Source organism: Ustilaginoidea virens, chromosome 6, assembly GCF_000687475.1.
Source record: "Ustilaginoidea virens chromosome 6, complete sequence".
Classification (NCBI taxonomy): Eukaryota; Fungi; Ascomycota; class Sordariomycetes; order Hypocreales; family Clavicipitaceae; genus Ustilaginoidea; species Ustilaginoidea virens.
The window spans coordinates 1002487-1124382 of record NC_057321.1 but is presented as its reverse complement, the minus strand read 5'-3'; the positions used below and the strand labels follow the sequence as shown (position 1 = coordinate 1124382).

Sequence of the window (121896 nt, the reverse complement as noted above, 5' to 3'; positions counted from 1 at the left end):
TGGCAGCAATTGGCAAGTTAAAAGCCAAGTCGAAGCTTCAGTAGAATCCCAGTCGGAGCCAGTCGGAGCCAGTCGGGGCCAGTCGGGGCCCGTCGGGGCCCGTCGGTCGGCGTTTGCACACTCGGCGCTCACAAGCCCGGGCCTGCCGCCTGCGCAGAGACAGACCGACGGACGCCGATCGCATCTTGGACAACGTGTGTTTGAAAATCTTGCGGCGCATTTCCCGTCGCCGTGGGTGCACGCGCGCGGCACGACTGAGCCCCGCGGCCCGTGCTCTCCCGGTCCACTGAAGCAGGTCGCTGATGCTCCTAGCCGCTTGAGCATTCAAGTTGCATTTTGATTCAGGCGTCAGGCGGATCGGCCTGCAGCAGCAACGTCACACCCTTCCTCCTCTCGTGCCGGGACTGCCAGACTCAACTAACCCACGCATACTTTGTCGATGGAGGGCTATACACACACACGAGATGACACGGCACTTGGGCCGCGCGGTCGACATGGTCATTTACCCATACCCCATGGCTTATCTACACGCGTAGTAACGCAACGACTCCAGCTTCAACTATACGCCGAAGCTCACTGTTCTATGTGGCCGCCCACCCCCTCACTCTTTTTGACACCTTTTGCGCAGCTCGAGCCTTAATCATCGAAAGACTCGAAAGACTGGAAGGGGCTCCAGATTTTCAGACGTCTTGGCCTCGATCTCCTCCAGCTTGCCGTCTCTCATGATCAACAGCTCCTTCAGCCGCCGCCTGTTTGCCTTCCATGTCGCCGAATCCTCCAGTGCCTGGTCCTTGATCGACGGCGTCACCTGCTCCCCATCCGGGCCCCTGAGATAATCGGGCACTTCCTCCTCGGCTAGTTCGTGCTTGGTCCCATCGTCCGTCAGGGCCGTGTTGCGCGGCCCGTCTCCCACGTGCCAGCTGAACGGAACAAAGTGCGCCTCGTCCAAGTGAAGCTTCCAATCCTGCGTGCTCTGAAAGCCATGCGCCCGGCAGTCTCCCCAGAGGCAGCCTTGCTTCTCGCTCGCCACTTGATGCACAACATGGACGTGCCTCTGCAGCGTGTCCAGGTTGTGAAGCTCCGCCTTGCAGCCGGACCACTCACACAGGAAATTGACAAACTGAAAGTCGGATTTTTCGTAAATTTCCCTCGGAGTCGGCGTCCGGGCTCGAGGTGCTCGGCCGGGTCTCTTCGCAAAGCCTGGTTGGGGTGCCTTGGTGCGAGGCTGACGCGGCGTCCTCTTCCAGTCGCCCTGGGGAACTTTGGTCAAGTCGCCCTGGGGATTTTGCCGCATGGCGCGGTACGACAAGCCTGGCTTCCATCCCTTCGGTCTTCCCCTGGAGGTCGGTTGAGGAGTTGATGCAGTTGTGGTGAGGGGAGTTTCGGAGCTGGCTGTATGTTTGGGCTGCGTACGCTGGGGAGAAGACGCGGATACGGACGCAGACGCAGACGCGGACGCAGTCGCAGACGAAGACGCAAACGCAAACGCCGATGCCGGCGCTGCAGAAGACAGCTGTTCGGCGGTCGGCAGCCTTATGCCCAGGTTCTTCTTGACGCGTTTTTGAAGATCCCAAATTTCGTTCAAGGTGGGCTGCGTCAGTCTCTGGCGCATCAGCGGTTCGCTTCGTCGTCTGTCGGGCGTAGACAATGGTAGAACGACGGCTAGCTTGGCCGGCGGACGCGCAGCCCAAGTCTGCGCGGGACCGTCTACTCGCTGCCGCTCCTGCTGCAAAGCTGCCGAGCTGTGCGATGCCACCTCTGGGAGGTAAGGGCGCAGGCCCCTGAAGGCGACGATGGGCTTTGACGCGCCCGAGCCGTGGGTTGGGGCGCGCGTGACGTTCTTGCCGTCAGCCTGCATGCGGCCGATGTTGTGAAGCCCATGGTTCATGGCTGCGGAGCGTCTCGAGGCGGTGATTGGAAAGGCCCTGCTTTTTGCGGAAACGGTACTCGAGTTGTATTTTTCGACGCGCAAGGTTGGTGTTTCCTTTTTGGAAGAATAACGCCAAGGGAGAGATACCGTTGCGGTGGGAGTTGAGCCGGCCGGGCCAATTTGTCCAAGGGTCAGGTCTGGGTTGTCATTGACACGGACTAAACAACAAGCTCGCATGTGGCCTTGAATGTCAAGCAGTCGATACATATGCATGTATGCATGTATTTATTAGCGCCAGCCGCCAGCCCCAGCCCGCCAGCCGCACGCAGTGTCCAGTGCAACTGCTACCACTGTGCACTGTGCACTGCACTGTGCACTGTCGACGCCTCCAGAAATTGGATCGACGGATGCCGAGGCTGGCACCTACCTGTCTTGCTTGATCGGAACGTTTCCGCACGGGCCTGCTTCGTCTCTTTTGCATCTCGTTGCGAGCACTTGGGGAGCTGTTGTTATTCTGCGCTCGATGGCGGCAAAGGATGCCGCGCAAGGACTGTTTACCATCAAAGCTTGGTCTGGTCGGCCCCTGCGTCCACCACCAGAACTCGTTGGGCAGCCGCTCAGCACCTCAGCAACGGCTGAACGATCGGCGTCTCTGCCGTCGATGAATCCCTCATATTGGAAGCTTATCATCAACCAAGGGGCGGATGGTGCTTCCTTCTGAGCCTTTCGATTGTGTGGGCGCCATATCTAGCGTGGCGTGAGACACGGAATCCGGAAGGGCCTTCTCATCGCGTTGGATTTCTCTCAAGCAGTTCCCATGTCCCTCTCGGTTCATTCCGCAGAAAAGATTGGCAGATGCCATGCCCAAGGTCGACAACTCGGGTCAACCAGTCAATTATATCCAAAATCCCAACATCCTGCACATCACACGCGAAAGATGACCACGCTTTATCCCAAGGCCACGGCCGCCATCCCGGTCGCCACTCGTTATACACCAGCCCCTGGGTGTATCTGCAGGTGGAAATTGCTTGCGCTATGTGTGCTCTCGGTGCGCTGGGCAGCCAGCCACGGAGATGTCCACGTATAAAGAAGCGTTTAATTCCCGAGTCCCCGATGAAAACCTTGAACAAGAGCCGTCCCATGAGCGCCGTCCCGACGCCAAGTGCCACGCATCCTGGGCTTTTGGGCCATGGGGAGAAGAACCTCGACGCGAGATTGAATATCAAGGCGAGGACTAGATTGGTGCACCGTGAGGGGGACCGCTCAAGCATGCAAAGGGGTGAAGTGAAGGGCTTTCCCGGCATTGTTTCCAATTTCCACGCCATTGAAACTGGAAGCGCCTCGTCAACAGCTTCTGTCCATCAAGGACCACCCAGTATGAAGGTTCAGAATGATCAAAGTTCCCAGCAACCCCCAACTCCCCCCCCCCCCCAGTCTCGCAGGGCGGCAAAACCCTCACCTCACCTCATGCCCCTGGCATCGCAGCTACACGGATCGCAAGGCACATGCTGCCTTGCCTTGCCTTGTCTTGTTATTGTTTCCTCGTCTTCCCCCCCTCCCGACCTGGCTTGAACCCTAAGGCTCATTTCAGGCGCAGCAGTCGGCGCCCATGTCCCATCATTCCTTCTCCAAAACAAATAAACACGTCACGGCCGCATTGTCTTGCATGTCTCAAATCATCGAACCCACCAAATTCTCCGTCACAGGCCGCCCGGGGGCCAGACCCAGCCGCCGGCCCGCGGCAAAGTCACACGCCGGGGCATGATTGGCGATGTTACGTCGCACACAGCTCGCCGGGGAACAAGCGAGCCCCTCGAACAAGCACGCCACTCAACTACGGCTGAAAGATGTGTTTTTGAAGCAAGGCCTGGGGGAGATGTGGTCCCCAGGCGGATAAGAAAGCGATATATGATGAGGACCTTTCACCCCTCCCCCCGCCTCCTTGAAAGAAAAGGTCTACGTCGTCGAAGGCCCCTTTTTTTCTCGTCCTTTCCAGAGGAAAGCAGGGAAATGGTCTTCTCGCGAGCTTCGTCTGCACCATGCTGCCTCTCTGGTTCGTGCTCGCGGGTATATGCGTCGGCGCCGCCTTTGTCCGCCCGCCGCCCTACTCCCCGGACCACAGGAACAAGTACCAGGACAACCCGAGATACACATGCGGACGCAGCGTCAAGTTCAAATGGCAGACGGACTACAAGGGCCCAATGGTGCTGGCCATGCTCACAGAGTACCCGGGGACTGTCGTCCAGGCTGTTCTAAAAGGTAACCCGTCGCACCCTCTCCGCCTTATTCCAACGCCGACTGTTTCAAAAAGCAACAAACACCATTCTCGCGCGTCTCTCGCTTTCTGCGCTGACTTACCAAATCCTCCTCCCCGCGCTTTCAGAAAACATCCCCCAAGGCACCACCGAAGCAACCTGGACCGCCAATCTCCACGGCGTGGAGAGCATCCTTCCCCCCGGCCACGACGCCGTGCTCTACCTGGCCCTCAGCCGAGGGGATCAGCCCCAGCCCGACTTTTACTCTAGCTACTTCAACGTCACTGCCCCCAACGCCGCCGCCGCCTCCGCCTCCGCCTCACCCGCTCCCGCGACGACAGCCCCGCCCTCCGACACGGCCACGGCCACGGCCACGGCCACGGTTACGGCAACCCCCACCGCCACCCCGACAGGCAAGCCGCGCAAGTGGGACGGCAGATCGAATCTGACAAGGTTCGCCGTGGCGGGCGTCGTCGTGGGCGCCGTGATTGGAGGTGTGCTCGTCCTCGCCCGCGTGGCGTTCGTCTTGTGGACGCGGCGCAAGAAGCGCGCCGGGGGGGACGGCCCTACTGAGCTGGCTGCCGGGACGTGTCATGGCCTAGTCGCATCTGGCGGCCGGGACGCGCATCGCAGGGACGTGCAGGACATCCATCGACAGGAATCCAAGGAGCTGGATTCCGAGTCGCTTCACGAAATGCCTTGACGTGCAAAGTAGCGGACTCGGCCATGATAGGTAGGGGAAATCGGGGCGATTGGGGAAGAAGGGGGTGTTGCACGAGCACGAGCAATGGAATGCTATTGTTTGTTTCGGAATTTTATGTATCTTGTTGGTTGACATGTACATCTGCGTACTCAGCGAGGGACGCTAACTGCAGTGGAGGGTAAATTGCTCATCTCATCGTCTCAGCGTGGGAGGCTCTGCGTGAATCGCTATACTAGTGCAGTTGCAGCCATGATTGCGTCTTGATGGAGCAGCTGGTGCCGGTGTCGGTGCCGGTGCCTAGCAGGAATATTTCCAGTTTTGAACGATTTACCGAAATCATATCAAAAACCCAAGAATTTTTTATTCACTCCGGATGGGGTGCATCATGCCTCATCAAGTATATGCTCGCCTCTCTTCATTTCAGTCTCTGGCTTGTTGTTTCGCTTCAGACTTTCAAGACTCGTCATCACCATCATCGTCGTCCTGTCTCGTGCGAGCAAGAAGCCTTCACGCAGTGCCCCTTGGACCGTCGAGACCCGTTTTACACCTCTGTTTCCACGTCCGGATGACGGCCGTCAAGCGCTCCCAGCTTTCGGACCTTTCTGACCGCAAACTTGGCCTCGTCTTTGGCAAATTGCACATTACGCATCGGCCGCCATTGCATCAACCCTCGGTGTCTTCGGTGCAAATCCCGGCTGCGTTGTTTGTAGCCCTTGTAAGCCGTAAGCGGGTTCTTGCTGCTGTAACTACTGTCGGAAGTTGCGCTGGCATGTGTCGCCTCCGTCTCGATAGATTGGCGACCAGGTTCGCCGTCCACAGAGGGGTTTGCTCCGGCGTCTTGAATCCCAAGGTCAGGGTCCTCCTGCTCCCCCCCCTCCTCCTCCTCCTCCTCATCCTCATCCTCCTCCTCCTCCTCCTCCTCATCAAAGCCGTCGTATTCTTCGCCGTCTGCTTCGCCGTCTGGTTTCCACGCCATCAGTTTCTTGGGGTCTTGTCCAAATGCGCCACTCCAGTCCGTGCCATCCTTTGCAAGCCACCTTTGCCTTTCATCTTCATCAACCTGAGCAAGAACGTCTCGGCCCTGGGTCAAGGACTCGTCATGAAGTTTCTGCACGAGCGGAGGCACTTCTGCTCGTGCTTCCTCTTGTCGCACACCTTCCGCATAGCATGCCTCCCAGGTTTCAATGGTTTCTCTCGAGTCATTATCGCTGACAAATTTAATGTGATCAGTGTCGGTACCTGCGGAGAACCGACCACGAAACCTAACACGACCGACTTGCTCAATCTGCATGTCAGGAACTTGCCGGTAGTTCTCCTGCGTTATGTAGTTTTGTGCCAACCGCAAGCCGTTGTGGCATCTGAATATCGGCAGGTCAAAGTCCTTTTCATCGCCGTCGACAAGTTCGAGAAGCCAAAGGGAAGCGTATGCATCTGCATGTCGTTTACCAGCCAGGCGGAACTCGAAGAAAATAGGAGAGCTATACCGATGGCGGACGGGAAGGCGCAACTTCCTGCCGCCTTCACCATCGGCAATGTTGATTTTCAGGCCATCTCCTTCTTGGGTGCAAGACTGTCGTCGAACACTGGCTGAAGATCCCCCGGTTCTGAGCTTGAGCTTGATCCTGGAGTCCGTCGCATAGTTCGATGTGGTGATGAAGTCTGATAAGAACTCAAAAGTGCCAATGTTCCAGCCCAGTTGGGAAGGCGGCAGTCGAAGTTCCACGGAACGGAACAGGATGGATATCCTGATGCGGCCGAAACCGACGCCACCGTCAAGCGGATACCAGCGGGTCGACTCGCTGCTTGTTTGAAGGATATCGGAGAGCTTCAAAGGCACCACCCCAATGATTGGGTCGTGCTGACGATTTCGGGAATCACGCACGGCGACAGTGACAATGCTGCTTCTCCAGTCTCGAATAAACCGTTCCGTTCCAGCGTTGAAAATTGGCTGGGAAGAGACTATTTTGACACGCGTCTTGTAGACCAACTCGTCATTGACGAGAATGGTGCAGTAGGAGCTTGGGAGCTTGCTGCTCTGCTCTTCCTTCACCTCCCCAGCTTCGCGTCTGGCTGGCTCATACTCCCTGCCTCTGCGATTCCCGTTGGATCCCTTGACGTTAGCAAGCTCGAGACCAACAATCTGGTGGACGACGACGCTGAGAATACCCGAGGGCCATAAAGGATCGGGCGGAGTATGGGTCACTGCGTCCTCAAGTTCCGTGTTTATGGTGCCCTTGTCATCCTGAAACTCGGGCTTATCCACGAGCTCCTTGGGTAGCTTGATATCCTTGCCGTGGGTGCGAAGAGCCTTGCGGAACTGAGTTCTCCCAAAGAAGCCCACCTCCCAATGAAGTTCCCCCGGCATGCTGCTGTCCGCTTTGACGCCACGAAGCCTCGAAACCTGGGGATACATCTTTCCCGGGTGTTGGATCAGCTTCTGAATGCTCAGTTCCACCTTACCAACCAAATCATCGGCCGAGGATCGATCGCTGTCCCAGAGCTCCATCGACAGCTGTTCATCGGCCTTGATCAGGTCGGTGGTGACTAGCAGACCGCAAGTCTCCTCGAAGATCGGGTTCAGGTCATCCTGGATGACGCGAGTGCAGAACTGAGGCTTTCCAAACTTGCTCCAGCTGACAGTAATGTAAGGATCGGATCCGCCACCTTTGCTACCTCTTCGATCCTGCTTGCTGAGCCCGGTTGCTTTGTGAACACGTATGAACATGACGCCAATTGCTTGTGTTTCCTTCTTGACATCGTCTCCCAGAAGCAGTTTACTCATATCCAACGTCATGCTTTTGGGTGCCACGTACATGGACGCCGCTGCGCTGATGGCCCAGTTTACAAAATTGGAGATGAGTGGCAAGTTCAGGACATTGATGCCTTTCTCGATCATTGGAGTGCAACCTGCCTGGACTTTGGGCACTCCCATCAATGTGAATGACACAGTCTTCAAAAACGGGGGATCTGGGGTGAGTTGACACCGGATCCGAACCGTCGCCACAAGGCCGATCAGCTCGACCCAGATCGGAAGAGGGATACCAAACAAGCCCTTGATGCCCAGGTAAAAGACGATCTGCATGCCCATGTTCTTGGCTTTCGATGCCACGTCCACACCTGACGGTTTGGCGTGGTAGGCAATAGAGACCTCCATATTGTAAAACTCTCCTGCTTGTTCAATAGCCGCGAGCTCTTCTTTGTCCACCGTTTTTACGTTTTCTTTGTGGATCTCCTGTTTGATATCCTCGACATGACTATCCGGCAAGGCTCTCATACTTAGAATTCTGACAGGGTTGCTGCCCTGGGAAATGTCGGCAACGCGAACATTCTCCACGATGCCAGGCAGTGAAGCTGCCATGACATCCTCCAGGCTGACGAAGAATTAGTTGGAACCCAGATCCGAGAAGCCAAAGCACCATGGGAGACTTACGTGTCCGCCACAGCGGCAAACATCTCGGGATTGATCAATCCCCACATGAGACCTATCACGGTGTTTAGCCATTCGACAGATTCGGGAATAAGGTTGACGGTTGCGGTTTCACCCCGTTCTTGCTCGCTGGACCACTCCATATCACGTCCCTGCCGGATCAGATCCTTGATCCAGACGAAGACACCAGACGAGACACAAAACGCCAGGGGAAATAGACCGAGCAAGTTGCCGCCAAAAACCCTGCCGACCAAGATTATGGCCACGAAGATGCCTGCGCACAAGACGTTTCCTTTTCTCTCCAGCGTGGCAAACATGGGCTCGTAACTAACAGACGGGGTCTTGAAAAACAAGACGGATGTCTTTTCACTCTGAATAGGGACATCAGTCGTGGCCCCCTCTTGGACGGGTTTCGGAGGAGCGGTAACGTCCTGCGCATATCGGTACTCCTCGCCCGACTGTTTTGATGAGGTTGCTATCGTTGCTGGTCTCCCCAGATTTTCATTGGGGACGGTCAACTGCCCTGACTGTCAGTTTCCTCGGTCTGCATGGAAACGAATCCAAAGCGTGGGCCTTGGGGGGGGGGTTTCATTCAAATCACCTGGGGATGCTCGACAACGCTCTTGTAGTCTGTCTTGATGTCTCGGATCTGGACATCCTTGCCTGTGACGGGATCTCGCACCGTCCTCAAGCCTTGTCGCGGTGGCTTGTGCGAAGTTTTGCGGTCCGTTGCTGTTTCAACCTGTTCACGTTTCTTCGAATCGGAATCGATGGCGGCGTCCCGCTGCTTCTTTTCCCGGTCCAGCTGGTCCACGAACTGCTGAATGTTTGGCACCGGATTGCGGCCGCTGTAGTGCTGGCCCGAGGGCACGACATGGTCATCGACGTTCATGTCAACTGGGATGGACTCTGGATTGGACTCTGGAGGTCCTCTGAGCCTGCGGCGGAAAGTTGGGCTGGAGGTTCAAGGTCTTGAGCCTTTCGCTAAGCTATCAATGACCGCTCAAAGGCGTTGACTTCACTTGATGGGTTGCAGCAGTTTTAAGGAGAGAAAAGACGGAATCCATTCATTAAAGGCAAGTATTCACCTGCATTGTGCACGGAGCAATTGATCCGGATCGTGTGACCTTTAAACAGAATCAAGTTTCTCTCGAGTTTCTCTTTTTATTTATTTATTTATTTATTATTTATTTTTTTTCGCCATGGCATGGCGCCGAGCTCAACGTCGATGACGTAGCTTTAGTGGTAGGTTGGAGCCATTGGGGAAGCCACGCTTGCCAACAGGGGCGTGAAACAAGCTTGAGCTGCTGTGGGTGTGGGGCAGCCGCCCTGCCGTTGTCTATGGCGGTTTTCTTTCCTTGGAAGCAATTCTTCCTCGAGAGACTTGAGAGAGCGCAGGGTGATAAAGCCTACCTTACGCAGTAGAAGGCTGTGGGGTTTGTGACAGGACGAGTTTCCGCATTGAAAAGAGGCTTGTCCAGCCAGCTCGTCAGTTGCAAACGCGTGACGCCTTGGAGAGCGGGCGGGTTCTGTCGCCCGCCCATCACCATCTCCATGCCCAAGGAAGGAAGGCACGACCCATTACATAGGCACGGTTACGGTAGTTAGGTGCCTGCCGGGCCTGCCCTCAGCGGCGTGCCTGCTTGCCCAGGGCTCAGTGACGGTACATGTATTCAGCGAGATGATGTGTCAATGAGACTGACAACACCTCACGCCTCCTCAATGGCCTCCATTGTACATATTTTCCAAGGACTCACCTACCTACCTACCCACCTAAGGTACCTAGGTATTGTCATGGCAATCTCCCAAATCCGAACGAAAGTAGACGCGAGATTTGGCAAGTCCCCTTTGAGCTTTGGGCTGGGCATCGTGAGCAGACAGAGGGCCACCGACCATCAAGTGATTCTCGCCACGTCACCGTGAGGTCTGACTTGTTGAGGAGGAAAAACCCGTGCTAGTTGCCTGGCCGGGCGAAAACCCCCCAACCCACATTTACCTCATCTGTTCTGTTTCCCTGCTCGTGAGCGATTGTTTTCTCGCCCTCACAATCACTACGACTCCCTGCTTTCCACTATCCCTTCTTTTACAATTTTCAAAAATCCTACTCGTAGTAGCAACACCCCCTGCAAGACCCCCCAAGACCGCAGCTAATTCCCCTTATTTTGACTTTGATGTCTTTTTATAATAGTAGCACCCCAGCCCAGCACGCTACTCACGTTATGCCCTAGAGCTCTGGGGCTTAGCCACGGAAGCAGGGGTCGAAATCTAAACATTAAGTATTAAGAGCACGGCTATTTACGTCACTAGAGCGAAAAAAAAAAAAAAAAAAAAAACACTACACATTCTGGCTGGCGGCATTGTCGCCCTCCTTTCTCGGGACACTAGCCAGCGCGGCCTGATCGCCCCCCTCCTTCTCCGTGGCCGAGTCGCCCGTTTCCTCCTCCTCCTGGGCAGCGGGCACCGGGGGGGCCGCGAACGTCGGGGCGTACGCGCTCTTGGCGCGGATCCTGCTGCCGTACTTGTGAAAGACAAAGGGGATGGGCGCCAGCGCGGCAGCCACGCAGCCGAGGAGCGTGGCAGCCCACTGAATCCCCATGCCCTCGAACATTTGACGAGCAAAGAGGGGGAACCCCGCCCCGGCGAGTGACCGCATCAGGGTGTTTCCAGCTATGGCGGAGGCGGCAAACATGAGGTACGAGTCGACGAGGTAGTTGAGGGCTTGGAGGAAGATGGACATGAGGCCGAAGCCGGTAAAGACGCCGCTGACGGCGGGGACAGCCCAGTGAATGTCCCTGGTGTATCCGGTCCTGTAGAGTAAAGCCCAACTCGTTAGCTAGTCGGCCCTTGAATGGCAAAAAATTCTTTGGGTAAGAGGTTCTTTTTTTTTCTCTTGGGGGAAGGGGGGGTGTTGCAGGGGCGGCCCCAATCAATACAACGCACCATCCAAACCAAAAGATGCCAATGGTAAAGGCAATACCACCGGCCATCATGCTAGGCAGTCGCCATTCAGGCACCGGGATGCCATTGTTGGCAGCCAGCATGCGATTATACCGCGGCTGCTGGATAATGACAACCGCACCTGCGAGCAATTGGCCAAAGATCATGCCGAAAAAGGTCAGCCCGGACTGGCCGAGCGAGAAGCCGTGCACGCCGACAAAAACAATAGGGTACGCCGTGAGGAACAGGTAGAGGATTCCGTAGATGAAGCTCATGTATATGGAGAGCAGCAGGATGAGGGGTTCGGTGAAGAGCAAGCGCAGCGGGCGGGAGAAGTTCTTCTGCAGCAGCTCGCGGAAGTCGACTTCGATCTCCTCCTGTTTCGCGTGGATGCCCCAGTTCCTGGTGCGGCGGCGCAGGTCGGCGGCCTTTTCAATCAGCACGACGGGCGGGTACGTCTCCTCGAGGAAGAAGAGGTCGACGAGGAAGGCGACGGCGCCCATGATGGTGGGGAGGTACTCGGTCCAGCGCCATCCGAGGTGCGAGGTGACGATGTAGCCGCCGATAAAGGGCGCCAAGAGGGGCCCGGTAAAGGTGGCCATGGAGAAGAGGGTGACGGCGATGCCGCGCATCCTGTTGTCGAACATGTCGGAGAAGACGGCGGCGACGACGGCCAGGGGGCAGGCGCCGAAGAAGCCCCCGAAGAAGCGGCAGATGAGGATGGTCTGGATGTCCTTGGCGGTCGCGCAGGCGGCGGAGAAGAGGGTGAAGCCAAACATGGCAATCACAATGGGCAGGCGGCGGCCGCGCAGCTCCGACATGGGCGCCCACAGGGACGGCCCAAAGGCGAAGCCCAGGACGAAGAAGGTGGTGCCGAGCAGGCCGACCTCGGAGCTGACGTGGTACTCGGCGGCGACGACGCCGGTGGCGGTCGAGAAGATGGACGAGGTAAAGGCCGAGGTGAGGGTCGTGTATCCCAGCATGGCGGCCGTGAGCACCTTTTTGCGCATCGGCCAGTTCTGCGAGTGCAGGGGGTCGTTGGGCCCGTCAAACTCGACGACGTACTCGTCGCGCTCCGGCAGCGGCGGCGGGAACGGCTTGCCGGCGCCAAAGGCCGGCAGGGGTCTGCGGGAGGCTCTGCTGGTGGTTCGGCTGCGCAGGCCCCTGCCGACGGTGTTGGAGTGCTGGCTCCGCGCGGTGGCGATCCGGCTCAGCTCCGTGGGGTGGCGCTCCAGGTCGTTTTGCGTCGAGACGCGGCTCATGTTCTGGCGGAAGCCGTGGCCGGCGTCCGACACGGAGGATGAGGACGACGCCGTGGACGACGAGAGCACGCGCTCAATCTCGTTGCTGGCGCGTTGCTGGTAGCGCCCCGGCGAGGCATCTCGAGCTGCGTCTTCGATCTCTCGGTCGACAATGTCGGGGGTCATGGTGGGCAGACAGGCGCCTGGAGGGGGGTGGGGAAGGGGGGGGGATGGCTCAGATGGCTTCTTTTCCTTGGGCCTCGTTGCCTAGTTCTCCTTTGTTCTTGTTGAAGCAGGCAAGCAAGTCCTCGGGCTGCTTTGCGCCCGCGGTGATGCAAGTGGAGGCTTCCGTGACTGGGCTCGGCACACCGCGTTCCAGAAGAGGGCAATCCCGCAGCTTCCAACGGGGGAGAGGAAGATGGGAGGGGACATTGGCTTTTAAAGCATGTTGGCCGGGGAAAGAGTCGAGCTGGCATACTCCGTACTCGGTAGTCAGAGATCTGCGGGCCCGTTGCCGACAGGTGCCAGCCGCCTACCGCCAACAAGCCAGCAGTTGAGTTGGCAACGGGCGAGGGTGGAGCGCACGCCGGCGTTAGGAGAAGGCGAGCGAACAGCGGGGTGGGTCGGCCTCCGAGGTGGCGCAGACCGCGGGCGTCCAATGTCATGGATCAATTGGGCCGACTGTGGGCCAACTGTGGGCCGGCTGTGGGGCTGGGTTGAATGTGGACCGGGAAGTCTGCGAGCGCAGCGGAGGTTTGCCGGGTGGGTCAGTTGCTGGCTGGAGTAGTTCTGTGGACCTCGGTAGCGCTTTCCTTGAGCCTTGATTAGGTAGCCAGCGCGCTCATTCTGCTCCCTAGTAGGACGACGCAAAATAAAAATTAAAAAATAAAAAATAAAAAATAAAAAATAAAAAATAAAAATAAAAATAAAAAATAAAAAATAAAAAATAAAAAATAAAAATAAAAAATAAAAAATAAAAAATAAAAAATAAAAATAAAAAATAAAAAATAAAAAATAAAAAATAAAAAATAAAAAATAAAAACACACACACACACACACAGACTCGACGCACTTGTATTCATTCTCGCGTAGATTAGAAGCGCAAATCTTGTGGTAAATTGATGATGAGTCGTGGGCCAAGTCCAGCCCGTCCGGCTCGCTCCCACTGCAGGACCCAGGCCGCCTCAAACCACCCACTGCCAAGCTGCAAGGACTACACAGGTACAACATAGTGCTCTCAGGCTTACAAATCGACGGAGGAAAAAAATAGAAAAACAAAGCTCCACGTAGTGCCCGGAGCCCAGCCAGCCGAGGCTCGCTTCTCGGCCATCGGCTCGACAGTCCGGGACTGGGCCGATCGACGCCGAACGCTTTGCCATCCCTGTATCCGTCTGTCGCCGTCGCAAGTCGTCAACTCATCGCCATTACGGTAGCGCCGTCTCCATCCTGGCGCCCCTCGGCTAAAGCCGGCACGAGCGCCTCATGCGACCCCTTACCTTGCCCGACATTTACTCCGTATTGACGATGCTTGCAGCAAGTGCCCACACCGCGTGGCCAAGGGCTTGTCCCGTGGGTCAAGTCGACGGCCGGACGGAGCTCGGCCAACCAAACACCGAGAACCCCGGAAGCGGAAATTATTCGTTGCCATGCGCGATGACGCGCTTTAGACATGCCGTTGCCGGGGGCCCCTTGTCGTACAACGCTGCGCACCTGGGACTTGGGACGGGGCTCTGCGGCAAGTAGTTCCACGGGTGAATAATGCCTGCTAAGGTATGTATTACCCAGTCTAATCGAACACTACACTACATGTACTCAGAGTCATCTGTGCAGTGGCTGCGAACGCTTATACGCTCCGTGCTGGTCTGCAGCCATGGCCGTTCTGAGCTGAAAACGCCAATGCCCCGAGAGCTTGGCTGCGTTTTCTGCTGCATTCTTGGCGTTCGTTTCGCAGCGTGCCAAAAGGTCTATATCCTTGTCTTTACGGAGCTACTCGTACAGATTCCGACCAGGCGCTAGTCCGCACCCCTGGCTAATAGTAGTAGTGCCCCTTTATGCCAGGGAAGAGGGGGGCTGCCTTTGATGATGCTCTTGAAACTGCGCTGGTGGGGTACATGATTTCCATTGAGCCCTACACCTTGCGTTCCAGGCTTCCGGTAAGCGCATTGTGCCGTGGCGGATTCCAAAGAAGCACAAGCACGGGCGTACCGTACCGTACGCCAGTCGTCTCAGTCAAAGGACCGTCTACCGCCAGACGATGCCGGCCTCGGGTCGACTCATACGCCCCAGCCTCGCTCCAACAATGCCGTTGCTTCCTCCAGACTCAGGCCCGCTGTTTCCGGGTATATCCTCCAGACCAGGATATATCCCCCACCGCATATCAGGGCGTACAGCACAAACGTCCACGGGGGGCTCAACGCATCCATCAAGGGCAGGAAAGTCAGTCCGATCGCAAAGTTGGCGCCCCAGTTGGTCGCGGTGGCAATGCCGCTTCCGAGTGACCGTGCCGACAAGGAAAACAGCTCGCTCTGCATCCAGGGGACGTTTCCTAACCCGAGGGCGTATGCCGCCACGTAGACCATGATGCTGACCAAGACCATGTGCGCTGCAGCCGCAGCCTGAGCCTGGGCTCCGGGATCCGACGACGGACCCTTGGGTTGCATCTCGCCGATGGGGAGAAACGAGAACCCCCACGCCGTGAGAAGCAGGCCCAATATCATGACGGGTATCGAATACAGCAAGACGCGCCGTCGTCCGACGCGGTCCACCAGTCCCAGCGCCGTCAACGTAAAGAGGAAATTGGTGACGGCAACTGTGAGCGAGGTCAAGGTCGGGCTGTCGAACCCAACCATGGCAAATATCGTGGCTGAAAAGTACATGAGGGAGTTCTGCAAATCTTGTCAGTCACGCCGCCAATTGCCGGTTCGATATACGAAAAAAGTCCTGTCGGTCAACAACCGTCACATGGCATCGCGGGTTCGACAGACAATGCTGCCTCCCGCCCAACGTCGCAACACTTACAAAGCCACACAGTTGCTGCAGACCTTGCAGCAGGCATGCAATGGCCAGGGCCCGTCGGTTCTTGCGCTCGTGGACAAGGTCCTGCCATCGACCGAGCCAGCTGCTTTTCGAGCCATGCTGACGGCGCCCCTTCCTAGCCTCCTCCTCCTCGCGCATCTCCACTTCAATCTCTCTTATCGTCGCTGCGGCCTCTTTGGCTCCGCTTGCTCCTCCGCTGACTCGACCGAGAACGGCCTTTGCTTCGACAGATCTGCCCACGCTGACAAGCCACCGTGGCGTCTCTGGCATAAAAGCTATGACGGCGGCTTGCAGACCGGCGGGAAGAGCACCAAGCCCAACCATCCACCGCCATGCCGTTTCCTGGGAGCCAAAGGTTGAGAACAGCCAGCCAATGAGGTATGCGACCACTTGCCCCAGCGTGATGAACATGACATTGGCCGTCACCAGCCGTCCGCGGTGGGAGGCGGGGGCCAGCTCTGCGATATACAGGGGCACCACGAAGCTGGCCGCTCCAACGCCAGCACCTATGATGCAGCGCCCGGCGACCATGGCGGGCACCGCAGAGCATGCTGCTTGCACGATGGCTCCCAGGACGAAGAGCACGTCTGCGTACAGTATGACTCGTTTGCGGCCCAGGCGGTCGGCCAACATGGATGAAAACGGCGATACGACAAGGGCAAGGAGCGAGGTTGACGACGTGATGATTGACTTGTCCATGGAAGTGAGCTCGCGGTTCGACAATGACGTCCCAATCGACACCAGGGTTGCGGAAACAACACCCGTGTCATCTGGCCATTGGGGCTTGTTAGAAGTGCCCCAATGCTCAATCCTGAATTCCCCAGTCCAGCTGTCCCAAGACCGCTTGCGCTTCGTGTGACTTACATCCAAACAGGAGACCGCTGATTCCGGCCGCAAAGGTCAAGGCCAAAAGAAAAGTGCCTGGCCTAGCGTCGGCGGCCCCTGACAGCGAGGGTTGGTGAATGTCTTGAGCAGCATTGAACCCTAGATCGTCGTCCTCTCCTTGCCCGTTGGCTGGTGTCAGGAGGGCTTGCAAACCGTCCATCCCCGCGCGGATACGGCCGAGGCCGTGGACGACGTCGTCCGAGTCGAACAGGTATACGGGTATACACGATTGCACAAGACCTCCTTTTATTTCGGGTCTGTCGGGTCTGCGAGGAATAATGGAACAGCCCACGCGACAAGGGCTGGGCAAGCAGTTCCAAGCATGATGAGACGATATGTGGGAAGCGGTGCTGGTGACGCGAGGCAGAGAAGAGGCTGGGTCCACCCGGGTCAAGTCTGGTGGGCCGGAAAGCGACAAACAGGACCCGCCGAGCAGTGAGGCGGCCAGGTGACAGATACTGTACATACAGATATGCACATGTCTGGTACGACCACTGCCAGGGCTGATTAGTGCAGTGGAGCTGCTGTACAGGGTCAACGTCCACTGGAGCACCATCCATGCTCGCTGTGCCCGGCCTCCATTGCGCACCAGGCCCACCAGACCCAACAGACATACCCAACCACCGCCTGGTCGCTGCTTGGATTTCAGAACTCCGAAGGAAGCAAAGGAAGCAAAGGAGGCAAACCAATCAGTGTCCGTCAATCATCCTTCCCCTCCTCCTTCTTAGCCAAAGCTACGATGCTAAAGTTCAAATTACCCTTGGCAAACTGGATGAATCTTCCCACACCCTGCCCGATGGCATTCCCCCCAAGCATATCGTCACCTTCCGCCAGCTTGCCCCGATCAATCGGACCATCCGCATTACCCTCGAGCTCCCAGAGATGCCCGTCTCTCCCCTTGACAAAGGATATAAAGTGATTCCCAGCGCGGATATTGGCTGGCGGCGTCTCCGAGGTCCCCAATCTGGCCGCGCGCATGTGAGCTTCCTCCAGCTCCTGGTTATCATGCACAGCCTTGGCTCTGGCTTCAGGCTTCAGCGGCGCGGTATCCTCAAGAAGCTTGTCCAACAGGGAGCCGCTTCGCACAAACCTTCTGGCTTCCCCGTTGGCTACGGAGTGCAGAAGAGCATACATGCCGCACGCATTGCCGATTGTTTGACGAAACCAGACGACGGCTTCATCCGCACCGCTCCCGTCGTACGTCAGGGTTTTGGCACTCTTTGGGAGGCCGTCTTGCTGACGGACCGCCGTCTGCATGTCACTAGGCGAGATGAGGATCAGGGCGAGCACAGGGCGAGGGATGTGCGAGAGGAGGGATGCGTCGTCGAGAGAGTAGACGTCGTAGAAGCCCAGCGAGGGGGATATCCCCAGGTCGAGCGCCAGAGAGGCAAACACATCGGGGTTGTTTTCCAGTGGGATAAAGACTTTCTGGCCCGTGGGCGAGATCCAGACGCCTTCTGCGGGCATGATTTGCCTGCAAAGATGGCGGGCTTGAGCGTGGCAGGCCTGTGTGGTGAGACGGTGTCGTCGGACGAGGGTGACGAACTGCGAGTAGACGGGTTAAATCTGGCTGAAATCAATACCAGTCTCCCCTGCTGTTTCATCGTAATCGTACTTACACGCTGGATTCCTAGGGTGGGTCGGGAGTAGGCGGGTTCCAGCGACGAGAACTGTGTCAACCCGCGGTCCTTGCTGCCATTGAAGAAGGAATCATCGATCCTTGGCCATCTGGAATCTGTCAGTGTCTGAAGAAACCGAGACGATATGATGAATGGTGCATCGTCCACGGAGTTCCTCGCCGAGTCAACAAAAACCAGCCTCGTTGGCGCTTCATTCCCTCCTGGGGTTGAAGCGATTGCATGACCGGCCCGACGAGACCAGCTGACAGCTTGCGCACGTGCTGGGCCAAGCAAAGTACATGTACCTGACAAGTACCTCTCTCGAGCTTACCTTGCACTGGCACGGCGACGTTTTGGTGCTGGAGCTTGCGACTGACTCGGCTGAAACTTGTGACTGGCTTGTCCGAAACTTGAAGAAACGAGTACTATGTGACTACCGTACGGAGCAGTTGACTATTATGATAAAGGTGGTATGCCGTACTGAATAAGTTATGGTTGGACATACGGCGCATGTATCCGTTTTCCCAACTCCCTGATGGATGTCCCTTAAGGCTGGTAGTACCGGTGCCATGTATGTATGTACACTGTACACTGCCTCTAGCGCATGTTCCACCGACCGTCAAACTTGGTCCTGACTGACTCCTCAGATCCCTGGGATTGGTGCCTCCCAGCCCGCCGCCCTGGACGTCTGGCACTTTTCGCCGACGTGATTGGTCTCGCTGGGATCTCCTCCTGAACTTCGCCTCAGCATTTTGATGTTTTGCCCTGGAGTCGCTTTCCATCCATCGCATATGCTTCCTGGCGTCATCATTATCCGACTGGCGCATCTTTGCCTACATTTCGCCTTCTTCACTTGTCCTCCCGTCCTTGGATGAGCCCTTTGCTGCTTTCACTCGAGTCAACCGTGTGCGCGCCACGCCGTACATGTTCAGTTATTGCAACCCAACCTAACGACGCCACACTCCCAGCCGACTACCGGAATTCGCCCGTCGGGCAGACACCTGTGTGACTTGTGCGGAATCAGAAAATCATTTAACGACTGGATATCTCGAGCAATTCAAAATCGGGCCAGAACCCGGGAAACCAGCTCCGAGTTCACCACCAGACAGACACAGACACCATGCAGGCGTCGTCCAGCTCATCGCAGCGGGCCTACTCGCAACGTCGCTCCCCTGGCGCTGATCCAGGACCACCGCCCAGTGTGCGACCCAACTCTCCTGGCAATGGAGGCGTACAACCTCGATCGTCCAATTCTTCTAATCGCCCTGCCCAAGGGAGCCTTTCATCACGACGAACCAACCGCGAGGTGAGAACTTGCTCTTTGCTCCAGCCCCGCAGCCTCGAGACGGGGCTTTTTTTTTCTTCTTCTTCTTCTTCTTCTTCTTCTTCTTCTTCGGGCTAGATGCTGACTGAGTGCTTCCACAAGGGCTCTGGTGGCTCATCTAGCATGCCGTTGTCGCAAATCGAAAAAAGCGTTACCCACCTGCTCGTTGCTACGAAGCAGCTGCTCGAGACCTTGACGCAATGGTCACGCGGACTTGCCTCGGACACCCAGGTTTCCGACGTCTACGTTCGCCTGGGTTACGAGTTCAATATGGCTTGTAGAGCCTTTACCGCCATCAATGTCGATACATCAGATTTGGGAAACGTCCCCGATCTCCTTAGGCACATCCTGGAGGCTACGCTTAGCCAGGAAGCCAGCGCCGAAAGCCTCGAGAAGTACCTTCCGCGCATTCGAGACATCATCATCAATCTGCTGCACGGTCTGAAACGCAAGCAGCAACGACTGCGGCAGAAGCAAGGACGAGAGCGCGATGCCAGCTTACCAGAACGGACGACGAGTGTCAGCACGACTGCGAGCGGCAACAGCGGCTTGACCAACCTACTGGACGAGGGATTGGAGAATGGATACCGACCCGATTCCCAGCGCGGCGACCGCGAATCTCCTCGGCAAGCCATTTTCAACAATTCCCCCAGTCGTCGTCAGAACGGTCCCAAAGACCATTCCCGTCCATCAAACGCGGCAGAGCCATCAACCGTGATGCAAAACGTTCCCTCGCTACCTCCCTATCCGTCTGAAGACCCCGCCATAATGCCCTCAGCATCGTCATCGTCATCAGTTGCCGAAATAAATATCGATGCCTTCCCACCACCTCCGCCGCCGCCACCGCCTGATAAGCAATCGAGTGCCTTGGCAGCTCTTCAAAAGGGCGGTGATCTCGAACGCCGAGCGTCGCGAAGATATTCACAATATCAGATCTCAAAGCACCTGGGAGCCGCGGCAAATGGAATGCCAATGCTGCCCTCGCAGAACACACCAATCCCCAACAGAGGCAGGAAAGAGGCAAGGGAATCCCTGAAAGCCGTACAATCCCGTCAATCTGTTCGCCACAGCCGCACGCTGTCAAGCCAACCCAAGCCGGCGGCTAAAGAATCCTCCCCTTCTCGAATGCCTGGCGTGCCCGAGGATTCCGCCACCACTCAGCGTCAAAAGATGCCAGTTGAGCTGACCGACACCCCCATGAACCCGGAAGAGAACAACGCCCCCAGCGCGACGTTGAGTGGACCGTTGCAGGAACCAGCGGCATATCTGGGCGGCACTGGTCGGGCGGAGTCGGAACCGAATAAGCCGTTTCGGACAAGGACAAGGACAAGCGAACCGCCGTCTCTTGTCCACCCCAATGAATCGAAGCCTGGTGAATTTTCTTCTCAGGTCTCACCTCCCCCGACTCCAACAAAGGACCTGACACTGTTTCTGCAATACCGGTCAAAAGTCAAGAAGATTGTGTTGGCGGAAGGACGAGATGAGCTGTCAATCGGAAGGTTACAACTGGCTTTCATTGAGAAGTTTTCCTGGAACACGCAGCAAAACGGCACCGACTTGCCTGAGATATATATTCAAGACCCCGTGTCGGGCGTTCGACACGAGCTTGAAGACTTGGCTGATATAAAGGATCGAACCGTCCTGGTTCTCAATGTAGAACCTTTGGACGAGGTCAAGCGGCACTTTGACGACGGCCTTCTGGCGTTGACCAAGATTGTTCAGTCTGTAAAGCAAAACGTGGATGATCAAGGCACCATGTTGCAACGAGTGTCCGACAGACAGCATGAAACGGCGACTGAACTGGCTCGATTGGCCTCGGCCGCGCCGCCGGCCGCCTCCGTCGCGGAAGGCGGCGTCGTGAGAACACAACCAGGCGCGGCGGCGGCTGCTCGCAAGGTCGACGCTGGTCAAGCCGGAGAGCTGCAAAGTCTGCGACGCGATTTGGCCGTCCTGCGGCAGACGTACTCGAGCTTTGAGTCGGATATTCAAAAGTCCATGTCGGCCATTCGGCTCCAGGCCGCGAATGTGAAAACGGTCGCTGCCAAAGCAGCCGTTCCCGACATGGAGGGCGATGCCGGCTATTCATATGTCATCAACGGACGGAAACAGCTCAACGCCGATTCCGACCGGCTGGTTGGCAAGGTGGACGATCTGCAAGACTTGGTTGAGGACCTGCGCAAAGACGTTGTTCATCGCGGAGTTCGCCCTCTGCCCCGTCAGCTGGAAGAGGTCGCCAAGGACATCACCGGTCTTGTCAAGGAGCTCAAGAAGATGGAAGACTACATGGCGGCGGAGAAACCCGTGTGGACCAAGATTTGGGAAAAGGAGCTCGAGGACGTTTGCCAGGGCCGGGACGAGCTGCGCCTTATGGAGGACCTCATTGTGGACCTGCGCGACGACCTGGACAAGGCCTCGGAGACGTTCACCCTCGTGGAGCAAGCGACCAAGGAGCAGATGAAGGACAACGGCACCAGCGCCAGCGCCAGCACGGCAAGGCAGTTCTCGCGGGGGCTGTCGAACCTCGGCAACAGCCTCGACCAGAGCGCCGCCAAGGAGGACGTGCTGGGCGAGGTGCGGGCTCTTCAACCCAACCACGAGAACAGGCTGGAGGCGATTGAGCGAGCCGAGAAGCTGCGGCAAAAGGAGCTGGAAGGCCGGCAGGGCAACGAGATGCTGCGGGAAATCGCCAACTTTGTGCAGGACGGCAAGCTGAAGAAGTCTGGCGGATTCGAGGAGGTGGAGCGCGCGAGGAAGGCCAAGGACGAGAGGATCCGGCGCGAGGTGTGGGAGCGCCAAAACGGCATCATCCCCGAAGACCCGATCGGGGAGGACGGGTTGCCGAGCGGCGAGGCGGGCGGCGACGAAGACAGTCCCGCCGCGCCGGACGCAGAAGGCGAGCTGTTCCACGACGCAGATTCGGCGCCGGCGGCGGAAGCAGCAGCCCCCGACGGGCCGGCCGACGAGCCCGCTTAGACGGCTTTGCTTCCGAGACTTTCGTCACCCAGGGGGGATTTCCGTCCTGCCGCGCTTTTGGTGGTCTTCATTTTATTCTATTCTATGCTTATTTTTTTTTGTTGCGACTCGCAGATACGGGGGATTTGTACATTTCAGAAGCATCCCTGGCACCCATTTTGTTTTGTTTTGTTTTGTCTTGTCTTCCTTTTTGTTTTTCTCTTCTTTTGGTTTCCCCCGCAAGGCACGGGCTGGACGGGGCTGTATAGAGGATTGTGTTTCATAGCGGAGGCGAACTGGTTGAAATGCGGCTGGGAAGGAGATTGGGAACCCCCATGCAAAAGCGGCTCGGGGGTATGTTCCGTGGGAAACAGGAATATATGTCGACATGTGGTGGCGTCTATGGCCAACGCAGCAGTCCGTACGTGGATGCGTGAATTGCTTCCCAAACCTCTTTGCGAGCCGTCGTCGTGTCCCGCCTTTGTCATCGGGTCAAACGCGGCACGGGCAGCAGCGGAAATGGAAGGAAACGTGACGGTGTATTCGGCTGTGCCTTGAATATCGAATCCCCCTTGCACGTGGGTACGTTGAACTATTAACTGGTCCTTTCGAGAGATATCTTCCCCCCTCCTCCCACCCCAAAATCCATTTATTTTACCCCAGGAGCGCCAACCTTTGCAGGCCAGAAATGACAGGAGCTTCCTGATGCTTGGCCCGGTCCTCCATAAAGTCCCGCAGCACGGCGTCGCCGCCCGTGGCCCTCCACGCCCAGTCGCCCTCGCCCTCGCCCTGGTCGGTGCCGCCGGCGGAGCGCCCTTGCGTCTGGGCGGCGGGCGCGGCGGGCGCGGCGGGAAACACCTCTGGTATGGCGGCCTGGCAGGCGCGGACGACGTCGCTCATCAGCTGCTCGGCCGCGCGGGCGTGCTCCGTCTTGCCCCTCCGCGCGAGGGCAAAGACCAGCCGCTCCAGCTCGGGCTTGGCGGCGGCCACGCGCTCGACCAGGCGGCGCACGCTGTTGACGAGGTACTCCTCCTCGTAGACGGTGCCCTTGCGGCCCCTCGCGCGCTTCTTCTCCTCCCGCCGCCGGTTCTTGCTGGTCGCCCGCGAGACGCCCGTGCCGGCGGTCCCCACGCTGCCGGCCTTGCCCGTGTAGCGGGTGAACAGGCTCGCGCTGGTGGACACGCGCGAGCTGGCCGCCACGGAGACGTCGTCGGGGACGTCGGCCCCGCCGGCCCGCTCGCCCTCGAAGAAGGACACGGGGTCTTCGAGGGCCTTGCGGCGCAGCTCCAGCACGCGGGGCACCTGGGCCCGCAGCTGGCTCCTGCAGTCGGCGAGGAACTCGGTCGTGCTGCCAAAGGCCTCGGTGAGGCCGACGTCAAACGCCGACTTGAGGAGCTCCGGGCGGGACTTGACGACGACGAGCCGCATGGCTTCGGCGAACAGGTGCCCCTTGCAGAGGCACCTGATGGCCGTCTCGACGGACGACAGGTGCTCGAGGTGGATCGTGGCGGCCGCGGCGTAGTCCTTGGCCTCCCACAGGGCGTCGGCGAGGCTGGTGGCCAGGTCGGCCATGGCCTCGGCCGACATGGGCGGGTGCCGCTGCCGCTGCGCCGTGTAGAGGCATTCCTGCCAGCAGGCTGCCCCCGCGGCGCGGTAGCACGACGTGGCCTTGGCGTACTTCTTGAGCGACTCGTAGGCGAGGCCGGCCTCGCGGTAGCACGACTTGGACTCGAGGTGCGCGGCGTAGAGGGACGTGACGGCCGCCAGGCGCGCGCTGTCGTAGCGCGATATGCGCAGGGCATCCTGGTACAGGGCGTGCTTGGTGGCGTAGGCGCAGAAGTCGTCAAACGAGTCCAGCGCGTGCAGGTGGTCGAGCGCCTTGGCCCGCCGGGCTAGGTGGTCGTCAATGTCGAACCGGCGCCGCAGCTCCGGCAGCTCGTGCAGGTTCTGGATAAAGGGCAGGTATTCGCGCGGGTCGCGCTGCGACTGCTGGGCTACCAGGAGCGCAAGGTCGAGGTTGTACAGGCCGAGGGCCGTCTCGTAGAGACGGTTCACGTCGACGAGGAAGCAAATGTGCTCGACGGCCTTTTCGGCCAGCTTCTCGTCCTCCTGCATGAGCTCGGCCACGAGGCTGAGGCCGTCCTCGAGGGCGGGCGGGATCTTGCAGACGTGCGAGGTGATGATGTTTTGGACGTTGGTCGCCTTGCGGGCTTGCAGTGCCCGCAGGACGGCGTCGCAGACCGTGTTGACTTTGGAGGAGGAGGAGGAGGGAGAGGGCGCCGGCTTGACCTGCTCATCGGGCCGGGAGGAACCGTGCCGGGCGTGCTTGGTGTTCCTGTACATGGTCTCCGTGACGTCTTCCTCTCTGGATATCTCAGCCGCCGTCAGCGTTGATACTTTGTCCAAGGCTACGGGGCTAAGGGACTTGACTCGGCAAAGCTGCCTAGGTGCGGCAAGTCTTACCTGAGGGATGAGAGGAAAAGGTCGATGTAGGTCACGTCGTTGAGCTGGTTGAGGAAGGAGCCGACATTTGCCAGGAACTGGGCCGGCTGGTGGTCATACAGGATGTTCATGTCTACCCTTTGCGTCCGGCAGTAGGAAAAGGCGCGCGAGTAGTTCCTTTCCTCAATCAGGCTGCGGATACCTGCAACAACCATGGCTCGAGGAAAGACGGTCTCGACATTGCCACGGGGCATCTGCAGCACAATGCTCATGTTGGTAGGGATGGCGACCACGAGGCGCGATCCCCTCTCTACGCTGCGGCACCGCTCGTCACTTTCGGGGTCGTCCTCGGGAATCTCAAGGTCTGCGGCAATAAATCGTGTCGTCAGCACGTTTTCTTTTTACCTCTGGGGCGCTGGAGGGGGGGGGGGGGCGCCTTTGGCACAACGGCGATTTTCCAGCTCAGAAAAAAAAAAAAAAAAAAAAAAAAGTACCTTCAACTGCGGGCGTCAAGTGGACAAACTTGACGAGATGGTTGGTGGTGGTGAAGATGAGATGACTGGGCGAGACAACAAAGGACGTGCAATTCTTGGCCAGCAACCTCGAGTTGGCGTACAAGTGACCATTTCTCGACAGGCCAAAGGCGGCCATCTCGCCCTCGACTCTGCCAATCTCAAACCAGGGCAGGTGAGCAGGGAACTTGACCGTCGTCTGCTCACTCGACGTCTCCAGCAGCCGGTACAAGGTGCCCGAAGCGTCCTGCCCATACGCTTCCAGCAACGCGGCATTCTCGTACGCGCAAGTGGAAACGAGAGGTTTCTGGCAAGCCGCAGGGCTTATGGAGCTGCCGCCGACGTCGACGGCGTGCTGCACCAACTTGGAGTCTCCGTCGAAACTGAACACTCGGAAAGACGCCTCTGACGTGCAACAGATGCGGAGCGGAACGAGGGCCGGGCTCCCGGGCGTCGTACCGGCTGCCGGGAGCGGGATTCGCGACTTGAGATTCGGTTTGACGCCGCGCCCGTCCCGGGTGGGCCACTCGTACAAATCGACGCCCTTGCCATGCAGCACTGCAAAGGAAGTGTTCCGGCGCCCAAACGCCACGTCCGCCACGGACGACTCGGCAGCGACGTCAAAAAGAGACATTGGAGGCGGCATGTTTGCGGTCCTGAAGGGAGTCAGCTTGACCGTCTCGCCGTCGATGACGGCGACGGCGCCGCTGTCAAAGGGCGGGAGACAGGATCCTCTCGCGGTGCAAAAGGCCTCCTCGGCCGTGATGCTTTCAGAGGACGATGTCGCGGCGAAGCGAAGGGCCTTTTCGGGGTGCCAGGAAAGATTGACGAGGCGAGACTTGATGGGAACCCGCCGCTTCAGGTACCAGTGATAGTTGCCCATGGTCCAGAGCTGGACGCAGTCGTCGAGCAAGACGGCCAGCACGGTCGAATCGGAGTTCCACTCGAGGCGGATGCTCTCCCACGCCGAGGCGGAGCTTCCGGGCGATCGCAGCGTGAACTGGCCGTGGCGAAGCCCGTTTCTTTCGAAAAACACAACGTCGACTCGGTCGGGCAGCCGTTGGATACCGGCAATCAGGTTTCCCGACGGTCTCCAGCTGAGGGCGCCCTCCAGGCCATCGACCGGCTCACTGGCGCTGTCGAGCCCGCCGTGGCGGGAATACACGCGGATAGCCCGCCTGCCCCCCTCCTGGACAGCAGCGTTGATGGCCACGTACGAGCCGTCCCCTCTCCAGCTGATTGTGGTTGAGCCGTCCTCGCGCGTGCTCGGCAGGCCCTGGTCGACTCTTTCGGGGATGGTCGGGTCACGGAGCGCTTTGGCACCGCGGCCTTGGAACTGAGTCTCCTTCTTGCCCCATCCGACGGAGACGTGCTTTGAAGCCTTGAGGTCCTCGGCGGTCATGGACACTTGGGCAATCGGGTCGAAGTTTGCGGTCATGAAAACCACGGTATTCGCCTTGGTGGCGACGGTCAAGACTTCCTGGTCGGGAGACCATCGCGCAGCGGAAATGCCCGCGTCGATGGAGCCCACGATCTCGATGCGAGCATCGCTTCCCGACGCTTTGTCCTGCTGCACGGTGATGATGTCGCCGCCTTCCAGCACGAGACATGTCCCCGACAAGCCGCCCAGGTACTGGACGTTGACGACCCTGTCTACCAGCAGCTCTGGGTTCGGGCTGGGGGCATCCCAGCTGGCTATCGATTCGTACGACCTGGTTGTAGCGGGGCCTTAGCAACCAAAACGACTCCATTGGAAAGATAAAAAGAAGAAATCCTGATGCATGCGGCGCCGAGGCGCAAAAGGGGGGGAGGGGGGTGGTTTTGTATTCTGTAATTTCTGGAGCCAACTCACGAGGGTTCACTTTGCGAAACTCGGACCAGCTCGATGGTGGAACTCTCCTCCGTCGGCCCAACGGTGTAAAGGACGTCATCGTTGTCGGCGTCCCAGCAAGCCGAAGTGATGTTGGGGTGCATCCACCGCCCGAAGCGAACATTGCGAAGGTTGCGCATTCTCGCAGCCGCCAGGCAAGGGAAACGGGCGCAACGGCTGGTGTATCGCGGCGTGGGGGGCGGTGAATGGGCCTGCTGTCTGCTGTCTGCTGGCGGCCGGCTGCTGGCTGCTTTCTGTTGTCTGGATGACCAAGCTGTTGATTGCGCGACCAGACTTGAATTGATTTTTTTTTCCCCCTTCCCTGGTTGATTCAAGTCCCGTCCTGGACGAGATCGGCGCTAGCGCATGAGCTGTGATGTGAGGTCTTGGTTGGAGGGGCGGAGGTGTGTTTGGGGCGTTGTGATTGGTGGTTGCCGTTTGGGGGACCGCTTGGGAGGGGTCAAGAGTACAGGTAGTTTTCAAGAGCTGAAAAACTAAAGTACGAGGCAACAAACATCAGGTCATCAGACATTCGACTTCTGCAATTGTCACGGCAAATGCCACCGGTCCCGCAGACCTGTAAACCCCGGCATCGCCAGCATCATCTACGCGCACACTGTCCACGCAACCGGCTCGACGGTCTTTGAAGCGGCCAAGAAACAAACCTCCCTTGCCATCGAGCGACGAGAGCATGTCAGCCAAGGTGCCAGCAGGAAAAGGACGGGAAAGGACGGAAAAAGCCGGTCGGTCACGCGCCGTAGGCCTCGACAAGTGGCGCCTTATGCACAGTGAAAATTTTTGTCGCCTCTGCAGGTCGTCGTTCGCCTCGCCAATAGACTTCAAAAGGTACAGAGTACCCGTCGGGTACCTCGTCAACGCTAAACATGCCCTAGGCTATTCCGCTTCTCCGCTCCGTGTTGAGCCGGGCGACGAACCTAACCGAGTACACCTAGTGTGCTGCGCGAGCGAGATGGACGCCTCGGCTGATCAGACGTTCCGTCCTTGGCTGCCAGCTGCCGGAAACGGCGAGCTGCGAGAGAAAAGGAAGAAGCACTGGGTCAAAGTTTCAATCATTGATTGATTCGTTCGTCGCCAGGCCGGATGATCTCGGCAGATTGCGGGCTGCCAGCCCCTGTATCCGCGCTGTATCCGCGATGTATCTGCTCCCATCTGTGGCTAATGACGGCCTGAGGGCTGCAAGCGGCAAGTTGGCTGCCGACCAGGCTGCTAGACTGCTGTATCCCACTATCCAGGGTCTCCTTCTAGCGGACATTTGCTTCCCGACCAGGGCCCTTGCTGCCGTCCGCAAGGTTCCCGCCGGGATCCGAGACGCTCGTGTCTGGTTGCCCGTGATCTGGCCGTGCAGAGCCCAGGCGCGGCTCGGCCTTTTGATGAAGCAGCTGCTGCTGAACGGGAAATATCAAGTTTGCCTGGTTTTGAAATTTTAATTTTTTTCTTCTGCCCCCCTCCTCGCCCTCGGCAGCGCAGCAAGGGAGTTGGCTTCTGCCGAGGCGCCACGCCCAACCACCACCCATTGTCGTCCGCCGAATCAATCGACAACATACTTAAAGAGACTCGGCCCTGTTTCCTCCTAGCCCATAGTCCCGTCTGGTGGGACGTTTAGTCCAGACCAGATCTTGGCACTGCACCTCCCAGCCTCATCCTCTCCCGTCTGGTCCTCCCCTCTCGGTCCAATTCTTGTCATCAATCCCACCTGCAGTCACAGCCAATCTCGCCCTGCCAGGAGAACGAGCATCGAGAACCCCCCCAATCTATTACTACGTCACTGCGTGCTGCCTCGATCGCCGCTCGACTCGAATCGCGAAACGACCCCCACCCCCCCCTCCTAAAGAAAAGGGAGAAGAAAAGGGCAAAGACAACAAGAATTGACAGCTCGAGGGACCTCCTGCAACCTGGCTCGCCATGGACGTCGCCTACAATCAGCACTCTGACCCGGCCCGGCGCAAGAACCGCTCCACCACCAACATCAACCACCTGTCCCTCGCGCCTCTGACCGTCAAGCTACCCATCAATGACAGCGACGCCATACCCGACTCGGTCGTTCCCATCTCGCACGGCACCTACCTGCAGGGCAAGTCGGCGCCCACCACGCCGCGACTCCTCTCGCGCGGGTCCGTCACTCCTCGCTCACGATCCCATCACCGCACGCCATCGGCCCCGGGGGGGCCCATCCCCACGAGCCAATCCTCCACGCACCTCGGCCACGGCGGCCACGGCAAGAAATCAAGGTCTGGAGCGTCGACGCCGCGACGACGTGACGGCCCCGGCCCCGGCAACGGCAACGGCAACGGCAACGGCGGCGAGAACGAAAGCGACTGGCTCCTAAGGGCCGGCGCGCTCCTCAGCTCCGAGGCGCGGGAATACAAGGGCCAGGCCTGGCTCGTGTCCAGGCAGAGCTCGACCAGCCTGGCCGGCGTGCGGGACGCCGACGAGGAGGCCTTTGAGCAGGAACTCGCTCGCGAGCGGGAGGCGGCGAGCCGCCGCGCCAGCCGGCGGGGCAGCTCGGCCGCGGCGGACGACGACGCGACCCCCGGCGGCAGCAGGCTGAGCAGCCGGCTCAACAGCCGCAAGCACAGCATGGTCGAAACCCGCGGCCACGCGGACGCGCCGCCGGACCGGGCCGGCGCCGACGCCGACGCCGACGACTCGTACTTCCCCAGCCACCAGGGCGGCATCGCCGGCCCCGACTTTGTCAACCTCGACGAGAAGCTCGAGGAGCTCGAGCACGACACGGCCCAGGACGACGAGGCCACCGTGCGCAGGCTCGTGCGGCACGGCGCCGCCGGCCAGGGGTCGTGGATCAGCAACGTCATCGGCTGGTCCTTGTTCAAGGTGGACGAGAACGAGGAGGACTCGGAAGACGACGAGGCAGACGCCATGGAGGAGGAGAAGGAGGAGGAGGAGCCGGCGTGCGCGGGGCGCGGAGTGCCATCCCACCGGCATTTCGAGCATGTGCTCCATGCCCCGATCGAGCGGTTACCACCGCCAACTGCCGACCAAGGTGGCTGGAAGGACGCCGCCTGGCTGCTCAGCGTCGCCTCCAAAGTCATGTTTTGAAAGCCCGGCGACCTGACGTCGCCACCGGGTTGTTTTTGGCTTGTCGACCCGTGGAGATGCCCTGATGATCCCAAGGGCCAGCCCAGTCGCACGCGGGCTTCGTCACCCTTCTTTGTTTGTGCCCCGTCGGGCGACCTATTGGGGAAAGTCTGGTTCGCGCAACTACGTCGGGACTGGGTTTTTGGCAAGAAAAAGGTCGTGGGAGGCGGTCGTGGCGAAGCTCACCCGGCAACGTGGAAGCACTCTAAACCATCTCCTGACCCGTAAACACCCAGTCATTAGTGGTGGGTGCAGGCCATCACCTACGAGTGACGAATCTTTGCTTATTGTTTCCTCTGTCTTTTTTCCCTTCCCTTTTCAACTTTTTTTCTTTCTCCTCGTTTTTAATATAGTCTCTATACACCATCACTGCAGCTTTTCTCGAGCTGTCTGTCGCTGTCTCACTCACGCACATGAGTCGTGTCCCTGCATCTTCTTCTTCTTCTTCTCTTCTCTCCGCCCCCCCTCTTTCCATCCCCCCGGCTCTCGTTATGCTTTTGTTCTGGTGCCGTGTGTGGAAGCTTCTACGGTCCGAATGCAGCCCGTCCGAATGCAGCCCGTCCGAATGCAGCCCGTCCGAATGCAGCCCGTCCGAATGCAGCCCGCCGTCGACAGATGCCCCTCCTTTTGATCCAACGGGCCCAAGAGGCATTTTATCGCATGGTGGCTTGGAAGTACAAGCCATCCACTTTCCCCCTTTTCCATCGCATAGTCCGGGAACCGGGGCCATTCGTGTTGGCGACCGTTTGTTGAGTCGTCGACACGCTCCACGTCGGGCAAGCCAAGCCAGCCTTACCGGCTCTCCTTTATTGACGCTTGGCCGCGGAAGCAGACAAGACCGTGGGACCGTGGCTCAACGAAAAAAAAATAAAAATAAAAAAAAAGACACTTGCCGCCCATTCTCCAACCTCTGCGACTGTTGGCAAAAGTCCGGGACAAGTCGGTACGACACCTCTGGCGTCAGGCGCGCTCGCCCACGCAGCAGCATCTCCTTGCGGCAGCCATTCCTTGCCGATCCTGTTCCGGTTTTACTCGTACACCAGCCGTGAGCGTAGTTGCGATCCGCACTGTGGAATGATGTCATGTGTGCTCATTGCGTTCAATCCGTGGCCAGTGCGGGAAAAAAAAAAAAAAAAAAGTCATGCACAAGCTGATAAGTGTGAAACTTCTGCCCTTGCCCAACGCCATGATCCAAGATGCCCTTTCAATGTCCTTCCGCCCAACGACCGGGCCCTTGCTCGGACTCCTGGAGTCTTTTTTAAAGCGCGTCATGCCAGGGCTAGAACTTGCAAAGTCTTCAGAGGAGCCACGACGGCGGGATAATGTGGGATCGGCGCCGGGTGTTTCGCGTGATTCGCTTGGTCTGGCTCCGAGTCCTGACCGTTCCCTGCATCCATCCATCAGTGGCATCCATCAGTGAGCGAGCAAGATAGCGTCAGACAACCACTCATGCGTCTCCACGACTTCTTGTGCCCTGACAGACCTCTTTTATTTTTTCCCCCCGCGCAACCAGGTGGACGGAAAGGGAGTGCCGACGTTGGATTCAAGCGGCCCAAGCCCCTTTCAGATGAATTTCATTTCATGGGAGGGTGGCCTTGGACATGGAGCCGGCATAGGCGGCGAATCCGTGACCGACTTGATTCGAGAGCAGACTGGTAGGCCCGGGTGTGCAGGCTTGGACAAGGCAGGCAGGCTAATCACAGTTTACAGTTTACCGGCGCCAAGGTTGCGCAGGTCTCCTCTCAGCCCCATGACGAGAAGTAACAACAAGTAACAAGAACTCTTTGAACTTTTCCGGTCTGGCAGCGACATCCAAGCGAGATAGATGCAGCATGATGAAGCCCTGCATCGAGCGGGTGTTTGCCAGCGAGTGCAGGAGTAAAGAGTTGAGCGAGGCAGCGCATCGACACCAGCACCAGCTGTCGCAGCTCGTTTGCCCGTGTTTGTAGACGATGCAGCAAGAATAAGAAGCGCCTCGTTCTCTCAGGAACATGTTTCTGGAGGTACAGTAGGCCGCAGCGTCGGGCGGTAACTGGTCGCAATTCTATGCATAGGTGTCTCTGCGTGGAAGCAAAGGTGAAATTATCCCAGCCTGTTCCTCAACTTCCAGGCACCGACCGATCCTTGTGCTCACGCATGCAGGGCAGCAGGGGTGGTGGCGTCAGGTTAGTTTATCGCGACAGGCAAGCAGTGGAGGGGAGCATTGTCACGACTTGACGACCGTTTTCTTCGTCGAGTCAAGCGTCCAGCGTTTCGTTTCTCATGCTGTGGACGTCACCCGCTGACGTGGTGGTGGTCATACAAAGCTCCCGGCTCTTGCAATGTGACGAGACGATGAAATGACGATGATGCGTTTCAATGGAGCGTGGATTGTCCCCCTCCATCTTTTCTCTCTGCTTGATACCTCGCGTGTTAGTATTCCGATGGGATTCTCGGCAGCCGCGTGCAGCAACGTGCGCTGGACGTGGGACGTGGGACGTGGGACGTGGGACGTGGGACGTGGGACGTGGTACGTGGCATGGGAGGTTGGTAGCAGTTCTAGGCCCCGCCCGACGGCCTTGGCAATGCGGAAGCCTGACTCTTGACTCCTGACTCCTGACTCCCCGAGTACCCAACTTTGATCTGTCAGATGAGGGTGGGCGACGACGAGCAACGAGGGGGGGGTCCAGCGATGCAACGTGAAGGCCTGGCTTCCATCGGGTTCGATGACTAGTCTCCGCGAAGCCTCCCAACGATGGGTTGCCGAGACTGAGGTGCGTGAGCTTGATGAGCTGGAAAAGCGTGCCCGGGGCTGCTCCTCTCCCCAAGGGAGCGAGGAGAGTCTGCGCTGCGCGTCTGGCCCAGCGGGGATGACGGACGGGTCGCGACTGGTCCTCGATGCTTCCTTCCCAATTACCCAATTGCCCCTCGGCGGGTCACACGGACCACGCGCAACAATACGTCACCGGGCGTCAGCCATCTGCATGCCCAGACCAGGCCGGTGGCTGCACGCTGAGCTTCGATTTGCACGTTGGTACGCGCATGTCATCAGACGCGGAGTACTCCGTACGGAGTAGACGAGAACAGAACAGAACTCGTTTCCATCATCTCGGGTGTGCCCTTCCTAGCTCACTGGCCCCTGCCAAACCTTGTGGCACGACTTGCATGGAATCCCCAAACTCGGGAACGAATCACGTCGCCGGGCCAAACCACGATAACACCTCGAGGCTGATGGCACTTTAGAGCGCGGCGGGTGGGGTGGGGTTGACTTGTGTTTTGCAAGTTGCCAATTGGTGTCTGGTGTTTTGGTCCTCCTTCCCTCCTTCCCTCCTTCCCCCCCCACGGTTTCCCGCAATTCCCGCAGTTCCCTCCCATAATTCCCTCTTCCCTCTGCCCCCTCGTCCGTCTCTGCGCCAGCCGTTTTGTGCGTCTTTTCCTTCTCCCGCATCACACCTACAGCGGCAGGCTTGGCGCCGCGTTTTCTTTCTTTCTCCTGGTGCCCCCAGCCTCTCTTCTCTCAGCTCGCTCCGCCTACCTACTTCTTAGGTACCTTGGGAGGTAGGTACCTGCTGCTTTCCCTTTTCGACCGTTTAACCCCGCCATGCGACACCAACGGGCCTTTTCTGCTTGTTCGCTGCCCTTCGCCGACTTCTTCGCTGCCATTCTTAGCTGCCTCCATTACACTACCCAACCCCCCCTAGCACCCCTCCACCGCCCCCCCATCCTTCCTTCACTGCTGCTCCGCAGTCTCGGCCAATTATTCCTTGCTTCCCTCAATCCGCTTCATCGGGCCCAACGGCCTTGTCAAGCAGACTTGTCGGCTGCTGCCCTACCCAGCAAGACTGGTTCGCGAACAAGTTGACGTCTTCATCACCCTTGTCTTTGTTCCTCTTCCTACCGCTGCTCGCCCCTGTGTCCGATGTGCTCACTGCATTTATTTCCTTTGTCCTGGCTTTCCCCGCGTCCTTTCAACCAAACGATGCGACGCATTGTACATACCTTGCTTGTACCATTAGGAAATACTGTCGTCCATCACTTTCGCCTGGGTCCCTTCCAAGCTGCCTCTACCATGATCTCCTGCACGATTGGTCAAGTACCGAGGGCTGGACATTAACTCGAGTGAAGGAGAGAAGAAGAAGAAGAAGAAAAGGAAAAAAAAGTCCAAACTTGCCGCTTCTTCACATGCCTTGCCACTGCCACGCTCGCTCCTGGATCCTGATGCTCGGTAGACCATGCCCCATGCGAGCTGGCCGACTCGACCTGTGTCCTGTGTCCTGCTCTGATGCCTCGAGGCTGGTCCTACATATCAATTGATGTCTTCTTCACCAATTCCCGGCCCCCAAGGCAAAATGTCTAGGGCAAGCGTTTGGCCCTTCACTCACCGGATTCCCACTGAATCCCACCGGAACAGGTTAAGAGTCTGGCGGCCCTTTGCCCTCAGCTTACTAAATAGCGCCGCCCACACGGCCCAACCGTTGCGGTCTTGTGGGCTCTGGCTTCTAGCCTCAACCCCACTAGCCGGCCCGCTGAGGCCAAGTCACGACTCACAATCATTGACTGTTCTGCCCACTGACGTCTTCTGCAGCCATTGACGCTGATTTATTCATTTCCCGCTCTTCGTTACGACGACACGCAAGGGGGACTGGAGTCTACTCGCCCAGATTTATTAGCCGCGCTGCCGATCCAGACTTCTCTTGTTTAGCCCGACCCTTTTTTTTTTTTCCTTTTCCCTTTTCCCTTTTTTTTCTTTCCTTTTTTTCTTCTTCTTTTGGCTCTCGTTGACGCTTGGCCCAACAGCACCTCAACCCTCTCGCTCGCCCGTCCAACGCCGTTGCAGCTTCCTCCTCGTATGGCGGCGCTCGTGAGGCTATATTGAGCCTTGTTGCAGCGATTCTCGCGACTGGTCTCAACGGCACCTGCTATAATCGCATACCCCGGCACATCTACCCGGGTAGGTAGTCAAGTTGCCCGCGCCGCCAGGGACTCGGAAGTGCCTCGTTCAGTGCCGGGTCCGAAGGGCATCCCCCTCCCCCCCTCCTCCCCGATCGACAACGACGCAGGTTGCAGGCCGGCCGCCGGCACGCCCTCCGTCAAGTGCCCGACACACGGCTTCAACAACTGGCTTGCTCGCTGCGTCTCAGTCTCCTGCGCTTTCCCCATCTCCTACAGGGATTCTGTCAAAGCCCTGAGATCTTGTCGCCCACTCTTGTCAACAATCAAACCTCGTGTAGACCGATATCCGCCTCGAGCCCTTTGTCCCCATCCTACCCCCTCATCTACACACGCACCACGGCCATGGCGCAAACCAAAGAAAAGGTTCGTCATCATCATGATGCTGGATTGTTCTCTTAATGATTCCCTATTCTCCTCGTTCGCATGTTGATATTCTATCATGTAAGCAAAGTAACTTACCGTGTGGGAAGGATGAGAACCCTTTTGGAGATACCGTTGATGTGGCCGCCTTTGGACAAATACTTGAAATGGACGAGCCGGAGAATGACGAGTTCAGCTCCTCCATTGTATTCGGGTTCTTCTCACAGGCCGAGGACACTTTTACCGAAATGGATGCCGCCCTGTAAGTTGCCGCACTGTCAAATCCTGTCCATCGAAGCAAAAGTCCCGCAGCTAGCTGTTTGCTTTAAACATGTTGTCCGCTTTACGTGTACACTTTCAGGAGGCTGTGCCTATTGGGGGACACGAATAGTTCAGAGTGTGTGGTTGCGAGAGGGGTTTTTTTTTTATTTTTTTTTATTTATTTTTTTTATTTTTTTTTATTTTTTTTCTTTCGTTTCATTTCATTTCATTTCATACTATACATCTTTGTATTTGCTAACACTGGAGGTTGGTGGCGATGTACCAGGATCGCCGAAGACATGACGAAACTCTCGGAACTTGGCCATTTCCTGAAAGGGTCGTCAGCCACCCTGGGTCTAGTCAAAGTACGGGACGGTTGTGAAAAGATCCAGCGTTATGGCAAAAACGAAAATTTGGACGGCAGCGAAGAACCCGACGTGGACAAGTGCCTAAAGCTCATAGCAAAGGTTTTGGCAGAGGTAAAAGCGGATTACAAGGATGTTGAGAAGAGGCTCAGGGCGTACTACGACAAGGGTAATGACGACGATGCTTAGGAGGCATGCAGCAAAACCGAGCCCGGCGCAAATTCTACAGAGCCTCCCCAGTCACCTGGCTCCGAGGAGCAGGAGCTGGTGCTGGCGGGCTGAACGACGACGAATGTGCCTGGAGAGCAGTCTCGCTCGTCACACGGGGCTTCAGAGACGTAGAGCATGCACCCAACTGGTGTACATGACTGAAGGCTTCCCATGTCTCGCGAGAGGGGGGAATCCAATGGCCCGCCATGGCGCATGACCAAGCTCCCAACTGATGTTGCTGTTGTCGTCCTCTTTTTGTTTCTTTGTTTTTTTTTTTTTTTTTTTCCCCTCTTCCCTCCTTCTGTTTCTGGCGCTCCTAGTGTACTCTTGGGAAGTGACCAGACGAGGGCAGTTGCGGAATGATGGCTTGAAGTTGGCATGCATTGGAAGAGAGAGGTGGCTGTCGGGGGCAATCGTGGTTCAAGCATGGGAAGTAATCTGATATAACTACATGTTTAGACACAGCATACCTATACTTGGTGGGAGACTACATATCAACCGACCTATGCCCCCCCCTAGTCATTCGACCCCCCCATAATAACTTAACAGACCTGACCAATGCTCTTTCCTAATATAGAGATACGCTAATAAATAGTAGTAGATCCTTTAATCTATAGTAGCCACTAGACTATAAGTATCCTTATATATATTTTTCTATAGTGAGTGACTTCCCTTATATTTTTACTAGGTATCCCTACCTAAGAACCTAATATTAAAAGTAGATAAAGTACCTTTATATAGACTTTTATATAGAAAGTGACTTCCTTTCTCTTATTTGGTAGGTACCTAGGTCCCTAGGTGCTATATTTTGAAAAAGTACCTTTATATATATTTTTCTATATAAAGTGACTTCTTATATTTCTACTAAGTATCTAGATACCTAGTACCTAGGTACTAGGGATAGAAAGAGAGGTACCTTTATATATATATTTCTATAGAAAGTGACTTCTTTAATATTCTTACTAGGTACCCTTACGTAAGAACCTAATAAAACAGCAGAGAAAGTACTTCTCCTTATATTTTCTAAAGAAAGTGACTTCTTTAATCTCATTTACTAGGTACCCCTACCTAAGAACCTAGTAAAATATCAGAGAAAGTACTTCTCTATATAGTTTTCTATATAAAGTGACCTGACCCACTATTCCTTAATAAACCAATTATATTATGAGTATAGCCCACAGCAATGGTCAGGTCAGTTAAGTTATTATGGGGCGGTCGGATGACAAGGGGGGGACACAGGTCGGTTGACCTGTGCCCTCACTTGGTGGCGGCCGTGGCTACCCGTACGTAACCTCTGCCCCTCGACCCGTGCACGTCGAGCTACTAGGAGGTACCTTGCCCAAGGTTAGGTGTAGAGGTACCTAGAGGTAGAGATAGGGAAGTAGAGAGGTAGGGCTCCTCCCTAGTTCCAACATTCCAATTGATGTATGTCTTACTTTGAAAATGTCCGCCGTTTAGCGGACCAGCGCCTCTGGGCCCGGGCCGCATGTGCGCATGCTGCTGCAGTGCACCTGCAGTTGTCCGATGGAAGTCGCGAAAGCTTTCGGGAGTACGGAGTACGGAGTTCGGAGTACTACATTACATGTATGTAGCCGTCAATTGACAAATCACCAGGTGACGGCATCCATCCCAGCGGATGTCATCAAATTGAAGGAAGCATCCAACTTCAATCACGAACCCTCACAAACCCTCCCACAACGCTCACGAAACGGCACGCACGCAGTATTTTTTGCCAACGCCGTCGGGAAAAGCAGCAACTTGTGCATTTGCTTCGGGGCTCAAAGCGCTGACAGTCTGCCCCCAAAGGACACTCGCAGCACCCATCGGCAGGCAGAATTACGTCGATTGATATCCGACCTGCTGGTCCTCGCGCTCTGCGCATTCCAGGACGTCGTTCTCCAAACACCGTTTCCGTCCTTCGTACATGGCAGATACCATGACGGTTCGACACGCCGGCATTACTTGCGCGTAACAGGACCAAGGGCGAAGGGACTTGTGCAAATAAAAACAAAAAAAAAAGCCCGTCGCGGCCATCAAAGCCCACCACCCTTTTTTTTTTGGCTCCGGGACGGTTCTCCATCTTCCTGGAAAATGCCTCGCAAGGCAAACCCGACCCATTTCCTGTGCCTCCAACTCGCCAGCGCGCAGCTTTCCAAGAGCCTAACCGCGTTCCGGGCACACGTCACCAGCCCGGAAGGCTTCGGCATCCCCAGCGACGCCGTGCGTCCGCCGGGGACCCTTCATCTGACCCTTGGCGTCATGAGCCTGAAACAGGATCAAGTCGGCCACGCCGTGGATCTGTTGAACAAGGTCAGGCCGCGGGACATTCTGCAGCAGCTGAGGGCCGGCGGTGCCGCGGGCGCGGTGTCGAGCGCGTCTGGCGGCAAGGCCCAGGAGGGCGAGGGACTGCTCATCAGCCTCCGCGGCCTGCAGTCCATGACGGCTGCGTCCAGGACGTCGGTTCTGTACGCCCCGCCGAGCGACGCTCAAGGCATACTATATCCGTTTTGCGAGAGGCTGCGCAGCCGGTTTGTCGAGGCGGGGCTGGTGGTGGACGAGCGTCCGTTGCGGCTGCATGCCACGGTGGTCAATACCGTGTACGTCGGGGGAGCGCGGAGGGAGAGGCTGATGCTGGATGCGCGCGAGTTGCTGGCGAGGTATGAAGGGCACGCATGGGCGGAGGATATGCCGGTCACGAGGGTGGCTATTTGCAGGATGGGGGCCAAGAAGATTGGGAATGGCGATGGCGACGAGGCCTACGAGGTAGAGGGCGAGATTGAGATTTAAACGGGCGCAACGAACGGCCGTGGGAGGTCGGTTGTTGTTGAGTCTTGGCCAAAAGGTGCACCATGCCCGCCTCCCGTTTTGACTGTGTTTTTGAGCTTTTCAACGGTCGATTCATCAGACGGGGAAAGGCCTCGCGCCATGAATTCATGGGATTCACGGGATTCACGGGATTTCAAAGTCGAGTTTCCAACCAGAACCATACTGTGTACTTGCACTGTGCGCCCCACCAACCACGAGCTACCCAACCTTGAACTTGACGATTGACGATTGACGATTGACGATTGACGATTGACCATTCGTTGACGACGACGAAACTGACGAGCTTTGGCACTGGATCCCAAAAAAAAAAATTGAAACTCGGCACGTTTTGACGTCCCTGGAAACGGGCCACCCTTTTCTCTCCGTCTTCAATTATGCCGACTCCCGCTCCGCCAAGACCGTGACCCCGCTGCCGCTGCCGACACGTTTTCTCAGATGACGCATGCGCTGTTGCTGTGCTGTGCTGGGCAGAAACACCAAACCAAAGCCGTCTTCAGCACCAGCGTTGCCGCCAGAGACGCCACGACCCTTCGATGAACGCTCCGGAGAAGCGGCGCGGCGGCAACCATGCACCACGATCTGCAGCCAGTCAGCCCAGCAGACACAGCCATGCCACGGCAGGCGGACACCACAGCACCGCCAACAGCAGCAGCAGCTCCATGCCGGCAGTCCCTCCGCGAGCAGCCATGGTCGGCAGCAATACATCCCCGGAGGAAGCGCACAAGGGCACCGGCACCGGCGCCCCCAGCCCGTCGGTGGCAGGCGCACCGGTCCCAGACAAGGATGCAGGCTCCCCCGGGCGCGGCGAACAGGAGAAGCAAAAGGACCGAGACAAGGACGAGCGCATCGCGTGCCTCCAGAGGGAGATGGGCGCAATGGAGCGCGAGTTCGCCCGGGAACTGGACAAGCTCTGCCAAAACGAAAGCGAAACGGCCGCCTTTTGGCAAGCCAAGCACAGCGCCCTGAACCAGCAGTTCCTGAGGACGGATGCCGAGCTCCGCGTGCTGCGGTCCGGAGTCGACGCGCGGGAGGCCGAGCGCGCAGAGCTGCGGCACGGGTGGGAAATGCTGCGCGGGGAGCTCCGGGAGCGCGACGACGAGATCCGCAGCCTCAAGGGCCAGATTCACGCTTTGAAGAAGTTTGTGAGCACGAGCACGCGCGCGGACGACCAGACGAGCGACGACGTCTTTGGCGAGGCCATGGCGAAGCTGGGCAACGGGTTGCAGAACTGGGTCATCAGCAACTTCCGCCGCGCAAATCTGGGTAAAGACATGCCTTCCCCCCTCCCTCCCCCCCCTTGTCGTCATTGCGTCGAGTCTTTCGAGGTGGATAGAGTACTAATCGTCGAGAAACGGGGCTGTTTCTGGTCACAAAATAAAAACAGTCGACTTTGCCAACCTGGATGAAGCGACGCTCACACAGGTCAGCGACTTGGTTCCGACGTACATGATAATGTACCAGCAACTAGCGCAGGGCGCCAAGATCCACCTCCTCCAATCTGCCGTGTCGAGAATCCTGGTGGAAACCGTCTTTGAGAGCTACTTTGTCGGCCTGTCGGACGGACAGACGCAGCAGTTCCGGCAGACGGAGGAGCTACTCGTTTCGCTCGGTACGTGTGTCATCTGCCCCCCCCCCCCCCCCTCCTCAACATGAATGAAGCCTCTAACCCCCGCAGCGTCAGACGCATCCGTCAACCAGTGGCGCGCGTCCACCCTCGCCATCATACGCCGAGACGCCCCCCAGGTCCTGCGCGACGAAACTGCCCTGCACGTCGAACGAGTCGCGTCGCGCATAAACGGCGTCCTGGAGTCCGTCACCACCGGATCCTCGCGCTCCGGAGCAAGAGACGCCGGCCTCTGCGCGCTCGTCCACAGCGCCGTGGGCCTTGCTCGCCTGCTGGTCGTGCAGAAGGCCGTGCTGAGGGTGCACATGCCGCCCGTCTCGCCCGGCCGGCAGGTCGTCTTTGACCGCGACACCATGGAGGACGTCGGGGGGGAGGACGAGGACGCCCTGGACGCGAGGCCCGTCTGGTGCACCCTCTTCCCCGGCGTCATCAAGCACGGGGACGAGAGCGGCGGGCAGATGCAGCTCAGGAACGTCATTGCCAAGGCGAGGGTGCTGTGCCGTCCGGGCTAGGACGCCGCGGCCAAGGGGAACGTTTGCACACAGTCTCGTCGGGTGTCTTTGCTGCTGTATGGGAAACTACGGCGTCTTGGGTAACGCACGGCGCGGCTCGAACTGGGTTCAGCGGGGGGCTGGCTCGGCTTTGCCTGGAGGGCAAAGCAGAGACAGTGAGCTGGCGCCTCGTGTGTTTTCAGCCAGCCAGTATGTACAAGCTCTCGCACGTTCCCGGCGGCAGCGTCAACGCCTACTTCCATTGTTGAGGATCCGGTCGAAGCAGCCTCGTCTTGGCTGTTTCTGTTTCAGCGCATTTCAGGTCATCAGGACAAATGATGTCCGAGTCTTGAGCGTCCATCACCGGAAAAAAAAAACCTGGCAAATCCCAAAGTTCCTCCCAGTTGCATCAAGTCCGTGCCATTAGTTTGGCAGGTTCGGAGGAGTCACAGGCAGCATCGCCCGATTCTGCCAGGTTCATGATGACCCGAGCGGCGGTGAAGAATGGAAAACGGGAAATCAACGCAGCGCATTGCTCGATCCAATGGTACACTAGCTAGGACGCCAAGTCTGAGGCGAGCAGCCAGTCACGAAACTACTACATGTTGAACGCCATCTATCGGCCCAAAGGGCCAACATTGCGCGCACCTGACCCGACGCTGCCGCTGCGCAGAACCACCCCCTCCCTCCGCCTACTCATCAGTACGATGCACCGTCCCGTCCAGAAACTTCCTGAAGCACTGCAGCGCGGCCTCCTCATCCTTCAGGCTGATGCCTCCGTACCGCACCGTCACCTCGTCGCATTCCCCAGCTTCCCAGGGCCGCTCCAGCCTGTCCAGGAACGCCTTCGGTATGCACGCGGTGTAGAAATAGGCCTTGGTCGAAAAGTGCTTTAGGTACGGCAGCGCAATGGCCCTGACCCTCTCGGCGCTCGCTCGTCCTCTCGCCTGCCGTTGCTCTTGCGCCAGCGCAATCAGGATGCCCGCGATGTACGGATCCTCCGTTTCCACGGCTGGCTGGAGACGCTGCAGCTTCTTGAATGTGCGCGTGGCGACCGGCTTGTTCTTGGCGAACAGCTTGTCGAGACTCCGGGCATGTTTGAGCCCGAGATGCTTGTCTCGGATCTTTTCGATCTTTCGGAGGTGGATGAACGCGAGCCGTCCAGGCCCGGTTTCGGCTTTGAAGACGGCGCTTGTTGGGATATCGTCGACGGCCCGGCCGCCGTAGTACAAGGTCAGGTAGTCACTAGATGAGGGTTATGGGTTAGCGGGGTTATTGCTTGCTGCATCAGCAGGAGGGATTGCTCGCGGGGGACTCGGGCGGGAAATCAAACAGACACAGTTCGGGGAAGTCCCAAGCCTTCTATAATGTCAATCATGCCGTTCCGTTGTGACCACTCATACTGAGCCCTGAGCCGCGCCACGGCACACCACAGGTTGAATTCAGACGGCGTGAGGGCGGCATCGTCAGCTGTCGGCGTGTCTTCCGCTTGACCATCGCTAGCTGCTGGAACACTGCGAGAGCTTTGAGTAATCAAGCGATAAAACCTTTCGGCTCCCTCACGCTGTTCCTTGCGGTACATTGCTACGACCTTGAACCGAATGTTTAGGATTCGCAGCTGAAGGTCAGCCCTCCACGCAATTGCTCGCACGTACACCCGCTCCCTGGAGTGCTGCTGCATTGCTGCTCGCAGCGACCCCGGCTGGCAAGGCCTGACAGGACCATGACCTGATGTCGACGTTGATGCTGGTGATGTACAGGCCGGATGGGTCGACGCAGCCAGCAACTGGGCGCCGTCGGGATGATTTTCACTCGAGTCGTGCCTAGAACACAAGTTCAAGGGCTTATCGCCGTTTTCCAGGCTATTACAGGGTAAATCGCTCAATGGCGGTGCAGGGAGCAGCAGTTGAGCGGCCATGGAGGGTTGATAGCTGCGATGCAAAGTGGAAAGGGGGAACGTGTGATGCAGATACCGCGGCACATCCTACTGATGTAAGCAAGCAATTGCAACCCCTTTGAAGGTGAGAAGGTGCAGGCTTTGTAGCGGACCCACTTTCTGCTGCATTAGGTACCTACAGGTGCCTACCTGTGGGAACCTCCTTGGCAACCGGCCCAGCCGCCAAACCTTCATCACCAAAATCCTTACACTAGGAATTCCGGCATTTCTAATAGAGCCAATAAGTGACATCTTCAGCGTTAATGCTATGGATAACGCATTTCTCGCCTGCTTTAAGCACTGATAAACTAAGCTGCCTAGTGATAAGGGCACAGCCAGGCCTATTTTTCAAGCCTGTGGCTAAATGCGGCTCAGGTGCGATAAGTGCATTGTACCTCTTGATTATTAGTCTCCTAACGTACCCCTTAATATACTGTTTTCTATTGGTTTAAACCCTATGGGGCAAGTCGAAATTAGCGAGTACTTACCTCCACGCGCCACTGTCACGATCGATGGGGTCAGAATGTGTGTTGTAATAGTCTTCCTTGTTCAGTCTACGATGTGCGTAGACGCAAAGCTATATATCTAGTTCTATGTCACGTGCGTCACATCACGTGGGGTGACAGCCACCCCCTCCCCTATCCGTGACCAGGTACCTAAGATACCTAACGTAGGTACCTAAGGTAACAGCCAGGGAAGGGCTTTCGAACACGCAGGGAAATGCTAGGCCTACAATGGAACTTGTACCTTCGCACCTATTTTCCAACGAGCAGCTACACATCGTATTTTTCTTCCTTCTACTCTGTACTCCACACACATTTCATTTCTCCTTTCTATGTACACCACATTATTATCACAACTCTTGCCCACGCGATATCATCAACAGCTTTATCAACAGCCTCATCAAGTAGGCCCTTTAATAGCGCATTAAGGCGCTGCATCCTCTCAATTATTCTACAGAATAGCACTAGTACATCAAGTTACCCATAATCCTAGCCCTGGGCTAAGTCCCTTTTCTTCACAGGTAAATTCGCAAGTAGGCCCTTCGCAAGTAGGCCCTTCGCAAGTAGGGCATTTAACAGCACCTTAGCCGGCTGCATCCCCTTAAATAGCTCAATATAGCTGACCATTTCATATATCAGGTCTAGTACCTCAGTTCCGTGCAACCGTAACCCAGGGCCAATTCCCTTGCAGGTAAATCTCAAGATAGACTCTACCTAACACGAAGGATAGGTACCTAATATTACAGGCCTCAACAGAAGCTCTATATTTCCAGAAGTGGCATTAAATCCCGACTTCTCTCAATATGTGCACACTTTAAAGGTTCGCAGCAGTAAAAATGCATAAGGTCACTGCTTATGGAAAAATAGGTGCGGAGGTACAAACTCTATTTTAAGCTTTTCCCTGCGTGTTCGAAAACCCCTCCCTGGCTGTTTACGTGCTCGAAATTGGCAACTAACCAAACCTAACCGACCCTCCTTTAGGTACCTTAGATGGGGGTCCTTCCTATAAGAGGTAGGTGGCTACTCCTAAAAATTCATCATGGTGTCCAAAATAGGCAGGTAGTCATAACAAATCCTACCAGAAAAGCCCAACAACCCCATTACGGATGTGGAAAATAGGCAAGTAGGACGTCGAGGCCATTAACCCGCGTCCATTATATATAGGTGGTGTAGTTTAGTTGCCTGGGTCGAGAATGAGAACGATGGCTGCCACTACACGAATCCCAAGTCTTATTACACTTTACAGGACAATATGAGACAAAAAACCTATTCCGTTCAAACCCCTGAAGATCTTGCCAAACTGTCCTCTGAGAATGATAACTTGACTGTTCTTTCGCAGCTTACAAAGGATCAGCTGCGAAGCTCCGCTAGCAAGTGGTCATTGCATCACTTAATCGCTTACCGGCTCATCACACAACCAGAAAAATCCTTTCTCGGGGCTTTTGAAAACGATCACAAGCATGAATGTCCAATTTGCCAGCCTAATAAGCCGTCTACACAGCAAATCGACGGTGATATGCTCGAGAGCCTGCTTCAGGGAGTTACCCGCTCAGACCTTTTAGAGTCTGAACGTAAATTGATGCAGCGTCCTGGGGGAACATTTTGGATTGCCCTGGCGCAGGCATCAAATGTCGCGTCCGCCCACGATCCCGAGGCCCGCCCCTCGCGTGAAAGGCGTCAAGTTGAGAGACCTGAATACATCAACTCCACAGACATCATCATAGGCTCTTCCTCGCCAACCCGACCATCCTCATCCTCGTCCTCATCCTTTTCCTCATCCTCTTGCTCTGACTACCAGATGACAGTTGAGCACACTGACGAGGATGAAAACGAAAGACTCCAGGGCATCCCAGAGGATAAAGCCGTCCACCTTGCGATTAGCTTCGTCCGCTATGTGCTGCAACTCTGTCTTATACAGCCCGACGGGCAAATGGAAGTCCGTGCTCGGGTAGAGCGTATAACAGCTCGCGCGAGCATTGCCGGGGTCAAGAACATCACATCCGAGGATGACTCAGGTGTGTCTATCTACACCAAAAAACCCACAGGCTGGTTTTTAGCACATCCATCCATGGCCTTAATCGAGGCGAAGCGAGCATCCAACTGTATAAGTATAGACCCTCGGAACGGTAGAAGTAGCCCCATAGTATCGAACGGGACGATAGCGCAATATCTTGGAGAAGCTGTATTGACCTGGAGAGAAAAGCAAGACGAGCTTCACCAAGAGTCCGTCTCGCTACCTCGTTCACTTCTTTTGAATGATCATTTTGCTGACTGATGTTCTTTGTAGCATTTTCATAATCGCCATGTGCAATACTTTCGTGCGATTCATCCACTTTACCTTCGGCTCGGACTACGGCGAATATCTCGATGCCAGTACCGAAACGGAGCAATTGCAGATCGTTGGGGATACGGCCAAAGATACATTCGCATACGTGAGCTGGACGAAATGGTTCGATTTGCGGATGAGTGAGGCAAGACGTATTGCGGCGTGTCATTTATTGACGCTGGTCAGGTTGAAGCTCCCCATTTGGGAAAGGATTGAGCATCATGGTGGGCCGGATGATGCTGGTTATGATGGTGACGAGCAGTGAAGGCTGATAGGAAGAAACTCGGTGTACTCGCGCTGCCGAGTCCTGACGAAACTGCATGAAAGCGGTATCCTGTCAATGGGGGGGGGGGGGGGGGGGGGGGCGGTGGCATCAACAGCAGCATCATCATCGATTACGGCGACGTGATGGAGAACAGCAGCGACACTAGCGGTAGTATTTCCAACACAGCGGCATTGTTCGCAGTAGTGATTACATGGGCAGTGCCTGGCTCTCGCAGCCTTCCCCGTGTTTGAGATGCCAATGAAATCGTGCCCAAAAGGGGCCCATGCACTAGAGGGCTTCGAAGCGGCCTGGAGAGGGGGTTGGCTAACGAGAGCTGCATGGTAACGGGATTTAATGGCGAATGAAGTCATATTTCAGCAAGCTTTGCATGTTTATGCATCATGATGGAGTTCTCTGGCTGAACACCATAACAACCCACGTTGCCAGAAAACGTCATGCGTTGTATGATGCAAGCCCCTCGAGGTGGCCAAACCCTGCAAAACGAGACGTGGGCTGCAAACAATACTACGTCCGGAGACATTGTACATTGTCCGGGACGCCGCCGCACCCACCGCAACCGCTGCAAACTGCAGCGCAGCCTCGGACCGGACACGGTAGAGCTCACGGCGCGCACCCTGCACGCGCAAACCGCGCCGCGGGTCGATTGTCCCTTGGCCCAGGGGCAAGGTATTGTTCTGGCAAGGCCGGTGCTGCCTGCTTTGAAGCCTGCGCTGCCTCTCGGCGGAGCATAAAAGGACGGCGCGCGCGGCGGTGGTGAAATGCGTTAAAAAAAAAAAAAAACATGCGCCGTAGCTTGCGGAGCCGATAGAATCGTGCCGTGGGTTCTGTCCGCAAGCCCCGTGTGTGTGTGTGTGTCAGTCATCATCAACCATCCCCCATCCTGCCGCGGTATTATCGTACACGATGCCCTCGTTCAAGCTTGTCCTGCAGGTAAGTAAACGAGCCGAGCCGAGCCGAGCCAGCCAGCCAAAGATGGCATCTGATCCGCCGCCCAGGCCGCAGCCACCGCCGTAGCAGCAGCCGCAGCCGCAGCCGCAGCCGCAGCCGCCGTCGAAGCCCCCATCAAAGGCTACGCAGTCGCCAACCTCACCTGGCAAGTGCAAGTCTTCCCCGGCCAAACCCGCAACCTCAGCGGGCCCATCGACCAGGTCCGCCGCCAGGCCCTGCAGCTCAACCCCCGTTTCGACGAGCACAAGCGCGGCGACTGGTGGGACGGGTTCCCCCTGGACATTGCGGGCTACGACGTGCCCTGGAAGACCATCAAGTGCGGGCCCGGCCCGTACAACTGGGGGTACCACAAGCTGGACAATGACTGGAAAAGGGGCATCATGGAGGGCGTCGGCTGGATCTGGAGCCAGGACAAGATGGTGCTGCCGCCCGAGCTGGCGGGGGGGTTCGGGACCTGCGCGCAGGTGCTGTGCAAGTCGGGCGCGGGGATATGGTGGTGCAACGACGTGCGTCTTTTTCTTCGTGGTCTTCTTCTTCTTCTTTCTCTTTTTCTCCCTCCTTTTTTCTTCGTCTTGTTCCTCTTGCTGCGTCTCGTTGTTGCTTTTGCTTGTCGCGCCGGCTGACGAAATGCGCCTGCAGAACCCGTTCATCAAGACGCTCCGCGGGTACAAGGACCTCGCGGCGGGCGCGGCCAGGGTGATTTACCAGTGTGCGGTGCAGGACGACAAGGGGTGGTGGACGGTCGGGCAGCAGTTTGCAAAGGACAACTGGAACGTGATTGTGCGGGCGCAAGAGTGCTGATTGGAAATGAAGCGGCCTGCCTGCCTGCCTGCCTGCCTGCCTGCCTGCCTGCCAGGGTGGAACAGAAACATGCGTGTCTGGTGTGTCGAGTCTTTTCAAGTTATATGTCGAGTCTTGTCGAGTCGTGTCGAGTCTGTTTAATTCACGCCGCCTCTGCCGCGTGGCAAGTAAATTCATCATGATCCGGATGGAGCAGCAAGCATGGTGCAAGTCGACCACGATGCCGTTGCCTGCCCCTTCGCTTTCACCCTTGGACACGCAGCCGTTGCAGCCAGCTGCCAGCTGCCAGATGCCAGCCTCGCCCGCCCCAGCCCCGGCATCGGCGCAAGCCCAACCACCGAATCCACCGAGCCCCCGTGACCGAACCTTCCGTGACCGAACCTCCGTGACCGCCCCCGTAACCGAACCCCCCCTCCTCCCCAATCCCATCTCGCCATCTTCCACGGAAGGCTCTTCCTTGGCGCCCAGCCAAACCCCAAGTCTAGAGACGCCACGCAGCCGCCCCCCCACCCAAGTTCCAGCTTGTGCCTCCGGACGGTCCCCAAACCCGACGCCCAAAAAAAAAAAAAAAAAAAAAAAAAAAAAAAAAAAAAAAAAAAGAAAGAAAGAAAGTAAACCCGCGCTCGGTGTTTTTCCCCTTCATATCAATCTTTTGGCTCAATCCCCACTTGGCTCGGACCACCGGTCCCCCCCCCCCCCCCCACCCACCGCTTCCTTGTGCGCCTCTCCCGAAGAGTCTCGACGCCCGCCCCCCCAAGTTGCCCAATGTCCAGCCAGTCCCCAGCCGAATCGTCGGACCGCGCGGCTGTGGGACAGAGATCCTGCGCGACCTGCCGTCGACGCAAGGTCCGTTGCGACAAACAGCTGCCTTGCTCGCCCTGCGCTCGGGGCGGCCACGACTGCTCCTACCCGCCCAAGCAGCCGAGGGCGCCGCGGGTCCGCAAAGCCACCATCAGCGACGTGGCCACGCGCATCTCCAACCTGGAGAAGACGCTCATCACCGGCCTGCCCGAGCATGGCCGCGTCGCCTTCAAGACGCCGCCGAAACGCGCCGAGGGGGGCTTGGCTCCCGCCGCCCCGGCCAGCGCCACCGGCATGAACCCTCTCCCTGGCGCCGCCAGTCCGCCCGGCGAGATTTTGCTGGGCAAGGGATCCTCGAGCCAGTACTTCAACGAGGTGCTCGTGTCCAGAGTGCTTGGCCACGTGCGTGAATATTTTAAAAAAAAAAAATTACATGAGAAAAAAAATAAGAAAACACCACCACCACCACCACCACCACCGCCTCGCCCCCTTCGTTTTGCTCTTGACCTTTTTCTGCCTCCTTTCCTTGTCTGCTGCCCCCCCCCCCCCCCCCCCCCCCCCCCCCCCCCTTCCGCCCCGGTTCCTTGTTCTCCAGGCGACAATGTCGGCCACGTCACTTACACAACTTTTGCCAACCTGACAGGAATCCCGCGTCCGTTCTGTTCTGGCCATACCTGCAGCCGACGCTGCACCACGTCCGCCCATACCGTCGCCTTTCAACCCCATGGGGCTCTTGTCCAGTCCCGTCCTCTCCCTGCCTCTCTCCAGCTTTCATCCGTCCAAGACAACAGCTGGCCATCTGTGGAGGGTTTACGTCGACAAGGTCGACATCTTCTTCAAGGTACTCCATGTTCCCACCACCGAGATCCTCGTCTACACCGTCATCAATGACCCCGATGCCGCCTCCCCCGAATCTTTATCCCTCTGCTTTGCCATTTACTACGCCGCAGCGGTGGCCTTGGAAGATGCGCCCGACTGCCTTCAGCTTCTGGGTGAGGACTGGCCTAGCGCTCTGCAACGGTACAAGACGGGCATGGAGCAGGCTTTTGCCCGGGCCGATCTGCTCGAGAATCCCACACTTGCCATGCTGCAGGGTTTGTCATCCTACATCGTAGGTTCCTCCCTCTTGCAAGCCTTGGCGGAAGGGGAGGGGTGTCTGGCCGTGATGCTTACATTCTTTTTTTTTTTTTCTTGTTTTTTTCTGGCTCTCGAACAAGTATTCCTTACGCGCCCACAACACCAGCCGAGCCGTTTGGATATTAAATGGACTGGCCATCAGAATAGCCCAGTCTATTGGTTTGCACAGAGACGGGGAAAACCTGGGGCTTTCGCCTTTCGAATCCGAAATGCGTCGTAGGCTGTGGTGGTTTTTCGTGATGCGAGACAGTCGAGCTGCCGAAGACCTGGGCTTGCATGCCTATCCCGTCTCAAGCACCCCCTTGCATGGCAGCGCCGAGTTGCCCCTCAACGTGGAAGACAGCGACCTATACCCCGAAATGAAGGAGCTGCCGCCTCCCCGAAAAGGGTGGACAAAAATGACAAACACTCTCGCAAACATTGACATCACCCAAACCTGCGCTGATCTGTTGCAGATGTCCTGGACCAGCCCCTCCGCAGCTCCGCCAAGCTTTGAGGTTCGAGACGGAATCATCTCCAAACTCGTCAACAGAGTCGACGAGATGCTTCACGGCTGCATTCCCGTTATACCCGTGCACAGATTGACCTTGCTGTCGTGTCGTTTCTTGACCCGAAAGATAGACTTTGTTTCGCGCCAGCAATGGGTGGCACAGCATCACCCAGACCGGCAGGAGCTGCTGGCCAACGACGAGACCCTCAACGAGGCAGTCGACTTGTTGAAGAAATGCGAGGCCATACTGGATGACGACCTGCTGTGGCCTTATTTCTGGTTGATAAAGTCGCATCCCCAGTACCATTTGATGCTCTTCATTCTGTGGAGCGTCTGCTACCGCCCAAGAGGAGCCTGTGTTCAGAGAGCCCTTCAGGTCGTGCAGAGCCATGTACGAATGACGGAGATGGCGACCATGGACAATTTACGAGGTCCCAAGTGGCGCATATTTGAAGCCCTCCAAGCCAAGGCCGCCACTCTCATACCCCAACCCCCTGCGAACCAGCAGACCCAGCAGACCCAGCAGAACCAGCAGAACCAGCACGGTGGCTCACCCGGCACCGGCCCGCACCTGACAAACATGCCGCCTCTGGGAGCGGTCGGGCCCGGAGCAGAAGATCAGGCTGGGGGCAACCACAACACTGGAGGAGGCTTCATGCTGGGCTGCGCAGCCCGGGAGCTGGCCGACATGGATGATGCGACCATGTTTGATGAAATGCAGTATGTGCCGGACTGGAGCACCTTGCTCCAAAGTGTAATGCAGGAAGACGGCAACTTTTCTTTGCTCGTGTAGAATGTCACGTTTCGACAAAGAAATATGCCCCCCCCCCTCTAATTTAGGCGACTCTTAATCTAGACGAAGGAAAACCGGAACATGCTTGCTTGAAAGGGCGGCTTGCAGCAGGAAAGCCACCGAGCGGCGCTATATCTGACGCGATCCCCGGTTTCTTGGGCCGCCATCCCGGCAGCCGTTGGTTGACATGGGGATTCAGACGTCTAGCCGTTATCTCAGCAGGCTTTGCTTCCATGCATCCACCATCTATTTCGTAGCATTGCATCACCGTGACGTCCTTTGTGGGCAGGAGAAAAGCTGCCACGGAAGATGACTATCATTTTCTCCATTGCTTTTGTCATCATCTTCGTCCTGCTCTTCATTGCCGGGTCAGGATCAGAATCAACAAGAAGGGCGTCTGCAGTTCAATCACAACGCCTGTATTGCGAAACTACCCGACAAAAGGGCCACGGCATACCAAATCAAAGGCAGCGGCTTACAATTCGGCATTTGAGCCGCACTCAAGGGGAGCTATCGAAATCTTCAACAGTGTCGGCTTGAGCAGCCCTCGTAACAAGGGCTGTTGTCTGATATCTGACATGCTTGAGTTTGTCCGTCTCTGTGTCGGCAAGGCTCTTAAAAGATCGAGGGAAAATTAACCCAAGGGCCAGAGAAACGTGCTGGTGATTACCTATTTGAGTAACAATAGCTCCTTTCTTTTTCTTTTTTTTGTCTTTGAATTCATTTCCAGGTCTCAGATGCATTGGGCAAGACTTGACTCGTGGTCGACCATGATGTCGGTCGTCAACGGCGGCGACAGTCCCCGGTTGAATGGAAAACAGGGAAACATCAGACTGTTGTACACAAACATCCCCGATTACTGGCAATTCGTGTTGAATGGCTGGAGCATAAATGCGTGTTGACTTGAGTGTAGGGCCAGCCAAAGTTATACCCCATCGCCTTCGAAATGAGTGGGTAGATTGACGGGCAAGATTTTCCATTGTGATAATTCCATCTACGCAAAGCTGATCGTTTCCGCAAAATGTGTCTGCTCAAGTCAGAAAAACCTTTCCACGGTTGAAAAGCTCGAGACCCTTGGATACTACTGTTTGAACTGGCAAACTCGAGAAATCCGGTTACAATCTTGCGCGATTGATGAGGCGGTTTGGAATGGGAAAAACAGGGACCCGTGCTTTGAATACCACCAAAAAAAGCCTGGACAACGATCAAAAGGGTATGGAATGGTACGCAAGTCGTTCTTGACGAGGCCATGCAGAACCCGGCTTAGAGCGGATTACGAACCGTTGTGCCCAGCAACAGGGACCTTATCTCAGCGGTAGAGAGCCCGATTCCAGTTAGCGAGGAGATTCCGGGAGGTCGTCCGTTCGATCCGGGCAGGTCTCACACTTCTTTTCTTTTCTTTTTTCGACGACGATGGTTTTCGTTTGCCCCCCCCTCCCCCCCCCCACTCTTATCTGGTTCCTCTCCTTTTATCTCTCTCTTTCGCTCTCTCTCGTTTTTTCTTTTTCTTTGCGCATGTGGTTTCGGCACCGGGAAATGGCTAATACTCCAGTTAGCAGCTTGTATCAAAGGAAAAGCACTCGCTCGAGTCATTACATTGATCAAGGTCCCTGTAGCTAGCAGCTGGGGTTGGCGACAGAATGCCCGGCTCCCCACACTGCACAAATGTAAAGAGGAGACACGTCAATAATAATAAGGGGTGGGCCGCAGCAAGTTCCACTTGTCGCTCTGGGTACGCTGAATGCTTGCGGTATGCTCAGTATGCGCCAAGTATTCCCATAGACCATCATGGCAATTCAACACCCAATCAAGGGCTGAAAATATGAGCAGACGAGTGTATCGACGTCGGGGCATCTTGACAGGAGGGAGGAGAGTAGGGATAGAGCAGCTGCAAACCGAGGAAAAGGGCAAAAAATGCAACTCGGCAGGTGCCAACGCCAATGAAAAGGGCTGCCGACTTACGTCATTGTGAGCCCTTCCCCCCCCCCCCCCCCCCCCCCCAGCCTCGAGCGCCCGTCCCCCTCATGCCCCGCGATGTAGCGAGCATGCATCAGACGCAGACCAGACTCTGATGTCTCGACAGACTCTGACAGACTCTGACAGACTCTGATGTCTTCTGACAGACTCTGATGTCTCGAGAGACACCAGACTTGTAGGGGGAGGGCGCGGGTTGGGTGAGGAGACAAGCACTGTGAAGCCTTGACAGCCTAGAACAAGCATCCATAGTCGCAGACACAAGGTTACCTCCAGGTACATTACCTGCCTCCTGCCTCTAGGTGCGGACTCTTGCAGTCTGTCTGGAGCAGGCAAGTACGTACCCATCTGAACTGACCTGAATTTCTGACCCGAATTTCTGACCATCTACATACAGCCAGCCATAAAGCCAACGCCGTGCACAAAAATCCGGATTGACTTCCCCCCTCCTGTTCTTGTTGCTCTCTCGTCGTCCAGTCCGCATCGTCCCGCAGACAGATTCGTCGGCCTCACCCGTAACCTGTCATCGCCACAAAAGTCCGTCGGACGCTTGGCCAGGTCGCCTGCGAACAAAACTACATAACTACTCTACACGTAGCAGAACTGCTCCATTCTTTAGCGCAAACTTTGATCTAGCTGTAGTTGTGCCTACCTGATCCGGACAAACGAGAAGAATCGTCTACTGACAAACTGCCTTTCCCTTCTGCCGTCGCCTTTTCTCAATTTAGCAACAAAGCAACTCGCCAAGGCGAAAGTCGCAATGTCGCAAAAACCGCATTTTACTCTGATCAATCTTCCGCCGCCGCCGGTGTCTAATCCAGAGACACCCTCGGAAACGCCGTACGTCTCTTGACATGCGCGGGGTGCCCGCGCGCCTCTCGGGATATCTGTCGTCACGGCCTTTCGTCTTGTTTTTCTCTCTTCTTCTCTTTCGTCATGCCAGGCAGGGCCTTGCTAACTGTCCCAACTCATGTAGAGGCACTCCCACCAGTACGACGACGTCCCTGTCCGCTCTTTCCACGACCGCGACCAAAGACGGCCACCGCGGCCATGGCCCTTCCCCAAACTTGGGCCAAGCTCATCACCATGACCCGTCAGGCACAATTCTCGAAGCCGAACGAGCAGACCGAATCTCTCGCCTAGCCGGACTTGAGCGAGTCTCGACCCTCCGCGCCGGCCCTGGCGCAGCCGGAGGAGGCCTATCATCCCTCTCGCCTCAGACCACGCCCACTTCAGCTACTGCTGGCGCGTTTCCGGCGAATTTCCCCTCCACCCACAACTTGACGCCGTCGTATTTTGACAACAATGGACAGCCAGTCGCCGTTACCAAGCTCAGCACAGTCGGAACTGCCAGCGCCACAGAGAGCCAAGCCGGGGACGACAACCGAACAACTCCCGGAGAACGTGAAGAGGACACCTTCAGCAGCTACACCAGCTTCCGGGAAGCGGAGTCGGTAGCCAGTACGGGGGCTGAGCCTGACCCTGACGAGGACATGGATATGATGGGCACACGCTCCGTTGGTGGGTTTGAAGATCGCATGAGCGACGATGGCACTGCTTCTCTTGTCGGATTCGGCGAAGGCGCCGGCAGCACTGTTTCCGGGCCGATTTACCGGCGTGGCCATCCCGGCCCTCCCGCCGCCGTGCATGCAGCTTGGACCCTCGAACGAACAAATTCGGGCATGAGCGCCGGCGGCAGGCCTGTGAGCGGCTCCGCGGCGCCAGATCGCAAGGATCCCCGGATGTTGGACGGCGTCGCCGTTGACCCCCCGGGTCGTGGAAATCCCACAGACCACGACCATTTTGTTGATACGACCCTTACTGGACCTGTACCGGTAGAGATTGCGCACGGCAGGGAGGCTGCAGACAGAACTGCTCTGCCCTTGGTCAGTGGGGAGAGCAGCGCTGGACCGTCAGGTTTGGCGAGTCCTCGCGACGGCGGCCACCTCGAGGGAGACAAACGAAGAGACTGAATCTACCCTTTGCCAAATCTGGAAGTCGCCTCTGGGGGAAGTGTCCAGGGAGTTGCCCTTGGGCGTTGCCCGCTCCAACTTTCGTTGTATGTGATTTTGCGGCAGCTTCTTGACTGTAGTTTTACGCGAGCGAAACTCTTCTTTCTTTACTTTTCGTCTTCTTCTGTCCCAGATTCCCTCCCTTCCCTGTCTTCTCCTCTGCCCCCTCCTCCGGTCTCCTTCCTTTGTCCCTGGCGCAGAAAAATAGTCCTTGAGCATGTTTGCAGTATCCCAACGTACAGCCATCTCTGTACATATCATTTCCTGCATTTATTTTTTCTTTTTTTTTTTTTTTTTTGTAAAAAAAAAAAAGACGTGTCTCGCAACCCCCACGGTTGGAAGACGAGAACCCCCCGTGGGGAGGGATATACTAGGGCCAGTTCGACGCAGCACAATGACTAAATTGAACATGTTCTTGTCTGCCTCGCCAGCTTCTGCCGCGCTCCGTCACGCGCAGGCCTTGCGAAGATTGTCTTGAGCAATGACGTGAACTACAAGATCCCGTGGGCATTGAAAGCGGGGATCGCGTGAAAATCAAGTCACTTGAGCAATCACACCAGCGCAGGGACTGCTCGTCGAAAACGGTTCCATTCTAATAGCCCAGCCGACAAGTTTGGATGCCGGCCGCCGCATAGCACCGTTGCGGCGCGAGGTGACAAGAATACCCCTCCGGCGGACAGAGAAGAGGATAAGGCTACATACACAAGGGAAAGAGGACAACCGAGGACAAAACAAAAGAGCCGCGCGCGCGAAGTGTGGCGTTGACGACGATCTAGCCAGAGGGGGTTGACAGAAGGAAAAGGAAAAAACGATGGGGGAAATAGCCAAATCGCTTCGCGGGCATTCCGCCACCTGGTCTGACTTGAAATAACGAGCTTCGTTTCACCGCGAGCGCTATCACCAGCTAATAAGCATATGCCATTCGCCAGCGAAAAAAGACAGAGACCAGAACAAAAGGGAAACAAGTAGACTGCCCGCAAGCCAGACTGTGTTCAAGAAACCCGTTGGCCAAAGCCTGCTTCTTGCCTTCCGAAACCTACCCTTGCCATGGTTCCGCCCCTAGTGTATCTCGCATGCTGCGTAAAACAGTCTACAGAATAAAATAAAAAAAAGGGGCGGAGTTCAAGGATGGCAGCGACTCATGCATGCGCAAGTCGCCACGTCGCTGTCCTTGAATCGTACCTCGCGGGAACCAATCGGTCGTTAAAACGTAAGCATGCATCGTGGTCGACGAAATCACAGAACCAAAAAAAAAAGAAGGTCAAAACCAAAACGTCGCTTGAGAAGGCGCTCATGATCAAGCACACAAAAAGTCCAAACCCCTCGTCTCGGCAACAAACTGCCAGTCCCATGCGGTCAGCCATTCCCCACGGTCCGCCAACGACCACACCTCTTCCAGCAACTCCAAAACGCGGTCGCAGTTCCGAAGGCCCGTGTAGCCACGGATCACTCTGACCGTTGTCCGGATTCTTTGGCGCTGTGCGGCACTGAAACAGGCAGTGCCAATTACCATGCACGGAATCAGGAGGAGCGTCTGCGCTGGGTCAGATGGCTTAAAGGTCTCCAGTATGGCCAGAGACTCTTCTACCGCGAGCGTTATTCGTGTGTCATCCTGCGCCGGCCTTCTGCTAGGCGGCGGGGAGGATTGCATGTGTCTGTCTGCTGCAGCTGCGCCTTCGAGCCGTGTTTGATGACTCCAATCGTGCTCGTGCATCGAGCTGGCGCGAGACGGGTTGCGGGATAAAGGACAGCTGTGGGTGGAGAGAGCGCCAGGTACGCTGCCGTTGCCGGCTGTTTTTGCTGTCGTTTCTGCTGCTGCTATCGAGCTTGCCGAAGAACCAACACTAGCAACAGTGGAAGCCCGTCGTCGCTGCATGCTTGTACCGCCGAGCGACCGCGCTGATGCCGCAGGCAATGTTGTGTTTGTGAAACGTCGCATCGCAGGCGCTGGCAACGGTGGGTAAATGGTGCGGAACAAGTACACCCACATCATCTGCTTGTAAAGAGGCCCGACCCGATGACGGCTGTCTCCTGGAGGCCAGTGAGGAGTCCACTGCCTAATCGCTGCGTCTATCTCTGCTGCTCGATACAAACTAGTATAATCGACGACAGGATCCACCGAGGCGACCATGTTTTTGCGAATGGCGTCTCTGAGAATCGTAATCTGCAAAAGGCAATGAAATAGTCCGTCTCTGACCCCAATAAGTCGAGGGGGCTGTATCGCGATGCTGGTTTGCCAATTTTCAGACGACAAGCGGCTCGAGGTGGCTCCCGCATACCGCAACAGCTCATCTGCGTACACATGGTACTGGAAGAATTCGGTGATGAAAGTAAGCAGGCTTTCATTTTCCGGCGGAGAGTGTTGGATAAGTGTCTGATATGCTTGTAAATGAACACGATGCTCCCCCCTTGGATTGCCCTCAGCCCGGGTTTGGAGTAGCAGGCAAAGAATCTGGCCGTATCTTGCCGCAAGAACAGTTTCATACGATTCGTCATCTTTGCCGACATGGTTCTCCATGTCCTGGTAGAGTCTTTTCAAGGCTTCTTCGTGGTGATGATCGCCCCGTTGTTGTAAACTCTCGCGTGTTGCGCCTGGGTTGGCTTGTAATATTTTGGACCCATAGGGCGAATCCATATCGATGTGCTTACTGCTCAAAGCAAGAATTGAATGCATCAAGCCTTGATGCTGGTTTGCGAGCGGCAGGATGATGTCTTTGAAGGCATTCTTAGCCTCACCCTCCACTGTCAGCACATTGCTGAGATGGTTCATGTAATGCTTCCAAAGAATCATATCCTCGGCGTTTTCTACGCCATGAAAAATCGGCTGCATAGTAATGATGGGCTGGGACGCTTGGCGCATACGCTCTTGCAGGTTGTCAGCTTTGAGAGAACGGAGTAGCACTTGTCAAATCGTTCACGCTGTCATTACTTACCCTCTTCCGCCTTATCCTTGCCACTTCTCCAAATTTGTTTCTCGTGATATCCTTCGCAGACTACCGCGTTCTTCTCGCAGTTCATACCTGAAAAAAAAATGGAGAGAGTTGAAAGTCAGCATTGGGTCGATTGCTCCAAGTCGAGGGCAACTCTCGTGCGGTAAACAGGTTTGGAAACTCACATCGCGGCTTGGCTTCGTCACATTTCTTCTTTCTTTTACGGCAAGTGATGCATCCAGTTTTGGACCTCCCTTTCGTGACCTTGCTTGAAGAGACGGCTGTTGAGGGAAGATGTTTCCTGGGTCTACCACGCGGTCGCTTTTGCTTGACCTCGGGGCATTCTCGCGGCACATTCTGCAGCACCAGCGTCAATGGTGCAGCTGCTAGCTCGCCTAGCTTAATATCATCGTCGTCTGGTTCGGACTTGAGGGCGGCCAACGTTTCGGTCTGGCCTGCATTCCATTTATCCCACGTTGATTCATCATCCTTATCCTCGCGGTCCTCGTAGCCTATACTCCAAGAATCTGCACAGGAGGAAGTTGCTGAGTGTGTAGTTGCAGCCGATGAGGATTCCATTGCTGTATCAACGCCTGAGCTTCCCGGTGAAAGCCGCTCGGTTTGAACGGATTCTGAATAAGAAGGCCACTTCCAGGCCGTCTCCGTTGGCGAAGATGACGGCAAGGCCATCTCATCCCAAGCCCCACCAGATGACCTCGTTCGATCTCTCGGCCATATCACTTGTGTATCTGTCGTGAGGGCCAAGGTCTTCTCCATTAGTCGCTCTATGCTCCACTACCAGTATGAAACGGATAACGGTTCGGTCAACAGTATCTGCTTATCGGCTTCAAACCAAAACGTTCATGTTACGGGTTGGCGTGGCTCAGAATCTAGAACTTGTAGTATCAGTTGAAGCCGGTAAAGGTCTCGAGACAAGGCCCAGGTTTGGCGAAAATGCGGAGGTTCTTGCAGATATCGGGTGTAGAGTACGGTGGCGCTTGGTGTCTGTAACGGCGGACCTAAAGCCTGTGGAGGCCGCTGATCCCTGGTGATTATGTCAAGCCAAGACGGGCAAACGCAAGACGATCACCGGGCAAGGGTCAAAGCATTTAGCAGCTGAGCCCGGAAGAGGCGAGGTCTTGTCTAGCAGACTCGGTGCAGGCTCCAGAGTCAAAGCTTCCAACCAGATAGCATAGCATGGTACAAGCAACCAGTCATGCTAAAAAAAGTCATCGAGTAGCCTCTCTGTATATACGTGTGCTCTCCCCATGTCCTTGACCAATACCAGCGTTGCTCTCTCAAAAGCTCCTAGTCTCACGATGTGTGCACTATGGTTGTGAGGGATGGGTGGCTTCCTGGCTTTGATAAAAAAAAAGCTGGGCCGTTCAGTCATGGGGGTCGGTCAAGACATGATTTTAATCAAAGTCCGATTTGTGCCGCTGATATCGTGGATGCAACCGTGGGGACGAGACACCCGGGGTCTTGGTTCTAGGAAGAGACGCCAACCCCAATACCAAGAGCAGCCACAACACCGGTTGCTTCCAAGTCATCCAGTGCCGTGTTGGCAGTACATCGTAGAATGAATCGCTTGTTTGTTCGGGTACCAAGGGTGGAGGTATCGTAAAGTGCTGCCTGCTGGGTCAGGGGTGGTCGTGCTGGGTGTGAAATAGCATGGGCCTGTCTAGAATGGGTCTCAGCCAACGGATAGCGGTGGCGCGATGCAATTTGCGAAGAGCAAGCAGATCTTGAACTACCCAATCAATCAGCTTAACCCCAAGAGGTCTAAATCATTTCCGCCACAACTTTTCGTCCGAGGTCCGCTCACTTTGGATGGAAAGATGCCAAGTGAAGGATTATTCTAGCCAAGTGGCACCAAGGAGCACCTGGGCGGGAGGGGACAAGTCCCATCCCGCTTTTTGTCAACGCCATCGTGAAAAAACGACTGTTGCAAGACGATTTGTTGTTGATGTTTTTACATCGGGGCCTTCGTGTGGGTCGGACAAGGTCATGGTTGTGGCTGCTTCTCATTGCATTGCATTGCATGACGTGGTGCGCTGCTGTACAATGATATCATGTGGCATCTAATAAACCACCGCTGACAGGACGTAGGTGGTGTAGTGCACGCGTTGGGGGTAAAGATTGCCATGGTCGAGATGTTTTGAGAGTCTTCGATCTGCCACCGTAGCATCAAGTGTGCAGCGCTGTTTCGAACCGCAATGCACGCCGGATCAATCTTTCAGGCTCAGCTCCTTTGTGTGGACTTGTTTGGGGAATGTTTGAAGCCGGGCACCGACTTACAAGCTTTCCAGCAATGAATTTGGGACGGACCAAAGGGGGCAACCACCTGAATCCTGTCCAAGCAAATACTTTGCTCCAAGGCATGTTGCTGTATTCCTAACATCCATTTTTGATACGAACAGCTAGATTCAGGGTCGTGCCCAAGGTGCCTGCCACCCTTCAACTTGCCATATCGATACGTACCGTACCGGACCGCACCTTCCCTGATGAGATGACAGAGTACGCTGATGTGGACACTACTTTCCGTATGCGGATGGCTGGAAGCAAGGTAGCTCCTGGCTATTTTCGGAGACTGCAACCTCACGCAGCGTTTTCGACCAAAATCACCGCTCTGGCTCGGTCGATTTGGTTTTTTTCCCTTTTCCCTTTTTCCCTTTTTTCCCTTTTCTTTTTTCCCGCAAGATGGCCACTGATGGGAGCTGTCAGGAGCGCCCGACCTCAGCCACGCCTGAAATCAATCCGACGTTGACGCATGCTGGAAAAAGACGCCGATATATTCCACCCGGTTTCCAGCAAGTCTCCCGAGTCCGAGTGACCACTTGCAAATAAAATCTCTGCAGACACCCACCCTGTCCGCACACCTTCCCTCCTCTCAGCTCCACAATTTTCTGATCAGCGCCTATGAGGTGACCCGCAGTTCTTATTTACATCAATGTCGATTTCGTACCGTGAAGCACTATGGGCCAGCTTTCGAGAAACGCTGCGCAAAGCGTCCGTAACAATGCAGATCGATTCTAATTGAAGCAATGGCAGGAATTCCTAGATGTGCCTACGGCTCTTCGGAGGACAGCGCACTTGGATAAGAAAGGATTTATCGCCATGTCGAGGCTTCGATGCTTTTGGCGACGTTGCTCATCGGCTTTCCTGTTCTGGCAACTTTGTTTGGCTTGGGTGACGTGCAGGGAAACGTCCCGAGATTTGATGTGCATCAATGCCTTTGCAGCTTGCTAATTCGATGCACCACCGATACGGCCAGGTACAGACAGGAAGAAGAGGTTTCAAGGTCTAGTTATCTGGCTCAATGAGAGAGGCAAAGCACACGATTTGCTTCGCCGCAATACATAGCCGGACCAGCAAATCTTGCAACTTGAAGAAGCGGTACCCATACGTCGTTGAAAGACACTCTGGACAATGAAGGAGAGTAAAAGGGAACCTTCTCCGTGCCATCAACATGTGGAGGCGGCCTGCAACCTGCTCGCTCGCCCCGAAACGACTTAGCGATGAGCCCCGCCAAGCCAATGGCAGATAATTGAATCTCGCCCCCAAGCCTTATCCCGTTTTTGGGCTGTCCAAGGCAGGGGAATGCTGGCGAGGAACAAAGATGACGACGGGCAGAATCCATGAGATAGTTGCTTCCAACTAACAGGTACCTGAGACGGACTGAGCCTGAGAGTGTCCTGGAACATGTCCCACTCAACTTTACCAACGAGCAGCGACCAACGATTCTTGGAATCTTCACGACCAGCGACAACGTAACTGCTCGTATAACATAGTCGAGTCTCTGGTTAAGATAGATTATGTGAGCGAGACCATGCCACGGCTGAGACCTGCAGGCCAACGCCACGATGTAAGGCGTAAGGAATGACATGGCGGGTGTTTCTGAAACTGTTAGACGATCTCTCAACAAACAGCAGGCTAAATGGCGTCTGCCGTGAGGTAACCAGCAGTCCCGCGCCAAGTGGCTTGAGGTTCGACGCCCGACAAATCGTGCCGTCCCGCTTCACGCCTCCTGCTTAGATTGCCGCGACCCTTCCCGTAGGGGCTTGGCTCCGCGGTCGTTTCGAAACGTTCGACGTGCTGGTAAAGGATGCAGAATGACTACGTACGTACGTCCTGTCGCAATCAATGAGGGATTTTTACTTCGGGCACGCCTGCCTCCGCGTCCGATGGTGAAGCGCATGTTTTGCAAGTGCGTTACGGTAGTTATGGTCCGTCAAAACATCGGACATGCTGATGCTGTGGTCTGTACCCGATCTACCCGGCCTTGGCCGTGCACGTCGCCGCAAGAGAAAGCTGCTTCAGCATGGCGAAGAACCGGCCACCATGGCACCACGTTCGTCATGGATTGCGTTCTTTAGATGAGAGAATAAGTAGCGACGCTGCCCACTATGAAGAAACCCAAGTCTTGAACTTACTACTAGAAATCATATCTGTTCAAACGACTTACCAGCCATGCCGCTCTCGAGTCTCGTCCAGCTCCACAAGCTATGTACAGTAGCTTACCCAAAGGGCCCCGGGAGTATTGAAGGAGTCAGTCGAGGCGTGTGGTTAGTGCAAGTCAGGAGGGGTCGACATGCTCAGACAGTCAGCTGATCAGATCAATACCTAGGTACTAGTTAAGCACGAGCACAGCCCGGCGGTCACTCAATTTGCTCAGTTGGCGCTCGCTGCTCACACGGGGGACGCAAAAGTTAGCGGGAAAAAAAAAAGAAGTTGGCTCAGACTACGGCGTGAACTCCGTAGTGTTCACAGGAAGCCTCCGCACTTGCCACAGCTGAAGTGGTGTGTGCGTGTGTGCGTGTGTGCGTCAGTTTTGTGTGTCTTGTCACTGTTGTGTGTGGCGCTGAGCCCAGACAAAGACAAGGAGGCTACATCGGACCTTGATTAAGGTGCCACGAACCCGTTTACTGGTAACCCTGGAAGTGCGGTGAGACATGGCGTCTCAGCCTAAAAGTGATGGCATAAATGGCCAGTCACATGGCAACCTTCGGGGAGCCATTGAACAATTAGTGACAGGATAATGTTGCGGCTAACGGAATCATTGGGATACAAGGACTGTGGCGACATCAGGCTAACGAAAGCAGGGATATCAGCAACACGAATGCCGTCAGTCAGCTCAGTAAGCGATGAACATGCTGATCTTCGGAGTCTTCCATCAAGAGAACTCATCCAAATCCGGAAATACGGAAAGGCTGGGGATGGGGAATGAGGCGGATCAAAACAAGCGGTTCCGGTTCGCGCACCCTTGTTTGGCTGCGTCGCAGAACACAGACAGACATACACCCTGCCGGTGCTGCCCAAGAAAGGGAAGAGAAAGAGAGGATGGGGCGAGGCCAAGGGCAGGGCAAGGGGAAGGCAAGGGCAAGAAAAAACAAACAGCCACCAGATCTGCAGTAACGACCACCAAGCAAGCAGGCTTCCTGACGGCAGAATTGAACCGCAGATCAGCCCGCCAACGTGAAACACTTTTGGCTGATTTTACAACTCTGACAGCCTCTCGGCCGCGTTCCGTTTTTATTACTTGGAACCCCGTTGTCGGATGGAACTACCGTGTTCAGGAGTTGGAAGATTCTTGAGAAGGCTAGCAATGGTCGCCATCAGGGCCGTAATTCCGTCCTTGCGTTTATAACGAGTTGTCTCAAGTATATCCGAAGGTGAGGGTGAGCACCCATCCCATTTTCATTTGTCAAAATTCCAAGTCTTCGTGGCGCAGACATGACCAACCTCCAGTGACCAGCCTTTTCTGGGCCAACACATTTTTTATACCTCACGTAATACTAATGTCTCTCCTGTCGCTGTTCGCAACAAACATCGATTGACACAGGGCAGGGCTCCGCGCCGATCGACAACGCAGGGTTTTTATTAGAAAAAAAATTGTAAGGAGGAATGAGCCAAAATTTAGCATAAATCGAGCCCGATGAATGTTTCTGGTTTAGTCGAGCTCGACTCGGCCGTGGAAACCCCGGACAGCGGAAGAGATCGGGCTCTGGCTGCAGGGTGAAACAGAGCCCATAACAGCCAGCAAATTTCTCTTGCAAAGAGGGCGAGCGCAAGACGGAATGCATCCTACGCCATAAGAGCCCGCCACTAAGACCACACAAACGATCAGTAAAAAGCAGAGATATCTTCGAGGTTGGTGATTGCACTAGAACAATCCTACCCAGCCTCGACTTTCACCCTACTTCTGAGGACCATGAGATTGAGGCCGTGTCTAGCAAGTAGTGACTAGTCGTTTCCGGCTGAACGCTGTATTAGCCTTGCTGGTTCCGATGGTTTTAAGATTGCGGGTACGTTGCAAGGCTATTTCTACCGCAGCTGCCTAGTTAGAACTTGGAAGTCAGGATCCGTCGCCGTTTTCCTGCATGGAAAACAGGTCAATGCGGATGAACGAGGCCCGGCCCTTCAGGGGATCGAGAAGGCAACGAGTCAGCAGCGGCTTGACTTTGATAGCTTTGTCAATAGGCAGTTTAGCTCGCATGACAGGGAATTTGGATCCAGACGCGAGACAATTCCGATTTCCGCACCTACGTAACAAGGCAAGTGACGCATATGCCTGTCCTTTCTATCTAACATGGGCAGCTAATACAGCCTCTATTCAGGGCTATAAGGGCGCCTCAAGTCAAATCGCAACAGCTGAGCAACGTCAAGGGCGCTACGCTCCAGATTCCAAAAGAAAGTCCTCTTTTTTTCTTTTACAAGAAAGGGGGCAACAAGGACAGTCACGGATCGTCCAGTGCGAATCGGTGCTCCTGTTGCTCAAGCCACTTGTTCTCATTAGACTGCCTTGCCTGACGCTGCGACCAGAGGTTTCCTTTGCAAGGAAAGTCTTCGACTTATGTCTGCATGGATGGAGTGCTCCCAGTTGTTGTCCGGTGCGTTGGGACGAAGGGTTGGAACCACGTGGAAAGCATTAACGGCGCACCAGAGCTTAGTGTCCCACGGGTAAGCCTGATTCGACGGCTGGCAGTTGCAGAAAACCAACAGGCACAGCCCAACTTCACTCTTTATTCCAACACCAACATTTTCCCTTTCTCTTCTCTACTTCTTTCTTTTTCATCTTGCGATGGAGAGCTACGACTTGTTCACGCCGCCAGTGGCCGGGTGGAACAAACATTATCAAGCTTTGGATATCCTCACACCCTGATGTCGTCTATCCGGGGTCTCCTATTTCTGAAGGAATGAGCACTTACTACTCTCAAGGATTCGCAGAGTTGCAGAAGACTAACAGTTATTCACCGGAACCGCCATGCGTTCCATGAAGCTTCGCTTCTCAGAATAGAACCTAAAAAGAAAAAAAGCACCATATAAACAGTTCGAGGCTGCTGCCTGCCAAAGCGGAAACACGTATGCCCTGGCTCTTGGTGTATCCTTTGTGGTTGACTCGAAGTGCTGGAAACATGACAGGCCCAGTTGTCACTGTTAAGGCAAAAATGGATATTCATCTAGAGCCTATTGGGACCTATATCTCAACAGTTCCCTGATCAAAGGGCTCGGACTCCAGACTGCAGAGTCTCGGACTAATAAGCTGCGGGTTTCGAACGCCACGTAGGATCCGCGACGGTTTTCATGTCACCACTCGGGACCCAGGTGTAAGCAGTAATCTACAATTGCTACATGGCCGCAAAGATACATCAAAAAATCTTGGCCCCGGCCGGTGCAAGTAACGCTGCCACGCAGTCTACATGTGGAAGGGAGACAGACCAGCTGCGCCACTGGCGGTTTTGCCTAGAGGAAACTACAGTCACTGGAGCTGGGATTCAAATCACGACACATGGTACGACGGACGACTCCGACGAACGAATCTTTGACAAGCCTGACATGGTGCCCTGGTACACGCATGCCCAGGGGACAACGCCACGGGAACGCGCCACGGGGCTTATCTAGACGGAATTGGAAAAGGCAAGTGTTGATTCTTGAATCTTGACACTGGGAAAGAGGAAAGAGCGAAGAGAAAGAAGCATTAGTGCATTGACTCGCATCAAAGTAGCCCAATACGACCATGACGTTGGAGCCGGCCTCTGCTCGCTGGTTTGCGACGACGGGCATGTACTTGCGCGCGTACAAGTCCAACTTGCGACCCTACCCCCGGTCCGCCCCGTAATTTGGCTTTTCTGGATTGGCGCCATCGCTGATTCGTACGGAATACGGAGTACGGAGTACTCGCTGATGATTCGTACAGCCAAAGGGGGGCCAACCAAGGGTGTGGGCGAGCGGGAGTGTCTTGCCGATGCTTTACTCCCGAGTGCGCAACACGTTCGTATGTACCATGTTACATCTGACTACGGAGTACCTCTTACATACTGCGTGCTGGCTTGGCTGGTTGGCTGGCTCCCGGGTGTTGCCCGGGCGCTCGGGATGCCGTTTTGAGAAACAACCCCAATGGGGTTGGCAATCTTCGGCCGTGCTTGAACAGGACAGGAAAACCGTGTTTTGCTTGGTGCGGATAAACCGGGAGCTGAGGCCCGGGAATGCGGCTGAAAGAGACGAAAGTGATGGGTGAATGATTAATCGCAACGGCGTGGGTCGACAGCGATGAATGTCCCCCCCCCCCCTGGAGCGCCGAAGCCGAGGCACTCGGAAGCTTGCTTCTGTCTTTGCGCTCCAGCCGAAACAGCAACTTTGGACGACAAAGTACGGAGTACAACAAAGGAAAGGCAACAGATTCGACCGGCGGTTTGCGGCTGGGGCCCTTGGCAGAATTGAAAAGTTGGAACCGGGGACGCGGGGCTTGGACCCGAGCCTCGAATCTCCCGGTTGTCCATCACTGCTATCCCGCGTCTCGTCGCATCGCGAAACTGGCCACGGTGCAACCAGCAACCGGCAACCAGCAACCGGCAGCGACTGGGCGGGACCGGGAATCCTTCTGGAACCTCCGACAAGGGGGGCATGCCAGGTCCTTGTTGGTCTTGCATGCGTCTCGTCTCGTCTCGCATGATGGCTGCCGTGGCGGCCCCCCGTCTTGGTCGGTCTTGTTGGTCTGGAAGAGGATGACCGTTTGAGTCCACCCTACCTCGCTGCTTCGCGCCTTACCTGCGCCGAATCTTTGGATTGCGCAGCACAGATCTTGAATCTCGACAGACCCTGTTCCAGGCTTACGTGGATAGTCCTTGTCGCCAATCGGCACGGGATTACAGGGTTTGTATACAGGCCCGCAACAACACCGCGCCTTGACTTTGGAAAACGCGTTTTACACTGTTATACATCTACTTTCATTTTATGACAGCAGTTGCTGATGCTTAGACCCGAGACACCTTCTTCTTGAGCTTGAACCTGTCCTTTAGGCCGACAAATGTGCCGCTAGTGCTCGAATGGCTGCCACCTGACACGGCTCTCCTCTGCTGCTGACGAGTCAGTTGTGGTGGACTGTGACTGAGTCCCTGATCCCGGGACTTTTCGTGCTCAGGGTTGTCTCCATGTTCCGACCCTCCCTCTCGGCTTCGGCTTGGCATCGCAACGCTGTCACTCGCCCTTGAGCTTGAGGACAGGTTGGGGCTGCCGCAGGAACTGCGCCGCACGTGCCTCGAAAACAAGCCGGAAAAGGTCGCCATCTTCCGGAAAGATTCGTCTGCTGTCGCGAGTTTGACCAAGTTTGCCGGCGCAACCGTCTTGTCGCGATTCATTACCGAAGCAAGCCTGGAAGCCGTGTCCAAGGCTTGCAATGCCGTCGCAGTCGTGGGCGCACCCACCGCTGGGTTGAAACAAGGGCTGAGACGAGATCTCATGTCCGTGTCGCTACCCAGTTCAGCACCACGACCTGGGGAAAGACGAGGCAGCAACGTGAACGCGTCGTGGCTCTTTGCTTTGTTCAGGGCGAAACTGGAGCTGCAGGCGCCATGACCAGATGCACCTCTCCTCAACATCCCCCTTTTCGGCGCAGGCGGAGACTTTCCTTTCGTGGCCGTTGCTCGATTCTGGTGGAGCGGACGAGTATCGGCGCCTTGTGACCGCGATGCCTCGCCCCTCCCTCCTCTGAATGACGCGGACGGTTCAGGCAGCTCCAGCGACTCGATTTGGTTTGCGATGCTATAGCTGTCCCGGATAAGCGGTGCAGCTTCCTGTCCCAACGTCGGCGAATCAGGGATTGCGATGCTGGGCAATTGGCGGTCAGAGTCATGGCGTAGTGGTAGCGGATAGACATTGTCACGATGCCTGTTAGTGAGCGAGTCGGTGTTGAAGTAACGTTGGGGAACGCCCTGGGTGGAGGCAAATGGCCCTTCGTACCTCTGACTCGAGGCTGGGCTGCCGTCGCGCGACCCAACGGAAGGCGGTGTCTTTGCGTGAAACGAATGACGGCGCAAACCCGATGATGGCCTGGCATCCCTGCGTCTGCTTGCCGACACAGATTCTGATTCCCTGCCCCTTGCTTCAACTGGCGTGAAGAGAATCCCAGAAGCGTGCTCTGGTCTCGAGCCCACCACCCTGGAGCCTTCAGATGTTGTACAAGTCAGAATCGAACCGGCCATGGACTGTATCCTTCCAGCGGTAAGATCAGGGTCCACGCGGAGCGGCCGACCTCTCCCAGTCGGCGGCATGAGTGTCTCAGTCAGTGAAGATGAACTATCGAAGGACCAACTGTCCGACACCTGTCTCGGCGTTGCGGAGAGATTGCATTTGTAAGATGCCAACAAATGGTGTGCTCCGACTAGACGATCCCGCTCGTGAACGTTCCCGGGAGCTCCCAGAACCCCATGTTGACCCGCCAGAGCATGTCGGCTGGGGAAGCAGAACTCATCATGCGCAACAGTACCGGTGGCCGTGTCTTCCGATGCATCTCTTGTATGATGAGACTGAGGTGCCCACGCAGCAGCTTCGACCACTGTGGTCAGAGAACCCCTCTTGCCTTCCGGGTTGCTTGACAGCCGGCGCGACCGGAATCGCATCGCGCCACTCATGCTGAGAGGAGCCAACTCCCTCGGGACGGCGGCCTTGTCTTTCACCAGCGACGCTAGATTTGTGAAGGACGGCATCAGGGTGTTGATCCCCCCCAGGTGGAGCGATAGCCGAGGACATTCGTCACTCGCATATTTCCCCCGGGGAGGATTGAGCGACTCCAAGGCTGGCAAGTTGGCGTCTTGTTCCTCGACGCGCATGAGCTCGCGAGACACGTCGCAATGCTGGGTCGTGCTTGGAGCCCGTGGCAGAATCAGAAACTTCTCCCAGCCAGGAGTCCAGTACCAGCGATGCTCCAGTTTCGGGACATGGCACATCCCTCGGACTTTCTGAGCGCGAGCCTTGCGGATCAGGTGCTCTCGGGTGATTTCCATCGGCGACAGGCGCGGGGGGGCAAGCCAGAAGACGTGTTTTTCTCGAGGACGGCAATCGGTGCCGATGTCGAGAGATGCGTTCCCGAGGGTCGGCGACTGAGCGCTCCCGTCACTCAGCCGCCGAACGTCGGCATTCCGAGTCATGCACGTCATCGCGGACAGCGGGAAGCCCATGGTTGTGGAATGCAGCGTCGGCTCAGAAATCTGAGACCTGAGCGAGACCTTTCCCCTCCTGTGTCTCCTTGGTACCTTGACGTCGGACGAGCTGCCGGCGGGCTTGTGGCTCATATCTCGTGCGGTGTTGACAATCGCACCGGATTGCTGGGGCGCCTTGACTCTTTTGCGAAACGATTCAAATTTGGAACGAGCTTTCGCGGCCCTCAGCGTTTCGGGAATTTGAGGCAAGGGAGGGACCTGTGCGAGGTCATGGCTTCTTCCTTGTTTATGCTTGGACTGCGCGGCCTTGTTCCTGGGCGGCCGGAGGCTCGCTGCCGTGCGCATCTTCGCGCCGGAATCTTCAACTTCGTCGTCGTCGTCGTCGTCGCTGTCGAAATTGTACTAAAAGTCTCGACTTGGACGTTCCTTGGGGAGCAAAAGACCCAGCTGCGCCATTTCGTTGCCGCTCATGTCCATATGTTTGGCAAGCGGGTGCATATCAAAGTCCTCTTTGGACAAGTCGTCGGGGTAGACGAGCACGTCGGGTGCAGAAAAGTCCATGGCGAATGCGGCGCCGTCTGTTTTTGCCGCAGATATTTCGCGACCGGGCATCCCCTTCAGCAGAGGGGAGTAGTAGTTGTCGAGCGGGCTGCACGTAGCGGCGCAAGTCCGAACAGAGGAATGAATTGATGCGTCTGCAGGTTGTTCAAACGCGTCGCCGCCGCCGCCGCCGCTATGCGAGCTGGAGGCATCGCGGGCTGCTTCCAAGCTTCTCGAATCGTCGGATGAAGGCGAGAGCGTGCGGGATAGACTCGGAGCGCGGGTTATCCGCTCTGCGGTAGAACGCGCGTCTTCCGCAGCGTTGAGTATGCTGAGACACGCCTCCTCGACCTTTTCAAACTCTACCGAATACTTGAGGAGCGAATGCCGGGCCTGGTCGTAAGGCAAGCTGCAGGACCGGGTGAATCTGCGCATGAATAGCTCGCAATCTTGCGGAGATTTCTCATGCTCGCTCATCAAATACTCGTAAACGCAAAATCGTATGCTGTCTCGTAGTTCCGGGGTGCAAGGAGCGAGGCTGGGGGGCTGATGCGCGTGAGCTGTCAGATCTGGCGGGAACAGGGCGTTGAGGCGAGCCATGGCTTTGGCGGCGTCGTGTTGGCATATGCGACCGGTTGGTAAAACGTCTACCAAGTACTGTTGCGATGCCGTTCTGTAAGCGATCAAATGAACGACGGCACAGTTCGGGAATAGAGGCTTTTTTTTTCTTTTTCTTTTTCTTTTTCTTTTTCTTTTTCTTTTTCTTTTTCTTTTTCTTTTTCTTTTCCTTACCAGAACGCGGAACCCCAGCTGGAACGAGGCGTATCTCTCCGTGGTGGTTTGATTCAACACGTCGACGACGTGGTACGTGCCGTCGTCCTTTGCGCAGCTTTGCACAGCGCGCTTGGCTGCCTTGATCAGCTCGAGGCGATGAGCCTCCACCTCTTGTAGCAGAGCCAAGCCCTCCAACGCCTGGCCTTGTTGCAAGCCTCCATCGTCGGCTGGTTTGAAAATGAGCTCCAACGCGCCGCGCAGCTTTTTCCGGGGATTGGAATTCGCACTCGCCCAAGACGCAGTGGCAGCCGGAGGGGCGCACCGGTCGAAAGCGTCTCGGGAGTTGTCAAACGCGCGGAGCCTGGCTTGGATGGCGTGCAGAAAGCGACAGTCCTGGCGGGCGACGTGGACGTGGTCGGCGTTGACGAGCTCGAGTAGAAGGTCAAAGCCTGGGCCGAGCCACCAGCCCTCCATCCGGGCGAGGTGAGGAAGCATTGTGCTTTTGCTGGAAGAACAGAACAGAGTACTTGGGGTCGGCAGGGCTGCGTTGCTGCAGAGAAAGCTATTTCCGCTGGCTGGAGGAGGCAAGAACAGCAGCAAAAGAAGGGATGGCTCGAGAGTAAAGTGTTTCGCCGGGCCGTGCGATGGGGGCAATGGAGTTTGGTCGATGTGTCGTGCGCGCATCACACGCTCTTCAGATTCGCCTCAGTTCCGCGCAAGTTCCTGGCTCGGGGCTGTTTGTATAGGGGGCCAGACGGAAACAAACAGCTGTCAATGTGAACAAAGGTGCGAGCCTGCGAAGCCCATGATGTGGCTGGTGCGACAGGGCTCGGTGACCAGCGTCGAGTGATTCACGGACCGTGGGCATGTCTTGTCTCTGTTTCTCCCCGTCACGGCGTGCAACACGGACGCATACGCGCGTGTGTATTCCGCATTCCGCTGAAGCGGCATCGTCCTCTCCGAGGCCTGCGACCGAGACACAGACGCAGGTGCAGCACTCCGAAACTCTAGATATCATCATATCAAGTGGTTTGATTCTTGCAGCGGCGCGGGCGTGCTTGAGCTTCCGTCGGTCGACCCGACCATCGGGCTGGCGTTCCGACAGGGCATGGCAAGCTGAAGCGTCGGCCAGCACCCATCCATTGGCAGTTGGCAGTTGGAAAGCATCGTCTGCTGCAGACTGGGGCGGAATCGGGAGAAATCAGGCAAACTCGCGACCTTTTCCGCCGGACGCGGGGCTCTGAGGGTTGAGTGAGCCCTTGGAAATGACGGGCTGGAAGATGCAATGTCGGACGTTGTAGCACTTTAATGTTGCGAAATCAACTTTGGTAGCAACAAGTCTACTTAACGTCTGGGTCTCGTCTGAGTCATGTCTTCTCCACTGCTGCGAGGGCAAGTCGGTCACTCACTCACTGATCAGTCAGGGGTCACCACCGACTTCCTCTTTCCCAGAATTGCCAAACTGCCGCCGGCCAGCGTTGGCCAATGCATCCGACGAAGCTGCGCAAGCACCCTTTTGAGCGTTTCACCAGCTTCAGAACCGGGGTCCCGGAGAAAACAAGCGCCGTTTGAGCCGCGATCCCGAGCCTGGTGGACGATGCATGCCTGGTAGCAAACGCCTCGCTGGCCGTCCCACGTCACCATGCCGGCCCTGAAATCAAGCTTGCGTGCACCGCGGCCGCTTTCGGGGCTGATTGCCTCGCGATGCAGGCGCGGCGGTTTCCTTGTCTCGCACTTTTCGACTCCTGGGGCAAATCGCAGCGGTAAGTGGCGGCAGTCTGCCGGCGTACGGAGTAGGAGTAGACTGAGCCCCTGCCCCCTCGGGGGGATCCGTCAAGCATGGCCTCTGCTAGTTTTCCCCTGCCCGGCGAAGCGCTGTTCTGACCCGTTGTCAACTAGAACATAATCAGCCGGGCAAGGACAGCAATGCCGGCCGACAGACCAGGTCGGGCGACGCATCCGTGTTTGCCAAAATGGGCGAATCCGCTGCTACCACCTTTGCCTCCATCTGCGTCTTGGGGGTCGGCTTCGCAGCAGCGGCCTACATCTACCACAAATCCTACAAGATGCTCGTACTGCAGAAGATGACCCGGGCGTTTGAGCCCGGCGATCCTGTTCTCGAACTGGCCGCCGTGGGAAAGGATGTCCCCCACAGTCACCCTTCGAGCGAGGAGCATTGGGTGAGACGACCCGAGCAGGAACACGTGGACCGCATCGTCGCGGGCCAGGAAGTCGGACACTACTACCTGATCTTGGGCGAAAAGGGCTCGGGCAAAAGCAGCATGCTCATCGAGGCCATGCGCAAGGTCGATGGCGACGGCGTTGCCATGTTCGAGGCTCACGCCGACCCGGAAATCGTGAGAATACGCCTGGGGAAGGCGCTCGACTACGAGTTCCACGAGGACTACATCGGCGGATACTTTAGCGAAAAGGGCCCCAGGGACATGGGCGCCCTCCTCGACATCGAGCGCGCGCTCAACAAGCTGGAGAAGGTGGCCATGAAGCTGTTCCCCGCGAGGAGAAAGCCCCTCGTCGTCATTGTCAACCAGATGCATCTCATGCGCAACGACGACGACGGCCGGAACCTCATCGAGCTGCTCCAGCAGCGCGCCGAGCAGTGGGCGGCCGCGGGACTGGTCACCATGGTCTTCAACTCGGACGACTACTGGGTATACGAGCGCTTCAAGCAGCTGTCGACGAGGATGGAGGTGCTGCCGGTGACGGACTTGCCAAAGCAGCAGGCGGTCCAGGCGTTGCAGCGGTACCGCCTGCGGTACTTTGGGGAAAGGTTGACGGAAGCTCAGCTGGACGACGTTTACGACCGCGTGGGAGGCAGACTGAGCTTTCTCAACCGCGTGGCCAAGAGTCACGACATGATGGCCATGTGCGAGAAAATCAAGGACATTGAGAAGAAATGGTTCCTCAACCAGTGCTGGATAATGGGAGCTGACATGGACGACGACGTCATGAACCAGCAGAAATGGGCCGTAAGTTTCGCGTTGCCCCTTTTCCTACCCAATCCTTTGGGCCCAAGGCACAAAAAAAAAGCTAACGACTGCCGCTCGACTCGTTTTTTTTTTTTTTTTTTTTTCACCCTTTTCTAGGCGGCCGCCATGGTCCTGGCGCAAGCCCTCGTTGAAAAGGAAGCCGAAATGGCTGGCACCTACGACCCGCGGCAGGGCCACATGCTGCCGACCTACCCGTTTCATGTCGCGCAAGAAATCATGACGCGATGCGACTTCATCCGCGATCTTGACAGCCTGAACCTGTTCACAATCACGAGCCAGGCGGATGTGCGGGCCAGCAGTGTGCCGATGCAGCTCGCGTTTCGGGAAATATGCAGCCAGCCAGGCTTCAAGAAGCATCTGGAGGACACGGTTGAGCGCATCGCCGCCATTGAGAGCTTGGGCCGAACAAGGGAACTAGTTGCCAAGGACTTGGTACTTGGTGGCCAGTACGGCATTGCTAGAGGCAAGGGCGAGTTTACTGTAAGGCTCGAGAGACCTCGGGAGAGTTCGTAGACTTGCGAAGCGGCAAGGGATCGATGCTTGTTCGAGGAGCAGCAGATGTGGGGGGAGCAGCAGCAAAGAAACGTTGCAGCAGCTCGCAGCACTCCATCTAAAGCTGTCAGTGTTGCCGGGGATATCGGTGGAACAGTAGCCCCTTAAGGCTACTCCTATTCCTACTATAAATGGCTGTTACAACGAGTATCGGTCAGCTGCTGCTTGTCATCATTATTTAATTTCGTATCTTCCCGTGTACATCCTGACAGTCAGCGAGCACATAAACAAGTTGACGATAGCTTGGGTACACCTCAACATGCAAGGAAGGATTTTCGAACATGCAATGACCCTAATCCCAAAACGGAATATATAACCTTCGCACATGTCTTCCTTTAAGCAGTGACCTTTCTTATTTTTACTACTTTAAACCTTTAAAGTGTAGGTAATTGGGGGAAACCGCCCACAGGCGACCGCGGCACACAACCACAGCACAGATGACCACAGCACACGTGATTACTACATATAAGAATAACACAATAAATCCTACTTACTGTGAGAATGTAAGAAGGCTAGGTAGGGCTAAGGTGGTATATTGGACTGAAGCGTGAGGAGGGAAAAGAGTCTTCCTGACAGTTAGGTACCTAGGAATGTACCTAGCCAAGTTAGTCATCAGACATGCAGTAGCCGCTAAACCCGAAACGAACCTTGTGCCTTCGCAACCATTCTTCTATCAGCAGCTACGCAACACACATTTCTCCTCTTTCCAACTCCGTACACGGCACCCATTCTCCTTTCCACACAAGACACATCAATCACGACTCTTGCCTGCGCGATGGCCTCAGAAGCGACCCCGACGGCCTACATCATGCCTTTATCTCAAATCGAGTGTGGATATCATGCATATGAAGATGCAATCACCGCTATTCAGGACCATCAACGTCTCGAGGGCTTCGTATGCACCATCAGCAGCAAGCAACGCAATCCTCGCACAACTTCGGTAGTAGGTCTCACGCTGCAATGCAACCAAAGCGGTCGGTATCGCCAATGGTCAAATAAAAAAGGCATATATAATACCTCGTCACATAAGAGCAACTGTCCCTTTCGAGCCCGGATTCGCTACAACCGTTACGATAATTTATTTCATCTCAAAGTCTTGCATTCGTCACACAATCATGATCGAATCGCTTCCCTCATTAGTTCAAGCGCGTTACGGCGACAAAGTCAGCAACGATTCGGCCAGGAGAGGCTTCTTTCATTAGTGGAGATAAAAGCCCAAGGAAAACAACTAACGGCGCGGCAAATTGCGGAACAAATCACGCGTGAACATCCTGGGCTTCTGATCAACGCCCTGGATGTGTTTATTTTTAAGCGAAAGCTACGATTAGGCAGAAATCAGGCCGGAACATCGACACAGGCCTCCGGTCAAGTTGAAGCCCCTAGAACCAGAGCGTCGTCAGTGGCATCGGCGGCGGCATCGGCGGCGGCATCGGCAGCCGCATCATCATCAAGCCGTAGCAGCGCAGGGGAACCGAGGAAACAGGAAAAGGCGCACGAGGAGGGCCTAAGGCGGCTCCAAGAGCTTCAGAATGCTGTCGCAAAGTTGGCAGGCTCTGTTGAGGCTCTACAGGCCTCGCACCAAGCTACACAGGCTGCTTTGATGCAACATTATTATATTCAACCGCCTCCTCAAGTTGCCCCTTCAACAGCAACTTGGCCGGCTGCATCAGGTCACATGGCTCAATATAACGGACCATTTCAAGTAACAGCTCCAGCACCTCAAGTTTCGCGGACTCCTGGCCCAGGGCCAAGTCCCTCATCTTCGCAGATGAGTTCGCAAGCAGGCTCTAGCCAGCCCTTGAAATGGACATATTACAGGCCTCAATAGAAGTTGTACATGCTCAAAAGTAGCCAGCGGCATCAAATCGCGATTTCCCTTAATATGTGCGTTGACAATAACTTCACAAGTTCGGAGCAGCGAAAACAAAAGAGGTCGCTGCTTATAGAAAAATATGTGGAAAGGTACAAGTTCATTCTAGGGTTAGCGGCTACTGCCTCGTTTAACAGTTTACTGTCGCGTGTTTTACGTGTTTCATGTTATCCCTTTGAAGGTGCTAAGGTGCAGCTTTTGTATCGACCCACTTTTTGCTGAAAACCTAGCAGGTTTATCCTCTGTACTCCGTGCCTCCTTAGCAACCAGACCAGCCGCTAAACCTTTATCACTAAAATCCTTATATTACAGATTATAGCATTTACAATAGAGCTTGATACTGACTGATGTTGAAAGATCTAATACCTGCTAAATGCAGCCTATTAATAAGGGTACAATAAGACCTATTACCTGTAGGAAAATTAGCAAGACTCGCCTTATAGCGCCCTATATGCCCTACCGGGAGTGAGATGTTATGTACCGCTTCGCAAATCCGGATATTACGGGTACTTCTGCTATCAGACGATTTTATCGTCTGCTAATGTACCCTTTCATATACGGCTTTCTATTGGCTTAAACCCTGGTCCAGCACAAAGCTGCACCTTAGTGACTGAACCTTGCAGCCTGGATTTCTAGGCCACAAAATTCCCACGGCTCGCCAGAATCTCGGCGCCACCCCCCAAGCCTGCTTGCCCCACAACTAAACACCCGAAAGCCCCTTGTGTTGCCCAATGCCAACAGATGACTGCCTTTCGATTTCAATCTACCCTATCATCACTTTCGCAAGCAGACGTCGTGCCTCTCAAGTAAACATCCTTGCGAGCAACCAGCGCGCCCGTACCGGCCAGACTAGTTGTGGTCGAAAGGACGCCAGTTGCACCAAACCAAACCCCCCCCCAGCTCGACCTACCACCATCCCCCGCAATGGCTCGCGAGGAAGAAAATCTTTCAATCGCGGCGTTGAGCGGCGGAGAGGGCGATTCCGTCGACAGGACGCTTCTTATCGCCGATATGGACTTTGGCGAGATCGAAACATTTGATAGCAACACCGCGCCCGCCCCTTTTTCGTCGCAGGCTTTTTCATCGCAGGGCTTTTCGTCGCAGGCCGCCCCCGAAGCTGTCATGGCGGAAGACGGCTCGGTGAGAAGGTCCAGGAGAGAGAGGAGAGAGAAGAGAGATTACAAGCCTAGATCGTCTCAAGAGGGCGCTCTCCTCAGTTCGTCCGTCCCCGAGGGAGCGCTGGATTCGACCAGGAATCGTCGGAGATCCAAGAGAAAGTCGGCCAAAGATGCAGCAGGGCTTCCTAGCAGCTCACCGCAGCAGATTGCCCAACCCGAAGAATTCAGCAACACGCCGTGGGACCAGTTGCTGCAGGAAGCCGAGGCGGCTTCGTCGCAAATGCAGAGGAAGCGCAAGTTGCGAGGTTCGGCGAATGCGGGGGAGCAAAGGAAGAAACATAGGTCCCACGGTCACGAGCCCAATAACCAAAAGGCGGAGGAGGATCACGGCGCCTCGGAACCCACCGCCGCATCGTCCCTCATACGAAAAGGGAAAGAGAAACACCGTAAAGCCGACGATGCTATCTACGAAGGCTATGACGCAGCGTTCGATCTTGAGAGATCACGAAGTGCTGCCCGATTGCGCCGACGAGGCCGTTCAGCTGAAGCTTGGTCTAACGAGAATGGTGGTTCTGCCTCTGGCCTGATGGAGACCGACTCGGGAGAGCCCGAGCGTGCTCACCACGGCGCTACTGCCGTTCTAGACGATGAAATGTCGAGCGTCACCGATAAGGACCTTGTTGTCGAGCGCATTGTGCGGGAGGCATGGCGAGAGCACCAAAGCGAAAAGCTCAACCTAGAGAAAAAGGCCAATGGCGAGAAAAACGGCGAGCTAAATGGTAAGCCAAACGGCGACTCAACCGATCGGCCGAATGGCCAAGACGAAATCAGGATGCCCGACCAGTATCCTCCGGAGCTTCTCGCCGCCAGCCTCGAGGCAAGCACCGCCGAGACCCAGCAGCCCAGCCCTAAAGGCAGAAAATTACGCAAGAGGGCCAAGCCGACCTTTTTCGAAATGCCAATTTCCGAGGCTGCAGTTGATGACGATGATGCTGCTGCTGCTGCCGATGTAGATGTCTGGCGAGAGCTACCTTCGCCGTCGGCGGCGACACCGAAACCTCGCAATCGCACAAAGAAAGCCGCCAAGAAAGAGTCTCGCGGTCGCAAGCCGAAGAGAGAAAAGCCAGGCCAAGCTGTGCGCGATGGATCCGGCAACGAAGGTACAGCCCACGACAGACGAAACCGCTTAGCTGGGTACACGCGGGGTCGGTTCAGCGACGACGAACTGGCTCGCATTGCCGACGTCGTGGAGAACTTCCGGGTGGAGCAGGCCCTTAGCCAGCCAGAAGTGAACCACGTGAGTTTTCTAGAAGCCCCCATACTCAGATTATGCCAATTTCGCCCGACGAAGCTAATCCCGCCTCGTGACAGCTCATTCAGCAGCCAGGCGGTACCGCAGCGGGCAGGACGAACGAGCAGCTTTGGCTTCGAATATTTGCCGTCTGCCCTGACCGCCACAGACAGAAACTCATCAACATCACTCGCAAAAAGTTTCACAACTTTGTTGCTCGCGGCACCTGGACCGCGGAACAGGATGCCGAGTTGACAGCGCTCATATCTGTCCACGGCACCAAGTGGTCCCACATTGCCGCCCTCATCAATCGCCACCCGGAGGATCTTCGCGACCGGTACCGCAACTACACCGTTTGTGGAAGGAACCAGCGCAAAGATGCCTGGACAGAGGAGGAGGAGGCTCGCCTCACTCAGTGCATCATGGGGTCAATGCGAGCCGTGGATGCGTTGCGCATCGGCAAGCCAGAAGACTCTGTGCTGTGGAAGAGCAGCTACGAGGAGCTCATTGATTGGCAAGACATCAGCGAGCGAATGGACCGCACACGAAGCCGGCTGCAGTGCATCACAAAGTGGAAGGCGATGAACCTTCGGATTAGCGGAGGGGACGAGCTAGCTTGCACCCAGCCCGACTCCCGGATATCGTTCAGGCTGGAAAAGGCCCGTCGTCAACTTGCCAGTATGCCCGGCGAGGAGCGATATCGCCTCGTCGTGGCCATCCACTGTAACGCGGTCGGCAAAGATGTCAAGATACCCTGGCAGAGACTGGTAGACAAGATGTTCCGAAACCAGTGGCACAAGCGCACTCAGATGCTTCTGTGGAGACGGCTCAGATCTTTGACGCCCTGCCCGGCAGAGAGTACTGTGTGGAATGCGACGCACTATCTGATGGAGTACTACAAGTCAGCGGGCGAGCTGCCAGATGTTCCCGACGAGCTATTTGACGACGCGGACGAGATGCAATTCATGGAAAGCATTGCATCGTTTTCAAGGACCGGCAGAAGCTCGCAGGCTGACGCAGGGCCGCCTGTCAGCTCTGAATTTGTTGCCGAGTCGGACGAGGAGAACAGCGACGCAGAAAACAAGGGCGGCGAAGCTGCCGTGCTGGGACGCGAGGGAGAGCAAGCCCAACCATCGGGCGAGGAGATGAAGATAGATCCTGCTCTAGTCGGCGCCGCCGCCGAACCCCAAGCGGCATATGAATCCACGCCGTCCAAGAAGAGTAGAACTCGGGCGCCAGCATTGATGGAAAATGGCGACGAGAGTGATTTCGACGATATGGAGGACGTGCCCGCAAGGATTGCGGCCAACTAAGCGTCATTGAAGAGCGCAAAATGCCGCACGTGCCAGAGGACACATCCCTTTAAAGGTGCTAAGGTGCAGCTTTTGTACTGGACCAGGGTTTAAGCCATTAGATACCTCCTACCTACGTAAGGTACCTAGCCGTAAATTAAAGGGTACATTAGCAGACGATTAAATAGTCTGATAGCAGAAATACCCGCAATATTCGGATTTCGAATGCTCCCTTTAAAGATGCGAAGGTGCTGTCACATGTCGCTCACGTGACAACATCACGTGACAACCTCCATATATATATATGCATAGCTTCGCTCCCCATAGACACTAGCTAGATTAATCCAAGCCTATTACATACCACACACATGAGCCTACGATCGTGACAGATTGGTAGCACTTGCCACCAGTATCTTCACCTCAAGACAGTTTCTTTATCAGAAGAATCCATCTCCCGCTCCAAACCAATAACTACCGCAGCATCGCTTGCGCTATAATCGCCAAAATGATCCGGGGAAACCTCTCTCACATCGAGAAGTGGAACGCGGTCTACTCAACATACCGCCCACTTCTCGACTCCATCGATCAATATTTCCAAAAGCCCCAAACCAGATAGGGAACTCTGCTCGACGTATAGAAAAGCCGCTAGCCATACGAATGGCAAGACCAAGTCAGACAACACACGTTCATCCAAGCCCAATACAACAAAGTCTTTAACCACTGAATCGTCTAATGGCGCATTCAACAAGATAATAAAAAAGCCTCCCCACACGACTAAAACCCACCTGATAATATATACCTCACTTTAACTTCCCCCTGCACTGTCTATACAGTTTCACTATCACTTCCAGCAACACAGCATACTTTTGTTCCGGTGCAACGATATTGTTATATTTTATCCTCGAAAATGCATCCCAAGGTGTACGAGGGTGACACCATATTTACTGAAGAGAATGCACACGCCAAAGATGTTTCTTTTGTGAACGGGAACCATGTCGAACGAACTACACCAACTGGAATGATGGGGGAGAAAGTCGAGACCAACGGCACTGATTGCGACACTATCAACACCGCTGATGGCACTGACGGGAGAGGGACAGATGCCGTTGAAGAAGGTGTATGGGAAGACATGGAAGTAGTGAGGCGTCACTCCCCAGGAAAACCATACACCGAGTTCGCATATCACTTCCGGGAACAACTTGTGCACCTCCCTATGGCATTGAGGAAGATCGAGATAAAGCAAGTATTCAACATGATGTCTTTCGCACCCTCATCGAAAGTCCCCATAAAGAACAAGTTGATCATAGGGATAAAATCGCCGAATAGAATATATGACCCAGATACGATGCTTCGGTCAGCTATCGCAAAAATTCTGTGGAAAGAAGATGTCCTTACTTGGTGCAATAAGTGGGATAAATCGAATGCGTTTGAGTGCTATGCGAAAGTGCTCGAAAAAATCCACTATTGCGGAGTGGATTTGTTTGACTTACTACAAGAACCAATTGAGACTACGATAGTGCGACCGAGAAAAAGGAAGATTTCAAATGGGAACGAAGCAGACGAAGAAGGGACAAGAAATACGAAAAAAAACAAGACATATTGTCGGAATCGCTGTCGCAAGGTGCCCAATTGGGCACATTGCGACGGATGTGCCGCGCAGCCGATGCGCACGATGTGGCCACTTTTGCCCCTGTGCCCGGTAGGGCACGCGGGCAGCCCGGCCCGACCGCGCCGATGCACGTGACTACGGCACACGCGCAAAAAGGCCACATCGTTCAATTCCCCCTCTTTTGCTTCCTTTCTTCTCTTTCTTAGATAGTCATAAGTAAAGCAATAGAATCCGTTGCTTTGTGACCACCCGGTATATCCTACCACGCGCGCGACCCTACGTACAACTGGGTACCCCTTGATGTGAAACCTACACTGATCACTGAAGTTGAAGTTCACTTCACAGATTAGCTAGGACCAGCAAGAAGAGACGACTTTAGTGAGGTCGTGCTAATAAAAAACGTGATTTTAGCCTATTCAGTTGAACGGCTACAGATATTACGAGCCAAGGGATAAGCTGATTGTATCTAACCTTCCCTACTCATCTATCACGAGGAACAATCGCCAACATCATACTGATTAATTGTGTCAGTAACGATAGCTGATTATCACAATACCTTTGGTTGTGCTAGGATATACGTAGCGCCAAATCTATCGTGATACAATTAGCAGGCCAAAACGCAGGTTCTTATGCAAGCGACTCTGAACCGCAACAACAACGGTAAAGGACCTATTTACCGTTACATTTAACAGTCAAATAAGCAACCGGAACGCCTACAATATCCTACCCGACTATTGCTTCCTTCCTTCTTTTCTTCCTTTACTAATTATAACCTTCTTTTCATCAATTGCTTCCTTCTTTCCTTTATCAATTACTACCTTCCCTTATCAGCTACTTCCGTCCATCACCCAGGCCTATCCCTATCAACATCACAATGGAGCTATCACTACCGGAAAAGTTCAAACCTTACGCCAAGATCATCACAAAGGACTGGACCGATTCAGCAGAACAAATTAACCCTACAAATGCTACGGACGAACAGTTACACAATCGTATCGCCTACCTCATCCACAACTACTCAACAGGCGATGAGATTGATGATGATCTATAGGAGCAATTCCGTAATAATTGTGACGAATGGACTGAGGACCTATTCAGCCGTATCAACAAACGGCTTCTATGGGAATTCCGAACAACCCTACGGGAACGTGGGGTATACGTTGGAAGCACAGGATCATCAACAGTCAAGACCCTCATCAACTGCATCCAACAAGAACATATGCCTGAATGGCCTCAAGAAGAAATAGACCTCCAATTCGCTCGCAAGACCTTTATCTCTCGGTTAAACCCAGAAAGGGAACCATCAGTCCCTAACGCTTACACCGAACGCGAGATGCAAATGAGTCAGAATGCCCCCTCTATTACAAGCTCGAGGAATTCACTCCCCGCTATAATTGTTCGAATACGCTCACAGATACCCTCACGAATACCCTTACGAACACCCTCGCGAAGACCTTCACAAGCCCCTTCGACCCCCAGGGGCTCCGCAACACCAACAGCACAACAACCCCTCATCCCTCCATCTACATCAAAGAAGCCCCCTATTCCTACCGAAGAAGAAAGGGGCCGGCCGCTGCAACAGAAAGGGAAAGCGCCTATTTACAGGCCGCTATTTGAGACAGGGGAAAGCTCCCGACAACAACAGCACACAACGGCCGATAATTATAACCCGACCGACCATATATCTCGCCCTAGGGATTATACCCCTAGCCGGGCTAGCCGAGGCGGCTATCCCAATGCCCCTCGAGACAGAAATCGGGTTATAGGCCCCGATGATGTGCTTCCCTCAACAGAGGGCCCCGACGGTGACACCCTAGAAGTCACCAATATCAATATCCCCCGATTTACCGTTCCCAGCGGCACCGGGCAAGCCCCTGATATTGATAAAACAGCTGCCCCTGATACTAGATATTACGAATCATGGTATCGCAGCTACAACCCACAGGCCCAAATGCCTCAACCACAGGCCCCAATAGCTCCCCCGACAATGCTACAGATAGGCACGGCACCCGACCCCTCCCGGCACTATCGGCCTACCCAGACCGATGAACGGACCGTCTTGATGGGAGGACCGGCAAACCCACACCGACCCGGGTTATGGGATAGCCCAACAAAGGCCCCCGCAAGCCTACCGCAAGGCAACCGATAAGCCGTTCCGGAATACCCTCCGGAATAACACCACTAAGAAGATCATACCCGAAGGGCCTATGCAGAGGCCGGGTATGACGATGTTTCCAAGAAGATATCTGACCTATTACGCAGCTACCGCGTAGAGGATAGATATAGCGGCAAAATGGATGATTTCCTTGTACCAAAGGTTATATCCTTCAAGAGCAAGTGCCGACTATTAGGATTGCCCGATTACGCACTCACCAGAGCCTTCCAAATCATACTAATCGGCGATATTGAGACTTACTACTTTGATAATATCGAACGCATCCGCGATACCCTCACTTTTGACGATATAGTCCGTAAAGTCAAGAGCCATTTCGAGAATGAGAGCATAGAGCAATTCTATTTGCACCGTTGGAATAGAATAACGCTCTAGATAATTATCGCGAAACATCCCGATAAGTCAAAGCTTGAATGCCTCAATATCCTACTAGAAGAGCTTTAACGCCTACATCGTGGTCTTTTTCCCCCCTTTACAGCTGATACAGAGCTTCATCGACAAATACTTAATACTGTAAGGGATACCCCTGAGTATAGTCAGGCCATGTATCGTCATGCCTCTACATTCGAAGGCCTCGCCGCTGACCTACGGCGATCCCTTTCTATCTACGAGACTACCTATACGACTTAACATTATTTCCTTCAACAACAGCCTCAGCAACATCAGGGTGTTGAAGATATTGATATTACTGATAATATGGCGTTATTCACAGATCGTAGATATGGTCAATCCTATAACCGGTATCAACGCCCCCAACGATACGGACCCCCTCAACGCCGATTCGGCTCCAATCAACAGAATCGTGCCCTTCCAGCCAGGCCCCATCAAAGACGATGCTTCGTTTGCAATAAATCAGGATATAATTCATCCAACCATACTGCCAAAGAGCAACAAGAATCAAAGGAACGATGGCTGAAGAACCGTTCCAACTGTACCGCCCCTGATGACAAGAAATTCCGTATTTTCCTACAGGAATACGAGGGGACCGCCGACCCTTAAGGCCTCAAAGACGCCGATTTTGGCGATATTATTGACGATGTCGAAGCCATGATGGCAAACGTTACACAGTGGGATATAGAGGACGCTGTCGCACCGCAAATTACAGCCACTCAGTATTTCCAAGCCCCCCTGCAAACAGAGGCATCACCGACCGAGACGCTGCAAGCCCTATAAGATAAATCATGCCGACATGCCTTCCTACAGATTGACCCCTTCCGAATGCCTTCACCACCAGACCGTAATTCTGCCTTTCTAGAAGAAGAACGCTATGGTGACCATACCTTCCGCGGAATCCTACCGGATACCGGCGCCTCCGGCCCATCTACAGCAGGCCTAGGTCAAGCAAAAGCCCTGATGAAATTGATGAAGTCCCTGACTATCGAGACGACTAATAAGAAGCACACGGTGAACTTCGACGCAGGCTCTGCCACATCTTCCGGCATACTGAACGTCCTAATGATATTTGGGAATATCCCCTTCCACGTCCTTGACAGCGGCACCCCCTTCCTTTATTCTATCACAGATATGGATAGGATAGGCGTAAAGCTTAATAATATTGATAACCTGCTTATCAAAGGGGATATTAAGGTCCCTATTATCAGGAAATGGGGACATCTATGGTGGACTCTTAATGCTATAGATACTGCAGCCTTCCACCTATCGTCACAGGAAATCCGTCAGCTATATCGTCGATTCGGGCATCCCTCCATCAATAGGCTTACTAAATTGCTTCAAAGGGCCGGTTATAATGATATCGACCGCAACATTATCGAGAGTATCACCCACATATGCCATCAATGCCAGATAAACGCAAAGGCACCCAGCCGATTTAAATTCACCCTTAAGGATGACGATACTTACCAATTCAACTACAAAATTATCGTCGATATCCTTCACATTGATAATCGGCCGGTATTGCACATTATAGATGCCGCGACAAGCTTCTAGGCAGCTAGATTCCTTAATCCATAAAGATAGAAGGCCCGAGACGTTTAGAATGCCCTTAAGGAATGCTGGATCGATACATATCTTAGCCCGCCGGATTAGATAGTCCACGATGCCGGACCAAATTTTGCCTCTGCCGAATTCCGTCATAACGCCCGACTTTTATCTATCAATATAGATAAAGTCCCTGTGTAAGCCCACCACAGCATTAGCAAAGTCGAAAGATATCACGCCCCATTACGCAGAGCCTATACTATTGTCAACAAAGAAATAGGTGACCTCTTCACAAGGGAACAGAAATTACAGCTAGCTATTAAAGCCGTTAATAATTCTGCTGGGCCTAACGGCCTAGTACCCACGTTACTAGTCTTTGGAGCATATCCCCGACTTACGGATGACTCACCCCCTAGCTTATTAGTATCATAACGCGCCTTAACGTTACGGAAGGCTACTGACGAAGCTAGGAAATGCCTCGCTAGGCGTCAGGTACGCGATGCCCTCGCCCAACGGAACGGCTCGGACACGTGGCCTATCCACCGACTACCCCTACAGTCCGACATACGGGTATAGCGAGAGAAAGGTAGCTGGCACGGGCCGTACCGGCTAGTCAGCCTCAATGGTGAGACCTATATTGTGCAAATGCCTCATGGCCCAGTCAAGTTCCGGTCAACGGTCGTCAAGCCATATAACCACGACCCCGACCGTGATAGCAACCCCGCTGCCGACGATCCCGAAGATATCGTCTATGCCGAAGGCCCGGCCCGCCCCGGCAGGCTAGAAGTCAGGATACCGGCTGCAGCCGCACCTCCAGCCGCGATGATACCTGCAGCCGCGACATCATCGCCTGCCCCTGACAGACTACCTGCAGCCGCGACATCATCGCCTGCCCCTGACAGACTACCTGCAGCCGCGACATCATCGTCGCCAACCCCTGACCCTGACCCAGCCAGGATACCGGCGTTACGGCCAGTATCACCATCACCAGCAAGGGTGGTATCCGACGTCATGATCAATGAGGACAGGGTAGTCGGTGGATAGGCCACGTGTCCGGGCCGTTCCGTTGGGCGAGGGCATCGTGGACCTGGCGCTTGGCGAGGCATTTCCTAGCTTCATCAGTGGCTTTTCGTAACGTCAAGGCACGTTGTGATACTGATAAGCTAGGGGGTGAGTCATCCGTGAGTCGAGGATATGCTCCAAAGACTAATAACGTAGGCACTAGACCGTTGGGTCCAGCGGAATCGTTGACAGCCTTTACAGCAAGCTGTAATTTCTGTTCCTTTGTTATTAGGTCGCCTACTTCGTCGTTGACGATTTTATAGGCTCGGCGTAATGGGGCGTGATATCTCTCGACTTTGCCAATGCTGTTGTGGGCTTCTACAGGAATTTCATCCACATTGATAGATAGAAGCCGGGCGTGATAGCGGAATTCAGCAGAGGCGAAGTTTGGGCCGGCATCGTGAACTATCCAATCTGGCGGGCCGAGGTATGTATCGATCCAGCATTCCTTGAGGGCATTCCAAACATCGTGGGCCTTCTGCCCTTGTGGATCAAGGAATCTGGCTGCCTGGAAGCTTGTCGCGGCACAAGCTTCCAGGCAGCTAGATTCCTTGATCCACAAAGATAGAAGGCCCGAGACGTTTGGAATGCCCTTAAGGAATACTGGATCGATACATATCTTGGCCCGCCGGATTGGATAGTCCACGATGCCGGACCAAATTTTGCCTCTGCCGAATTCCGTTATAATGCCCGACTTTTATCTATCAATGTGGATGAAGTCCCTGTGTAAGCCTACCACAGCATTAGCAAAGTCGAAAGATATCACGCCCCATTACGCAGAGCCTATACTATTGTCAACAAAGAAATAGGTGACCTCTTAACAAGGGAACAGAAATTACAGCTAGCTATTAAAGCCGTTAATGATTCTGCTGGGCCTAACGGCCTAGTACCCACGTTACTAGTCTTTGGAGCATATCCTCGACTCACGGATGACTCACCCCCTAGCTTATCAGTATTACAATGTGCCTTGACGTTACGAAAAGCCACTGATGAAGCTAGGAAATGCCTCGCCAAGCGCCAGGTCCACGATGTCCTCGCCCAACGGGACGGCCCGGACACGTGGCCTATCCACCGACTACCCCTATAGTCCGACGTACGGGTATGGAGAGAAAAGGGTGGATGGCACGGGCCGTACCGGCTAATCAGCCTCGATGGTGAGACCTGCATCGTGCAGATGCCACATGGCCCCGTCAAGTTCCGGTCAACGGTCGTCAAGCCTTATAACCACGACCTTGATAGCGATCCCGCTGCCGACGATGCCGAAGATATCGTCTATGCCGAAGGCCCGGCCCGCCCCGGCAGGCTAGAAGTCAGGATACCGGCTGCAGCCGCACCTCCAGCCGCGATGATACCTACAGCCACGACATCATCGATGATACCTGCAGTCGCGACATCATCGATGATACCTGCAGTCGCGACATCATCAACACCTGCAGCCGCGACATATCCGTCACCAGCCACTGGGTCTGATCAAGCCAGGCCACTATCACCATCACCAGCAAGGGTGGTATCCGACGTCATGATCAATGAGGACCAAGAAGAGGCTCTCGTCAATACTATCGCTTCTAATACCGTTATTGACGTCTCTTTCCTGACCGCGAAAGAGTAAGCCGACCTCCAGCTTGCTAGCCAATTACGCCGGGAAGGGAAGATCACAACCCCCGGAGACCCTTTTGAGCAGTCTGACCGTACAGAGATAGAAGCACTGCAGGCCCGTAATATATTCAGATTCGTCACCTTTGATATCAGTCAATATGGAACCCAGCGTCTATTCAACTCACGCATGGTACGAGAAATCAAAGGCAAAGGCACAGATACCCCGTATAAGAAGTCTAGGCTTGTTATATAAGGGCATAGTGATGATGAGAAGCGATTGATATTGACTCAGTCCCCTACAATCCAACGGGCTAATCAACGGTTACTTATATCATTGGCCCCATCACTATAACGCTCTCACGGCTTATTCCTCTGGATACGTGATATCACACAGGCTTACGTATAGTCATCCACCACCCTCAACAGATCGATTATCGCCAAGCTACCTAAGCAGATAGCGCATCAATACCCCGATAATACGATCATGGAAGTGGTAAAGCCACTATACGGAATAGCTGAGGCAGGCACCCACTGGTGGGCAATATACTTCCGGCACCATCGCGAGAAGTTGGGCATGACCACTTCAACCTACGACCCTTGTTTGCTGATATCTGCTAGTAACGACCGTACTAATGATACTGACCATACTGGCGATACTATATGCTTCGGTATCGTAGGTATGCAGACTAACGATACCCTCGGACTGAGTGACGATGCCTTCTTCCAACGGGAAGAATTAAAGCTCACCAAGGCAGGCTTCAATGCCAAGCCCAAGACAAGGCTATCGCCAACCGTGCCCCTGATATTCAACGGATGCATATTGACAGCCAATAGTGACGGCATGACCTTATGCCAGAAAGGTCAAAGTAAGAAGATCACGACTATCGACAAGAATACGCCCACAGCCTAGCGTAATTATGTCGAACAACGCGCTCGTGGCGCTTACGTGGCTACGGTCTGCCAGCCCGAAGCCTCTTTTGACCTATCTGTCGCGGCACAATACCAGCAACCTGACCCTGAGGATATCGCGAGGTTGAATAAGCGCCTTTAATAGCAGCGCGATAACCAGGATCGTGGCTTACGGTACATTAATCTGGCCCTTACTACAGCCAAACTCTTTGTATTTATTGACGGATCCTTTGCCAACAATAAAGATTTAAGCTCCCAGATTGGCTACGTCATTGTGCTAGGGAATGAAGAGGATAATCCTACGGATAACGCTAACGCTTTCCTGCTGACCGGTAATATCATTACTTACAGCTCTACAAAAAGTAAGCGTGTAATGCGCAGCGCACTCGCTTCGGAGCTATATAGTATGGTATAAGGGGTCGATATCGCATATACGATAGGCACGACCCTCAACATGATTACCAGCAGGCTGGGATTGCCGAAGATCCCTATGGTTGTGTGTACGGATTCGTTTTCGCTATACGAATGCCTTATCAAGCTAGGCACCACCAAGGAGAAAAGGCTTATGATAGATATCATGGCCCTGCGACAGTCATACGAGCGCCGGGAGATATATGAGATCCGTTGGATCAACGGGAATGATAATCTCGCCGATGCAATAACTAAGGGAACGCCGAATAAAGCCCTTGAGACCTTCGTCGACCGCAATCAGGCTATTATACGTGTGGAAGGGTGGGTAAAGAGGCCAGTCAATGTCTGACTGCATTTGGGTGTGATTGGTGATATCATGGGTGGCAAGTGTGTGGATTTTCCTATGTTCAATGTTGTGTGCAATGCTGCCCTTTTTACTGCGTTTACTGCTGCCCCTTTTTTGCCCCTTTGTTTTGGCCGCGATATTCAACACACCGGATGTACGGTATGACGCCGGCCGCGACAGCGTTATCGGCGGCACAACCTGCCGAGACCGCGCCGCACTTTTCTTTCTATGTGTGCGCCTTACATCCTAGCGATTCCGATGTTTGCTTCTATAAAAAGAGAAGCTGCCAGTGTCGGAATCGCTGTCGCAAGGTGCCCAATTGGGCACATTGCGACGGATATGCCGCGCAACCGCTGCGCACGATGTGGCCACTTTTGCCCCTGTGCCCGGTAGGGAACGCGGGCAGCCCGGCCCGACCTCGCCGATGCACGTGACTACGGCACGCACACAAAAGAGGCCACATCGTGTAATCCTCTCTTTTGCTTCCTTTTCCTACTTTCTTAGATAGTCATTAGTAAAGTAATATAATCCTTTACTTGGTGATCACCCGGTACATCATACCACGCGCGCGACCCTACGTACAACTGGGTATACCGAGTTCCTATCAACAAATACAGTAAAATAAGACTGTAAAAATGGCAGTAAAAGGCGGTGAAGTGAGGCAGTAAAAAGGCGGTAAAAAGGGTAGTAAAAACGACAGTAAAGTAAGATAGTAAAACGGCAGGGCAAAGGCGGTAAAATACGGCAGTAAAAGATGGTAAAATAAGGCAGTAAAAAAGGCAGTAAAAAGGCGGTAAAGTAAGGCAGTAAAAAAACAGTAAAAAAGCGGTAAAGGTAAATAAGGTAGTAAAAAAAGCAGTAAAAAGAGTAGTAAAAAAGGCTAATATTTACCCGCCTGGCTACTCCGCTTTCCCTGTGCCTTTCACACTGAAGAATTCAGCGGCACCCTAGTACTATTAAACTATCCTCTAGCCTACTGATGTACCCCGTAGCGTACGATTTTCTGTTTGTTTAGGGCTCGGAGAGCTGTGGTGAAAGCTGTGGTGAAACTTGCCATGTCGAGGGGCAGTGTCAAGGGCACGAAGGCGGCTGGGGTTATGTGCTCCAACCTGCTGAAGAGCCCAACGGCTTGGATTCTGGCAAGCACCAGACGTATTTGCAGGGAAGAAAAGAGCGTCAGGCAAGGCGATGTTCTGTTGGCAGCCAGAAGGTATTCAAAGTACACACATACCCAAGTAAGGTCTGGTTTGTAACTGCCGCCGCATCAAACGACGGCATACCTGGGGTACCTATCTGGGTACCTAATATAGGTAAGGTACCTTGGGTACCAGCCCATGTTCTGTGCCACGACTCTGTGCCGCCAAGGAGTTACACTTGGGGCAGTCACAGGCGTCACAGGCTGGCATTCGATTTCCAAGAGGGAAGGAGCCAACAAAAGATCCTCCAATGCTTTAGCATCTGCGCACATGCGTGATGCAAGCATCGCAGCTTTGCGCAAAGCCGTTGTCATGCCTTGGCAAGTCGTGTCTGCTCACCCAGCATATCTGCCGTCCAACATCTCACTCCTTTGCTCACGGAAGCTTCTTGTTTCACATCACAAAGCCGCGGATGAATGACCATCGTCGACCCTGTCCGCCGAATGCATTCACCTTGCTTTGACATATAGAAGCTCGCCCCCCTCCTCTGGCTTGTGCCGTTTTCTCGTTGCTGCGCATGGCATTCTCCTGGGAAAGCCTCGGCGGCCCATCGCAGCTGCTGCTCGACTTCCTATCCAAGCATCAAGTCGTCTCAACGCTACTCACCCTGACTGCCGTCTTGGCTGTGCTCATCTCCTTCTTCAGCGCGTCATCTTCGAATCACCGGCATGGCACCACCCTTCAACCACCCTCCGTGCCAGGCTGTTGGCTGCCCCTTGTGCGACACTGCCCTCAGTTCTTGTTCAACAGGGCTGGCTTTCTCGCCGGGCTAACAAAGAGATACCCTGACGGCATATTCTCATTGATATTGATGGGCAGGACCAACCACATCATTCACTCGCCCGCTCTCGCTAGCACCCTGTGGAATCGACCGCGATCTGTCGATGAGAAATGGCTTGCTGCTCGTATGCTTACGGCGAGCTTTGGTCTTCGCAGACAAGACCAGACCACCTACAGCAAACTTGCCCACGAGACACCCGATCTGTTCAAGCACATGCTGTCCGACCCCGGCTTGAGCAGTTTGGTCAGTGCCATGATTGACCAGGTCAAGGCTCACATCTCGGAGCTGGTTACCTTTAGCTCGTCGGCCGCAGACCAGACAGACTGGGAGAGGGCTGCCGGTGCTGATTTGGTAAACGGCAGCAAAGGCGAGACCTTTGTCGAGGCCGACCTGATGTTGCTGGTGCGCAACTTTGTCGCCCGAACCGCCAACCCAGCTCTGTTTGGCACTGATTTTGTCGAGAACTTCCCCGAATTCTGGCATCTACTCTGGATCCTGGACGAGGGCTTGGTTCTGCTTGCCGCCAAGCTTCCGGGCTGGATACCGTGGCCCAGGCTTCGCCGAGCCAGAGCAGCTCGGCGACAGATGCTGATGCGCACTCGCGAGTTTGAGGCCGCCATGGACAAGCATCTCAGAGGGGAAGACGGGGAAGACGCTGGCAACAGGTGGCAAGACATGGAAAACGTCAGCACGTTTGTCAAGTCCCGCATCCAGCTGTTCCGAAACCACGGCCTCTCTCTCGAGGCTCGAGCGTCATGCGATGTAGCCTTGGCCTGGGCCATGAACGCCAACGCAAACCCGCTCATCACGTGGTTGCTGTTTGAGCTGTACAGGGATGCGGTGCTACTCGAAGCTATTCGCCAAGAGGTTGCCCCGTTTGTCAAAGTGGCGCAACCCGAAAACGGCTTCGGATCAGCGGTTTGGCTGGCTCCGGAGCTGGTACACCTGGACGTGGAGGGCCTGATACACAAGTGCCCGCAACTCAAGGCAGCGTATCTCGAAACCCTTCGTGTGTATACCGGCATATGGGCGGTGAGGTGCTTGACGGAGGATGTTGTGCTGGAGACAAGGAGCAAACGTGCCGAGGGGTATTTGCTGCAAAAGGGGGACATGGTTCACATGGCTCACGAGCTGCACCAGTTTGACGCCAACTTTTTCCCCAACCCCAACGAGTGGCACCATGAAAGGTTCCTGAAGCAAAGAAAGGACGACGTCGGTCGCAGTGTGCAGACGGTGGAGCTCGGCACATTGAGGCCATACGGTAGGTTTCTTCTGCCTGCGGCAATGAAGGGGGGGTTTTGCTCCGTAGACTGACCATGACCTTTGCAGGCGCCGGCCCCAGCATGTGCAAAGGTCGCGCATTCGCGCTGCGCGAGATGCTGCTCTACTCGTCCACGATCATTTCGCTCTATGACATGATGCCTCCCGAGGGTGGGAGCTGGGGAGAGCCAGAGACGTACAAGCGGGCGGCTACGAGGTACCCAAAGAATCCCATCAAAGTGTGGATCAGGAGGCGGGATATCAACAACGCAGATGCAAAGTAGTAAAACCACAACGAGGCGAAGCCGGTGGCTGGCAAGGAGAAGCGAGCCAGGGGTATCCTTGGGGCACGGCGTTTGGCGAATTTTTCCTATCGCGGACAACGAGGACATGAATAAAATTTACGAAGCCCTCGAGCTTTGTACGGACGACCACGTTGATATGGCTCATGCTCGGTGCTGCTGCCTGAGGCCGCAACAGTGACGCCACGAGTCCCGCATATGGCGTGCTGTCAGGAAGCAGGGAGAGAAAGCGGTATATTGGTAAAGGTTGACCTGCATTGACTCAACAATACTCAGGTCACCAGCTATATATAGTGGGCACGGGGGTAACCCTAAGGGGCTACTGTTCCCTCGGTTACATGTGCCACATTCGTAGCCGAACATTCCCGACACATACAAATCCACCGGTATCCCCGCCGACACACCCCCCCCGGATATGCTTTATCGAGCATATCCTGCTACATAGCCAATTCCCATAGAAAATAAGATAGCAAATAGAACGATAGAAATCATCATACCGTAGCAAGAAGAGCGGTGGAGGCGCTGTTGTTGAATACAACCGCTTGCAATAGACAGTCTCGTCAAGTGGTGCATTCAGAAAGGCTGTGACAAAGTCGTATTGGTGCGTATCCAGGTCAAAATAACACGTAAGGGCCATCAGGAGGCGAAAAGTGCGTGCCGCAAGCGCGGCAGCCCGGGTATTACGAAGGTCGAAAGGTTGTTGATCACCACGAACACATAATCGGGCCTTATAACCGGTGAGGAAGCCATCTTGGTCCTATTTGTAGGCGAACACCCACTTCAGGTCCAATGGCTTGATCCTAGGGTCTATAGATGAATCATTCCGACGAATGATACACCCAATCTCCCCATTGGTGATTATGCCGTATTCTTCCTTGGCGGCCGCAATAAATTCCTCGCGCTTGGGGTGCTTTCGAAGCTCCCTCTATATCGCTGGCTCCTTAGGCATGTTCGTGATATAAGGGGCTTCCATCATCGCCAACGGCTTCATGATAGCTGCCATAAAGACCTCATAAGCCTTCCTTTCAATATTGTCAACTCTGACACAGAATATATCATCGAGGGGAGGCATCGGCTCGGTCTGATCGTCCGGCTCGGGCGAAAATAGCGGGGAAGGAAGTAATGCTTGAGCGATCGACTCTTCGGGGTAGTCCATGACCTTCAAGTCAATAGCGGTAGGTTGAGGGGTATCGTCAATAGTGTTAATAGCCTTAATCGTGTCAATTGGCGTAGTGCCCTGATTAGCAGCTTCATCAGTAAAGGGGTTCTCAATCAGATTCCCTGACGCAACAAGCTCGAAGTCATCCACAATAGGGGTTTCCTTAACGTCACTGATGAAGGTGTTTAGGTCCTCCCTCTGTTTGGCTGGTATCGGTAACTGTTCCTCATCCTTGTAGAAGATCGACTCATCGAATGTGACATGGTTTGAGTTAAACCAGCAGCTTCTGCTGTAACAGGCCATAATTCCTCGGGGAATCCTGCTTGAGTGCTCAAAAGCGACATCTTCGTCTTCAACACCCCCCCAGAACGTTCAGCATAACCGTTCTAATATTGGTAACTAGGGCTCGATAACCGAAGCACGATGCCTTTCTGTTTGGCTTCTTCCCGACTTCGTGATGTCTAGAGCGCTGTTTCATTATCAGAGATAACCATCGCGATTTGCACATCATACAGGCGTAGAACCCGATGCTCGAAGGTCAACCAACAACCCGGAAGGTCTGATTTCCTAGGTATTGTGAATATTGACCTTATTCCCGTGAATCGGCAGGTAAACAACGCGATATATTTGTCACCGTTGAAAGTAGGTGACTATACGAAAAGGTCAAAAGATACGACCTTAAGGGTTCCTGAGGCATTGATGCCTCTTGTGGGCATCGTGAAATCTGCTGCGTAATTTTCACGCTGCTATAAACCTCATAATCCGATTTTTCCTACTCAGGAGGCATATTTAACACATCCTTGAAGATATAATCTATCGGATCCCTTCCTAGGTGCCCAAATCGGGCGTGCCATATAGCATAAGGTGTTTTTATCGAAATCTTCGGCTGGCGACTGTCCCCTCGAGCCAAATAGGCCTATTCATCAGGTTCTTCGAAATTCCGAGCCCTCGTGAGAAATTCGCTCACAGGCACATCGTTTCCGCCTGCCTGATACAAAATGCAGGGTTTCTCTTCGATTCGGCGGATCTGAAAGATATTTTCTTGCTTTTTTCCTTGCCTGTGGTAAATTCTATCAGTCTCGGTGTTCCAATACAATCCTTTCTTCTTCATCAATAATTCGGAAAGAATATTGACGAATATCCCTGGAACGTATAGAACGTCGGCAAAAGTGACGATTTGTCCATCTTCCAGCACGATTCGAACGGTTCCAACACCTTGGACCTTAGTAGTGCCCGATATACCTCGAATATGCTGATCGATAGCATCATCGATGTGCAGAAACCACTTTTCGTCGTTGAATATATGTGCCGTTGCACCACTATTAACGATGATACAAGCCCGTGAAGTAGGAGACTCGTTAGAAAAGGATCCTGCGGAAAAGGCCTCTGCGGTATAGGCGCGCTTATCCTTTTCCTTTCCCTTTGATTTAGTCGAGTTATTATTATCATCGTCGTCATCCTCCTTTTGCTGGTCCTGGAAGGCCTTGAATGCAGCTTGCACTTCCTTGCTTTCCTGCTTCATCTTTTCTATTGCGGCCTTCTTGGTTTCCTTCCGAATCTTTAAGCGGAACTTTTCGGGCGCTAGAGAAGGAGTAAGAGCCCAACAGCTCTTATAATGCGCACCCTTCTTCTTTATATGTGATAGCTCACAGTATTTGCAGGGCTTTAATTCTGACGATGGTTCCTTTAAAGCTGAAGCTGAGGCTGTACCGGTATTATCACCAGGGCCGGCGGCGGCCTTCAACGAAGGCTTTCCTTTAACGGCAAATGCGGTATGCTTCCCTTTATTATTGATATTCCTTTTTTCTTGAAGCTCTACCTGCTGCCTTGCATCTTTGATAATCTCACGAAAGTCAATATATTGCCCTAGTTTTTCGGCTCTGATAATTTCCCGATCGATATCATCCTGGATGCTAGGATACTTCTGAGAGAGGGCTTTCGCTAATATATTAGCAGGCTCATTCCCGGCTAGGAGGATCGAGCTATTTTGTTCCAGTCGGTCGTAAATAGTCAACACTTCACTAAGCCATTCTAAAACGTTATATTTGTTGAGATTCCGTTCCATGACCTGAAGGAATCGCTGTATAATATGCTCAGTAATAGCGGTCTTTACCGGCTGTACCCGCTCAACAAGTATGCGTAATTTATCCCTTATCATCGACCTCATCGCCGTTATCTGCTGGAATTCCGGGCCGAGGGTCGTATTGAACCACTCTATATATTTAGAAAGGGCCCGTTCTAGCTCGGTATAATCGTGCCGGTCATTCCTTGATAAAGCATTGACGTAAGTAACCCATTCATTAAGGCCTAGGCCGTCTGGGACTTGTCTCCGTTTGAAAAAATTGTTCGGGTCTTCTGGCTGTTGGTCTAGCTGCGAATAGCTTCGCGTTGCTGTAGATATTGCCCTTGACGCCGAAGCTGCCCTAGTATTGCTAGAAGGGCCGCCTTCCGTTGGTGTTTCTTCTGATATCGATACCGACGATGGTACCGGAATAGGTCGATACCGTTGGAGCGCAACGTCCTCAGGTTTGTTAAGGATTACCGCTTGATCAGGATCAATGAAATCCCATATCTTCCTTGCCTGAGCCTCGCTCCGAATATAATTATACCAGATATCCCATTCGTATCGGGATGTTAGGATGTACGCAGGTTTGTTGTAGTCAACCGTATCGGCACCCATCTTTGCTGTCTGTAATGTTTAGGGCACAAAAGGCTGATAATCTGACTGAACAGGTCAATCACAAATGAACTACGAAGGATATCGCGATCTTCCGAATAGCTTCCTTTGTTGTGGGAGGCCACACGAGTATAACAACAACACGAGGTTTCAATAGATTCAGCCGGAATCCACTGTCACACCTCAATGGTTATCCGAGAAGAGCGGTAGCTGTAGCATAATCTTAGATATCGAACGATATAGTGCTGTGGCACCTAATAATAGGATAAGAAAGAGGTTGCTGTGTTATTTACACAATTGCTACCATGTCAGGAAGCAGGGAGAGAAAGCGGTATATTGGTAAAGGTTGACCTGTATTGACTCAACAATACTCAGGTCACCAGCTATTTATAGTGGGCACGGGGGTAACCCTAAGGGGCTACTGTTCCCTCGGTTACATGTGCCACATTCGTAGCCGAACATTCCCGACACATACGAATCCACCGGTATCCCCGCCGACACGTGCGGCTCGCGGCACCTTGATGGGATTCTGGATGCAAGCTCTGATAAACCTCGTCGGGCATGGGACTGGAGCGTCGGAACTCAACTCAGTTGTCCAGCTTGCCGCCCGTGTGCATTGTTTTGCCGTCGTGTTCCCTCCAGCCTCGTCGATCCAACCGAGACGAGACGAGACGAGACGAGACGAGACGCCCAAGCACCCCGCCGCCACCCACAGCTCCTAAATAGTCCCCGACAACAAAGTGCCGCTCGCCTCCTTGGACCTTTTTTTTTTTTTTGTTTCCCTTTACCGCAATGGCCGCCGCGCTCTAGGAGAGGGGACAAGTAAGAACGCACCATGATACCGCGGTTGTTGCCGCGGCCGTCGATTCTTTGCCCCCGGTGCCGTTTCTGGGAAGCTCACGACGGCGCGCGCGCGCCATGGCTTCCTCAACGACCAAGCGCGTCGGCACGCGCTCGACCTTTTCGAGCAGCAGCCCCAGCTCCCCTTGGCCGCAAACAGATGCCCGGAAAGAAAGCTGCCTCCGACGCGGCTCAGCCGAAAGAAAATCGCGATCCGCTCGAGTCGATGGGGGTGGACAAGTCGGCGGCGGAGCAGCGCAAGGCCGACTGGGCCATCATCAGGGAAATGACCCGCTACCTCTGGCCAAAGGACAGCCTCGGCACCAAGTTGCGCGTGGGCGCGGCGGTGTCGCTGCTCCTCGGAGCCAAGCTGCTCAACGTCCAGGTGCCGTTTTATTTCAAGAGCATCGTGGACTCGATGAATATTGACTTCGCGGCCGTCGGCGGGACCGCCGCCGCGGCCGCGGGAAGCGTCATCGTAGCGTATGGCGCCGCGAGAATAGGCGCCACCGTCTTCCAGGAGCTCCGAAACGCAGTGTTTGCGTCCGTCGCGCAAAAGGCCATTCGGCGCGTGGCGCGCAACGTCTTCGACCATCTGCTGCGGCTCGACCTGAGCTTCCATCTTTCCAAGCAGACGGGCGGCCTGACCAGGGCCATCGACAGGGGCACCAAAGGCATCAGCTTCCTGCTGACCAGCATGGTGTTCCACATCATACCGACGGCGCTGGAGATCGGCCTGGTGTGCGGTATCCTGACGTGGCAGTACGGCGCCAAGTTCGCCGCCATCACCGCCCTGACAATGGTCGGCTACACTGCCTTTACCATCTGGACGACGGCTTGGCGCACAAAGTTTCGGAGGCAGGCCAACGCCGCCGACAACAGGGCCTCGACGGTGGCCGTGGACTCCCTCATCAACTACGAGGCCGTCAAGCACTTCAACAACGAGAGGTTCGAGGTGGCCCGCTACGACAAGGCGCTGCGGGACTACGAGAGGAGCTCCATCAAGGTGGCCACGTCGCTCGCGCTGCTCAACAGCGGGCAGAACATCATATTCTCGTCGGCCCTGACCGCCATGATGTATCTGGCGGCCGACGGGGTCGCCGCCGGATCCCTGACGGTCGGCGACCTCGTCATGGTCAACCAGCTCGTCTTCCAGCTCTCGGTCCCCCTCAACTTCCTCGGCTCCGTGTATCGGGAGCTGCGCCAGTCGCTGCTCGACATGGAGACGCTCTTCAGCCTGCAAAAGGTGAACGTCAGCATCGCGGACAAGCCAGACGCCCGGCCGCTGGCCCTCACGCGCGGGGGGGAAATCAAGTTTGAAGACGTCACGTTTGGCTACCACCCCGCCCGGCCCATCCTGAGGAACATGTCCCTGACCATCCCGGCCGGCAAGAAGGTTGCCATTGTCGGACCCAGCGGCTGCGGCAAGTCGACGCTGCTGCGGCTCCTCTTCCGCTCGTACGACGTGCAGGGCGGCCGCATCACGATTGACGACCAGGACATCCGCGACGTCAGCGTGGACTCGCTCCGGAGGTCAATCGGCGTGGTGCCCCAGGACACCCCGCTGTTCAACGACACCGTCGAGCACAACATCCGCTACGGGCTCGTCGACGCGCCCCTCGAGGACGTCGTCGCGGCCGCGAAACGCGCGCGCATCCACGACACCATCGAGCGCTTTCCCGACGGCTACGGCACCAAGGTCGGCGAGCGGGGCTTGATGATCTCTGGTGGCGAGAAGCAGCGCCTCGCGGTGAGCAGGCTGCTGCTCAAGGACCCGCCGCTGCTGTTCTTTGACGAAGCCACCAGCGCGTTGGACACGCACACGGAGCAGGCGCTCATGAGCAACATCAACGGCATTCTAAGGGAAAAGGGCCGCACCAGCGTCTTTGTCGCCCACCGCCTGCGAACCATTTTCGACTCGGATCTCATCATCGTGCTCAAGGAGGGGAAGGTGGCCGAGATGGGCACGCACCGAGAGCTGATTGACCGGGCGGGCGTTTATTCGGAGCTGTGGAGCGGTGAGTCTGTCTGCCTCTTGCTCCTTTTTTTTTTTTTTTTTTTTTTTTTTTTTTGTGTTCTCCTCTTGTCCAAGTTGATGCTGACGTCAGTAGCCCAGGAAATGCTCTTCAACGACCGCGGCGCAGAGGAGCCTGGTGCGCACAGGGAGAGAAAAGACGACGGCGGAGGAAGAATGTAGACCTGGTGGTTGAAGCAAACACACATTTTGCACTTTTGCCGTTGCCGTCTCATGCTGTCTTTTACTGAATCCAAGCTAGAAAGTTGGCCCAAGAAGATCATGCTCACACTAGAATCGTACAGGTACCAGGGCCTGCTGGTGTGTCTGTTCACTGTAGCTTTCCTGTGCGTCCTGCCTCGGCACCATCTTGAAGGCTGAGGATGGCTGTTGGCTGTGAGTATACGTCACCGGGACGGAGGTTCCCACGTACCCCTGACTCTTACATCTATACTCGTGCCTATACGAGAACCATAACGAAGTTTTGTATCTATGTAAAGAATTCGTCTCATCAAAGCCTCTGCTTATTTGTTTTCCGGCGTTTTAACGTTATGGCGTTTTTGCTTCATGCCACATGTTTCCCTCGAACAACGCTTTGCTGTGAAAGGGTGGTCTATTGTATAATATAAAGCGAAAACGCCATGACGCCGAAACGCCGGAAAACAAATAAATAAAGGCTCTGAGAAGACGAATTCAATTTTTACGCTCACTCTACTACGAAGCCCAGTTATGCGCCAAATAGGACATCGAGACGCTTAAATCTTGCTCAGTGCGCGAGACGAGTCAAAGAATATGGGCGCCTCATCTTTCACAATGGATGTGCTGAGCTTTTGTCCGCGCGGGCTCCGGCATGGTTACTCTTTATCGGCGTATGTGGCCACGCAAGAGGAAAAGTCTACGCCGAGCCCGAGGGAGCGTATAGGATTTCCAGCCGGAAAGCAGACTTAACGGGGATGGATGCCTGCAACAGTGTCCTCTTCCGCCATCCTGTGTCTAAATAACACAAATCACTTTATATCTTGGTGCTCCGAACCAAGTCTTCTAACGCATCGCAGGCGGCATCGGCTCCCCCCAGCCGATTAAGCTCGTCGCCCACGCGTCGCGCCCTCGCTTTGTAGGCCTCGTCGCCGAGTATCGCGCAGGCAGCCGCTCTCACGCTTTCCGCCGACGGGTTGTCCGTCCTCAGGTCGACGCCCGCACCGGAAAACGTCACCCGGGCGGCCGTGTCCCTCTTGTCCTCCGATTGCCCCGCGCACAGCAGAGGAACGCCATGCGACAGCGCCTGGGTGACGCTGCCGTAGCCTCCGTTGGTGATGAGCAGGGAGAGACGCGGGAGAAGAAGCCCGTACGGCAGCCAGGCCGCGTACCGCACGTTTGGGCAGCTCCCCACGCGGGCCTGGATGTCTTGCACGTACGGGGACACGACGACGAGAATAAGCTGCTCGTGGTCCTTGAGGGCTCGGATGGAGGGGACTATGAGAGATGCGGGATCCATGGCGAGCGTCCCCTGCGTGATTCCGACAATTTGTCTCGTGGTTGGCAGCTCGGCCCACCAACCTGGGAGCTTGGAGGGGTCGGCATCTGTCCGGGTGACGAGCGGGCCGACAAAGGTGGTGTGTTTCTCGTGTGCTGGAGAACAGGGGAGCTGGTTGAACTCGAGGGACGGACAGGACGCCTGGATGTGTAGATGCGGACTGTACGCGAACCACTCGGGTGCTTCTCGAGGCGGAAGCGGAGCCAGTCCCAGCCGTGCCCGCTGCGCGTTCAGGTCAGGGGCCAGGTGCAAGGGCTGCCAAAGCCAGCGGTTCAGGAGCTGACGCAGCGCGTTCTGCACCCGTGCCAGGCACCGTGCGGGCGGGCACATTCCCGAGCTGGGCAGAGGAGCGCGCAGATGCGACGTGTACATGGGAATCACGCCCAGCGTGGCAAAGACGGGACCCTCCCCGAGGTCGTACAGCGCCCGGGCGCCGTGGGGAAACACATCCACGAGGACAAGGTCGGGCGCGAACCGAGCAAGCACCTCGCGGTAGTCGCTGACCTGGGCGAGGAGCCGGGCGTCGAGGTGCTTGTAGGCCGTGGGGAAGACGCCCGAGCTGTGGTCCCTGGCGAGGGGGGCGTCGACGGCGGCGACGGCCTGCGTGGCGGCGAACTGGGCGCCCGTGAAGGCGACGCGGGCCTCGTTGTCGCGCGACGTGAGCCAGACGACGGCGTGGCCGCGCGAGGTCAGCGCCTGGGCGACGGCTTGCATGGGGAGGGCGTGGCCGGCTGGGAAGTGAGAGTGGAGGAGGACTTTCATTGCTTGGATTGGCGTCTGACGGGAGGATTACGGCGAGGCAGATGCGGGTGTGCGAGCGAAGGGGGCTTATAAGGCGGCCGAGGTCCGGCGACGGGGCCGTTGACGGGATGGCGGTGATGAGATGGCGGTGACTGGCGGCGGTGGCGGCGGTGACGGCGGTGACGACGGCAGCGGCAGCGGCAGCGGCAGCGGCAGCGGCATTGCAGTAGGGTTCTCGTTATATTGACCGTTTAAAAGCATTATTGGTCGGAGGGGACTGATGAGCGCGTATGACACTTGTTCCAGGGCGCTTGCTAGGATGAGGTTGATAATGGGCGTCTGAAAAAGGCTGCACGAGCTGCGACACTCTTTACAGAGACGAGAGACGGTGCCACAGTGCGACGGCTCTAGTCAGGAGCAGCCGGAAGCTCCAAGAATATTAGGAAGCGTGCAGAATGTAAGATGTTAGGGCAGGAAAAACATTGAAGACTAACTACTGCGAAAGCATTTGCCAAGGATGTTTTCATTAATTAGGAACGAAAGTTAGGGGATCGAAGACGATTAGATACCGTGGGCCGCAGAGGAGGCGAAAGCCGACTCTGATGCACAGGTGCTGGGACCTCCGCGCGGTTCGGCCTAGATGGGTGCCCGAACCCAACAAACGCCAGCACGCACCGAACGGTGAATCCTAGGAACGGATGTCAAACTCTCCTACGACGTTTGCTCGAACAAACAAAACGGCTTTCTTAAACGTTTGCTCGAGCACGCCGCTTCTTTTGAGAGTGGCAAACACCGCAAGCCGCCGAAATCCTAAAGATGGTATCGCTAAGCGAGAGGAAGGCGAGCATAAATAAGAGACTCTCCCCCCGCGAGAATGGTAGACCTCGTCAAGCATTCAAGACCTAGTCAACCACCTTCTCATCCACTCGTTATATACTACCCCCCCCCAATTCGCAACCTTTAAAACCCAAGCCCTCCGAGCGGTATTTTATAAATAAGTGAGTCAAGATGGGTAATCTAATTCTAACTTTGTTTAACGAGATCCTCTCACTGCGAGTCCTTGGTCCCCCATTGCCTAGCTACCTTGGTCATAGCGGATTGTTACTATGCACTGTCCCTTCCCTACGCGCACTGGCCCTAGTCTATGTCCCTTTATTTCGGCTCGCCTGGGAGTTGAGAGGTTGGGAACCCTTCCCCCAGATGCGCTATAGAGAATAAATGTCCTTACAGCTTGCAGAAGCAAATAGCGCATAGAAGGAATCTCAAGTCGTCTGCATCCCCAACTCTCTAGGCGGCACCTCGCTAGAAACCATCTATCCCACTCATTAGACCCGTCATGCTCTATCACTAATGTGATAACAGTGGCGAAAAAGGACAAGCAGTCGGCTGAAAAGCAAAACCCGCGCGAAGCCCCCGCCCCTAAGAAGGGTAAGAACGTCGCAGTTCCGACCCCCCCTGCCCCCCAACCCCCCAGAGAGAAGGCCAAGCATAGGAAACGTAAGGCTCCTGCCTTAGAGGAACAGGTTCAAGTCCAAGCCCCGGTCCCAGAATCGTCCGCTCCGGCTCTTAAGTCCGACAAGGAGCGCCAGATTGCTACACTCACCCGCATCTCGGAGTCCGACAGGGTTCAACTGTCGAACTCCGGCAGAGCCCTTTTTCTTACTATTCCGCGCCAGGAGCAACCGAAAACGGTGCAGCAAATCAAGGCATTAAAGGATCTCGTCATATTGTCCAGGGCGAAAGATGGCTTGGCAGCCCTCACGGCCAGCGGTAATAGTTATGTCGCTGCCCTCTATAACTCCACCGCTGCTAGGGACCAAGCCCTCTCGATCCTACAGAACGAACGGATCACATCGCGTTCGAGAAACATCCCTATCATGGTTGCGCCCTTTAGAGTTATCGCCGGCCCTAAGTCCAAGTCGTCGTGGTTTATACCAGTGGGACCCCTGAATAGCATTGAGGATATTGCAGCAGACGTCTTTCTATTCCGTGAGCTGCACAGCCTTAAAGCCCATTTTGCTATTCGGCAAGTCCTACAGCAGAAGGTGTACTCTGGAATTATCGCCGTACGTATGCACTGTAAGCCCTAATTCAGAGCAGTGCTAACTCCCATCCAGATCATGTGGGAATCGCAGGTCCCCTTTGTCTCAAAGCAAGTGCAAATCTGTGGACAGACGAGGTTGATCACTGCTGAGAGCCCGCGGAATTGTCGCCTCTGTGGCCAGTCCCACTCCTGCCGGGATTGTGAGGACGCTACAGGTGGGAAGTCGTTGGGTCCGGTTCAATGGACCTCCCGTGAACCTGGTGAATATGTCGCCACGAAGGTTGCGGGGGGAGTGGCCCAAATGAAGCTTCTGGCTGGCGAAGGAGCTAAGCGCAAGGAAAAGAAAAGGAAGCGCGAAAGTCACATCCCTAAGGTGCCTAATGTGAATAAAGTCGTAGAGGATCTGATGAACGTGTAATTCCTCTCGCTGGGTCTCGGGGGTCTAAGGGTGTCCCTTTGTACAATATTTCACTCTGTAACGAAGTGGCCTAAAGGGGCCTAAGGGGGTGTCTGCGCACATTGCCAGGTAAAACCTAACCTCTTGACCATACGGCTAAAAGAGTCTGTATTATACCAAGTTACTCTTACTTGGTACAATTGACACCTATATCCCTTTGGCCGCGCGCACTTACTGTAAGTGTCGGAATCGCTGTCGCAGTGTGCCCAATTGGGCACATTGCGACGGATATGTCGCGCACCGTTGCGCACGATGTAGCCCCTTTCCCGGTAGGGCACGCGGGCCCGGCCCGACTACGCCGATGCACGTGACTACGGCACACGTACAAAAGAGGCCATATTGTGTAATTCCCCCCTCTTTTGCTTCCTTTCCTACCTTTTCTAGATAGTCATAAGTAAAGCAATAGAATCCGTTGCTTCGTAACCACCCGGTACATCATACCACGCGCGCAACCCTACGTACAATCAATCCAGGGTGTGCCGTCGGGCGCTGGTATGGTGCGGGGCGGCGCGCGAGGAACTTTCCCTAAAATCTACGCTTATAGGTTTTTCGTTTATATAGGCAGGAGCAGACCTTTTTTTTTTCCTATACAAATTAAGCGTTTTTTGTCGGAATCGCTGTCGCAAGGTGCCTAATTAGGCACCAATTGGGCACATTGCGACAAATGTGCCGCGCACACCCGTTACGCACGATGTGGCCACTTTTGCCCCTATGCCCCTGAGCCCGGTAGGGCACGCGGGCAGTCCGGCCCGACCGCGCCGAAGCACGTGACTACGGCACGCACAAAAAGGCCATATCGTGTAATTACTCTTTTGCTTCCTTTCTTTCCTCTTAATTAGTCAGTCATAATCAAAGAAGTAATCATACCTTTGACCGGTGACCTTACAGTACTTAATACCACGCGTATAACCCTACGTACAACTAGGTACCCCTTAATGTGACACTAATACTGATTAGTGAAGTTAAAGTTCACTTCACAGATTAGCTAGGACTAGCAAGAAGAGACGGTTTAATCAAATCGTGCTAATAAGGAACATGATCTAGCCTATTCAGAGGAACAGCTATAGATATCACAAACTAAAGGATAAACTGATTGTATCTAACCTTCCCTACTCGTCTATCATAAGGAATAATCGCTAAATATCATACTAATAGTATAACAGCCAGTGAATACAATTAGCAGGCCAAAACGCGGGTTCTTACGCAAGCGACCCTAAACCGCAATAACATCTACGGTAAAGAGCCTATTTACCATTATATTTAATAGTTAAATAAGCAACCGGAACGCCTATAATATCCTGCCCGACTATTGCTTCTTCCTTACTTCCTTCCTTCCTTCTTTTCATTAATTATTTCTTTCTTCCTTTTATTAATTACTTCCTTCTAATACTTACGCCTACCCCTATCAACATCACGATAGAGGGATTACTACCCGAAAGGCTTAGGCCTCACGCCGATACTATCACAAAAGACTAGGCCAATTTAAAAGGGCAGATTGACCCTACTAATGCCATAGACGAACAGTTACACAATCGTATTGCCTACCTTATCAATAACTACACAACAGGCGATAAGATAGATGATGATCTATAGGAATAATTCCGTAATAATTATAAGGAATAGACCGAAGAGCTATTTAACCGTATCAATAAACGGCTTCTACGGGAATTCCAAACAACCCTATAGGAATATAGGGTATACATTAAAAGCATAGGATCGTCAGCAGTTAAGACCCTTACCTACTATCTCCAATAAGAGCATATACCTAAATAGCCTTAAGAGGAAATAGATCTCTAATTTGCACGCAAAACCTTTATATCCCGGTTAAATCCAGATAGGGAACAATCAGTCCCTACTACTTATACCGAACGGGAGATACAAATAAACCAGAATGCCCCCTCTATTATAAGCTCGAGGAATTTACTTCCCGCCATAATTATTCGAATACCCTTATAGATACCGTCATAAATATCCTTACGAACACCCTCGTAATTACCCTCGCGAAGACCTTCATAAGCCCCTTCAACCCCCAGGGACTTTATAATACCAACGGCATAACAACCCCTCATCCCTCTATCTACATTAAAGAAGGCCCCTATTCCTACCAAAGAAGAAAGGGGCCAGCCGCTATAATAGAAAGGGAAAGCGCCTATTTACAATAGGCCGCTATTTAAGACAGGGGAAAGCTCCCGACAATAGCAACATTCAACGGATAATAACTATAGCCCGACCGATTAAATACTCTATCCTAGGGGTTATACCCCTAGCCGAGCTAGCCGAAGCGGCTATCCTAATGCCCCTCGGAATCATAATATGCCCATAAGGACTAGAGGTCAGGTTATAGGCCCTAATAATATACTTTAATTAATAGAGAGCGCCGACGGCAATACCCTTAAAGTTGCTAGCGATACCCTCTAAGCCACCAATATTAATATTCCCCAATATACCACTACTAGCGGCACCAGGCAAGCCCCTAATATTAATAAAACAGCTGCCCCTAATGCCAGATATCACGAATTATAGTATCGCAGCCACAACCTATAAGCCCGAATGCCTTAACCATTGGCTCCAATGCCTCACCCGATAATGCTAAAAATAGGCATAGCACCAGACCCCTCCCAGTACTATTGGCCTACCCAAGCTAATAAACAGACCGTCTTAACGGGAGGACTAGTAAACCTAGACTAACCCAGGTTATAAGATAACCCAGCCAGAGATCCCGCCAGCCTACCATAAAGCTACCGATAAGCCGTTCCGGAATACCCTCCAGAATAATAATACCACTAAGAAGATCATACCTAAAGAGCCTATATAGAGGCCGGGTTTAATAATATTTCGAAGAAGATATCTAACCTCTTATACAGCTATCGTACAGAGGATAGATATAGCGGCAAAATAGATGACTTCTTTATACTAAAGGTAGTATCCTTTAAGAGTAAGTACCGCCTTCTAAGACTACCCGATTATATATTCGCCAGAGCTTTTCAAATCATACTAATCGGCAATATTAAGATATACTACTTCGATAATATCGAACGCATTCATAATACCCTCACTTTTAACGATATAGTCCGCAAAATTAAAAGCTATTTCGAAAATAAAAGCATAAAGCAATTCTATTTACACTATTAGAATAGAATAATACTCTAATTAACTATCGCAAAATATCCTAATAAATCAAAGCTAGAATACCTTAATATCCTACTAAAGGAACTTTAGCGCCTACATCATAGTCTTTTTCCCCCCTTTACAGCTAATATAGAGCTTCATCGGCAAATACTTAACGCTATAAGGGATACCCCTAAGTATAGCCAGGCCATATATCGCTATGCCTCTATATTTAAAGGCCTCGCCACTAACCTATAGCGATCCCTCTCTATCTATAAGTCAATTCATATAAATCAATAGCATCATTTCCTTCAATAATAATATCAAGATACTAACGATATTAATAATAATATAGCGTTATTCATAAATTGTAGATATAGTCAATCCCACAACCGGTATTAACGCCCCTAACGATACAGACCCCCTCAATAGCAATAATAGAATCGCGCCTTTCTAGCTAGGCCCCGTCAAAGAAGATACTTCATTTACAATAAATCAGGATATTAGTCATCTAACTATACTAATAAAAAGTAACAAAAATTAAAGGCATAATAGCTAAAGAACTACTCTAACCGGACCGCTCCTAATAATAAAAAATTCCGCGTTTTCCTATAGGAATACGAAGGGACTGCCGACTAAGCCCTTAAAGATACCGATTTTAATAATATTATTAAAGATATTGAAGTCATAATGGCAGGGGTTATATATTAGGATACAGAGGACGCTATTGCACTATAATTCACAGCCACTTAGTATTTTTTAGCCCCTATGCAAATAGAACCGCCACCTTCTTTATCTATCGAGATATTATAAGCCTTATAAGATAAATTATACCGATATGCCTTCCTATAAATTAACCCCTTCCAAATGCCCTTACCGAGTTCTACCTTTCTAAAAGAAGAATATTACAATAAATATACCTTCCGCGGAATCCTCCCGGATACCAGCGCCTCCGGCCTATCCACAGTAGGCATAAGGCAAGTAAGAGCCCTAATGAGAGTAATAAAATCTCTAACGATCGAGTCAACAAATAAACAGCATACTATTAATTTTAGAGCAGGCTCTACTATATCTTCTGGTATATTAAATATCCCAATGATATTCGGCAATATCCCCTTCTATATTCTTAATAGTAATACCCCCTTTCTCTATTCTATTACGGATATAGATAGGATAAGCATAAAGCTAGATAATATTAATAACTTGCTTATTAAAGGGGATATTAAGGTTCCAATTATCAGGAAATAGGGATATCTATAGTAGACTTTCAATACCACGGATACTACTGCCTTCCACCTCTTATTATAGGAAATCCATTAGCTTTATCATTAATTCAGGCACCCCTCTATCAACAGGCTCTCCAAATTGCTTTAATAGGCTAATTATAACGATATTAACCGCAATATCATCGAAAGCATCACCCATATATACCATCAATACTAGATAAACGCAAAGGCACCTAACCGGTTTAAATTCACCCTTAAGGATAATAATACTAGCCAATTCAACTACAAAATTATCGTCGACATCCTTTACATTAACAATCGGCCGGTATTATATATCGTAGATACTGCAATAAGCTTCTAAGCAGCTAGGTTCCTCGATCCACAAAAATAGAAGGCCTAAGATATCTAGAATACCCTTAAGGAATGCTAGATCGATACTTACCTTAGCCCGCCGGATTGGATAGTTTATAATACCAGACCCAACTTCGCCTCTGCCGAATTCCGCTATAATGCCCGGCTTCTATCTATCAATATAGATAAAATTCCTATAGAAGCCCACAACAGCATTAGTAAAGTCGAAAGATATCACGCCCTATTACGCCAAGCCTATACCATTATTAACAACAAAGTAGGCGACTTAATAATAAAGGAACAGAAATTACAGCTCGCTATAAAAGCTATCAACGATTCCGCTAGACCTAACGGTCTAATACCTACATTATTAGTCTTTAGAGCGTATCCTCGACTTATAGATAACTTACCGCCTAGCCTATTAGTATTATAATACGCCTTAATATTACGAAAGGCTACTAATAAAGCTAGGAAATGCCTCGCCAAGCGATAGGTCCGCAATACCCTCGCCTAACGGAACGGCCCAGATACCCGGCCCCTCCACCGACTACCCCTATAGTCAGATATACGGGTATAGAGAGAAAAGGGTGGATAGCATAGGCTGTACCGGCTAATCAGCCTCGATAGTGAGACCTACATCATACAGATGCTATATAGCCCGGTCAAGTTCCGGTTAACGGTTATTAAACCATATAACCACGACCTTAATACGGACGATCCTAAAGATATCATCTATACCGAAGGACCGGCCCGCCCCAGCAGGCTAGAGGTCAGGATACCGGCTACAGCCGCACCTCTAGCTATAATAATACCTGCAGTTGCGATATTATCGCCGACCCCTAATAGACTATCTACAGCCACGGCATTATTATCGCTAACCCCTAACCTAGCTAAGATACCGGCATTATAGCCAATATCACCATTACCAGCATATATAATATCCGACGTCATAATTAATAAGGACTAAGAAGAGGCTCTCGTTAATACTATCGCTTCTAATACCGTTATTAACGCCTCTTTCCTGACCGCCAAAAAGCAGGCCGACCTATAGCTTATTAGCCAATTACGCCGGGAAGGCAAGATCACAACCCCTAGAGACCCTTTTAAGCAATCAGACCATACAGAAATTGAAGCATTATAAGCCCGTAATATATTCCGATTTATTACCTTTAATATCGATTAACACAAAGCCTAACGCCTATTTAACTTATATATAATACAAGAAATCAAGAGTAAAGGCACAGATACGCCATACGAGAAGTCTAGGCTTATTATTCAAAGGCATAATAACGATAAAAAACGATTAATATTAACTCAGTCCCCTATAATCCAATAGGCTAATCAACAGTTACTTATATCAATAGCCCCTTCATTATAACGCTCCCACGGCCTATTTCTTTAGATACGGGATATCATATAGGCTTATATATAGTTATTAACTACCCTCAATCGGTCGATTATTACCAAGCTACCCAAGTAAATAGCCCACTAATACCCTAATAATACTATCATAGAAGTAGTGAAGCCACTATACGGAATAGCTAAGGCAGGCACCCACTAGTGGGCGACATACTTCCGGCACCATCGTGAGAAGTTAGGCATAACTACTTCAACCTATAACCCCTATTTGCTGATATCCGCCAGTAATAACCGCACTAATAATACTAACCGTACTGGCGATACCATATGCTTCGGTATTATAGGAATACAGACTAACGATACCCTCGGCCTAAGTAACAATGCCTTCTTCCAACGGGAAGAATTAGAGCTTACTAAGGCAGGCTTTAATGCTAAGCCTAAGACGAAGCTATCACCAACCGTGCCCCTAATATTTAACGGGTATATACTGACGGCCAATACTAACGGTATAACATTACGCCAGAAAGGTCAAAATAAGAAGATCGCGACTATCGACAAGAATACGCCTACGGCCTAGCGCAATTATATCGAACAATACGCTCACAGTACTTATATAGCTACGGTCTGCCAGCCTAAGGCGTCTTTCGACCTATCCATCGCGGCATAATATCAACAGCCTGACCCTAAGGATATCGCGAGGTTAAATAAGCGCCTTTAATAGCAGCGCGATAACCAGGATCGTGGCTTACGGTACATTAATTTAGCCCTTACCACAGCTAAGATCTTTATATTTATTGACGGATCCTTTGCCAACAATAAAGATTTAAGCTCCCAGATTGGTTACGTGATTATACTAAGGAATGAGGCAGATACTGCGAATAACGCCTTCCAGCTGACCGGTAATATCATTACTTACAGCTCTACAAAGAGTAAGCGGGTAACACGTAGCGCACTCGCTTCGGAGCTGTATAGCATAGTGCAAGGGGTCGATATCGCATATGCGATAGGCACAACCCTTAATATAATTACCAGCAGGCTGGGATTGCCGAAGATCCCCACGGTTATATATATGGATTCGTTTTCGCTGTACGAATGCCTAGTCAAGCTAGGCACTACTAAGGAAAAGAGGCTTATAATAGATATTATGGCCCTACGACAGTCATACGAGCGCCAGGAGATTTATAAGATCCGTTAGATCAATAGGAATAATAATCTTGCCAACGCAATAACTAAGGGAACGCCTAATAAAGCCCTTAAGACCTTTATCGACCAAAACAAGGCTGTTATACATATGGAAGGGTGGGTAAAGAGGTCGGTCAATATCTAACTGCGTTTGGAAGGTATTGGTGATGTTATATATGGCAAGTAGGTGGATTTCCTTATGGTTAATGCTGTATTTGCCGTTTTTTTTTTCCTATATTTACTGCCCCCCCTTTTTGCCCCTTTGTTTTGGCTGCGATATTCAACATACCGGCTGTACGGTATAATGCCGGCCGCGCGGCGCGATAGCGTTATCGGCGGCACAACCTACCGAGACCGCGCCGCACTTTTTCTTTCTATGTGTGCGCCCTACATCCTAGCGATTCCGATGTTTGCTTCTATAAAAAGAGAAGCTGCCAGTATCGGAATCGCTATCGCAAGGTGCCTAATTGGGCACCAATTGGGCACATTGCGACAAATATGCCGCGCACACCCGTTACGCACGATATGGCCACTTTTGCCCCTATGCCCCTGAGCCCGGTAGGGCACGCGGGCAGTCCGGCCCGACCGCGCCGAAGCACGTGACTACGGCACGCACAAAAAGGCCACATCGTGTAATTACTCTTTTGCTTCCTTTCTTTCCTCTTAGTTAGTCAGTCATAATCAAAGAAGTAATCATACCTTTAACCGGTGACCTCACGGTACTTAATACCACGCGCGCAACCCTACGTACAACTGGGTACCCCTTGATGTGACACCAACAATTATATCTGTTGCAAAATGGTGATTCAGAACACTGTTGAAAATGTACTGGATACCGACAGTGGCGTACAAGGCGTTGCAAAATAAAACAAAGAGCTGGTTAAAGATTTTAAAGCGCACGAGAGGTTGACCAGAGCAAAGATGTCAGGGAAATCTGATTCTAATTGTTGGTGACTATTCTAGCTAGAAAGAGGGAATTTTGGGCATATTTCTACTATCTTGAAAAAGTGATTGAAAATAATGAAAAACCGCAAAAATAGCGAAAAACCCGACGAAAAGTCGGTCTGCCCAACCGTGCCCAGTCTGTGCCCAATATCATACCCAGTGCATACCCAACCAAGCCCAGTGGCTTATAGCGGTGTGCCGGATGCCCTATAACAGCCTGCCATACGGGCCGGAAGCCCTATATCGGTCTGCCGTAAATGACCGGTGTAGCGGGTGACTGTATGTAGAAGGCCGAAAGTGCTGGTATTAGCAAGGTTTGCCCATTTGGTAATCCCGTAGAAATGCGCCGCCTGTTGTGGGCCCTGTGGCCCACTGTGACCGGCCGCTGTGGCCGGCTGTGGGGCGCTGTGCCGGTGCCGTGACCGGCGCTGTGGCCCACTGTAATCGGCGTTGTGGGGCGCTATGCCCCACCATAGCGCCTGGTATAGCCACCGCGATATCTCAACGCAGAGACGTCGTATGGTGGCGAGACCAGTACCAAAATACAGCTAAAAAGGCGCTGATTTCAACAATATCTAAGGAAGGCAATAGGCATATAAATTACCTAATCCCAATCTAAAGAGGTAATAATAATAAATACTAATATAAGGCTCTTTTAGGTCTTATAATTAGAATAAGTATAATTTAAATCCCTTAATAAAGAATAATTAGAGGGCAAATCTAGTACTAGTAGCCGTAGTAATTCCAGCTCTAATAGCATATATTAAAGTTATTATAGTTAAAAAGCTTATAGTTAAACTTTAGGCCTAGCTAGCCGGTCTGCCTTATTATATATACTAGTCTAGCTAGGCCTTTCCTTCTATAGAACCTTATACCTTTTATTAGGTATAGTAGGGAAATAAGACTTTTACTTTAAAAAAATTAGAGTGCTCTAGGTAGGCCTATACTTAAATATATTAGTATAGAATAATAAAATAAGATATATAGTTCTATTTTATTAGTTTTTAAGACCGCCGTAATAATTAATAGGGATAATCGGGGGCATTAGTATTTAATTATTAAAGGTGAAATTCTTAGATTTATTAAAGACTAATTACTGTAAAAGCATTTACTAAGGATATTTTTATTAATTAGGAATAAAAGTTAGGGGATCGAAGACGATTAAATACCGTTATAATCTTAACTATAAATTATACCGATTAGGGATTAAATAATATTATTTTTTAACTTATTTAGTACCTTATGAGAAATTAAAGTATTTAGGCTTTAGGGGGAGTATAATCATAAGGCTAAAACTTAAAAAAATTAACGGAAAGGCACTACTAAGGGTAAACCTAATCTATAAAGCTATAGTTAATTCTACTCTAAAAAGCCGCCTAAAAGGGTTAATAGTATTCCTAAGGGAGAGCTTCTCTCCCCTAAACTAATAGCTAATCCTACTGCCTATAGTAGGGCGATACCCTTAAATTAATAGGGAACTCCTAAAGCTTTCGCTTTAAATAGGTATTAAAAAATTAATGCCTATTTATTAGGCTAATAACCTTAGGTATCAGAAGTAATATAAGAGGATACTATAATAAATAATCTGCAGCTAAGCCCCTATAGTATAGCCTCTATAGGGGTCGCATATAGGGAAGGTTTAAAGACTTAACGGGGATAAGTAGTATAGGCTCTTACGGTATAAGCTATATACTTATAGGCTAGGCGCCTACCGCTACCTAAGATAAAGTCCGGGCGCATATAAAAGTATATATAGCAACTATATAACCCGCCCCTTCTAGTAGGGTATAAGGCCCTAGAAGTAAAAATAACCGGGAGCCTATAGCTTAATTTAACTTAATATAAGGAAACTTACTAGGTTTAGATATAATAAGGATTAATAGATTAAAAGCTCTTTTTTAATTTTATAAATAGTAGTATATAGCTATTCTTAGTTAGTAGAGTAATTTATCTACTTAATTATAATAACGAACGAGACTTTAACCTATTAAATAGCTTATATTGCTTTAATAGTATGCTAGCTTCTTAGAGGGACTATTAGCTTAAGCTAATAGAAGTTTAAAGTAATAATAAGTCTATAATGCCCTTAGATATTTTAGGCTATATATATACTATACTAATAGAGCTAGTAAATACTCTTTTAGCTAAAAGGCCTAAATAATCTTATTAAACTCTATTGTACTAAAGATAGAGCATTATAATTATTACTTTTTAACGAGGAATCCCTAATAAGCGTAAATCATTAGCTTATATTAATTATATCCCTACCTTTTATATATACTGCCTATCGCTACTACCGATTGAATAGCTTAATAAGGCATCTAGACTAGCCTAAAGAGGTAGGTAACTACTACTTAGGGCTAGAAAGCTCTCTAAACTTAATTATTTAGAGGAAGTAAAAGTCGTAATAAGGTCTCTATTAGTAAACCAATAGAGGGATTATTACTAAGTTTTTATGCTTTAAACCCTATATAAACCTATACCTATATTATTACTTCGGCGGGCTTTTAAGCCCTAGGCAGCCGCCTCCCCCCTAATACCCTCGCGCCTAAGAGGGGGAGGGCACCCAGAACTAGGCGCCCGCTAGAGGATATAACTAAAAAAACTTTTATATTTTCTAATATATATCTAAGTAGATTTTTATAAATCAAAATAAATTAAAACTTTTAATAATAGATCTCTTAGTTCTAGTATCGATAAAAAATATAGCGAAATGCAATAAGTAATATAAATTGCAGAATTCAGTAAATTATTGAATCTTTAAATGCATATTACGCCTGCTAGTATTTTAGTAGGTATGCCTATTCGAATATTATTTTAACCTTTAAGCTCTTTTTTGCGCTTAGTATTAAGGATCGGCCCTGCCTATTAGCCTAAGTAGGCCGCCCCTGAAATAAATCGGTAGTCTTATTGTAGCCTCCTTTATATAGTAATTTAATTATCTTCGCATTTAGAGCGTGGCGCAGCTATTGCCTATAAAACGCCTAATTTCTTAAGAGTTAACCTCGAATTAGGTAGGAATACCCGCTAAACTTAAGTATATCAATAAGCGGAGGAAAAGAAACTAATAGGGATTGCCTTAGTAATGGCGAGTAAAGCGGTAATAACTTAAATTTGAAATCTGGCCCCCTAGGGCCCGAGTTGTAATTTGTAGAGGATGCTTCTAGCGAGGTGCCTTCCGAGTTCCCTAGAACGGGACGCTATAGAGGGTGAGAGCCCCATTTGGCTAAACGCCGAGCCTCTATAAAGCTCCTTCGACGAGTCGAATAGTTTAGGAATACTACTCTAAATAGGAGGTATATATCTCCTAAAGCTAAATACCGGCTAGAGACCGATAGCGCATAAGTAGAGTAATTGAAAGATAAAAAGCACTTTAAAAAGAGGGTTAAATAGTACGTAAAATTGTTAAAAGGGAAGCGCTTGTAACCAGACGTGGGCCTCGGCGGATCATCCAGCGGTCTCCCGCTAGTGCACTCCGCCAGGCCCAGGCTAGCATCAGTTTGCCCTAGGGGATAAAGGCTCCGGGAACATGGCTCCTCCGGGAGTATTATAGCCCGCCGCATAATACCCTGGGGCGGACTGAGGTTCGCGCATCTTTTGCTAGGATACTAGCGTAATAGTTATCAGCGACCCGTCTTAAAACACAGACTAAAGAGTCGTCTTCGTATGCAAGTATTCGGGTATTAAACCCCTACGCAGAATAAAAGTGAACGCAGGTGAGAGCCCTCTAGGCGCATTATCGACCGATCCTGATATTCTCGGATGGATTTAAGTAAGAGCATACGGGGCCAGACCCGAAAGAAGGTGAACTATGCCTATATAGGGTGAAGCCAGAGGAAACTCTGGTGGAGGCTCGCAGCGGTTCTAACGTGAAAATCGATCGTCAAATATAGGCATAGGGGCGAAAGACTAATCGAACCTTCTAGTAGCTGGTTTCCGCCGAAGTTTCCCTCAGGATAGCAGTATTGATCTCAGTTTTATAAGGTAAAGCGAATAATTAAGGACCCGGGGGCGCTATATAGCCTTCATCCATTCTCAAACTTTAAATATATAAGAAGCCCTTATTACTTGACTGAACGTAGGCATTCGAATGTATCAGCACTAGTAGGCCATTTTTGGTAAGCAGAACTAGCGATGCGGGATGAACCGAACGCGAGGTTAAAATGCCAGAGTAGACGCTCATCAGACACCACAAAAGGTATTAGTACATCTTAACAGCAGGACGGTGGCCATGGAAGTCGGAATCCGCTAAGGACTGTATAACAACTCACCTGCCGAATATACTAGCCCTGAAAATAGATGGCGCTTAAGCGTCTCACCCATACCTCGCCCTCAGGGTAGAAACGAAGCCCTAAAGAGTAGGCAGACGTAGGGGTCAGTAACGAAGCCTAGGGCGTAAGCCCGCGTCGAACGGCCTCTAGTGCAGATCTTAGTAGTAGTAGTAAATACTTCAATGAGAACTTAAAGGACCGAAGTAGGGAAAGGTTCCATATAAACAGCAGTTAGACATAGGTTAGCCGATCCTAAGCCATAGGGAAGTTCCATTTCAAAGGCGCACTCGTACGCCGTCTGGCGAAAGGGGAGCCGGTTAACATTCCGGCGCCTGGATGTGGGTTTTACGCGGCAACGCAACTAAACGCGGAGACGACGGCGGGGGCCCCAAGCAGAGTTCTCTTTTCTTCTTAACAGTCTCTCACCCTAAAATCGGTTTGTCCGGAGCTAGGGTTTAACGGCCGGAAGAGCCCAGCACCTCTGCTAGGTTCGGTACACTCCCAATATCTTTTGAAAATCCGCAGGAGGGAATAATTCTCACGCCAGGTCGTACTCATAACCGCAGCAGGTCTCCAAGGTGAACAGCCTCTAGTTGATAGAACAATATAAATAAGGGAAGTCGGCAAAATAGATCCGTAACTTCAGGATAAGGATTGGCTCTAAGGGTTGGGTGCATTAGGCCTTGGGAGAACGCCCTAGGAGCAGGCCACCACTAGCCGGGCAACCGGCCGGCGGCGGCCAGCATCCGGGTGCTAATACCCTTAGCAGGCCTCGGCCGTCCGGCGCACATTTAACAACCAACTTAGAATTAGTACAGACAAGGGGAATCTGACTATCTAATTAAAACATAGCATTGCGATGGCCAGAAAGTGGTATTGACGCAATGTGATTTCTGCCCAGTGCTCTGAATGTCAAAGTAAAGTAATTCAACCAAGCGCGGGTAAACGGCGGGAGTAACTATAACTCAAATAGCACGAGAAGCCCTAGGGGCGGTCGTTACGCAACAACAGGCGCCCGGCAGCGATCCGCTGCAAACTATCTTCGAGAGGGTCAAGTAACGTAAAAGGCGTTGCTAGTAGGCGGCGCGAGCCCCCGCGACATCATCAAATTGCGGGAACACCCTAAAGCTGGTCGCTACTAAGCGGGCGTCGAAAGACAGCCCGTAGCCGGGGTAATGACCTCAGGGTACAGTAAAAACGCGCCAGATGGAACAATAGGCAATCCGCAGCCAAGTCCTACGTCCGGTCCCCCCCCCCCTCCCCTAGGGTTGGGGGGGGGGGCCTGGATATAGATGCAGTTCAACGACTAAACAGTAATAGGCTAGCGTAGGGAGGTGCGGCCTGCACGCTCCTGCGCCCCAGCTTAAGATATAGTCTACTCCTGCTCCAAGAGGAGAGGTAACCAAAAAGCTCTTAAGGTAGCCAAATGCCTCGTCATCTAATTAGTGACGCGCATAAATGGATTAACGAGATTCCCACTATCCCTATCTACTATCTAGCGAAACCACAGCCAAGGGAACGGGCTTGGCAGAATCAGCGGGGAAAGAAGACCCTATTGAGCTTGACTCTAGTTTGACATTATGAAAAGACATAGGAGGTGTAGAATAGGTAGGAGCTTCAGCGCCGGTGAAATACCACTACTCCTATTGTTTTTTTACTTATTCAATGAAGCGGGGCTGGATTTTCGTCCAACTTCTGGTATTAAGGTCCTTCGCGGGCCGACCCGGGTTGAAGACATTATCAGGTAGGGAGTTTAGCTAGGGCGGCACATCTGTTAAACCATAACGCAGGTGTCCTAAGGGGGGCTCATAGAGAACAGAAATCTCCAGTAGAACAAAAGGGTAAAAGTCCCCTTAATTTTAATTTTCAGTATAAATACAAACCATGAAAGTGTGGCCTATCGATCCTTTAGTCCCTCGACATTTAAGGCTAAAGGTGCCAGAAAAGTTACCATAGGGATAACTGGCTTGTAGCGGTCAAGCGTTCATAGCGACGTCGCTTTTTGATCCTTCGATATCGGCTCTTCCTATCATACCGAAGCAGAATTCGGTAAGCATTAGATTATTCACCCACTAATAGGGAATGTAAGCTGGGTTTAGACCATCGTAAGACAGGTTAGTTTTACCCTACTAATGACCTCGCCGCAATAGTAATTCAGCTTAGTACGAGAGGAACCACTGATTCAGATAATTAGTTTTTGCGGCTATCCGACCGGGCAATGCCGCAAAGCTACCATCTGCTGGATAATGGCTGAACGCCTCTAAGTCAGAATCCATGCCAGAACGCGGCGATACCGCCCGCACATACAGATAGACAAGAATAGGCTCCGGCTTAGCGTCTTAGCAGGCGATCTATCCGCGGCGCAGGAAGCGCGCCGCGGTGTTTCGCGTATTATAATTTCAATACGAGCGGGGTCAAATCCTTTGCAGACGACTTAGCTATGCGAAACAGTCCTATAAGCAATAGAGTAGCCTTATTGTTACGATCTACTAAGGGTCAGCCGTCACTTCGCCTCGATTTCCCCGACGATACCGCTGGGCCCCTCGCTGCGGCAAGGCCCTAGCGTGTCGTAGGGGGGGACTGTGCAGGAGAGGGAGAGCTCGCCCGCCTAGACGGGCGACGACGAGTACGAGGACGACGAGATTGCCTCTACGTCCGCGAGGGCCAAGACAGTACAGGGTAAGCCGGCTGACTTGGTTTTTACTTTACTTCCGTCTCTTTTTTCTTCTTATTCCCCCCTCCGCAAAGGTGAGCGGATCGGGGCACGTAGGTGTTTGGTTTATATGGGCGGGAGCGCACCTTTTATTTTTCGCCATACAAATCGACGCTTTCGGGACGAGAAAAGTAGGCCGGGTGGGTATTAATAGCGGGGCCGCGACGTCGACAAGGTCGGAGGGCCTGCGAGCGGGGGACCTCGCTGGCAGGCAGGGACGGGTCAGCGGTCGCCGCGGGGGGGAGGGGGTCTGGGCGCTAGTTCCAGGTAGGTAAAACGAGAAATGCTATTAGGAGGCGCGGTAAAGGTAATGGATTTATAGGGGGAAAGGGGCAAAGTTAGCGGTAAGAGGCCCTTACGGGGAGGGAGCTGCCGACCTAGCGGCTAGGGCGGACGCTGTCGGGAGGGGTTAGCGCGCTACAGGTCACATGACATCGGGCAAGTCACGTGGGATCACAGAAGGAAAATATAGGGTAGCTCCGATGTTCTACTATCTAGAGGTCACGTGACATCGGGCAAGTCACGTGGGATTACAAAAGGAAGATGTAGGGTAGCTCCGATGTTCTGCTATCTAGAGGTCACGTGATATCGGGCAAGTCACGTGGGATTACAAAAGGAAGATATAGGGTAGCTCCGATATTCTGCTATCTAGAGGTCACGTGACATCGGGCAAGTCACGTGGGATTATAGAAGGATGTTCTATTATCTAGAGATCACGTGAGAATAAAGGTCCAGGGTAGGCCCGGATAGCGGATAATGTATTATCCCGGTACCTCGGGCTTATCTTATTCCGGCCCGTATATTGGTTATTATAAGTCCTTTATGCCATGGCAGTGTCACGTGAGAATAAAGGTCCAGGGTAGGCCCGGATACTGGATATTTTATTATCCCGACACCTTGGGCTTATCTTATTCCAGCCCGTGTATTAGTTTTTATAAGTCCTTTATGCCATAGCAGTATCACGTAAGAATAAAGGTATAGGGTAGGCTCTCTATCCTCTATAGATAAGGTATTATAAAAGTTGAATAACCTAATATCTTCCATATTAAAACCGACTTAGGTACGAAATAGTAGGGGGCGGGGTGGTATAGGGTAGGTCAGCCGGTATAGGGTAGGCTTGGGTTGGCTGCGGCGGTATAGGGTAGGTCGGCTGGTGCAGGGTAGGCCTGTCGTCTCGGCGTCATCCCTCTCCTCGCTGCGCTAGTAGTGCCTAGTGCATTAGTGCATTAGTATATGCTTGCAGCGCTCGTAGGGTGTGCCGTCGGGCGCTAGTATAGTACGGGGCGGCGCGCGAGGAACTTTCCCTAAAATCTATACTTATAGGTTTTTCGTTTATATAGGCAAGAGCAGACCTTTTTTTTTTCCTATATAAATTAAGCATTTTTAAGAAAAAAAAAAACGCATATTATATAGTAGGGGCGGGGCTAAAGCGTCGATAGGGTCGGTAGGTATATAAGGGAGGGGCGATTAGCCTAAATAGCCTTTAGGGTCAGAGGCAAGCAAGCCCTATACTATAAGGCGCATAAGCGCTAGCTTATAGGCGAATACCGCTCCCGATATACTATATCTTATATAGCGCCTATAGGTGACTTCTTAAAAGATCTTATAGGCTT

The 121896-nt window shown here is 53.5% G+C and overlaps 34 protein-coding genes across 34 annotated transcripts; 21 read left to right on the top strand and 13 right to left on the bottom strand.

The window, feature by feature from the left end:
- Positions 1-640: 640 nt before the first annotated feature.
- Positions 641-1888, bottom strand: UV8b_07230 (uncharacterized protein; the record flags this gene model as incomplete). Its single annotated transcript, XM_043144727.1, has 1 exon — positions 641-1888. The coding sequence occupies one exon, from the start codon at positions 1886-1888 to the stop codon at positions 641-643; it is 1248 nt and encodes a 415-aa protein (XP_043000662.1).
- A 2021-nt stretch (positions 1889-3909) lies between these two features.
- UV8b_07229 (uncharacterized protein) lies at positions 3910-4828 on the top strand (the record flags this gene model as incomplete). Its single annotated transcript, XM_043144726.1, has 2 exons — positions 3910-4129; positions 4254-4828. The coding sequence occupies 2 exons, from the start codon at positions 3910-3912 to the stop codon at positions 4826-4828; spliced, it is 795 nt and encodes a 264-aa protein (XP_043000661.1).
- A 541-nt stretch (positions 4829-5369) lies between these two features.
- On the bottom strand, positions 5370-9147 carry UV8b_07228 (uncharacterized protein; the record flags this gene model as incomplete). The annotated part of the gene is made up of 3 exons (XM_043144725.1): positions 5370-8199; positions 8259-8773; positions 8857-9147. 3 exons carry the CDS (start codon positions 9145-9147, stop codon positions 5370-5372), a joined length of 3636 nt encoding a protein of 1211 aa, XP_043000660.1.
- A 1443-nt stretch (positions 9148-10590) lies between these two features.
- Positions 10591-12619, bottom strand: UV8b_07227 (uncharacterized protein; the record flags this gene model as incomplete). The annotated part of the gene is made up of 2 exons (XM_043144724.1): positions 10591-11062; positions 11196-12619. The coding sequence occupies 2 exons, from the start codon at positions 12617-12619 to the stop codon at positions 10591-10593; spliced, it is 1896 nt and encodes a 631-aa protein (XP_043000659.1).
- A 1338-nt stretch (positions 12620-13957) lies between these two features.
- Positions 13958-14176, top strand: UV8b_07226 (uncharacterized protein; the record flags this gene model as incomplete). The annotated part of the gene is made up of 1 exon (XM_043144723.1): positions 13958-14176. One exon carries the CDS (start codon positions 13958-13960, stop codon positions 14174-14176), a length of 219 nt encoding a protein of 72 aa, XP_043000658.1.
- A 530-nt stretch (positions 14177-14706) lies between these two features.
- On the bottom strand, positions 14707-16514 carry UV8b_07225 (uncharacterized protein; the record flags this gene model as incomplete). Its single annotated transcript, XM_043144722.1, has 3 exons — positions 14707-15318; positions 15452-16239; positions 16334-16514. The coding sequence occupies 3 exons, from the start codon at positions 16512-16514 to the stop codon at positions 14707-14709; spliced, it is 1581 nt and encodes a 526-aa protein (XP_043000657.1).
- A 539-nt stretch (positions 16515-17053) lies between these two features.
- On the bottom strand, positions 17054-17821 carry UV8b_07224 (uncharacterized protein; the record flags this gene model as incomplete). Its single annotated transcript, XM_043144721.1, has 1 exon — positions 17054-17821. One exon carries the CDS (start codon positions 17819-17821, stop codon positions 17054-17056), a length of 768 nt encoding a protein of 255 aa, XP_043000656.1.
- Positions 17822-19093: 1272 nt separating this feature from the next.
- Positions 19094-22270, top strand: UV8b_07223 (uncharacterized protein; the record flags this gene model as incomplete). The annotated part of the gene is made up of 2 exons (XM_043144720.1): positions 19094-19279; positions 19400-22270. The coding sequence occupies 2 exons, from the start codon at positions 19094-19096 to the stop codon at positions 22268-22270; spliced, it is 3057 nt and encodes a 1018-aa protein (XP_043000655.1).
- A 633-nt stretch (positions 22271-22903) lies between these two features.
- UV8b_07222 (uncharacterized protein) lies at positions 22904-27213 on the bottom strand (the record flags this gene model as incomplete). The annotated part of the gene is made up of 4 exons (XM_043144719.1): positions 22904-24614; positions 24713-25055; positions 25186-26915; positions 27056-27213. 4 exons carry the CDS (start codon positions 27211-27213, stop codon positions 22904-22906), a joined length of 3942 nt encoding a protein of 1313 aa, XP_043000654.1.
- A 1014-nt stretch (positions 27214-28227) lies between these two features.
- UV8b_07221 (uncharacterized protein) lies at positions 28228-28521 on the top strand (the record flags this gene model as incomplete). Its single annotated transcript, XM_043144718.1, has 1 exon — positions 28228-28521. One exon carries the CDS (start codon positions 28228-28230, stop codon positions 28519-28521), a length of 294 nt encoding a protein of 97 aa, XP_043000653.1.
- Positions 28522-28996: 475 nt separating this feature from the next.
- Positions 28997-30151, top strand: UV8b_07220 (uncharacterized protein; the record flags this gene model as incomplete). The annotated part of the gene is made up of 1 exon (XM_043144717.1): positions 28997-30151. One exon carries the CDS (start codon positions 28997-28999, stop codon positions 30149-30151), a length of 1155 nt encoding a protein of 384 aa, XP_043000652.1.
- A 5313-nt stretch (positions 30152-35464) lies between these two features.
- Positions 35465-36297, top strand: UV8b_07219 (uncharacterized protein; the record flags this gene model as incomplete). Its single annotated transcript, XM_043144716.1, has 3 exons — positions 35465-35485; positions 35593-35744; positions 36030-36297. The coding sequence occupies 3 exons, from the start codon at positions 35465-35467 to the stop codon at positions 36295-36297; spliced, it is 441 nt and encodes a 146-aa protein (XP_043000651.1).
- Positions 36298-38409: 2112 nt separating this feature from the next.
- Positions 38410-39105, top strand: UV8b_07218 (uncharacterized protein; the record flags this gene model as incomplete). Its single annotated transcript, XM_043144715.1, has 1 exon — positions 38410-39105. The coding sequence occupies one exon, from the start codon at positions 38410-38412 to the stop codon at positions 39103-39105; it is 696 nt and encodes a 231-aa protein (XP_043000650.1).
- A 572-nt stretch (positions 39106-39677) lies between these two features.
- On the top strand, positions 39678-41280 carry UV8b_07217 (uncharacterized protein; the record flags this gene model as incomplete). The annotated part of the gene is made up of 3 exons (XM_043144714.1): positions 39678-40407; positions 40529-40753; positions 40820-41280. 3 exons carry the CDS (start codon positions 39678-39680, stop codon positions 41278-41280), a joined length of 1416 nt encoding a protein of 471 aa, XP_043000649.1.
- Positions 41281-41951: 671 nt separating this feature from the next.
- On the bottom strand, positions 41952-42940 carry UV8b_07216 (uncharacterized protein; the record flags this gene model as incomplete). The annotated part of the gene is made up of 2 exons (XM_043144713.1): positions 41952-42504; positions 42597-42940. 2 exons carry the CDS (start codon positions 42938-42940, stop codon positions 41952-41954), a joined length of 897 nt encoding a protein of 298 aa, XP_043000648.1.
- A 2010-nt stretch (positions 42941-44950) lies between these two features.
- UV8b_07215 (uncharacterized protein) lies at positions 44951-46289 on the top strand (the record flags this gene model as incomplete). Its single annotated transcript, XM_043144712.1, has 2 exons — positions 44951-45921; positions 45986-46289. 2 exons carry the CDS (start codon positions 44951-44953, stop codon positions 46287-46289), a joined length of 1275 nt encoding a protein of 424 aa, XP_043000647.1.
- A 924-nt stretch (positions 46290-47213) lies between these two features.
- UV8b_07214 (uncharacterized protein) lies at positions 47214-48059 on the top strand (the record flags this gene model as incomplete). The annotated part of the gene is made up of 3 exons (XM_043144711.1): positions 47214-47240; positions 47306-47764; positions 47898-48059. 3 exons carry the CDS (start codon positions 47214-47216, stop codon positions 48057-48059), a joined length of 648 nt encoding a protein of 215 aa, XP_043000646.1.
- A 765-nt stretch (positions 48060-48824) lies between these two features.
- UV8b_07213 (uncharacterized protein) lies at positions 48825-51280 on the top strand (the record flags this gene model as incomplete). Its single annotated transcript, XM_043144710.1, has 3 exons — positions 48825-49262; positions 49504-49971; positions 50078-51280. 3 exons carry the CDS (start codon positions 48825-48827, stop codon positions 51278-51280), a joined length of 2109 nt encoding a protein of 702 aa, XP_043000645.1.
- A 2734-nt stretch (positions 51281-54014) lies between these two features.
- Positions 54015-55227, top strand: UV8b_07212 (uncharacterized protein; the record flags this gene model as incomplete). The annotated part of the gene is made up of 2 exons (XM_043144709.1): positions 54015-54094; positions 54231-55227. The coding sequence occupies 2 exons, from the start codon at positions 54015-54017 to the stop codon at positions 55225-55227; spliced, it is 1077 nt and encodes a 358-aa protein (XP_043000644.1).
- A 1336-nt stretch (positions 55228-56563) lies between these two features.
- Positions 56564-58886, bottom strand: UV8b_07211 (uncharacterized protein; the record flags this gene model as incomplete). The annotated part of the gene is made up of 3 exons (XM_043144708.1): positions 56564-58131; positions 58200-58286; positions 58382-58886. The coding sequence occupies 3 exons, from the start codon at positions 58884-58886 to the stop codon at positions 56564-56566; spliced, it is 2160 nt and encodes a 719-aa protein (XP_043000643.1).
- Positions 58887-64483: 5597 nt separating this feature from the next.
- Positions 64484-65473, top strand: UV8b_07210 (uncharacterized protein; the record flags this gene model as incomplete). Its single annotated transcript, XM_043144707.1, has 4 exons — positions 64484-64501; positions 64713-64750; positions 64814-64890; positions 65205-65473. The coding sequence occupies 4 exons, from the start codon at positions 64484-64486 to the stop codon at positions 65471-65473; spliced, it is 402 nt and encodes a 133-aa protein (XP_043000642.1).
- Positions 65474-67450: 1977 nt separating this feature from the next.
- UV8b_07209 (uncharacterized protein) lies at positions 67451-69979 on the bottom strand (the record flags this gene model as incomplete). The annotated part of the gene is made up of 2 exons (XM_043144706.1): positions 67451-68303; positions 68436-69979. 2 exons carry the CDS (start codon positions 69977-69979, stop codon positions 67451-67453), a joined length of 2397 nt encoding a protein of 798 aa, XP_043000641.1.
- Positions 69980-70036: 57 nt separating this feature from the next.
- UV8b_07208 (uncharacterized protein) lies at positions 70037-71443 on the bottom strand (the record flags this gene model as incomplete). Its single annotated transcript, XM_043144705.1, has 2 exons — positions 70037-70831; positions 70967-71443. The coding sequence occupies 2 exons, from the start codon at positions 71441-71443 to the stop codon at positions 70037-70039; spliced, it is 1272 nt and encodes a 423-aa protein (XP_043000640.1).
- Positions 71444-72590: 1147 nt separating this feature from the next.
- UV8b_07207 (uncharacterized protein) lies at positions 72591-74469 on the top strand (the record flags this gene model as incomplete). Its single annotated transcript, XM_043144704.1, has 3 exons — positions 72591-72711; positions 72848-73935; positions 74053-74469. 3 exons carry the CDS (start codon positions 72591-72593, stop codon positions 74467-74469), a joined length of 1626 nt encoding a protein of 541 aa, XP_043000639.1.
- Positions 74470-75283: 814 nt separating this feature from the next.
- On the top strand, positions 75284-76336 carry UV8b_07206 (uncharacterized protein; the record flags this gene model as incomplete). Its single annotated transcript, XM_043144703.1, has 1 exon — positions 75284-76336. The coding sequence occupies one exon, from the start codon at positions 75284-75286 to the stop codon at positions 76334-76336; it is 1053 nt and encodes a 350-aa protein (XP_043000638.1).
- A 966-nt stretch (positions 76337-77302) lies between these two features.
- UV8b_07205 (uncharacterized protein) lies at positions 77303-80100 on the top strand (the record flags this gene model as incomplete). The annotated part of the gene is made up of 2 exons (XM_043144702.1): positions 77303-78793; positions 78868-80100. The coding sequence occupies 2 exons, from the start codon at positions 77303-77305 to the stop codon at positions 80098-80100; spliced, it is 2724 nt and encodes a 907-aa protein (XP_043000637.1).
- A 6344-nt stretch (positions 80101-86444) lies between these two features.
- Positions 86445-86843, top strand: UV8b_07204 (uncharacterized protein; the record flags this gene model as incomplete). The annotated part of the gene is made up of 1 exon (XM_043144701.1): positions 86445-86843. One exon carries the CDS (start codon positions 86445-86447, stop codon positions 86841-86843), a length of 399 nt encoding a protein of 132 aa, XP_043000636.1.
- Positions 86844-88035: 1192 nt separating this feature from the next.
- Positions 88036-88470, top strand: UV8b_07203 (uncharacterized protein; the record flags this gene model as incomplete). The annotated part of the gene is made up of 1 exon (XM_043144700.1): positions 88036-88470. One exon carries the CDS (start codon positions 88036-88038, stop codon positions 88468-88470), a length of 435 nt encoding a protein of 144 aa, XP_043000635.1.
- Positions 88471-91836: 3366 nt separating this feature from the next.
- Positions 91837-93644, top strand: UV8b_07202 (uncharacterized protein; the record flags this gene model as incomplete). Its single annotated transcript, XM_043144699.1, has 2 exons — positions 91837-93361; positions 93430-93644. 2 exons carry the CDS (start codon positions 91837-91839, stop codon positions 93642-93644), a joined length of 1740 nt encoding a protein of 579 aa, XP_043000634.1.
- Positions 93645-94587: 943 nt separating this feature from the next.
- On the bottom strand, positions 94588-95124 carry UV8b_07201 (uncharacterized protein; the record flags this gene model as incomplete). Its single annotated transcript, XM_043144698.1, has 1 exon — positions 94588-95124. The coding sequence occupies one exon, from the start codon at positions 95122-95124 to the stop codon at positions 94588-94590; it is 537 nt and encodes a 178-aa protein (XP_043000633.1).
- Positions 95125-95737: 613 nt separating this feature from the next.
- On the bottom strand, positions 95738-97501 carry UV8b_07200 (uncharacterized protein; the record flags this gene model as incomplete). Its single annotated transcript, XM_043144697.1, has 1 exon — positions 95738-97501. One exon carries the CDS (start codon positions 97499-97501, stop codon positions 95738-95740), a length of 1764 nt encoding a protein of 587 aa, XP_043000632.1.
- An 832-nt stretch (positions 97502-98333) lies between these two features.
- UV8b_07199 (uncharacterized protein) lies at positions 98334-100535 on the top strand (the record flags this gene model as incomplete). The annotated part of the gene is made up of 2 exons (XM_043144696.1): positions 98334-100356; positions 100450-100535. The coding sequence occupies 2 exons, from the start codon at positions 98334-98336 to the stop codon at positions 100533-100535; spliced, it is 2109 nt and encodes a 702-aa protein (XP_043000631.1).
- Positions 100536-101364: 829 nt separating this feature from the next.
- Positions 101365-102648, bottom strand: UV8b_07198 (uncharacterized protein; the record flags this gene model as incomplete). The annotated part of the gene is made up of 1 exon (XM_043144695.1): positions 101365-102648. One exon carries the CDS (start codon positions 102646-102648, stop codon positions 101365-101367), a length of 1284 nt encoding a protein of 427 aa, XP_043000630.1.
- Positions 102649-103635: 987 nt separating this feature from the next.
- Positions 103636-105089, top strand: UV8b_07197 (uncharacterized protein; the record flags this gene model as incomplete). The annotated part of the gene is made up of 3 exons (XM_043144694.1): positions 103636-103639; positions 103990-104693; positions 104745-105089. 3 exons carry the CDS (start codon positions 103636-103638, stop codon positions 105087-105089), a joined length of 1053 nt encoding a protein of 350 aa, XP_043000629.1.
- Positions 105090-121896: the final 16807 nt, after the last annotated feature.